The sequence below is a fragment of the Aphelocoma coerulescens genome, chromosome 26 (assembly GCF_041296385.1).
Source record: "Aphelocoma coerulescens isolate FSJ_1873_10779 chromosome 26, UR_Acoe_1.0, whole genome shotgun sequence".
NCBI classification, from domain to species: Eukaryota; Metazoa; Chordata; class Aves; order Passeriformes; family Corvidae; genus Aphelocoma; species Aphelocoma coerulescens.
The window spans coordinates 3,883,088-4,018,179 of NC_091039.1; the positions used below are offsets into that span (position 1 = coordinate 3,883,088).

At 48.2% G+C, this 135,092-nt stretch overlaps 7 protein-coding genes across 18 annotated transcripts; all 7 read left to right on the forward strand.

Annotated features, from left to right (window-relative positions):
• Positions 1 to 1,764: 1,764 nt before the first annotated feature.
• Positions 1,765 to 6,467, forward strand: SIKE1 (suppressor of IKBKE 1). Of its 3 annotated transcripts, XM_068995793.1 has the most exons (5): positions 1,767 to 2,082; positions 2,164 to 2,269; positions 2,579 to 2,721; positions 4,596 to 4,709; positions 5,106 to 6,467. In XM_068995793.1, exons 1-5 carry the CDS (start codon positions 1,924 to 1,926, stop codon positions 5,190 to 5,192), a joined length of 609 nt encoding a protein of 202 aa, XP_068851894.1. In that variant the 5' UTR covers positions 1,767 to 1,923; the 3' UTR covers positions 5,193 to 6,467. The 3 variants fall into 3 exon arrangements, with proteins under 3 accessions (XP_068851892.1, XP_068851893.1, XP_068851894.1); XM_068995791.1 differs by having other exon boundaries at positions 1,765 to 2,269; XM_068995792.1 differs by having other exon boundaries at positions 1,765 to 2,269; positions 5,086 to 5,174.
• Positions 6,468 to 7,734: 1,267 nt separating this feature from the next.
• Positions 7,735 to 28,516, forward strand: CSDE1 (cold shock domain containing E1). Its single transcript, XM_068996124.1, has 20 exons — positions 7,735 to 7,821; positions 11,247 to 11,684; positions 14,868 to 15,066; positions 15,732 to 15,841; positions 16,180 to 16,272; positions 16,789 to 16,886; positions 17,034 to 17,115; positions 17,447 to 17,575; positions 17,745 to 17,870; positions 18,593 to 18,805; positions 20,429 to 20,569; positions 20,657 to 20,815; positions 21,379 to 21,486; positions 22,289 to 22,464; positions 22,859 to 22,971; positions 23,609 to 23,728; positions 23,935 to 24,113; positions 25,064 to 25,227; positions 26,325 to 26,457; positions 27,104 to 28,516. The coding sequence occupies exons 3-20, from the start codon at positions 14,868 to 14,870 to the stop codon at positions 27,149 to 27,151; spliced, it is 2,391 nt and encodes a 796-aa protein (XP_068852225.1). The 5' UTR covers positions 7,735 to 7,821; positions 11,247 to 11,684; the 3' UTR covers positions 27,152 to 28,516.
• A 1,716-nt stretch (positions 28,517 to 30,232) lies between these two features.
• NRAS (NRAS proto-oncogene, GTPase) lies at positions 30,233 to 35,114 on the forward strand. Its single transcript, XM_068995736.1, has 5 exons — positions 30,233 to 30,428; positions 31,199 to 31,377; positions 32,307 to 32,466; positions 33,751 to 33,874; positions 34,555 to 35,114. The coding sequence occupies exons 1-4, from the start codon at positions 30,318 to 30,320 to the stop codon at positions 33,868 to 33,870; spliced, it is 570 nt and encodes a 189-aa protein (XP_068851837.1). The 5' UTR covers positions 30,233 to 30,317; the 3' UTR covers positions 33,871 to 33,874; positions 34,555 to 35,114.
• A 6,442-nt stretch (positions 35,115 to 41,556) lies between these two features.
• AMPD1 (adenosine monophosphate deaminase 1) lies at positions 41,557 to 52,104 on the forward strand. Of its 3 annotated transcripts, XM_068996077.1 has the most exons (15): positions 41,557 to 41,642; positions 44,463 to 44,637; positions 45,143 to 45,308; positions 46,717 to 46,879; positions 47,079 to 47,298; positions 47,650 to 47,779; positions 48,067 to 48,261; positions 48,470 to 48,601; positions 48,683 to 48,846; positions 48,968 to 49,094; positions 49,510 to 49,673; positions 50,005 to 50,125; positions 50,610 to 50,783; positions 51,198 to 51,308; positions 51,705 to 52,104. In XM_068996077.1, exons 1-15 carry the CDS (start codon positions 41,621 to 41,623, stop codon positions 51,858 to 51,860), a joined length of 2,220 nt encoding a protein of 739 aa, XP_068852178.1. In that variant the 5' UTR covers positions 41,557 to 41,620; the 3' UTR covers positions 51,861 to 52,104. The 3 variants fall into 3 exon arrangements, with proteins under 3 accessions (XP_068852178.1, XP_068852177.1, XP_068852180.1); XM_068996076.1 differs by lacking the exon at positions 41,557 to 41,642 and having other exon boundaries at positions 43,397 to 44,637; XM_068996079.1 differs by lacking the exons at positions 41,557 to 41,642; positions 44,463 to 44,637; positions 45,143 to 45,308 and adding an exon at positions 45,885 to 46,208.
• A 198-nt stretch (positions 52,105 to 52,302) lies between these two features.
• On the forward strand, positions 52,303 to 77,214 carry DENND2C (DENN domain containing 2C). 8 transcript variants are annotated; one of them, XM_068996075.1, is made up of 19 exons: positions 52,303 to 52,365; positions 58,731 to 59,653; positions 61,148 to 61,296; positions 61,839 to 61,951; positions 62,312 to 62,479; positions 65,157 to 65,253; positions 65,961 to 66,005; positions 67,644 to 67,825; positions 69,829 to 69,938; positions 70,366 to 70,435; positions 70,776 to 70,853; positions 71,616 to 71,756; positions 72,400 to 72,548; positions 72,937 to 73,114; positions 73,448 to 73,489; positions 74,422 to 74,527; positions 75,321 to 75,560; positions 75,862 to 75,948; positions 76,990 to 77,214. In XM_068996075.1, the coding sequence occupies exons 2-19, from the start codon at positions 58,866 to 58,868 to the stop codon at positions 77,019 to 77,021; spliced, it is 2,775 nt and encodes a 924-aa protein (XP_068852176.1). In that variant the 5' UTR covers positions 52,303 to 52,365; positions 58,731 to 58,865; the 3' UTR covers positions 77,022 to 77,214. The 8 variants fall into 8 exon arrangements, with proteins under 8 accessions (XP_068852176.1, XP_068852175.1, XP_068852169.1 ...); XM_068996074.1 differs by having other exon boundaries at positions 52,305 to 52,365; positions 71,601 to 71,756; XM_068996068.1 differs by lacking the exon at positions 52,303 to 52,365 and adding an exon at positions 52,401 to 52,615 and having other exon boundaries at positions 71,601 to 71,756.
• Positions 77,215 to 78,001: 787 nt separating this feature from the next.
• BCAS2 (BCAS2 pre-mRNA processing factor) lies at positions 78,002 to 81,249 on the forward strand. The gene is made up of 7 exons (XM_068995670.1): positions 78,002 to 78,141; positions 78,223 to 78,315; positions 78,682 to 78,752; positions 78,834 to 78,995; positions 79,669 to 79,719; positions 80,233 to 80,313; positions 80,809 to 81,249. The coding sequence occupies exons 1-7, from the start codon at positions 78,049 to 78,051 to the stop codon at positions 80,936 to 80,938; spliced, it is 681 nt and encodes a 226-aa protein (XP_068851771.1). The 5' UTR covers positions 78,002 to 78,048; the 3' UTR covers positions 80,939 to 81,249.
• A 1,802-nt stretch (positions 81,250 to 83,051) lies between these two features.
• On the forward strand, positions 83,052 to 121,559 carry TRIM33 (tripartite motif containing 33). The gene is made up of 20 exons (XM_068995652.1): positions 83,052 to 83,478; positions 94,427 to 94,545; positions 95,806 to 95,953; positions 98,038 to 98,170; positions 101,099 to 101,215; positions 103,439 to 103,553; positions 104,409 to 104,555; positions 105,729 to 105,846; positions 107,148 to 107,392; positions 107,631 to 107,795; positions 108,621 to 108,821; positions 110,815 to 110,947; positions 111,939 to 112,002; positions 112,299 to 112,458; positions 113,149 to 113,495; positions 113,966 to 114,089; positions 115,059 to 115,133; positions 116,029 to 116,181; positions 117,870 to 117,920; positions 118,003 to 121,559. Exons 1-20 carry the CDS (start codon positions 83,052 to 83,054, stop codon positions 118,213 to 118,215), a joined length of 3,255 nt encoding a protein of 1,084 aa, XP_068851753.1. The 3' UTR covers positions 118,216 to 121,559.
• Positions 121,560 to 135,092: the final 13,533 nt, after the last annotated feature.

A 135,092-nucleotide genomic window follows, 5' to 3' on the forward strand; every position in this document is an offset into this window, starting at 1 on the left:
AACAGAACAAGCCATCAGTTCAGACTCGCATCCTAGTGCAGCTCCTGCCGAGGTAAAAGGATCCTTCACGCTGCCCAGACCATGGGTTCCTTCAGCTGAGTTCCTACGGATGTGAACTGGAATTCCCAGTGCCACATCTCTAAACGGCTCATTGAGTGCCTGAATTAAGTGGAACCTCAGGGACTGCAAGTTGGATTTCACGGAAATCCCTATGCTGGATAAAGTGAAAAAGGGAAAGATGATGCTGGCACACAGAGATCATTCCATGGGGCTGTTTCAAGCCTGCCGTGTGAGCCTGCCCAGAGGCTGTGTGGAAATGGGTGCTCTGGGAGAGGCCTTGGAGGCAGGCACAGAGCTGGCAATGGGAGCAGAGGGAAGCAGCAGCAGGTGCTGAACTGCACACGAGGGGTCGTGTGAGGATGTGAGAGTGGGACAGGGGAAACAAGCACCGGCTTAGGGATGATGTGTCCATTTTGGGAGAGGGCAACCTTTACCCAACTTGTTCCATAACCAGGATGGTCCACACAGCAATATTTGTCAGTTTTCCAAGTGTTCATGACTTGCCCATTAGGAAAAAGGAATTCTGATAATCTGTCTTAACTTTCTAGTATTCTCTAATAAGATGAAAAACAGGGAAGGACCAGAAGGTCAAATATGCTATAAGCATGGTTTGGACTTTTATTTCCACACTAGTGGAAAGATTACATTTCCCAAATTTGCAGAATAGCTCTCATACTTTACTAATTAATCTGATTCTGATGAAATATTCCAACTGCAGCTGCTTAATCTGTTCTCTTTTGCATTGTGTGCATGTTTTGAGACTGTTGCTTTTATAAAATTATCTCATTCAGCACTTCTGCTCCAGGCTTGATTATCTCTGGGATCATAAAGAACCTTCATCTGATAAAGCATCCTGGAGTTTTCTCATGTGTCTGTGTGAATGGGGATTTAAACTCGAAAGATGATTTAAGTCAAAGGGAGTCCTGCTAAAATATTATTGCTGAAAACATTGTTAATGAAGTCGGTGCTATTGAACAAAGCTTTGCGGCACAAAGCCTCAAGCACACCCCGGATCACCAACAGTAGCTTCAGTTAGCAAATAAGAATCAAAGCGGCGAGTCAGCATTGCACAGCTTGTTATTTTGAGTGGCGGATGTTTACTGTTGGAAGGGACAAACAGCAGTATCAGATAAGACGGGAGCCCCGCAGATCCCAGCCAGGATTGATCACGCTGTGAGGGAGCAGCCGCGGAGATAAGCGGGACCCGGGGTCAGGGCCGCCGGCCCTCCGCAAACAGCCTGTGCCGAGCAGCGCCCGCTCGGAGCCGGCCTTGTCCCGGGCTCCCCCGATCGTTCTGGGGCCGGGCCGCTGCGGCCGAGCCCGGCGCTCCCGGGGCACGGGGGGGCTCGGACACGCGGGACCGCGGCGTGGGGCGGGAACGGCTCGTGGGAGGGGGGGGACATCTACCTGGGGCAGGCGTGCGCCGGGGGAGGGCGGTGTTCCCTCGCCCCAAAACACCCCCGCAACACCCCAAAACCAACGGAAGCTCCACGGCTTCGAGCATCCCCACGGGAACGGCCGCGGCAGCCCCGCGCCCCGCCCCGGCCCCGTCCCCGCCGCCCGGCCCCGCTCCGGCCCCGCCCCTGGGCCCGCCCCGGCCCGGCCCCGCCCCCCGCCCCGGCCGTGGCGCTCTGGCGCCGCCAGGCGAGCCCTCGTCGCAGCGGCGGCCTCGCGCCGCTCCGCGCCTGCGCACTGGCGGCGCCGTGGCCGCGGGCGGAAGCGGCGTCCCGGCCCCGCGGGTTCGCGTCCGCCCGCGCCCGGCGGCGGGGCCGGAGCGGGGCCGAGAGGGACTGAGGGGGGAGAGCGGCGGCGGGGGCCGCGAGGGACATGGGCCCGCCGCGGGCGTGAGCAGCGCTGCCCGCCATGAGCTGCACCATCGATAAGATCCTGACGGACGCACGGACGCTGCTGGAGCGGCTGAAGGAGCACGACACGGCGGCCGAGTCTCTCATCGACCAGTCGGCCGTGCTGCACCGGCGCGTGGCCGCCATGCGGGAGGCGGGCGCGGGCTGCGCCGACCAGGTGAGCGCGGGTGGGGCGACCCCCGTGTCTCGGCGGGGCCCGGGCAGGGCGGCCGGGCCGACCCCCGTGTCTCCTCGGCAGGGCCCGGGCGCCGCGGCGGAGCGACCCGACCCGTCCCGGCTGCGGCCGCACGTGGTGCTGGCGCAGGAGAACACACAGATCCGCGACCTGCAGCAGGAGAACAGGGGTGAGCGGGGCCGGGGGCGTTGCTGGGGGCTCGGGGGCGGATCCTGGCGGTGATGTGCAGAGGGGCTCCGGGGGTGTTGGGCGGTGTGCGGAGGATGTCCCGGCGGGAAGGTCTTGTCGAGGGGAGCAGAGGTGCGTCTGTGTCGCCTGTGGCAGAATCGCTGGATGCTCCGGTGGGTCCCGGGTCAGGGAATGTCCTCAGCCGAGGGGATCCGGGCAGCCCCACCGCAGTGCCAGCTGGTACCCAGCGACCGCCTCGGGGCTCCTGCTGTGGCTGCCGGTCGTGGCCGTGACGTGCTGTGTTCTGCAGAGCTGTGGGTCTCGCTGGAGGAGCACCAGGACGCGCTAGAACTCATCATGAGCAAGTACAGGAAGCAGATGCTACAGCTTCTGGAAGGGAGAAAACGTGAAGATGCAGAACCAGTCTTGAAAGTCCATCAGGCTAATTCTGGGGTAAGGTGGGATGGCGAGTGCTCAATACCCCTGTACCCTGTCTCTTGCTCGCTGTCATGCAATCTTTGTTTCCATTCCTGCAGTGTCAATGCTCCAAAATACATTTTCTCCAAATCTGGTCCCTCTTTGCTGGTATATTTCCCTCTGTTCCTTTCAGAGCACACAGGTTGTAACAGCTGTCCCAGAGGACACTGAACGGTGAAACCCCTTCACAGCCCAGGTGGAGGCTTTTTCTTTCAACCAGGTGGTGACTTCCCTGGGTTAAGCTTAATGTACCTGATCCTTTATAATAATATCTAAGATATCCAAGTTGTTATCATTCCTGTCCAGTAGCTGTAATGCAGGGGAAAAAACTTCCTAAATCTCTGTAAGCTGCATGTGTTTAGTTCGTAAAGCAATTTCACTCCCAAGTGTTTTTAAATCCAGATACTCAGTGCAGTGGCCTAAAAGTGTCCCTTTGTCCAGATTGGGCTCAGTGATTTCAGAACTCTGAGATGTGGCTGCTGATAACTGCTGCCTGTTTCATATTTAGGTATCTAATAAGAATAGAATAACATGAAATTTCTGTTTAAAACTTAGGAATTGTATTATGCATTTTTTTAAAATGCAGTTTTATGTGGTTAGAGAGCAGCAGGTTGGTTCAACCCAGTGACATCTCATAACTTGTGATTTTTCATTGGAACTGGAGCCAGCCTAACTCTTTTCGTGTGTGTCTTTGCACTGATATGTGGCAACTCACTGGTTCTCCTTCATGAGTTGCTTAACTCCTCTGAAGGTAAGTGGTGTAGCAATGTCTGGTTTCCACTGCCTGCCTGAGTGCACGAATTGCTGTTTATCAAGGTTTTACATCTGAACAAAACTTGACAATACGAAGCTGAAAAGGCTCTGAAGGAACCCTTGAAGGGATGTCCCTTGACTCCCTCAATATCTAGGCAAAGTCTTCTGTACTTCAGATTAAGTCCATGAGTTTTTTCCTCCCCACCATTTGGAGAAAAGTAACAAACTTCTAATGTCTTTAGAAGAACTATATTCTTATTATAACCATCTTCCTGTTTAGAAAAATAATAATGTTTCTTCCCAGAAGTCTTTCGTGTTCTCCAGCTCTCTTCTGGATGCTCTAATTTGTTTACATATTTTCTGAATAATGGAATTCAAACCTGATTCCTCTGCTCTGTGATACATTTATTTTCCAGAGGCAGTAGAAGAACTATGGGCACTTAAAGAAACTCCACCCTGTCACATTATGTGATGTACTGCTCTTCAAGCAGGAGCTCCATGTTGGGATGTGTCAGTGTTGCTTCCATGTACATTTCTGAGCTTCTGCAAAATGCATCTTCCAGAGGATTATTTCTGTATCTAGACAGATTCTTTAAAATCTGCCTCAGGAGGCTCTGGTCTTACTTGCTTTAGTTTTATTGCTTGATGTTCTTCTGAGATAAGGTTGTTTACTCCACTCTTGAAATCTTCTTTGCTTTTATTTTTGGTGTCTTTATAAATTCAGTCAGGCTTTTCTAATAAAGCAATATAAAATTTGCTGCCTACTAATCATGTTCACATGAACCTGAATCTGCTGTCTCAGACCTTGTCACACTTGAGATTATTTCCCTTTAAGTCAGGGTGCCTTATCTTGCTGGCTGCTGTGTCTATTCGCTGTTTTCACTGATGACTCCTGATAAAGGACAATAAGGTACAAGTTCTTATCCTTAAGTATACAAGGTAGAAAGGATTGCAAGTGCTTGGGAGGAAAGGATTAAAATTCAAAACAGAAGGAGAATCCAAAATCAGGAAAATGGAAGCAAGTGATTTAGAAGGGATAAATTACAACTGTTGCTTTTGCCTGGGTTTACTGCATGTATTAATTTTATGTCTTTCAGGAAATTGAAAGTCAAATAGACAGAATATGTGAGATGGGAGAGGTGATGAGAAAAGCTGTTCAAGTGGACGATGAGCAGTTCTTTAAAGTTCAGGAGAAACTGGCTCAGTTGGAGGTAAGAACCAGGAGCCAGTTGCTGAAGATAAAATGAGCTTTGGGGGTCTCTAGACTTTGTCTGGATTGTCTATGTTTGTGTCAAGGACTTACTGAGAATTTGGGGACGGTGTCAGGAAATGCAGAACATGATTATTTTCAAGTTCTTAATGTTCATATTATTTTTATATATCTATATGTATATATAAATAAAGCCAGAAGCAAAAGATAAGCTTTAAATTATGTGGTTCCCCTTGTGGCAGCACTGTATTAATACTTGCCTTACAAACTGTGTGGTGTGTCTGTGAAGGAGTGGGACTGTTTAACATCCTTTAACTATGAATTAGCACCTTTCTGGGATAGTCCTTTAGTTGTGAATTAGCTCGTTTCTATTTCAGCAAAAATGTTGATTTTGCAGCTTGAAAACAAAGAGCTGCGTGAGCTGCTGTCAATCAGCAAAGAATCCTTCGAGGTGGGGAGAGATCTGCCAGACTGTGAAGCTTAGGCCACAAAAACCTCATCTCCAAGCCTTCAGAGACTGTTATGAAACTACCTGACAAGGATTTGTTGTTTCAGGTGTTTCCTTGTATATTTGTTTTATCCTTAATGTGTGTGGGCTGTTTTCTCTGCATTTTTCTGAAGTGTTGATGGCAAAAGCTTGCACCCTGCTCTGTCTTAGTACCTGCAGCACTCAGATGCTTAACACTGAAGTATTGGATGTGTCTTCCCTTGTGATGGTTCATTTCTTCTCCCTTTGTTATTTTTTTATGAGCTTTAGTTAATAATTCCAGCTGTGCAGATGGCTCTTAAATCCATCTTGTGTGTAGCTAGAGAACATAATGCAGGTTGTGACTATTGTGCTTGATGGAAGGAGTAAGAGATGATTGAGAAACCACAGTGTGAATGGCAGGGCCATGGTTTGCTCTGGCTGCACAGGGCAGCTGGGCTCTGCAGAGTGAGTGACCCTCAGATTCTGGCTGGCCTGACTTTGTTACCTTGCCACTGCTGAGGGGCAGTGAGATAACAGCAGATGCCAGCAGAGCACTTGAAGGAGTTACTCCTGTTCAGAGCAAACTTTACCTTGTTTTAGGGGTGAAGATTGGTGTTAAGGACCCTTCCTGACACACACATTTTTGAAGGATTAACCTTTTTTGGTCGATAGACCTGTCCCAGCCTTACAGTGCTCCCAGTTATCAGCCAGCCCTGCTCCGTTGGTGTGCTCAGAGCCTGCCAGAGCACAGCACCTGCAGATCAAAGCTCTTTGGCCTCCCACTGCTTTGGGTTCAGGCACAATGAGCTCAGGTCTGCCTCAAAACTAAACCAAACCACCTCCATACACAGGTTTTTTAATGTCACATCACAGGTGAGTCTGGTGACAGGTGTCCCATAGTTACTGCAGGTCCTGTATTGAGTGCAATTAGAGGTGCAGTCTTGTAGGAGTTTCTCAATAGGGTGGTATTTTTAACGACACTTTTATATAAAGATTTCTGTCCTACCTGTGATCAAAGAATAATCTTCCAAGAACAGTAAACATCTCATTTCCACTATTAGCTTAAATTTTTAATGCCACTTTTTCCCAAGTGAGACTTTTGATAGATGCAGAAGGTGACTCGTTCCTGTGTTTACTGAGAGACAGTGAACACTGGAGACATTGTGAAATTTGGAATATCCAGCAAGACTGGTAGATATAAGGGATTATCTGTACAGGAGTGCTCTGGTATACAATCCTTTTCTATTAGAAATTGTTCAGGAGGGAATAAAAAAAAAATCCAATGGGAAATATTTTCTCGAGTGTTTTCTGTTTTGTGAGTCCGGGGGGAATTTCATGTATTCTGCATGTTCCCAAGCCTTTTGCACCTGACTGAAATGTTACAGTGACTAAAATGTTGAATTTTCTCTTTCAAATTAACATCATCTGGAATGCCTGTGATGAATTTTTATCTTCACTCTCTCAGTGTAGGGTAACATCTCTCCAATTGGGTCCTTGCTGTGCAGCCAGAAAAAAACCAGAAACTAAATAGCAGTTGCTTTGGTTGAGTTTATTGTTAATTAGTAGCCGGTGAAAATTGGCAAGGGAAGTTCAAATATGTTCACAGAATATCCCAAGTTGGAAGGGACCCACAAAGATCATGGAGTCCAACCACTGGCCCTGCACAGACACCTCAACAATTCCACCCTGGGCATCCCTGGGAACGGTGTCCAAATGCTCCTGGAGCTCCGGCAGCCTCAGGGCTCTGCCCATTCCCTGGGGAGCCTGGGCAGTGCCCAGCATCCTCGGGGAGAAGAACCTTTCCCTGATACTCAACCTAAACTCCCCTGGCACAGCTCCACGTTCCATTTGCTCCTCTCCCATTCTGGATCTGTAACTGGAATCTGTGCCTGTAAATGGCCCGTTGTACATGGTTCCTGAGGGCTGCTGGGCATTTTCAGAACTTGCTCCACTCGTGTTGGAAACTGGGCTGGAGCTTCAGGACTGGAAGGGCTCTGCCTTCTCGGAGTCCAGACACAAAGCGTCTCCCCCGAGCCTTCAGCTCAGTGGGAGCTTCAGCGAGCGCAAGGCTCGTGTCCCTCCCTCGAGCTCTGCCTGCCCAGCACCGAGGTGTCCCCTCAGGGCGCAGCTTCCTGAGGGCCTGGAGCGTGCCCGCTGCACCGTCCCGGCCCGAGCTCTCCCTCCCTCAGCCGAGGTTCTCTCTCTCCCCTTCAGCCGGGGCTCCGTCCCCTCTCAGCCGGGGCTCTCCCTCTCCCCTCAGCCGTCTCAGTCTCTCCTCTCCCGAGGTCTTCTGTCTCCCCTCAGCCGGGGCTCTGTGCCATCAGCCGGGATTCTCTTTCCCCTCACTGGGTTTCTCTCCCCTCATTGAAGTTCTCCCTCTCTTCCCCCCGCGCGTTTTGCCTCTCCCCTCAGCCATTTCTCCCTCCCCAGGCCGCAAGGGGGCGCTGCCGCCCTCACAGCCCCCCCCATCCCCTTCGGCGCGTGCCCGCGAGCGCCACCGGCCGGGCTCCTGGCGCGCACGCGCGGCCCCGCCCCTTCCCCCCCCGTCCGCGGGCGGCTCTCGCGAGAGCGCCGTGATTTCTCTCCTACGTGCCGTGCCGTGCTGCTCATGGCGGCGCTGGAGCGGGGGCGCTGAGCTGTTGGGGTGAGTGCGGGCCGGGCGCCGCCGCCACCCCCGCCCGCCCCGGCGGGCTCCGGGCGCCGCAGGGCCCGCGCCCGCGCATCTCCGTCCGCACCGGGGCAGCGCGCCGGGAGCCCCGCCGGGGTTGCGCGCGCGGGGTGGGGGGGGGGGGGTGGTGGTGGTTGGGGGGTGCGGCCTACTAGGCCGGCGGCGCGGGGATGTAGCGGCGGCCGCGGGGCGCCGGGTGCGCGCTGCGCTCGGCGGGGCTCTGAGGGCCGCGGCGCCGAGGCCGCGCTGGGACCGGCCGTCCCGGGAGCCGCCGGCGCTTGTGGGCCGCGCCGGGAGGGGGCGGCGCCGCGGGGGCTCCGGGCCCCGGCGGGCGGCGGGGGCCGTGCGGGCGGAGGGGCGGCGGCGGCTCCCGGCGTGCCGCGCGCGGCCCCGCCCGGCGCAGCGCGGCCGCGGCCCTTTGTGTGCGGGGAGCGGCCGCCATCGCCCCCCTTTGTGTGCGGGGCGGGTGCTCCCCCCGGCCCGTCCTGCCCGCACGGCCCTGGCGCTGTCACCGGCCTGAGCCGCCCGCCCCCGCGCACGGCGGCCCCGCTGGCGGCGGCCCCGGCGCCGCCCCTCGCTCCGCCGCCTCCATCTTGGTGCAGCGCAGCGAGCGGGGCCGCTGGAGGGACCGGGCCTGGGTGGCTCCGTCGGTCCGGGCCCGGTTCTCTGCTGTCAGCGCCGATACCCAGCGTGGGGCTCGTCCCCGCACCACACACACCCCTTAAAAAACCTGGGTTTTTGTTTTAAGGACTTTCTTGGTTTTATTCTCCACACATTCTTTACATATGTCCTTGGCACTTCTTTAATTCTTTTTTCCCCCATATACGTATTTTTTTCTGGCGTGAAAAGGACTTCACTTCTGTAGTGGTGGCTGGTCTTATAGCTGTCACGTACTGGCTGCGGTGCCCAAGAGCCAAATGATCAGTGCTGCTTTCCAATATCCCTCTGAAAAGAGATGGAGGAGCCTGATCTCCACGGATCTGTGTTGTGTGTGCACACTGAAAAAACAAAGTTTTATTTTTACTAAAATGTACCTTGGTCACGTCATAGAGGGCTGTTTCTAGAAGCACATGCTCTGACCCACAGAATGCAGGTCCTTGCAGTTGCCTCTTTATGTGAAGAAAATGGGAAGCAGAACAATGCTGTCATCGGGCAGGTTCCATGTGGGGCTCTGTAGGTGCTTTCTGGCTGTGAACAGCTTCATGTGACTTGCTGTCATTTAGCAGAATCTGCACATGAAAGGCCTCAAGACCAGGGCCCAGCTCTTCCTTGCCTTTGCATTAAACCTTTCAGCTCTAAATACCCAAATGCTGAAGGCAGTGAGACTTGGGGGCTGGGCAGCTGCTCAGGGTGTTTACCATTTGGAGGAGTATTTATAGTAGCTGAATTAAAAAGTAAAGAATTTGAGGCAGATGAGCACAGTGAGATATCTTTTTCTTTTTGCTTGAGTTATGCTTGCTTGATAAGCAATTTTAAAAAAATAACTTAAGTGTAGTAAACCCGTCTTGTTATCAAATCAGACTGGGTTTTAACTGAAAGGTTTATACCTTTACTCCACGACTGATAAAATTAGCTTTAGTCATACTTGATCAGATGAGGTGTTTTGATCATTAAATGAAAAAGTGATGTATTTTATGGCCAGAAAAATTGTAAGTGTAATATGATACAAGTCACATCTCTAGGAGAGCTCTAATAATATCAGTCTAATTAAATGAGAGAGAAGTACACAAGTAAGAAGATTCCAAGTGTGTCTGTGCAGTTCCTGGGATGCAGTGTGCTCATTTGAGAGCTGAAATGCTGCCCCAAAATAACACTGTCCTGAAAGAGATTGTGGTAACCGTTGCCCCAATGTAGTGCTGAGGTGAGGGAAAAGTAGCAATACTGTTATCTCTGCAATAGCTTTGTGTCTTCTGATTTATATTTTAGAATTGAATCTTTCAGTGCAACCGTTTCATGCCAGGTTTGAACAGCCCTCACTCACTTTATTTAGTCTATTCCACCTGTGTGTAATGGTCTGACAGGAAAACTCATTCTGGCTGGAAGTTCTGAGTGGTGGCTGAAGGAGATGCTTCGGCTGGGGGAGATCACTGAAATACAAACTTGTGTAAAACTGGTGATGAGTTTTGCACATTTGGGGTTTGGGCTTCTTGCAGTAGCTGGCTTCACTCGGCGTTTTCACTGGGGTAAGGGTGAGAGTTTGAAGTGTCTTTGCATTCAGGTTTCAGTCATTTAAAGTGACTCTTTCAAGTTACCAGAGGGAATTCAAAGGTCAGTGTAAGTTGTGAAATTCACTTTCCCGCTGCACTAGAGAAATACGCTTTGTCCGTATTTTTTCTCTTTTGGTGTGGGACTTGTGGAATGATTTGGGGAAGAGTTGTGCTCTGATGCTTCGTACCTTTAGTTACTGCAGAACCTGCCAGTGTATCTGTGGGGTCAGAGCTGTGCTGCTTCTCAGCAGCTTTTGTCCACAAAAATATCCCCCTTTTTTTTATCTATCTACTGAGTAAGCAACAAACTCAAAACTTGATTTCTTTTCAAGGAAGGCTTCTATTTCTGTAAGGTTTTGTTTTGTGTGGTAGGTGGCAGTTTGCTGAAGCTGCTTTTCTCATGAAAAGACAAAGTGGCACTGGAAAACTTTAGGAGAGAATTAATTGCTAACTAATTACTGATGCAGAAAGATTTCTTCCTGGTGTTAGCTACACAAATATCATAATATGTAATCAACATTTTACAAAAACTGTTTCAGAAGTCCAGAGAATGGCTCTGCGTTAATTTTACATGCAGTGTCTGTACACATAATTGAGAAGTTTGTTAATTTTTATACAATTCTAAATATGCTTCAGGTATTACTGGTCCTTAACTTAATCTTTGGAACATAAATAACTAGGGAAATTTTAATTCCCATGTATATATACAGTCTGTTGTTCCCCTGAGGATCTGTGCAAGCACATATAAATTATGGCATAATTTGATTAATAAGCACCCATATAAAGTTATTGATTGGAGGCCTAAGGCTTGCTAATTGGTCAAATACTGATGATCAAAATGAAGTTGCTGTTTTAATGGTACACACTGGGACCTTTCCTGAGATGCCTAAGCATGTCTGAAGAGTTCAAAATTGGAAGTACCATCTCAGTGGCTTGGAGGTAGTCTTTTGGAAAACAAAACTGGAAATGGGAACACCAAACAAGTCTGTAAAACAGCTTTTCCTAACATGGATTAAACCTACTGTATTAAGGTAGAGGAAATGCACCTGTTATTGGTAAGACCTAGAATTGATCTATAAGGGGGTTTGGAACTAGATGGTCTTTAAAGTCCCTTGCAAACGAATCCATTGTGTGATTTAATGAGCATTTCCTTTAAAGTGATACTTAGTGTATGTGTGTTTTTCCTTTCTCCAGTATGAAGTGGAACAGAACAGAATTTACCACCTGAAACTGCTGCTTCAAGTTCAGATCAGGAAAAGAATCTAAGTATACCACATCGTAACAACAACTCAAGACCAAAGAAGAGGCAACTTACACTGAAGAAGATACAAGGCTTGATCTGAAACAAGAAGTTTGTGCCTACTCAACAGCTTCAAAAGAGCACGTCCCGACGCTGCTATAGTAGTCTTTGTTTTCTCCAGTGCTGTAGTGAAACTGCCCAGGGCAGCAGCACTTGTATTCTCTAGAGCTTGATAGATCACCTTCTTTTGCTATCTTTTTCTTTCTCTTTTTGTCTCTCTTCCTTTTGTTCCCTTTTTTAAATAATAGCAGTCTTCATCCTTAGAAACTTGTGCTGAAACAGAAGAATCGGCAAATACTACTGAAAGTGCAATATTTGAATATCACTGCGAGGTTGGTGCACGTGGTGGAGAAAGAGTTATATGTGTATTTTTAAATTTGGTTCTTACTAAGTTTTTAACAGAAGGGGGTGGATTGGATTGGTTTTTTTTAATAGTTCTTGATAATAAATTCATTTAATAGGGAAGCCCTGGCACAAGTTGCCCAGAGCAGCTGTGGCTGCCCCATCCCTGGAAGTGTCCAAGGCCAGGCTGAACAGGGCTTGGAGCAGCCTGGGACAGTGGGAGGTGTCCCTGCCCATGACAGGGGTGGGACTGGATGAGCTTTAAGGTCCCTTCCCACCCAAACCATTCAGTGGTTCCATGACTCTTTGCTGTTATGTTCATGTAGTAGTAGTATGGTGAATTTGTAGTACCTGCAATATGGTTCTATTTAACAATACTTATAATCCTTAAGAGCTGATTACCGGTGTTTCTCTCTTCTAGTAACAGTAGGTTTGTGGTTCCAATCCCTTTAATCTTACAGCACAGGTATTCTTTTTCTTCCTCTGAGTATTTGTTGGTGAGGTTAATAGTTCATATTCCTGTTACAAGATGTAAGAATTTGATAATTAGCTGGAACAGCTGCTGATATATGAAGTATCTTTGCACAACAAATTTTAGTGCCACCTGAGGAATCTTTGAACTGAGGTTGCCAGGCTTTGGAGGATTGATGAGTTCTCTGTGCTGTGCTGCTAATGCTCCTTTAAACTCAGACTGTTCAAATGATGTCATGCAGTTGTAGTCTGAGCAGGAGGTGAAGCACTGTGGCTTTCTAACCCTGAGAGAGGCTATTCTGAGCTAAATTTTAAGTTAGATTTTTGTCATTTCCTCTCTCTGATGTACCTTTAGTTCATGTTTGAGGCAGTGTGTCTGTTTGTTGCTTCCCTTGCATTGGAGGTGAAGTGATCATTTGGTGACTCACAAAAGCCTTTGGCAGGTTCATTCCAGCTTTCAGAATGGGTTAATGCTCTAGCCTGTAATTCTCCTGGGATAAGGTATAATAACATACCATTTTCCCTTCCCCCAGTCACCCTACTTGCAGGACCAGTTTATTTTTGAAAAGTATTTCAAACTCTAGGATGGCTTAAAACTCTTCAGCTGTTGTGTTCCCCCAAGGACATTTTCTTGTGTGGAATGTCTTGGGGTTGCCTTCCTCAAAATATGAGGGTTCTTATCTTGGACTGATGCTGACAGGAACTAGTCAGTAAATCTTAGCAGCTTTATCAAGTGCTTTTTGTTAGATACTCAGAGAAAATGTGTTCTTTAAACATAATAAAGATGTGACTGCTGTGGCTTTTGTCCTTTGAACAGTTTAGGCTGAACAGGAGGGGAAAGAGGTCTTTGCTGGGGCAAGTTACCCGAGAAATGTGGTGGAACCTCTGTCCATGGAGGTTTCCAAGACTCAGCTGGACAAAGCCATGGCTGCCTTTGTTGGCAAGAGGCCTTTGAGGAGCAGAAGGATGGGCTGGAGTTCTCTGTGCATCTCCGATGGGGTCATGTTTCTGATTCATTATTTTCTGACATGACAGTATTTCATGACTTACATATGTTAAGGGTATTGATTTATGCCACTTAACTGCAGGTTGGTAGGGTAAGAATAAGAGGGCAGCACTGATTAAAATTAAGAGATTGTTACTAATTTTTAATGGAAAGAAAAGTGAGATGTAGAGCAAGGAAATAAGCAGTGCATGTTACAGAAATGATACCGCAGCAGATTCAGCAGCTCACTGAATTCTCAAAGAGCCTTGGGTGGTAACACTGTGCTGTGGAAGTGCTGACCAGTGCTGTGGGATGGAGACCATTGCGCACTGTCCTGGGCTCCTTTTGCCCCCTCATATCACTCCCCCACCTTCTGTTATTTGTGTTTTTCTTCATCTACATCTACCCCACGTGGGTCTGAACCAGAAGGGGGGAGAAGACCTCCTCCTCTTGGAGGGCAGAACTCTGTCAATCTTTGCTTTGTGTGCTTGTTTCCAATTTATTTTTTTAATGCCAGTCTCAAAGACCAAAGATTTCTGCCCAAGAACCTCACAGCAGGTGTTTTTTGGTGCTCTTTGATCACTTTTAAACTGACTTTCAAACAGCAGAATAAGAATGCTGTGCCTTCTAATACATTGAGTAACTCACTGGCTGTGTTAGAGTGAGAAACATGACCCTTTTACAAGTTGCTCAGGTGTCTTTTATCTCAGCTAAACACATTGCTGAGTAATTTTTAATCTCTCTGCTTGTTGCAGCAAGAAAGCAGAGAACAGATACGGTCTCACTCCGTTTCCAGATTAAATACTCTGGAAACGAACAAATAATTCTGTATATTTTAAGATGCATATTGACTGTTTGGAGGGAGGAGGGTTGCTTCAGCTGTCTGTCTTGAACTGCAGTGTTTAGTGGGGTGTACATTTCATCTGATTTAATTGCTAACCTGTAAGTCCAAGTGCCCTGCTTTAAAAATGAGACTCGTACATCAAAAAGCCCGTGAGTTGGTAAAGGGGTTGGGAATGTTCCAAGAGTGAATCTGACTTGAAAAGAAAAAAACACCCCGTAAGAGGAAATGTTTTAGTAGATGTCAGTTAATTTAGCAGTTCATTACACCTTTAGTTTAATGCTATTTTCAAATCTTCTGTATCTGTCTAGCACTTGAGCTTCTCTGCCACGGGAATGTTAGTTTAATTCTGGTTATTAATTCCATAGCTATGCAAAACTGTATAATTACTTAATACCGTTTTTAAGTATGAAAGACTGAACACATAAACTAGGGAGAAGCTATGCAGGGATTTGAACCTAATTGTGTTGATTCAGAACTGTTGCATTTTCCTAATCACCTGTTTAATTTGGAAGAGCAGATACTTCAGATATTTTCAGGCTCTGGTATGAACCAGTGAATGTGGGAGTACTTTGAGGTGTAATACTTGAAAAATGCCAGAAGTCTGTTTTGTTCTAAGCAAGCTTTGTTTTGCTGTTACAGTTCTGGCTTGTTTTACAAATACGTTGCCTGCATAAATTTTAAGGCTTGCTGTGTTAAAAAAGCTCAACTGTTTTAGTGGTTTTACCCTATTTTAAGAACAGAGTAAAACTTAAAACCACATTTTAAGAATGTCAGTAACTTACACAAACTCTTTGTGTTACTGTGTTAAAGGGGATGTGGAGGAAGGAAACTGATGTCAAATATTGATCTTTCCCTGTGCTTTCTGTGACCCAGATGAGCTTTGATCCAAACCTGCTCCACAACAATGGACACAACGGGTACCCCAATGGTACTTCGGCAGCGCTGCGCGAGACCGGGGTTATTGAGAAGCTGCTGACCTCGTACGGCTTCATCCAGTGCTCGGAACGGCAGGCCCGGCTCTTCTTCCACTGCTCCCAGTACAATGGCAACCTGCAGGAGCTCAAAGTAGGAGGTAACTGAGCTTTGGGACCAACACCAGTCTCTTCCACTTGTCATAAAGCCTCTTATCTCGTGGCTGCTGCTTCTGGGGTTAAACTGACAGTGGATAATCCACCATTCCTGGTAGGAGCCCTTCCCAGTGCTTTGTGCAGCTTGTGGTACAAACTGTTGTGGAAAAGGAAAAGGTGAAGTGTTAGGTCAGACTTGTCTAGCTGAGATGGAGGCAAGTACTCGGACTGTGGGAGAATTTACCTCTTGTACCCCCTATTTCTTTGTTTAGAATTTGAGGATGGCCAAGTGTTTTTCAGCATGAGGAGGCTGCAACTTCATGCTGATAATTAACCGTGAGAGTGAAGTTTCTAAACTGTTTAATGGCCTTTGTTGTGTTGTCTGAACTTCAGTGTGTAGTCTGCTGTATAGTGAGCAGGCCAGGGGGAGGGAATTACTGTGGAATTACACCAGAATAGTTCATTAGCAACAGGAGATAATAAGCAGAATAACCAGAAAATATTTGTAAATCATGTGTCCTTCCTTGATAACAAAAGCACCCAAGTTCTACTTGGTTGTGTTTGGCTACAAGCAGTGAATTCTTAAACACAGCCATTTAGTGATTTTTGTAAAAAAACCCCAATCCCAAGCAGGACTCTGACAACATTGCAATGTTTGGTTGTCTTGCAGACGATGTTGAGTTTGAAGTGTCTTCTGATCGCCGAACTGGAAAACCCATTGCTATTAAATTGGTGAAGATAAAGCCAGAAATATTACCTGAAGAACGAATAAATGGACAAGTTAGTGCCTATTTTCTATACCTGCATCATTTCCATCCTTTACTCCAGCACAGAAAACTGGATTCATTTAGCATGGATATAAACTAGCTACAGTATAGTTACACTGAAATATATTTCAGTGTGTTCTGGTAAAAATTCAGAAGTTCAGTTTGAGCTCTTACTTGGCTCCAAACACTTCTTAGAGCCAAGAGGTGTTCTGTGAGATTGAATAGTTGCAGTGTGGCATTCCCTGCTGAGTGTGTAGTAGAGGATACTGAGATTCATTTTGTGTTCAACAATGCCACTCCTGAAATGACTAGCAATGGAAATTTTTTTTTTTTTTTTTTTTTGACTGGTAGGTTGTGTGTGCTGTTCCTCACAATTTAGAGAGTAAATCTCCAGCTGCCCCGGGTCAAAGTCCAACAGGGAGTGTTTGCTACGAACGTAATGGGGTAAAGCTTGCGTATTTTACTTGAACTCTTCACTGATCCATCACTGTGGTCTATGAGAAAAAAAAAAACACAACAAAAAAAGTGCAATTTAATGTAGACAATTGACACTGCACTGAACTGTGCGGTTTTTGGCCAAAAAAAAAAAAGCATGCTTTGGTAATTACTACAAAACATAATGTTATTCAGACAGTTTGCTTGCTTATATCTGTGGAGAACTTCCTAGAGCCAAATAGTTGTTCTCTTTTAAACTTGATGAAGTTCATGTATCCTTACCTTGAACTTCTAAGGTTCAGGAATTGGCCTTTAAAGTTGGCCATGTACAAAACCTTTCAACTTGAGCTGCTTGTTACAGACTCACCAAAACAGCACGATGGAAAAAGAATGTTTTGCATGCCATGTTGATTATTGTTTATTTTCTTGCTAAATTAGGCAGATATTGTTATTAAAATTGTGTTAATCTTTCTATGAAAGAATTATTCTGCAAATAGAGTAATTTTAGTTAATGTTAATTTACAGGAAGTATTTTACCTGACTTACACCCCAGAGGATGTTGAAGGCAATGTACAGCTGGAAACAGGAGATAAAATAAACTTTATAATTGATACAAATAAACAGTAAGTTGGTATTGCTTTTCTGGCTTCATATTTTGTTTTAGTAGTCAGGCAGAATTCATACCTATTCCAATAACTATTCTATGAAATACAATCTTAATTTTTGTTTCAGTTTTGAGTTTACAGTTTGCTCTGTTTTTTTCCCTCTAGTACTGGTGCTGTAAGTGCTCGTAACATTATGCTATTAAAAAAGAAACAAGCCCGCTGTCAAGGAGTAGTCTGTGCCATGAAAGTAAGTGATTCTAAGTTTCATTTGAAAATGGAATGCTATTTTGAAGAGTGCTGTTCAAAGTAATATTTAAGTTGTTAAGAGCTGTGAACAGTTCGGGCTGTGGGTGTAAATTGTGTGAAACGGTTTAAACAGCTCATCTTTGATACTGAGGCCCTTCTTGACAAAGAAAGTTCCATTTATTTCTGTTTATATTTTGTGGCAGTCAGCTGTGTACACTTGGAAGTGCTGTACTGAGATTCTGAGTCTATTTTGCGTTTAACAGAACCTGTTAAATGATTTACTGGTGTGTTCCTATAATGGACAATTAAACACTTTTTTTTTCTGTTCACAGGAAGCCTTTGGATTTATTGAGAGAGGTGATGTCGTGAAGGAGATATTCTTTCACTATAGTGAATTTAAAGGTGACCTAGAAACCTTACAGCCTGGTGATGATGTGGAGTTTACAATCAAAGACAGAAATGTAAGACGAAATCCAGTAAAACGGAAGCCAAGGTCCTAGGGCATAATTGCACAGCTCTCTGCTTTCTGCAGCTTTAAAAAAGGGGGGAGGAGGTTCATTGAGGTTCACTGGGAAATGTCTGTTACTTTCTGTCTTCTCTTTGGATGTTTGACTGATTTTGTGCTCTTAGGGTAAAGAAGTTGCAACAGATGTTAGACTGCTGCCTCAAGGAACTGTCATTTTTGAAGATATCAGCATTGAACATTTTGAAGGAACTGTAACCAAAGTAATTCCAAAAGTACCCAGCAAAAACCAGGTGAATTTCAGTAGTTAATTAAATTTGTGCAATTCTGGTTTTATTGTCGTGACTTCCAGTCAAACAGTTACTGCCATTTCTCAGTACCTGTTTGCTGTGTAAGCATCATGTCAGAGTAAAGATTTACCCTTTTTTAAATTTTAAATCCAAAGAGGAAGAGTTAGGGTAGTGGTACATGATGGAGTGTGTGTTTTCTTTCATGTTTCAAATACTTGCTGTAAAATTTTGTGGAGTTAAGACATATCCTTAAAGCAAAAGAGTAGGGGAAAGGGGAAGAATATTTGCTAGGATAAGCCAGATCTGTGGATTCTTGTGAGCATTAACAGTTAATGAGGCTTTTGGGCTGTAATGTTGGACTTGGAGAAGTGTTCATGAGCACTTCCATTAATGTTTTAGGTGAGTCTCTGTTGGTGTGGGGAGGTTTGGGGTGTTTTGAAGACTTAATAAGAAAGAACCTGCCTTTTAGAAGTATTGTGAGTGTGGTTATAAACTCTCTCTTGAAATAGAGAGAATTCCTTTGGTATTGGGTGGGGCTTAAAAAACCCATTAGCCAACCAACAGCTCCAAAAGCCACCTTGCATTTGGCAAGTTCCAGATGAGGAGTGGTGGAAATGGAGCAGAGCCTGAGTCCAGCAGGATTTGGCAGAAGCACTTGTGCTGTTTGCAGCTGGGCTGAGCCTTGCTGGTGAACTCACCCTTCCCACTGGGTTTTCTGTCCCCAGAGCGATCCATTACCCGGCCGCATCAAAGTGGACTTTGTGATTCCTAAAGAGCTTCCCTTTGGAGACAAGGATACAAAATCCAAGGTGACCTTGCTGGAGAGTGACCACGTGCGATTCAACATTTCCACGGACAGGCGCGACAAACTGGAACGAGCCACCAACATCGAGGTTCTCCCCAACACTTTCCAGTTTACTAATGAAACTAGAGAAATGGCAAGTATCCATCTCCAACAATTTCTCATTCTTGAGGGGAAATGCAAGTAAAACATGAGGTGTGGGGTGTTTTCTACAAGAGATACAAAAAGCACTTGTGTGTTCCATTGCCTGCTCTGAAATCCAGCTCTCAGATCTGCAGTGCAAACAAAGTAGAAAATTCAGAATTAACGCTCTGCATCTTTGCCTTAGAAGAATAAAATCTCAACTATTTTTTAACATCTAAATTATATTAGGAAATTAAACATTAACTGGCTTTCTTGGAGGAGATTGCTGGCTGGTTATAGCAGACAGAAGTAATGTAGTCTTGAGCTGCTTGTTTAAAATTCACATACTCGAGTCTAAATAGGTAAACACTCATGTTCCTTAGGAAAACTGGAAGACCCTGGTTCAGGTAGTGAAAAGTGTAAATAATTGGAGGAGGCACTGTGAGGAGCTTTTGGATTTCAAGTTTTTTGGCCAATCTCTGTCTGAAGGTCATGCAGGAGGATGGTAGAGAGCAGAGTTCTCTCAATATAAAAAACTCTTTGTGGATTACAGGGACTAAGATGGATGTGCTAATGAGTATTACAGAATATCTTTAATTCCTGTAACTTGGAATGTTGGTTCTGTTCCAACTAGACTGTATCTTTGCCTTCCTTTGCAATTTGGAGTTCAATTAGTGTCGTCACATCAGTGTGCTGTGAATTAGGGACCCTTGGCTGTAAAAAAACCCTAAGTTTTGGCTTCAACCTTTGAGATTTTGGGTTTCTCTCTTACAGACTTCTCGTATTTCTGCTCTGGCTACACACATTTGCCTGCCTGAGTTGAGCTGTCATTGGGGTGACAAGTGTTGGCAGCTTCTAGGAAGGTTGGCTGGTTTGCTGGAGTTTGTGAAAGCTGTTTAAGAGAAGAATGTACCTTTGCACTGTCATTCAGATCCTCTAAGCTTGTCCTGAGACTTGCTAAACTCTGTAATAACTGGGTTGAAGGGAATATGTTAATGAATTAACATTCTTAATTCTGGCAGGATCCGGTACTAGGGTTTGGGTATATTCTGTTTATCATTCAGCATTCCATTTCTAGTGGTTATCAGCAAGGCCACTAAACTCCTGTGTAACATGGGAGTATGTTCCCATAACACACACCCAGCGGGTATGGGAGTCTTGTTTAACAGCTTCTTTATAATTCCTTCATTTGTGTCTGGAAATCTGATGGTTTTTCTCTTAAACTTCTGTCTGAGCACTGATTTTATTTCTTGTTTTTATAGGTAGTTGTATGTTTAGTGTGTGTTTGTATGATTTATGCACTCTTATAGATGATAGTGTTTGTAGAGCTGCCCCATCGTGTTCTCTGTGTAGTGGTACTGGCAGGTTCTTCAACTTCAGTCCTTGTTATAGTGGCTTAAATTAATATTCTCCACTCTTCATCATGAGTTAACTTCAGGAATGAGATGGGACGAACTTGTCTGCATTTCAGGTTGACCAGGGCTGTGAGCACCAGGGTTTACAAGGAAGGATGTTGTTTAAACCAAGTATTTTCCTAGGATTCAGGCCTTCCTGCCATCTCCTGACATGTGGAGCAGCTGCAGACAGATGTCACATACCAGGGATAAAACTGTAATTGTTGATTTGGCTGTTCCAGGGTGTGATTGCAGCAATGAGGGATGGCTTTGGCTTCATTAAGTGTGTGGACAGGGATGCTCGGATGTTCTTCCACTTCAGTGAGATCATGGATGGAAATCAGCTCCATATTTCTGATGAAGTAGAGTTCACCGTCGTTCCTGTAAGTGGGATTAATACTCCTATAAAATCTCAGCTTTTAAAGAAACGATGCACGGTCTGTCTATAACGTGATGGATTTATTTTCCAGGATATGCTGTCTGCCCAAAGGAACCATGCCATAAGGATTAAAAAGCTTCCCAAGGGCACGGTTTCTTTCCACACCCAGTCAGAGCATCGTTTTGTGGGCACTATAGACAAAGAAGCCACTCCAGCCAAAGCCACTAGCCCAAATAAAGGCAAAGAGAAGGTAATGCTGCTCTTCTGCTTGTGAATATCTGTTCTGCATTCCTGCCATTACAGTCTGAGGCTGCTTCCTTAAAATCTCTAATTCAGCTGGTTTGAAGCACTGTTTATTCTGTATAGATGTGAACTACAGCTGATGAGAGCAGTCAGTGAAAACTGACTTATCTGAACAAGATGATAGAAGTATTGTTAATAATCACTAATGATCCTACTGTTGCTGAGGATAATTCCCAGGAATTTGATGGGGAGTCACTACGTAAGATTCTAGTTAGAATTATTTCAGATTAAGTTTCACAGGGAGGACCTCTTACTGTTTTATTATGCTGCTTTAAACAATGCCAAAATACTTTAAAGTTCCACTAAATGCTTCCTGGAACTGGTGGTAATACTTCATTGCCTTTTAAAATACTGTCTGGCATCATTTAAAGCTCCTTACCCAGAGTTTGGTTGTGTTTTTGAGCAGTTACTGTACAACCACTAAGACTCCAATGAGCAGTGCTTGAACTGTGTGTAGGAAACTGTTCATAAAGAGGCACTGACTGCTGAATTCTGACCTCTTGTTTTCAGGAAGCTGAGGATGGAATAATTGTGTATGATGACTGTGGAGTAAAACTGACCATTCCTTACCAGGCCAAGGATGTGGAAGGATCTACTAATCCCCAGATAGGAGATAAGGCAAGATAATTAAGTGCACTATTGGGAAATACTATTCTGGGCATTGTGGGGTGTGAGCTTCTCTTTGCCTTTACTTGGAACAAATGGAGGACGAGGCATCTGTGTAATATTACCTGGAATATTGTGTTTAAATGGGTCAGTCTTCTGCATAAGTAAAAAATACCCTCCAACCTGGTGATTTATAGATGCAGATAGTGTCTTACTGTGTAAATGATGCTTTTTAAATAAAGAACTTTTATCACTAAGTGGACACTGCTTGTCAAGAGGAAATGAATCAAGCATAATAAGAGCATAGAGACTAAGATGGATATTGAAGAGAGAGAATATTCCCTCATGAGCATACTGGCCTGAGAGACAATGGACAGGGAAAAAGCTTGGAGATCAGGAAGAGCAAGGAAACTCTCAGGTGCCATTCTAGTTACTGGTTATTGTTTCTAAAAACTGAAACAAAAGAGTGAAGTGAGGCACATCCCACTGTGGGCCACTGGTGAGCAGTGTAGGGAAAGGAGGTGATCCCCATGGACAGAACGATTCTCATGTTTAAGGGGTGAAAAGCTGAGTGCTGGAGGCTGGTTTGCCTTGCAGGTATCCCAGGTGTGATGCTGCTCCCTGGAATGTAGGAATGTCAATGGCTGACGTGGTTATGGGAAAGTAGTGACTAGGAAATGACTTTCCTGGAGAGCCCAGGTACTGCTGCAGAGCTACACAGCTTCAAAATTAGTTAGTTTGGGGGTCTTGTTGTTGGTGGTCATGGTTTTCTTTGCATTTTTCTATCTGGTATTGATTCACAACTCTTCACCAGGTTGAGTTCTGTGTGTGTGAAGTGAAGAGAACTGGGCTGCAGACAGCTGTTTCTGTCAGGATGCTGGGACGCAACTACAGCTCCAAGAGGCTCTTAGGATACGTGGCAGCCCTGAAAGATAACTTTGGGTTTATTGAAACAGCTAATCATGATAAGGAGATCTTCTTCCACTACAGGTGAATGACAGTTTTATATTTGATTGTGTGTCTGGGGGGAGTGGGAGGGTGTGGAGTTTTGTTGGGTTGAGTGTTAAACCCATTTGCACTTTACACGCACACAGAATATATATATATTTATATATGCTTAGATATCTACAGTTTCATTTGTCATCTCTGCTGGACTGGTTCAGGCTTTTCTGTTAGTCAGCAGTCCTGGTGTTCTGTGCCTCTGAATCCCAGGCCAAGAAATCCAGTTGTGTTATATATTTGAAATGCTTCACTTCCCTGAATGAGGATTCCTTGTAAAATGCTGAGGGATTTAAGTAATTTCTGATAACTGATGCGGATGTTGGGTGAGCATCACTATTGTCTTGTAAATAAAGGAGAACTGTTTATCATTCTGTTCCTGCAGTGAATATTGTGGTGATATTGATAGCCTGGAACTTGGAGACACTGTGGAATACAGCTTGTCAAAAGGCAAAGGAAACAAAGTTAGTGCAGAGAAAGTGAACAAAACACATGCAGGTAAGGCTGTACCTGGTGTTTTCTGCCTACAGGGCTCTTGGCACATGCTGAGGGGTAAAGTTTGTTAATGATCCATTTACAGTGGGAGCTGAGAGCAAGAAGATGCTCTGTGTGGGGTCCCTCATTGGTTTTGTGGAAGCTGCTGCCTGGGTTTCCAGAGACAAGCACAGACCAACAGTTCTGTGCACAGTAGCAATTCTTTGCATCTTTAGTGTCCTCTGCCCTCCTCGCTTGGGGGTTATAAGGAGAGGCTGAGTGGCAGAACTGGCCAGATCAGTACCTGTGCTAATTGTGCTGTACCTCACAGGGGAAAGGTTGCAGGAGGAGAGCAGATGGGGGAGGGTATTAAGGACTTGAGGGTGGGGGGAATGCATACTTTGATTATTGGATGATTAAAGAGAGTAGGGAATGCAGTGGAAAAGAAGTGAAACACTTTGAAGCTTGAAAAGCAAATCATGACCTTAAGTTTCTTGAGGAAAATTTTTCTGCTTCCATGTATGAAATGTCAGTGTGCTTTTGATTCAGTGTCATGCAGTGCAAAATGTTGACTCCTGGTCAATCTGAATCACTTATTTAAATCAGTTTTAAAATAAACTATGATTAAAACATCCTGTTCTTCTACTCTGTCTCTTTTCAGTGAATGGTATCACTGAAGAAGCTGATCCAACTGTTTACTCTGGTAAAGTAATTCGTCCCTTGAGGAGTGTAGATCCCACACAGACAGAGTACCAGGGCATGATTGAAGTCATGGAGGATGGTAAGATTGGTTCCTCTTAAAATTAAGTGTTCCTTTCACAAGTGCACAAGTTGAATGCACTGTAAATAGAGGTGTTGAAGGTTTCATTCACACTGCAAACTGTATCCACACTGCTAAGCTGACTGTAAAAGCAGCATTTGTAATACTGGAAATCTGAAATCAGGTGGGAAAAGCCCCTCAGTTCTGTCTCATACTTTCCTCCCCAGGTGAGATGAAAGGAGAGGTCTATCCCTTTGGAATTGTTGGCATGGCCAACAAAGGTGACTGTCTGCAGAAGGGGGAGACAGTGAAGTTCCAGCTGTGTGTGCTGGGTCAGAACGGGCAGACGATGGCTGTGAACATCACCCCGTTCCGCAGGGCCACCGTGGAGTGTGTCAAGGACCAGGTGAGTGACCCTGGGAGCACCAGGGCTGTGGTGATGGGAAGTAACTGCTCCAGCTGGCACAGAGCAACTGAGAACCACTTCAGCACTGGAATTTAGGGAGCTGTGCCCAAATGGATTGCTCTGGACTCCGGCTCTAGGGAGCAGCTGTGTGTAACCCATGTGCTGCCTTATGCCAGGTTCTGGTGTGACTTGAGTAAAGGTGAGCTCAGAGCTGGGTTTGGTGCTGAATCATCAGAACTGCCAGGCAGCAGTTAATTCTGAAGGTTTGGGTTTGAGATGTCCTAGAAAGTGCTGGTTTCTGCTGAACAGGATGTTAAAAAAGTGTTCAGAAAAACAAAACATGCATGTGCTCTGCTTCTGGAAGAAGCTTCTTCACAGCATTAAGCAGTCAGTGATTACAGGCCACCTGAAATGAGAAAGCTGATCTTCGTTGCATCTTGGAATGATTAAAATGTTAAATGCTGCAATTGCTTTCTGTTTTTATAGATACTGTGCAGCACTAATCTCCAGTCATTTATGGAGAGGCTGGATGAGTATTCCTGGTTTATACATGAGTAGAATGGAAATAGAAGTAAATGGCTTCTTATCCCAGTGACAGGCCAGAAATGGAGTGGTTGCTGCTGTGGCTTCAGGGTGGAGTCTCAGAGCTCGGGGCACCGCTGTTCTCTGTTTAACACAGCTGCCAGGACTTGGGCAGTTTTCAGAATTTGTTCTATAGACTTTAGGATTTAAATGTGACTTAACAATGCCAGGAAGAGTGCTTGGATTTCCAGAAGTGTTGTCTCCAGACAGAATATTCTGATCACTGTAGAAATTGCATTTCCACTTCTGTTAGGCACCACAGTTTTGGAGTTTTATTTGAAAGTAGTTAAACTGCAGCCATGAGTTAAGTTACTGCATCTGTCTGCATGCAGAGCAAATCAGTAACCTTGTGATGTGTTGCTTTTCAGTTTGGTTTCATTAACTATGAAGTTGGTGACAGCAAAAAGCTCTTCTTCCATGTCAAAGAAGTCCAGGATGGTGTGGAGCTCCAGGCTGGGGATGAAGTGGAGTTCTCTGTAATCCTGAACCAGCGCACAGGAAAATGCAGTGCCTGTAACGTGTGGCGTGTCTGGTGAGGCTTTGAGGTTAAAGGGATTGACCCTGGCACAGTGTCTGCATCCCAGCAGAGCCCTGCAGGCTGTGTCTGCCTGAGCTGGATGTTCCTGGAACAGGAGCTCTGGATTCCAGCTGGCTCCAGGGAGAGCTGTACCTGAGAGTTCCCAGCTCCTAGACAGGATCCAGTGCAGGCAGTAGCAGCACTCCAGCTCTTCCTAATTACAGATGGCTTGTTCTCTTTTTAATCTATTCTTAAACTCCCCCTGTAGCAGGAATTTGGATACAGCCTTGCAAGTAGAAGTTAACGATAAGGAAACTGATGGTTTTCCTGTGTGGGTGCTGGCCTCTGGCCAACCCATTCCACAGTGCTGCCACCTGATTCTTGAAGAGCTGCTTTAATTTTTAAATAGAAAACTCATGTTGTTAGACGCTCTTCTTTTTGGCATGGCATTTCATACAAGTCATGGGTTTGGGGTATTTTTAACTGTTTATGCACTTGAAGAAAATTGCGTAATTTGTATTTTGTTTAAGCTTGAGATAGCACTTCAGCAGTAATAGAAAGCTGATGATTTTGTCTCAAAATTCTGTGTTCCCATCATCTTCAGAGATGTTAATGCTCTGCCATGACATACTGGCAACTTGCAAGCCTTTATTATTGCAGTTGAATCACAGAATCACAGAATGGGTTGGGTTGGAAGGGAACTTAAAAACCATCTCGTTCTACCCTGCTATGGGCAGGAACACCTTGCACCATTGCACGTTGCTCCAAGCCCTGTCCCACCTGGCCCTGAACACTCCTGGGGATTGGCAGCCACAGCTTCTCTGGGCAATAGAAACGTAGGAAACACTGGTCAGGTGTGCATGAGAGTAAATACACCACCTCTGCTGCCTGAAGAACACCCTCTGGAGAGCACTGAGCTCCTGCTGTTGCAGAGTCCTGTGTGGAGAGGAAGGTTTGGGGCGAGGACAGGCTGTCAGCCAGCTCTGCTGCCACACAGTATCAATTCTGCAGTCTCTAACTGCTCTACATGACTGTAGTCAAGGCCTACAAAAGCCTGGGGTGCCTTGCCCAGCTCGGGGAGGTGACAGTGCCCTGTGTGTGCTCTCTTGCAGCGAAGGCGCCAAGGCCGTGGCTGCTCCGCGTCCCGATAGACTCGTGAACCGTTTAAAGAGCATCAACCTGGACGATGCCAACGCCCCGCGGCTCACGGTGCTCCGCCAGCCCCGGGGCCCCGACAACTCAAAGGTACAGACACACCCAGGGCAGCATCACTCACTGCAGGGGCTGCTTGGCTGGGGTAACAACGCTGCTGCCTCTGCCGGGGGCCTGAGCTGTTGGCTCCTGGGCTCTGCTTCTGTTCTGGAGTGGACTCCTGGCCTGCTGTGGGAGGGTGGATTGTCGTGCACAGTGCTGTGCCCTGTGTCAGTGATGTGTGCTGTGGTTTCAGTGGAGCACGCAGGAGAGAAGAAACCCACTGCTGCCTAAGTGTTGGAGCCTTTCTGTCTTGATTTCTTGGCTGCCTTAGTTTGCTTTTCATTTATAAACTTCAGAGATAGCAAGTGAAATCCATTTACCCAGACATGGCTTTCACACAAAATTCTGCCAGCTCTTGATAAAGCAGGAGGAGAGAAGTGTCTGGAATCTCTGAAGTGTTTTGGACTACAAGGAACACCCCACAGAACCTGTTTTGTTGCTGTCTCTGTTTCTGAAGACAAACATGACTAATTAGAAAGGTGCTGCTTGGATGGACCAGATCAAGCTCTGCCTCAAAAGCCCAGTGGCAGTGCCTGGTTCACAGTTGGACTTGATGATCTTAAAGCCCTTTGCCAGTCTAAATGATTTCATGATTCTGTGGTGCTGGAGCTAAAAGTTTGTTCTGTTTTCCTTGCAGGGATTTGGTGCAGAGAGAAAGATCCGCCAGGCTGGTGTTATAGACTGATCCCAACCCCATGGCGACGTTGGGCCGCGCGGTGGGGCTGGCGAAGGGTACTGAATATCTCCCTGTTCATCCCTTCCTCCAAATTCTCAGAAGCTATTCCACCAGTTTTAACACCTTCTCATGTTATGTTTAAAATTAAATTTACAAAACCATTTTAAATTTCTGCACAGTTGCATTCTGGAGAACTTTAAGATGGCGCCTTATAGTATCACATTTTAGAAGCTTGTTTTGAATGGTGCATTTAACGCAACTGGTAACTGCAATCTCCATTGCCTCTGTGAGTAAACATAGACAGCTCTGCTCGGGCAGACCTTGTGGAATTCTGCACTACAGTTATGATGCTTTATCCTTGTTTTTGGCCAAGGTTTATTATGCCTTAGTGCTCAGTTGCATTATCTTCCCTCCCGAGTGGAAGGGAAGACTCACTTCAGCTCACTCTGCTCAAATTCTGAGGACCATGTGAGGGTGGAATAAGTTCAGTTTATATTAGATCTCCACAAACATTCAGATACCTTGAGTTGATGGCCAAATGTTACAGTGTTTTCCTAGTTCATTTAACTTGACTCCTTTAGCCAGTCCTTAGAGCTCAGTGCAAGTCTCTCCCAGGGTCGGTGGATTTTGTAGTGTTCTGGAACAGACAGTGCAGAATTTCATAAGGCTGAGGTGTGCCATCAGTGTGGTAATTTAAATATATTTAAAACAATGCACAAATCTGCTGCTGCTTAGAACACTGCAGCTTCTAAACCCAGTTTCTTTTACTGATTTAAATTTAAAAAGAAAGAAGTTGTGCCTGAAGTGGATACATTTTTTTTGTTCTTTTTGCAGCCGGCACCCAGTGTACTGTAAGAGAATAAATACTTAGGCTTTCCATAGCTGTATTGAGACTTTCATCAAGGTGAATAGTTGATGTCTGTGTGCTTTTTTTTTTTTTTTGGTTTTTTTTTGTTTTGGGTTTTTGTTTTTTTGTTTTATTTTGGGGTTTTTTTTTTCCCCCTCCCCTGCCCCCCTCCCTCCATTTCCCCAGTCACACTTTATCAAGCAAGAAAACTGAATGATTGGTCTAAGTATTACTTTAACCAAAAAGATCAGGAGTTACTTTTTGGAATAGAGCGCAGTACTGTGGTTTGGATTTTTTTGTTTTGTTTTTTTTTTTTTTTCTTTTGGTTAATTTCTTTTGTTTTGGTTTTTTTTTTTTTTCCCAGTTTGTTTTTTTTTTTTTTTCCATGTTACCTCTATTCTCAATTTAGGGTTTTCTTCTCTGGGAGATGCATTATCTTTGTAAAACAAAACATTGCTTTCTCCGATTTTTTTTCTGTTAATGGCAAAGAATGGAAATAGAATAAAGTTTTACTGATTTTGAAAAAAGCCTCGCTGTGCTCAGCCTCTTCTTTCCCCAGTGGGGGCTCTGTTAGACCTGTGTTGTCCCCATCACGGGCTCGTGGCAGCTCCCAATTCTCACACCACCCTGAGGGATTTCTGGTGTTTATTCCAGTTTGCACAAAGAAGGGAGCTTTCCCTGAAAGGCTCCCCATCATCAACACTTTACACTATTTCTGCATTATACCAAACACAGCAGCATTCCTTGATTACAAATTTCGTAACTTTTAATTAGTATCCAACCCCCTATTTAAGATTTCTCTCCCTTCCCGTGCTCATCACTCCCCAGGTGCAGTTCTCTTTGTTTGAGGTTGGGGTCTGCAGTAGGGGGTCAGTGGTTGTGATCCCCACTGCTGGAATTAATTCCCTTTCTCCAGTTCCTGCTCACTCTTGGTGCCTTTGAGCCACACGGCCCCTTCCTCTTGGGGTTGTGGTCTCTTAAAAGATCAGCCAAGTGCACGATGCTCGTGATGCAGTTACTCACCCAGGACTGCCCAGCTGCAGCTACTCATTAACAACTTTTTTAAAAAGTACAAAGTTTGACTTAACCCCCTTTTCAAATCTCGAGGGGCTCGGTGTCATTCCCACTTTCAAAACTACAGGCTGCGGGTTCTCTGTCGTTCCCCCCTTTAGAGCCCCGTGGGTCGGTGTCGTTCCCTGTCTGAAGCCCCGGGATGCGGGCTCGGTGCCGTTCCCCCTTGGAGCCCCGGCTGCGGGTTTCGTGTCATTCCCTCTTTCAAGCCCCGTGGTTCACCTGTGCTGCCGTTCCCCGTCTAAAGCCGCGGGCTGCGGGCCCGGTGCCGTTCCCCGCTCGGAGCCGCGGGCTCCGTGTCGTTCCCCCTTGTGAAAGCTCCGGGATGCGGGACCAGCGCCGTTCCCCGTTTAAAGCCCCGTGGTTCGGGCTCGGTGCTGTTGCCGGTTCGGAACCGCCGTGTCCATCCCGTGTCCCGCCCGTGTCCATCCCGTGTCCCGGCGTTCCCCTCCCGTGTCCCTCCCCTGTCCCGCCCGTGTCCATCCCGTGTCCCTCCCGTGTCCCTCCCGTGTCCATCCCGTGTCCATCCCGTGTCCCGCCCGTGTCCATCCGGTCTCCCGCCCGTGTCCATCCCGTATCCCTCCCGTGTCCATCCCGTGTCCATCCCGTATCCCTCCCGTGTCCATCCCGTGTCCCACCCGTGTCCCTCCCGTATCCCTCCCGTGTCCCTCTCGTGTCCATCCCGTATCCCTCCCGTGTCCCTCCCGTGTCCCGCCCGTGTCCCGCCCGTGTCCATCCCGTATCCCTCCCGTGTCCATCCCGTGTCCATCCCGTATCCCTCCCGTGTCCCCCCCGTGTCCCTCCCGTGTCCCACCCGTATCCCGCCCGTGTCCCGCCCGTGTCCCGCCCGTGTCCCTCCCGTATCCCTCCCGTGTCCCTCCCGTATCCCTCCCGTGTCCCTCCCGTGTCCCGCCCGTGTCCCTCCCGTGTCCATCCCGTATCCCTCCCGTGTCCCGCCCGTGTCCCTCCCGTGTCCCGCCCGTGTCCCTCCCGTGTCCATCCCGTATCCCTCCCGTGTCCCGCCCGTGTCCCTCCCGTGTCCCGCCCGTGTCCCTCCCGTGTCCATCCCGTATCCCTCCCGTATCCCTCCCGTATCCCTCCCGTGTCCCCCCCGTGTCCCGCCCGTGTCGCGCCCGTGTCGCGTGTGCGGAAGCGGCGCGGGCGGTGACGCGCGGGCGGGAGGCGGAAGCGGCGCGGGGCGATCGCGGGGCGGCGGCGGCGGCGGGGCCGGGCCGGGCCCGGCGAGGCCGCGGGGCCATGACCGAGTACAAGCTGGTCGTGGTGGGCGCCGGCGGCGTGGGCAAGAGCGCGCTGACCATCCAGCTCATCCAGAACCACTTCGTGGACGAGTACGACCCCACCATCGAGGTGCGCGGGGCCGCGGGTGCGGGACCGGGTGCGGGCTCAGAGCCGCGGGACGAGAAAGGCGGGGGAAAGAGAACTCCCCTGGGCCGGGGGCTCTGCCCGTGCCGGGCGGGCGGGGATGCGCCGCGAGGTCCCTGCAGCCCAGCCCGGCCCGGGGCTCTGGGAGCGGTTCCTCCCCCGTTCTGCCTCGGGCTTCCTAAAGCAGCCAAAGGCGAGCAAAAAGGCCACCGCGGGTCTGTGCAGGGCGTAGGTTCTGCTCACGGTGAGGGAATTTATGATACTCTTTGTTTTTTTCCTTCTCCTATTGAGGATTTTCTTTAAAGCAACAGGAGTTCTGTGTTTTGTAACAAAGGATGAGAGAGGGCTTAGAGTCTCATTTAAAATGTGATTGTTTGAGTATGGTTTAAAATGTGATTGTTTGGGTAATATTTAAAATATTATAGTTTTAGATACTGGTGGTTGTTCATCAGACGTGGATGAGAATCACAAAATCCAGACAAGTTTGGGTTAGAAGAGACCTTAAAGCTCGTCTCTTTTCACCCCCTGCCATGGGCAGGGACACCTCCCACTGTCCCAGGTTGCTCCAAGCCCCATCCAGCCTGGCCTTGGACACTTCCAGGGATCCAGGTGCAGCCACAGCTGCTCTAGAACAGCTGGAAAAGCTCCTTTCTCACTCCTACCCGTGTTTTTATTATTATTTTTATTTTTCATCCCTACGCCCTGGGGTGGACAGGAGCAGTGCAGCGCTCACCCCAGGTCCCCGTGTGTTGCAGGACTCGTACCGGAAGCAGGTGGTGATCGATGGCGAGACGTGCCTGCTGGACATCCTGGACACGGCGGGGCAGGAGGAGTACAGCGCCATGAGGGACCAGTACATGAGGACAGGGGAAGGCTTCCTCTGCGTGTTCGCCATCAACAACAGCAAATCCTTCGCCGACATCAACCTCTACAGGTACAGCTGGGGCTGCCCCATGGGCAGCGGGGACGGGCAGGGACAGCGGCAGAATGAAGCACTGAGGTGACTCAGTGAAGGCTCAGTAACAGACAAATATTAAATCTCTCACTGCTTTCAGAAAGTTCTGTCACTGTTCTGTGCCAGGATGTAGAATCACAGACAGGGCTGGGTTGGAAGAGACTTTAAAGCTCATCCAGTGCCACCCCCTGCCATGGACAGGGACACCTTCTACTGTCCCAGGCTGCTCCAAGCCCTTGGACACTGCCAGGGATGGGGCAGCCACAGCTCCTCTGGGCACCCCGTGCCAGGGCCTCAGCACCACCTTTAGTCAGTTAAGACTGGGACAATTTTTAGGGTTGTTGTGTTATATCATCAATCCATATAAATATCTCCAAGGGGTGCCAGGAGAACGGTGTCAGATGCTTTTCTGTGGTGCCCAGCAACAGGACAAAGAGCAATGGCCATAAACTGAACCACAAGAAGTTCCACCTCAACATGAGGAAAAACTTCTTTCCATGAGGGTGGCAGAGCATTGGAACAGCTGCCCACAGAGGTCGTGGAGTCTCCCTCTCTGGAGATATCCCAAACCCACCTGAATGTGTTCCTGTGTCACCTGCTCCAGGTGACCCTGCCTTGGCAGGGGGTTGGGCTGGGTGATCTCCAGAGGTCCCTTCCAACCCCAGCTGTTCTGGGATTCTTTGATCAGATGCCATTTACAGCTACAGAATGGCATCTCTAGGAAAATGGGTGAGAAATCCAGAGTGGAGTTATCCATGGACAGAAAATGAAGTGTACAAAGTGCTTGGCCATCCCGCTGCCCCCCGAGGTCCTGCTCAGCTTTAGTATGTTTGAATATTGAACTAAACCAGTTTTTATATTTAGAAAATAGTTCCTAACTTTTTTTTTTTAAATCTGTCTTCCTAAAGAGAACAGATCAAGAGAGTGAAGGACTCGGATGATGTGCCCATGGTGCTGGTGGGGAACAAGTGTGATCTGCCCACGAGAACAGTGGACACAAAACAGGCCCAAGAATTGGCAAAAAGCTACGGAATCCCCTTCATAGAGACCTCTGCAAAAACGAGACAGGTGAGGGGCTCCCCCAGGGTCTGACTTCTTCCTGGGAAATGCAGGAATGACATTTTTCCATATGCTTTTGCCTTATTTACAGGAGAAACATTTTTCAACCCCTTTACAGTTTTTAGCTTCTATTTCCCCACTCACTCTTAGCTTGAAAGAGTTCTGGGTTGGGCCAGCACAGGAATTGCTTCAGACTCGTCCTGACTTCCTTTCAAGTGGGTCATGTTGATAAATAAAATAGAGAATAAAAACATTTCAACTCCTCTGAAGTTACTAAATAAAACTTAAAAGCTAACTAGGAAAAAAATACTCAAAATAATAAATATAACTAAAACAAATAAATATAGAGATAAAGAGACTGACAGTGGTTTTGTGGAAAATTATGTAATAAGAAAAAATAGCACATGCCCAAAAAAAAGTTCCAAAAACCCCCACCTTTAATACTGAAACATTCAATAAATACAACCACCAAAACCCCCTCTTAATAAATCTCCAAAACCATAGAAAAACTCCCAATAAGAAACAAATGCCTGCAAAATAATTCTGAAAAAATAATACTTATGTATTAAATAAAAATCACATTTTAATTACAATAAATAAATACCTTATTATAAAGTCTCACAGAACACACAGAACAAAAAGAAACCCACCTACTTTATACTGCTTCAAATGATGCTAAAAAACTGATTCCAGCCAATTCCAGCATCATTCAGTGTTGGCAGGAAGAGCAGCAGAGTTTCAGCTGCTCTCACTGGGGAGTGTCAGAGGCTCAGCTCGCTCACCCCAGACCTGCTTGGCTCTCTTGGCTCCTTAATGAAAGGCAATTAGCAGATTATGTTTGCAGACAGAATTCCCCAGACTGGACTAATGGGCTTCTCCAGTGCCTCCTTGGCCACGTGTCCAGCCAGCCCTGCTCTGCCCGAGCAGGAGAACAGAGCAGGGAAGGTGCAATTATTGAACAGCAGCCAGAAAATCCTAAAGAATTGAACTCTAAGAATTCTGAAACGGAGCTGATAAGGCAAGGAGTAGCTTGTTTTCTGCATGGAACCTCCCTCAGATACAGTTTTCCATGTTTGTTTTAATGGTTATTACCCCAGGAGGGGTCAGGACTGTAAGGAGAGGGTTTGGGGCATCAGTGTGAGTTTCATCCTCTTAGGAACCATGGGGTGAGTTGGGTGCTGCTCTTCCTATAGAATTGTGTCTTTCAAATCCATTAAGGGGTTCTGGCATGGACAGATCAGTGATTTCAAAAGCTTCAGGGAAGGAAATACCTGACCTTGTGTTTGCCTTCAGGGTGTGGAAGATGCTTTTTACACTCTGGTGAGAGAGATCCGGCAGTACCGGATGAAGAAGCTCAACAGCAGCGAGGATGGGAACCAGGGCTGCATGGGACTGTCCTGCCTTGTCATGTGAAAAGGTGAGCTGGAATTCCACTTCTCCACTGGCTTCTTGTCTCTTTGCCTTCCAGCAGTTGCTATGTGTGGCTTAGAAATGCTGGTTGCTGTAGGTGGGGTTTTCTCCTATCACACAACCTATTGATTCCCAGAGATTTGGATCCTGCAATGTATTAATTCTCAAAAAAGAATAATTCCCCTCTAAGTTGGTGACAAAGCTTAAGAAAAGGAATTTTCATTCACATCACATGGATGGAACAAGATGATCTCTAAGGTTGCTTCCAACCCAAAACATTCCATGATTTCCGCTGATTTCAATGGTGTGATTTTCTGTATCATTCCTTTCCATCTCCTTCCTTTGGGAAACCATTTAGGCTGTTGGAGAACATGTAATTTCTGAAGAAACACCTTGAAAGAGGGCTGTGCACAGTTGTGCTGCTGAGTGATTGACTCCTGCACAGCTTTCCTCGAGCTGTGTTCCCTTGGAATGGGCTCATTCCAGGATTAACCAAATAAAGTGGTGCAAGTAATGAAATCTGAGTTCCCAACTGAGTGAAATTCCTTTCAGCAGTTCCCTAAAAGATGTTGCTCATGACTGTGAAAACAGACAGACCAGCTCAGGACTGGCACTGCTGCACTGCACACCCACCCCAGAGTGGGACAGAGCTAATTAGTGCTAATTGGAGGTGCCTTTCTGTTCTAGATGCCAAGAAAACGTGGTTCAGGTGCAGCTGCTGGACGAGCCTCGATCTGTGCTGCCTCTCCTGCTGATGCCCTGCAGTGTTTTGGTGCCAGTGACAGACTCTGGGCACCAGAGTTAATTAGCACAAGGTCCTTTTTCGTGCTCCATCTGAAGAGAACATCCATGGCATCTACCTCCCTGCTCAGCTCACGGAGCAGCAGCATCTCTGGATGTGCTGGGATTCTTTTCTCACTGTGTTACCTGGGTTTGTTCAAGAAGAAAACCAGTCACAAAAGTGAACTATAGAGACTAAATGCTGTGAAAAAGATGACACTTTACCTCTAGAGTAAAAGCTAGAAGTGCTGTGTGTCCCCTGTCTGTTGGATTCCGTGCAGTGCTGTCAGAGGAGTGGCACAGTAATGTCACACGGGGTTGTGCCACCAGGAGTGCCCCTGTCCCCTCTCAGATGGGTGTCTGCTCTCTGTGCACCTGTACAGCAAAGTGCAACATCTCCAGTGCCAGGAGTGCCACCTACCTGATCCTCCATTTCTGTAATAAAAAGGAAAACCTTTCCTAACTAAGTGCCTGTTTGCTAAGAAGATTTGAAGTTGTCCCTTGGGTTGAGGAAAACCCCAAGGACTGGAATTTCTTGGGAGCTCATTGTCTCAAGCAGGCAAGTGTGGTGTGGGTGATCTGTGCCTGACAGGATCCTCCAGCAGGAATTTGGGGGCTGGAAGGTCCAGCAGGCGCTTGTGAGACTCTTGGACAAGGGAGGGGACACACTGCATCTGTGTTTTACTTTCTTTGTGGGTGGAACAGTTTATATTCTGTATTGTTTTCCTGTAGCATTCAGATCTCTTCCAAGTTGGACCAAACTTGTCAGCTGTTCATTTTTAACATGAACTGCCAACATTTCTGGGCAGCTTCTCACTAATTAATCTGGTAACTGGAGGTTGCTTTGGACAGCTGCTATTCAGCTCTCTCTGTAACTTGCAAATTGTTTTATTCTGAATTATTTTCTTACGGCAGACTGTAAAGAGTCTCTTCAAAATGTCTCTAGACTGTAAAATGTAGTTGGAGTTTCCTTGTCAGGGAAGGAGTGTGGGGGGTTGGGGTGACTCTGTCAGGGGTGCAGAAAGTGGCTGCCCCTGGATCCCTGGAAGTGTCCAAGGCCAGGCTGGACGGGGCTTGGAGCAGCCTGGGACAGTGGGAGGTGTCCCTGCCCAGGGCAGGGGCTGGAATGAGATGGGCTTTAAGGTCCTTTCCAACCCAAACCATTCTGGGATTCTGTGCTGGAGGGGAGAAGGCCGAGAGCCGCCACAGACACCTGAGCCAGCTTCTGATTGCAGCATCCCTGCAAAATGAGGAAGGAAATGAGTTCAGTGATGGCTTCAGAGAAGGTGTGGGACAGACTGATGGGAATTCTGGGCTCACTCTGACAGCCTCCAGCTGAGGGAATTGTGAGCTGAGCGAGTTCTTCCCAGAACAAAACATCCTCCCCTCATCACTTGGGCTGCCCAGGTGTGGTCACTGCTGCGAAACCTCCAGTGCTCCTTGGAATGCCCTGTCCTTCCCTGGTCCTTGTGCTGCTGGAATTGGGTTCTGCTCCGTGTGCTCAGGCAGGAGAGCAGAATTCCCAGCTCCTCTGATGGAGGAGGAAGGAGCCTTCAGCCAACAGAGGGAGCGTTCGGTCAGTGCCAGACCAGCGGAGCAGGGGAATTGCAGGAGGCTCAGTTTCGGTTTGTTGGTGTCACTCACACATCTTCATTTGGAGTGCTCAGTTTCAAGTGGACATTAGAAATCAGTAAACAGAGAGAGAAGAATGTTTTCCTTTTAATATTGCTTCCTTCACTACTTACATCCTTCATTCTCTTCTGGGAATTAAGAGGCTCAGTCTGCATCACATTTTCTTTATCTGTGATAATCCTTATAAATACTTTTCTCAATTTATTTTAACTTTGACTGATGTGACACTGATAAGAATTAAACCCACAAAAATTTTAACATAAAATATTATTTTCCAGCACCATACACACAGTGGTGGCCAGAATTGTGGGGACCATTGGCTGTGGCTTGGGTTCAGTTTGTTTGATGTTGCCCAGAGAAGCTGTGGCTGCCCCATCCCTGGAAGTGTCCAAGGCCAGGTTGGAACACCCTGAGGTAGTGGGAGGTGTCCCTGCCCATGGCAGGGGTGGCACTGGATGAGCTTTAAGGCCCCTTCCCACCCAAACCATCCCATGACTGATCTCATGCTGCAGGTTAAACGTGACAGAGCTGCCACCACTGCACAGCCAGGGCTGAGAAAGCTTTGTCAGGGAGAGTTTTCTGTGAAAGCCTTCCCTGTGGCAGGAGATGAGTGGCTGCTCCTGAAGAGATGTGTGACACATGGGTGCCCAGTTAATGAAAACACCCCTGGAAAATGAGAAAAAGCTTTTGGGATGCACATCTGGTCACGTAGAGCCAGCAGGAAGGAGTAATGTGGAGTTTGTAAGGATGTTGAACGGTGACATTCTGTCATCCAGGTCCGTGGATGGGGCTGATTTCTTGGGAAATGCAGGAGTTTGTTTCCTGGCAAGCAGGGTTGCCCAGAGCACAGCTGCCTGTGGCCATGGGAAGCCTCTGGCATTTGATATTTGAAGGCTGTGTGGTCAGTCTGGAGAATTATTTGGATGCAGGTTCATCACAGCAATGCTCCACACTGCCCAGCATGCTCTGGGTGTCATTACAATGTACCAGCTGTAGCTCCAAAAGCTGGGAATTCTCAGAAACGTGTGGGAACTGACTGGAAAATGCATCTGCTTTCTCTTTGCTATTCTCTTTCTCTTGGGCTCTATAGAACCTGAAAAGGAAAAAAGCCCTGGTGAGGATGGGTCTGTATTTATGCCACCTTTGGAACCTTTAGAGGGATTTTTAGGATTTTTCCAGTTTTTGGGATGCTGCAGAGCTGATCTGCATGGGTGATACTCCCATCTCCATCAGTGTAGTTCCAAATCCAGCAAAAAATCAGGGTGTTGTACTAGTCAGGAGTGTGAACTGAATGGCTGTAATTTGTTTCAAACTGTCTCACAGGGAACTCTGGGTTTGGTGGCAACCAAGAACTGGAAGGACAAAACCCTGTGAACTTTTGGGAAAATGACTTAGAAGATAAGCACAGAAAAGGTTTTGCACAAGACAGGTCCCTGGAAAAGGTGGTTTAGTAGATTTGGTCCAAATATTGTTATTTAGAACAGCACAACTCTGCACTGGTGCCAAGCTGATTTCACTGTCCTGACTGGGCAGAACAGACATAAACAACTTTTGTGGTAAAATATTAAAAAAGGGTAAAGCTCTTGTTCAGAACTTCCAAGTGCCAATGACTGTGATAAATGTTGCTGTTGCTGTGGCTGAGCACAGCTCTCCAAGGAGCCAGTGGAACTCTGTGGTTGATTCTCTTTGTGTCCCCCCTCCATGGTCTTGTTCAACTGCTCTGATCCTGTCCTTGTCCTTGGTAGGACTTTGGATTTAAACCAGGATGTTTAGGCTGCTGTAATTTTTAGTGCAGCTCAGACTTAGAATTGGATTTCAAGCAGCCTCAGGCCTGTGGGGGAAGGAGAGCAGTGGGAGTTTGAATCCCATTCTGAGCTGTCTGTGCTCCTCAAAAACCCCAAACCTCGAGTCTGGCTGTGTGTAACCCCCAGGATGGTTGGGAAATGTTGGGATCTGGACCTTTAACCCAAGGGCTAATTTGTTGTTACTTTGTTTAATTATTTGCTTTCAATAATGCATCTCTTTTGGTTTGAAGTAAATTATTTTGCTTCTTAAATAACTTTTTTAAAGAATAAACTTTGAATTCTTTGGTTGTTTTCTTTGGGTTCTGGGCACGGTATCCACGAGTGGGTTACAGAAAGTTTATCACAGTGCCCTCTCTTTGTCTGTGGGGTGGGATTTACACCAGTTGTCCCTTCTGTCATGGGGCATGGTCAGCTCTATCACAGATGTGCCCTAGAGCATCAATGAGCAGTGAGAGTGGCCTTGAGACCTGCCACAGGCTTGGTCCTGAGTCCAGTTAATGACTTCACCAACCTGTGCATCTTGCTCCTGCTGAATGTCTGTTTGCAGTGGGGTCTCTCATGCTGACTTATATTAAAAAATGGAGAGGGAAGCTCCTTTACTTGATATTCTGGTGGCAAAAACAGCTATTAAGTTACTGCTGTGCCCAAATCATGCTCTGTTAGGCTTTTAAATTGCTTGATTCAGTCTTCTAAAATACTTCCCTGTTGGCTTTCCTCCTGCAAGAAGGCAAATTGTGTCAGACCACACAGTAAGTAAATGTGCTTCAAGTGTATTTCTCCTCAGACGTTGTGTCAGGTATCTGAAACCTGGAGTCCAACCTGGGTTTTGTGCCAGGAATTTAAAAACAGACCCCCAGGAACAGGGGCACGCAGCTCCTGCCACTGTAGCTCCAGCAGTCACTGCCTGTTCCCGGAGGATTCACACCCTGAGCTCGGGTGGGTGCTAAAAACCCAAGGGTTTCTTGGCTTGCTGGGAAAGTTTCCCTGCCATGTCTTTGTTCCCTGCAACAACCTCCCTTGTTCCTACAAACAAGCTCCCTCCTGAGGAGCTGATTTTGGTTGTGCCCTGGAACAGAGGCTGATTTCAGCAGCCCTGGGGGGGTCTGTGCAGGGGATGACTGAGAGCAACCCGGGGAGAGAAGAATTTGCTGAGAGTTTCCCCAGGGCTGGGTGAGTTGATCAAAGGCCCAGCACAGCCAGGAGTGCCCTGGGGAGATCCATGTTGTCCCCTCTCTGTTCATATTCTGCCTCTTCAGGATTTAAACCATTTTCTAGAAAATCTTGCCCCATGGCCTCTGTTTGGGCAGCTGCCCCTGTGCTGTGGATGCAAGGCCAGGCAAGCTGCAGAAAATCCTGCACAATAACCCAAGCTGCCAAATTCCTGCCAGGTCCAACCATTTTCCCTTGGCTGGACCTGGGTGGAACGAGGGCAGCTCAGAGGTGAAAGTGTGGGGTTTAGAGCCACTCCAAAGCCTCTGGGTGTGAATCATTCACTTTCCAGCTGAAAAAGAGGGGGAAGACAGGTTGGTTGTGTCAGCCCTTGAGTTTGCACAGGCCCTGGATCTAACTTTAGCACAGCGTGCCCAGGCTTTACTCAGATTTCCACCATGAGCCCACTCAAGCTGACCCTGTGATTAAAAGGGCTGAGGGATCAAGAGATGATCAGGATTCTTCTCTTGAGGAAGATGACCCCTGTATCTTAAAGGTTATTTTTGGTTTCAGATATGAATCCCAAGATATTGATGTATCCAGGAAGGTTAAGGGCGGATTTAGTCCTTGTGGGACAGCAAACAAGCAGGAGCCAGTTTTTATGGACCTTGAATGAAACAGTTAAACAATAATGTGGTGTGGGAACTCTCAAACTCGGGGATGGGTGAGAACAAGAAGAATTCAGAACCTGAAGAATTTATCAGCATGAGAGGGAGACCAAAGCTGTACCAGCATCCCTGGTGCTGCACCTCTGCAGGTTGGAGGGAGGGAAATTTATATTCTTGGGGAATAACAGGGAAGTGGGGGTAAAATTCCCTAAATTCTGGAGAATTTCTCAATTGTCACCCAGCATGTTCTGAAGTTGTGCCCATCAAATAGTGGGCACATCTCTTCCAGAGAGTTGCTGGATGCTCTGGAAATTATCTCAGCTGGAGATGCTGTGCCAGGTCTCAGCTCACCTCACTTCACTGGCTGTGCCACAAGATTCCCTATGGACAAAATCCATGGCTTGTTATTTCCAGCTCTGTATTTTATGCAGGTCACTCTCTCACCTATTCCAGCCTTTTTCTTGGACAAGACTTTTCCATAGCTGTTCCTGCAAAATGTGGCACAGGAGCCCCTTGGATGCACATGTAATTCCGAATAACGTCTGTTCCAGGTGGTTTTTCTGTTCCCTTCAATGCTATGACCAAAGCCACCCTTTAAAGCAGAGCCAGACTGTGCCCAAATGCTTTGTCCTGTTCCAGGGCAGTTTTTCAACGCCATCAAGAATCGAAGCACAAACAAACAGAGAAAGGCTCTGTTTCACATCAAAACTATTTTATCTTCCTGACTTGTTCAGCTCCACCACTTCCCACCAGGAATCTGAATAAGAAGCTCAGAGTTATCCTGGCAACACGAAGCACACAACAAATTCTGGCCTTTTTCTTCACACAGGAGGTGTTTTCCAGCTGCAGGTGAGATCTGAAGAAAGTTTGAGGACACCCTAAAGGAGTGTACAGCCCTCAAAGCCAATATGCTGGAAACAACCTGCTTAAAATGAAGCCAGGAGGTGCCTCCCAACCTGAGAGCTGCTCTGCCAGACCCAAGCCACGTGTGCAGCTTCAGGCAGGAGTTCCCTGACCCACCCTGGGCTGGACTGAGAGCTGGTCTCTGTCAGATACACCTTGGTTATGGCTCACCACATACAGAACTGATTATCATAGCAACATTATGACACAAAACTTGATAAAGGCAGTTCCTGAAAAGCTCAGGAACAAACTGTGACTCTCTACACTTTCCTTTAGTTTGTTGGATTCATCTGGGAAGAAGTGAGCCCTGTTGGTAAAATCCAGGTTTTCAAATAGAACCCTCCCTCAGGAAAAATCCCTGAACAGCTCAGGTGAGAGCATATGGTTTGTACCTATCCACAGCCCCTGTTCTGATTGGGGATTTTCGTTAAACCTTTGGTTCAGCACAGAAGGCATCAGGTTTAGTCTCTCTTAAAAGACTGACTTCCACAGACCACACCAGAAAGGTGCAGCTGCCCAGGAAAGCAGAAATCTGGCCAGACACCAGGAGACACTCCACAAAATGTAAAATGCAAGCCTGACTTAAAGAAAAAGATTAATTAAATTTGAGCTCTGCTTTCACCTGCTCCAGTGCAAGTGGTTGTGGCTGCACTTTAAATAGTCCCACAGTTGATCTGCAGTCTCCTTTTAGAGTGGGAGAGTCTGATTACAGGGAAGGGAAAGCAGTAAAATTAGTGTTGGGCTGCCAGGCAGTCACTTGGCCCCTCGTGCTCGGGGACACTGGGGTGTGATTGAGGCTCTGCAAACGCTGCTACAATGTCCCGGGTGAGAATTCCAGGTAGGTCTGAAAGCCAAGTGTGAGCCAAGGAGCCACAGTGCAGGTTCCTCCCACAGCCTCGGAGATTTGGATGTGTGGTGTCCAGGGGACCTCACTGGGGCCTTTGGGCATTTTTCTTCCTGCTTGGAGATGTTTTTGGATAGTGCAGCAAAGAAACTGTGTTATTGTTTAAATCTTGCTCTGCTTGTACTGAAGGAAAACATTGTCCGTCCTGCAGTGTAATGTGTCCTGTAATGACACCATTAAATCCCTGTGGAGTGGGTCAGAGGGACTTCAGGGATCTCTGGTCAACCTGGTGAAGCTCAGAAGATGTGGGGAGCTGCAACCCCGAGGGGATGGGAGCACGAGCTGGGCAGCAGGAGCAGGGCCAGCCAGGCTCTGCAGGACAGTGCAGAGGGACATGTGACAGGTGACTGCAGAGCCCTGAGTGATAACAGCACCAAACAGCCCTGATAGGAGCATGTTTGGAATTGCAGGGCTATGGTGTAAGAGACACTGTCCTAGCACATGAAGCTGGTGTTAAAGCCTGGCCCTGCACCATCAGTGGGAGGTTGTGAACCTTCCTGAGTGTAATGTTCGTCCACTAGAGAGATGAAAGGTCAAACTAAGCATTTCTGGGATGATTAGCTGGCAAATGAATACATGGAGTCAGAATTGTGGAGTGTGTGTCCCGCAGGCTGGGCTTTGGGAAGTCAGCAGCTGGTGAGCTGTGATGCCAGAGCTCCAGCCTGAACTGCTGGCTCAGATGGAAAAGGCAGGGGCTGCACCCTCAGATGTTGCTGCCACCCTGTCTGACCAACAGTGAGGAGCTGTGGGAGTGCAGAGTCTCAGCTGTCTGATCCTGTTAGGGAATAAGGGGAGATGTGACCACAGGGGGATGGAACTCGGCATCTCTAAAATGACCATCCATCCTGAGGGCCACAAAGGAGAGAGTCAAGGGCAAAAAATAGCCAAGCCTGGTGCTCAGAGTCACTGAAATATCTGCTTGCTTGGTCAGCAGGAGAAGGCTGTGCTGCCCTTCCTGTGTTCCTGCTGCATCCCTGCAGGTGCAGGGAGAGACCTTCCAGGCCAGCTCAGTTGCAGCACAGGACCGGTACCCGTCAGTCTCTGGTGGTGTGGAGTGAGGTGATCTGGGTTCTAGAAAATGCTCCCCCTTGGGCACTGCAGGGAAAGCAGAGACTGTGTCAGGCAGAAGCTGTGCCAGAGCCTTGGGTGGGATGTAACTGCAGTGGGGTTTGGTTCCATGCTGAGGCACCACCGAGGCTCCGTTGTGGGACAGGCAACACAGAACTTCCATCTTGGCATTCCTCAAAGTGACAACTTCTTCTCTGCCTCTCTTATTTTTCTTTCAGTACCTAAAGGGGCTACAAGAAGGCTGGAGGGACTTCTCACAAGGGCAGGGAATGATAGACAAAGGGGAATGGTTTTAAGCCAAAGGAGGGTGGGATATTGGGAAGGAATTCCTCTCTGTGAGAGTGGGGAGGCCCTGACACAGGGTGCCCAGAGAAGCTGTGGCTGCCCCATCCCTGGGAGTGTCCCAGGCCAGGCTGGATGGGGCTTGGAGCAGCCTGGGATAATGGAAGGTGTCCTTGCCCATCAGATGAGCTTAAAGGTCCCTTCCAACCCCAACCATTCTGGGATTCTATGATTCTTTTATAAGTGGAAGGCATGGAAGGCTTTGGCTAAACTTGTACTTTGCTAATCCCTTTTTAATGACTGATGAGATGATAAGGCAAAAAGGTTCCAACTTTGAGGGGCTGATCACAACAGCTTTTATTTTGTCTCTGTTTTGTCTCAAACAGCAGAACATAAAGGTGAGTATTGCTGGGTTTCTCTATGCTCTGCTGTGTTACTGCCTGGACATGATCACTGGAACCAAGCAGCGGTTACATGATCATGGTGATCCTTCAGCAGCTGGAGAAATGCTATTTCCTGGCAGTGCCAGCTCTGCCCCTTGGTGTTACACAGAATGCTCCCACCTTTTGGTCCTTTGATACAGCACCAAAATATGCAATTTGTTAAATACCCTCCTGGCACCCTGAGTGCTGGTGAGAACCCTCTGTCCATTCTGCTTTGGTCCTCACCTGTGACCATGTCCTGTGTGACACTCGATGGTGAGGTCCAACCTTGGGCACTGATCCTCGCCCTGCTTCGTGTTGAGCTACCAAAACCTGCTGCCAGTGCCCCTGTGCTGCCATGCAAGTATCTGCTTCTGGGAGACGCTGCCAGCAGAACCCTTGGGTTCTTGTTTTATGGTGTTTTGTTGGCAGTGGAAGGGTTTTTAACCTTCCTTGTCCTCCTCCATAAAGCCAGCCCTGTGTCAATGGTGACTCTGGCATCTTTGCAGCACGATGCACGTGGTGGGCTGGGGAGTGCCCAGCTCCCTGCACTGGGTTGGTGGGAGCTGAGTGCTCGGGTTGCCAGCTCTGCCCCCTCCATCCACACCTCTGTCTTCCCCCTGACTGCTGCAGCAAGTGGATTTCAGGCTCCCTGGAGCTGTAAGGTCTCTGCCAATTTTCCCCTCTTCCCCCCCAGTGCATGCTTCCTTCCCAAGGACCTGCTGCTCTCTGGGCCTTTGGGCAGGACTTTTGGGCTGTATTTACTATTCCTGCTGTACTGGGGATATCAAGGGATGTCTCCAGCCCACCAGGTGTGGCCTGGCCTTGCTAGAAATTTGGGAGGTGGCTCAGAGTCTTCTCTGGAGTGTGGGGGCCATGAGGAAACGGCAGCTGAGCACGGAGCTGCCTGCAAGAGGCACCTGCCTGTTCCAGTGGCTGGGAATCACCTCCCCATGGGACACTGAACTCCTGCTCCTTGCAGAGATGGACGAGTCCATGCGCTCCTTCGCCGAGAAGGTCTTTGCCTCCGAGGTGAAGGATGAGGAGGTCAGGGGAGAAATCTCTCCTTTTGATGTGGAAGATATCTGCCCCATCTCCCGCCAGGAAATGACACTGCACATGATGCTCCAGGAGACCAGTGCCACGGTGGAAAAGCGGTGAGTTCCCGGGAGCCTGGGCAAGGAGAGGAGCACAGCCTGCAGCCCCTGGCCAGAGCAAACAGGGGGGATGTAAATCAAGGCCCTTGGGCCCAGCTCACCAGACCTATGGAATAAATCCTTGAGAATCCCAGGATATCTGTCAGGTACTCCAGGATTTCCTCTCCAACTGTTCCCACTGTTGGACAGAAAGAAACCCTTGGCCTGTTCCCTGGGTGTCAGCACAGCAATGGCCACAGAGCTGTTGGGGAAGGAGACTTGGGGACTCTGGAAAGATGCAACTTCCAAAGCCTGTGGCTATTTTGTGTGCTGTGGGCTGTGCTTCTGGCAGCATCCGTTTAAGGTGCTCAGAAATCACTGGTGGGCTGATTCATGTTGTGCTCAGAAATCACCAGTGAGTTGATTCGTGTTGTGCACAGGTAGAACATGGCTGTGGGAAGTCCCTGGCCCTGCACCTGTGTGTGACCATGGAATGGGGCTGTTTGCCTGAGCCTTTCCTCCGTAGCAGGAAGAAGCTGATCCACCAGAAGACGATTGCACTGGCAGTGTCCGTGGCTCCCAGGTCTGTGCCCAGCCAGGCTGTCACTGATGAGGCCAACTCCACCTGCCCCCAGTACCAGACTGTGCCCGACTTCCAGCGGGTGCAGATCACTGGGGATTATGCCTCTGGGGTAGGTACTTCCATGGCTGCTCCCTTCCCATGCTGGTTGCCCGCTCTGGTCCCTGCCTGTCCCTCAGCAGTGCCCAGTGACACGGGAGTCTGTACCAGCTGCAATGGGGAGGGTGTCTCCCAGCTCAGTCTGTGCCTCACAAGCATCTGGCGGTGCCCTGCTGCCTCCCTGGAGGATCCAGAGCTGAATTCCTTAGCAGGAGCCGTGGGGTGCTGCATGTTTCCCATGGGATTCTCCAGGGCGGGCCTGGCAGGGCGGGCCGTGCTCACTCTGTCACATCCTCTCTGCTTGCTCACAGCTCTGTCTGAGGTCTGTGCACAATCCAAGCATCCCAGAATGGCTGAGGGAGGTCACCAAGCCTCTGGCACAGGCAGGGTCACCCAGAGCCATTTGACCAGGACTGTTATCACATCCTGTGCTAATCCTGCCTCCCTCTCCTCCTCAGCCTCCTATTACATTTGTGCTGCTTCTAAGAACCTGCTGGAGGGTTGCTCAGCCTGGAGCTGCATAGCAGAGGGGATCTGGAAATCCCTCGCTGCTCAGGCACTCAGCATGTTCCCCCTGCCATGACTGTCCTAGCTGGGAGTGCTCCACTCCAGCCTCTTCCGACTGCCCAAAACACTTGTTTGTGCAGTAAATCAAAAATCCTTGACACACTGTGTCAGTGTATGTTGTTGTTCCTACTTCAGTTTCAGCCTGGGCTCCAAAAATAGCTTTAATGTTTTGCCCAGGCCTGGCTTCCATTTCAGGGCCAATTACTGATTACAGTGAGGAATGTAAGAGGGGGTGACATCAGAATTCCCTGGTTCTGGCACCAGGAACTTTCCTTTGCCATGCCTGGGTCTCTGCCTATCATCCCTTCCTTGCCCTGCTCAGGCAGAGCAGTGGGACGTTGATATGGTATGATTTATGATATGATGAGATAGATATGATATGATATGATATGATATGATATGATATGATATGATATGATATGATGATATGATTGATATGATATGACAAGAAAGTTGGAGAGGGACTTTTTACAAGAACATGTAGTGACAGGTCAAGGGGAATGGCTTCCCACTGCCAGAGGGCAGGGTTAGATGGGATATTGGGAAGGAATTGTTCCCTGTGAGGGTGGGGAGGCCCTGGCACAGGGTGCCCAGAGCAGCTGTGGCTGCCCCATCCCTGGAAGTGTCCCAGGCCAGGTTGGACGGGGCTGGGAGCAGCCTGGGATAATGGAAAGTGTCCCTGCCCATGGCAAAGGCTGGAACAAGATGGTATTTAGGATCCATTCCAGCCCAAACCATTTTTTGACATTTACCTTGCTGTGACAAAAATCTCCCTCCACCTGGGTGCACCAGGGTGTCTCTTGGACACCTGTGCTCCAGCTGTGTGGCTGCCTTCAGCAACAACTCTCTCGCAGGTGACAGTGGAAGATTTTGAAGTGGTGTGCCGAGGTCTGTACCGGGCGCTGTGCATCCGGGAGAAGCACATGCAGCAGTCGGTGCAGAGGTTCCCCAAGACGCCCTCGCAGTACCTGCGTGCCATCGAGGGCGAGCCCTGGAAACCCAGTGACATCGGCCCAGGTACCTCCAGGCACCCCAGGGGCTTCTTCTGGCTTCAGTACGGGGCAGGGCTCAGGAAAGGGCTGTGGAAGGCACTTGCCCAGGCCTCCTCCCAGGTGTCACAATGGTGGGGTGCCTCTCCCGCTGTGTGCGGTGGGGGAGCAAGGCAGGCCTGGGAGGTTTGGGCCGGCAGCCTTATAGAATTCTCCTTTTGGTGCAGTGTTCACCCCGCCAGTGAAGGATGGACAGGATCCCTTCGACACTGGGAATCTCCCCGAGGACCTGGGATACCATGTTCAGATGAAGGATGGGATAGTTTATGTCTATGCAGACAAGGCAGCGGCTGAGAGAAATGAGCCAAAGGACCTGCCCTACCCCAGCCTTGAGCACTTCGTGGATGACATGAACTTCCTCTTGGTCCTGATTGCACAGGGGCCTGTGTAAGTGCACAACCCACCAGGTCCTGCCTCAGTGGGCAGAGGGAGGTCAGGGCAGCCCCCTCCCCTTCCTGGGAAGAGGGAGGAACCTGCTGATGACACACCTGAATGCCCAAGTGTCCTTGGCCCTTGTCAGCCCTCTTGACTTGTGTCTTAAGCAAAGCAGCACTCAGGGATTGGAGACAGGACCTGCAGGTAAGCTCCCAGCTGGCCAGAGGTCTGTAATAGAGCCAGGGGAGGCACCTTAGGGAAGCAGGGCTGGCCAGCATAAGATCCTCCACCCCAGGCAGAATCTGTGTCCCTGTGCCAAGGGGTAAGGAGCCCAGTGACTGTTCTGCCCTTTGCTCTCACCAGGAAGACCTACGCTCACCGGCGCCTCAAGTTCCTCTCATCCAAGTTCCAAGTGCACGAAATGCTCAATGAGATGGAGGAGATGAAGGAGCTGAAGAACAATCCCCACCGGGACTTCTACAACTGCAGGAAGGTAAAGGACAAGGCTTAGAGCCCCAGGGACCCTGGAGAGGAGCTGTCACAGTGCCTGTCCCTCCCCGGGAACTGGATGTTGGAGTCCCTGTCTGTAGCAGCAGCATTGCTCCTGTGAATGGGAACGTGCTCCCTGTGATGCTCTTGGCAAAGTTGTGCCCTCTGGTTGTGTTCACCTGCTGAGCTGAGCCCTGCTCCCCACACAACATGCTCACCTGAGGGGTCTGTTTACCTCCCTGGGATGGTACCCCAGCATCCCAACTTGAAGCTGTCCCTCTGTTGTCCCAGGTGGACACACACATCCATGCTGCAGCCTGCATGAACCAGAAGCACCTTCTGCGTTTCATCAAGAAATCCTACCATGTGGATGCCAACCGCGTGGTCTACAATGCCAAGGGCAAACAGCTCACCCTGAAACAGCTTTTCCAGCAGCTCAACCTGCACCCCTACGACCTGACAGTGGATTCCCTGGATGTTCATGCTGTAAGTGGTCAGACATTTACTGTAAGATCGCTCTTGGGCCACTCTTGCTCCCCACGGCTTTTCCCTGTGCACCCACACACGTTGTGTGCATTAACATTTGTGTCAGGGTACGGCAGCTCCTGGTTTTCCCATTTTGGGTGGTTTGGCTCAGTCCCTGCTCCCTGCCAAACTGTGAGGGAGGTATTTGAGCCTGATCTCCCTGCTCCAGGGCCGGCAGACATTCCAGCGCTTTGACAAGTTCAATGACAAGTACAACCCCGTGGGGGCCAGCGAGCTGCGGGACCTCTATCTGAAGACAGAGAACGCCATCAACGGCGAGTATTTTGCTACCATCATCAAGGTATGGACAGAGGGGAGGAGAACAGGGTGAAGCTGTGGTGCTGCTGTGGCTTCCCTCGCCATGGTGTGCTCTGGTTTGCAGGAGGTTGGCTCTGACCTGGAGGATGCCAAGTACCAGCACACGGAGCCCCGGCTCTCGATCTACGGGCGGTCGCCTGAGGAGTGGGCCAACCTGGCCAAGTGGTTCAACACCCACCGGGTCTATTCCCCCAACATGAAGTGGATGATCCAAGTCCCCAGGATTTAGTATGTGCTGTGGGGCTGAGGGAGCACTGTGCCTTACAGATCCCTCATCCCTGAAAGGGTTTGGGGACAGTGGGCCATGTTGTCCCTCTGGTTACCAACTAATCCCTGTTTCTGTCCACAGTGATGTGTTCAGGTCTAAGAATTTCCTCCCCCACTTTGGGAAAATGCTGGAAAACATATTTGTTCCTGTGTTTGAGGCAACTGTCAATCCCCAAGCCCACAAAGAGCTGAGTGTCTTTCTACGCCACGTGAGTGTCACCTGCTGATGTTGTCAGGTGTGGGGAGAACTCGCATTCCTGTTTGTGCACGAGAAATGGGGTATTGGCCCTGACGTGGAAAATGGCATCAGTGGGCTCATGGTCCTTCTGCCTCATTCTGGGAAGGCCAGAAGTGCAGGGAGGGGTCAGACTCCCTGGGCTGGCTGCTGTGGTGCTGAGAATTGCTGCCCACTCACCTCCTGGAGAGGTGTGAGCTTTATTCCCAGTCCTGGACAGTGCTTGGGGGGGTTTGAGGAGTGAGGTCTGCAGCCTTGCCCGACCCTGCCCTCGGGGGGAACAGGGGCACAGCTGGGCTCTGGTGAGCTGTGGTGGGGCCGAGCGAACTCACCTGGGCATGATGAGGTGCGGAGTGTGAGATGCACTTTTTTGTTCCCTTGCCAAGCAGATCACGGGCTTTGACAGCGTGGATGATGAATCCAAGCACAGTGGACACATGTTCAGCACTAAAAGTCCAAAGCCAGAGGAGTGGACTTCTCAGAAGAACCCATCCTATACCTACTACATCTACTACATGTATGCCAACATCCTGGTGCTGAACAACCTGCGCAGGTGAGGCCTGGGATCTGCCAAGGGGCTGCCTCGGTTCTTTGACTGTTGGTGTGGAAGAAGTGGGGCTCTCCTTGCTCTGTATTTGGAGCATCATGTCCCAGAGCAATCCAAATACCCCTCGGTAGGAAATGTGATGGACTGGGGGGAAAGCTTAGGGATTGCAGAGACGCATCTATTGCATGCACAGAGGAGAAACGAGAATGAGCAACATGCTCCTAGGTCAAGCTGGATTCTTGGGGACTCATGGTAGGGGCAGAGCTGGGCCTGAAGTCGGGTCCAGCCACCCAACCCCGCCGTGTGCCTGCTCTGAGTGCTCCTTCCCTGTGCCCAGGCAGCGTGGGATGAACACGTTCCTGTTCCGCCCGCACTGCGGCGAGGCCGGGGCCATCACACACTTGCTGGCAGCCTTCATGACAGCAGATAACATCTCCCACGGGCTCAACCTCAAGAAGGTATGAGGAGCAGGCTGCCAGGAGCAGCCCAAGCACGGCAGAGCAGGAGAAGTGCTCACAGCTGCCTCCATGTAGCTGGCAGTTACCTGTGCCTCTGCTTCACACTGACACAGCTTGGCTTCAGGCAGATGTCAAGTGGTTCTCTGGGTTTCTCCAGGCATGTTTGGGGGTGCGGCTGAGAAATGTATTAGATTTTGGGGGGGTTTAGCCTCACAGACCCATCATAGAAATCTTTGTTCACTGCAGGAACACATTTCTGGACACACTTTGTCCAGAAATCACTGGAGCCAGCTGAGTTCTGGTATCAGACAGCTCCTTGGCCTCTTGTGTTCCTTGGCCTGAAGGATTGATTGCTGGCTTGCCCGTCTCTTTCCTTGCACACAATTCCCTGGCTGAGGGCTGGCCTGATCTGAGGAGTGACCTTGGAGAGGTGGAAGGTGCACCAACTTTATCCCTAATGTGGTACCTCTGCTCGTCTTTGCAGAGCCCGGTGCTGCAGTATCTGTACTTCCTCGCCCAAATTCCCATTGCCATGTCCCCACTCAGCAACAACAGCCTCTTCCTGGAGTACGCCAAGAATCCCTTGCTTGACTTCCACCAGAAAGGGCTGATGGTGTCCCTTTCTACAGATGACCCCATGCAGTTTCACTACACCAAGGTACAGTGTGAGCTGAGCACTGGGGCTGGGACTGTGGGGCTGGGACTGTGTGGGCCCCAGTTTTTTTTGGAAGCCAGTGGCACTTGCAGAGGGTGCAGCATATGCTGAGCCATCTCTCCCTCCACCAGCAGAGGTTTAGGTGGGATATTAGGAAAAAATTCTTCACTGAAACAGGAGTCAATCATCAGAACAGGCTGCCTAGGGCAGTGCTGCCTGGAAGTTTTCAAAATATGAGAACACGTGGCACTTTGTGATATGGTTTAGTGGGCATGGGAGTGTTGATTGAAGGTTGGACTTGATCTTGGAGAACTTTTCCAACCCCAGTGATTCAGTGGTTCTGTGAGGTCTGGGACAGCTGCTGCAGAGCACGGGCTGTGCTGGCAGAGGCTGCTGACCCCCAACCCTGTGCTGCAGGAGCCCCTCATGGAGGAGTATGCCATTGCTGCCCAGGTGTTCAAGCTCAGCACCTGTGACATGTGTGAGATCGCCAGGAACAGCGTCCTGCAGTGCGGCCTGTCCCACGAGGTGGGTGTCCTGTCCCACCAGGGGTGTCCTGCAGTGTGTCCTGTCCCACAAGCTGGGTGTTCTGCAGTGTCTCACATCCCATGAGGTGTGTCCTGTTCCATGAAGTGGTGTCCTGCAGTATATCCTGTCCCACGAGGTGTGTGTCCTGCAGTGTGTCCTGTCCCATGAGGTGTGTCCTGTGCCACAACATGGGTGTCCTGTCCCGTGAAGATGGTGTCCCGTCCCACGAGCTGTGTGTCCTGCACTGTGTCCTGTCCCACGATTTCTGTTTCCTTCTGGGGCGGTCCTGCTCACGGCCTGACAACGGCGACCAGTCCCGCCCATGGGCTTAGGGCTTCCCTCGGGCGCTGCCAGCGGGGGTTCTGAGGTCGGTACCGCTGTCTTTGCCTCTGGCAGGAGAAAGTGAAGTTTCTGGGTAAAAACTACCGGGAAGACGGGCCCGAAGGCAACGACATCCGGAAGACGAACGTGGCCCAGATCCGCGTGGCCTATCGCTACGAGACCTGGTGCTACGAGCTCGACCTCATCGCCGAGGGGCTGAAGAACGAATAGGCGGGGGCCGGACTGCGGGGTCGGGGCAGCGCCGGGGCCGTGCCGGACTCTGAGGGCGCCGGGGCCGTGCCGGACTCTGAGGGCGCCGGGGCAGCGCAGTAAAACCCCGTCTGTGAAGCGACTCCGAGCGGCCTGAGGGAAGGGGGCGGGACCATCGCCTGAGTGACAGCCGTGCCAACCAATGGCCGGTGGCGGTGCCACCCTGGGGCGGGATCTCGAGCTGAGTGACGGCCATAACAGCCAATGGGCGGCGGCTCCGTGAGCTCCGGGAGCGTTCTGCGGGAGCGGGCCGAGGCCGCGGAGAGACGGGACGGGGCGAGGCGGGGGCGGGGCCTCACTCTGAGTGACGGCCGCGTCAACCAACGGGAAACGTCTCCGTGCGCTCCGGGGCGGGGCGGAGGCGGGACCGCCGCTTGAGTGATGGTTACACCAGCCAATAGGAGGTGGTTCCGTGCGCGCCGGGAGCGTCCTGCGGGAGCGGGGCCGGGAGCGGGCCGAGGCTGCGGTGAGACGGGCGGGGGGCGGCGGCGCTGGGTGGGAGCTCCGCCGGGCAGGACGGGCGGGTGGCCCGGGAGTTTGGGGCTTCCAGCAGTCGCGGCCGGGCTCGGGCCTGTCGGCCCCGAGGGGTCCCCGTGTCCGGGCTGCGGGCAGCGGCCGGTGCAGCATCTTCCCCGTGTCTGACGGGCCGGAGGAAGCAGGTGCCCGCTCCAGCTGCCCGGGAGGAGACCCAGCTCGCAAGGGGAGCCGGAGTTGTGGTGGGTTCATCTCCCCCACTCGTCCAGATGCCTGCAGGGAGGGTGCCGGGCGGACCCAGCCGGGGCTGTCCGGTGATGGGCGCGGCCGGACACACGGGAGGGTCCCGCTGACCGTCGGAGAACGCTTCTCCCGGTGAGGGCGATGGAGCGTGGGCTGCCCAGGGGTGCTGCAGCGTGCTTCCCCGCGGGGACATCCAAAAGCCATCCTGCTGTAGGTGCCCCTGCCTGAGCAGAGAAGGTCACGCTTTCAGAGGGTCTCTCCCACCCTCCACCACTCTGTGATTCTGTTCAGCGTTTCTTCAGGGCAAATAACTCACTGCTAGGCTGTGGTGGTTTAGGTCTCACTGGATAGTTGTGCTTTGTTGCACTGAGGTGCGTGGGGCTGAGTGGTTACAGAGCTCCCTGGGCATGCGGGACCAGTCTCCCCTTGCCTTCCCCAGTTCACTGCATACACACACCCCTCTGTTCCAGTGACCGTGGCTGAACACGGCCTGGCTGAGAGGGTACCTGGCTGTGATAGAGCCCAGAGAGTGCTGGAGCAATTCCTCCTGTCAGTTGGGACTGGCATCAGCTGGTGATGGAGGAAAGTAGAAGAGCAGTTGCAGGAAAACCAGCCCCTGGAAATGTGTGTTTGGGCAGTGGTGGCTGGAGGATCTGACCTGGATGTGACCTGGAAATGACCTTGAGTCCTAGTGCTGTCCATTGCTGCTTGGTGAAATTTTTATCTCAGTCTTCCAGTTGTAATAATATAATATAACATGGATATGACTCAGTGTGCAGGTCTGGAAGACGTTATCTGAATGGTGTCTGAGAGGTTTGCTGGTGCTGCCTTGGTCTGCACCCTTTGAACCTCCTGGGGCAGCTGCCTTGGTGCTGCTGAGACTTTCCCAAAGGAATGAGTGGTTCGTTGTAGCCCCACACAGCCTGGCTGGGGTGGCCCATGTAAAGCCACACAGGCTTTGTGACTTTCCTTTGGAATCTCACCTCTGATGGTGGCACCAAGGGATTGCTTCAGGATAAGTGTTGTTTGATTTTTAACTCCATGCCCAGCTTGTGTCTCGGTTCTTGTGTGCATTCCTGGGGCTGGCAGCTGGCCAGGGGTGTAGGGGCTGAGTCAACTGCTGTTGTCAGTATTGCTACCGTGGGCATTCAGATACTGTGAGTCAGGTTAAAAACCCACGGCTTTAAAAATAGTATGTTGTGGGTTCTGTCCATGTGTCCTTTGGTGTAGAAGCCTTCAGGGCTGACATGCTGGAAGTGTTCTGGTTTGGGGATTTTCATATCTTGAGGAAAAACTTGCTTTCAAGAAGTAGAATTTCATCACTTTAGAAAAAGATGGTCAGTACAAAAGTCCTAGGACCCATGGCAGAGGCCAGACTTAACCTCCTTTTGCTGTATAATTGGGATTAGCAGCACATTTTCTGTGTCCAGGGGCTGTGGCCATGGATCTAATGAGGCAGAACTGTTCCTCAGCAGGAGATGCAGCAGCATGGAAGGAGTTAATACCTCGTGGTTAGAGTAGCTTTGTATCGAGATGGAAATGACTAAGCACACTGCATTCCTGAAGAGTTACTTATTTTGATATAAAATCTGCTTGTTTGGTACTGCCCATGTCGTTGAGGCATCAGCATGGCAGAGTTATTCAGGGGAGCTTCAGGGTTGTTCCGGAGAGGAGCAGAATGGGAGTAGCTGAGAGCTCTGGAAGGGGTCCTTTCCCTCCAGGAATGAGCTGCCAGCTTCCCTAGGCTTCAGAAGACCAGAAACTGCTTTTATTTGGCTACTAACACAGGAGGCTTGGCGACAAGGACTCTGGGGTGGTTTAGGACTGCACAGCTTTCATCAAAGGACTGAGATTGCCTCAGAGCTGCACGGGCTGGTCCAGGCAGTGTTTGTGTTCCCAGGAGCAGGACAAGGTAAGGTGCTGTGTCAGTGCCTCTGTTCTCACTGTGCCTCTGCTGCAGGGTGCTCAGGGGGCTGAGGGGTTCCAGCAGCACGGGTGGTGGAGGGGCTCGACCTCAGCACTAGACAGGGATTTATTCTGGAACAGCACTGGCAGCTTTCTCTCCTTGAGAATGTGGTTTCAGGAAATGGAATTGTCTTGAGGCTTTGCATGGAAAATGTGTAGTGTGCTCTCTGGCTTTCAGGGCTGGAAAAAGAGTCAGGACTACCTGTCATGTGCTGTGAACATGCTGAATTCTTCTGCTTTGGGAGCTTTCAAATAGCGTGGGTCAGAGAGGCGGTCTTTTGTCAGAAATGTGTGATGTTTTGTCTAGAAATTATGTAATTTTCCCCCAAACTGCTGCTTCTGGTGAAATAATTCAGTATTCTTGACTATACCGATCTCCTCTAAGTCCTAATGCGGTAAGGATGATAAATTTGGCTTCTCTGGAAATACCAGGAAGCACAGTGAAGGAGTTTGGAAGGGGAGGTCAGGATGGAAGCGGTCACAAGTCTGGTTATTCTGTGATAGGTATGATTTGTGTAGTGCTTGATACAAGTGCTGGCTGCCTGACCCAGGTGGTCTCTGCCAGCTCTGTGTCCCTGAACTGTGTTTTAGCCTGTCCTGGACTGCATTTAAGGGTTACTTAATTTGGATCACACCACCCCAGTGTGCTCTTTCTTCACCAAAGATCAGTCTCTACTCTTGCCTGGGCTCACGTGATGAGCTGAGATTAAATGCCTGGTTCTTGATAGCAAGCCTGGGCAGGTGAAAAACTGCACTCCTCTCCTCCTTGGATGGCTATTTTGGAAGAGACAGTCCAGGGAGCAGCACTGAGCAGGGGAGAAATTTTAAGCATGTGCTTGACTGTCCATGGATCCCATTCCTGTACGTTCAAGGCCAGGTTGGATGGGGCTTGGAGCAACCTGGGATAGTGGAAGGTGTCCCTGCCCATGGCAGGAGGTGGAAGGAGATGAGCTTTAAAGTCCCCTCCAACCCAACCCTTTCTGGGATTCCAGGATTCCATGTGCTGGCCCAGGCTGAGCTTCTCCTCCGCGTTTCTCAGCTCCCAGTTGTGCCTTACCATGGGAGCATGGACGTGGGCAGTGGGAGAGGGCAGGAGCATTAGACCTTGACTTGGCTCAATGTGGGGAAGCAGAAATGGGTCTGTGGCTGAGGAAGCTGCAGCACAGGCAGTTTTTGTTGCAGCCTTCCCAATGTGAGCCGTGGCAGGAAGGATGTGGGGCGGGCTGGCAGCCAGCAGAGCTGCCCAGCTTGGGTACAGTAAGGATGGACCCACCTGGAAAGCTGTGCAGGGCTACTCAGCCTCCTCTGGGCAGTGATTTGTCCTCATGGATGTGGGATATCAGAAAAAAGTTCTTCCCCCCAAGGGTGGTGGGGCACTGAACAGGCTCCCCGGGGAATGGTCACAGCCCCAAGGCTGCCAGAGCTCCAGGACTGTCCTGTGCAGGGCCAGGAATTGGACTGGATGATCCTTGTGGGTCTCTTCTATGATATTCTGCAGATGTTTTGCCAGGCTGCTCCCAGAGGAGCTCACAGCTGGAGTATTTGGAGGAGAAAGCAGCCAGTGCTGTTGGGAATCAAAGCAGCTGTGGGCTGCTGTGGGGATGGGCTGCATGTGCTCCATGAGTGCTTGTGCTGGACCTGTTTAGTGCTGTGGATAAACCCTCGCTCCACACCACGGGTCCTTTGGGTTCCTCTCCCTGTGCCAGTCCTGCACCCAGCAATCCTGTGTTTGAAGACCTGGCAGGCACTGGAGGAGCCTGATGTAAAGCTGGAGTGCTGAGGAGGCTGTTGGAGCCCTCTCCTCACCTGGCTGTCCCCAGCAGAGCCTGTCCTTTGCCAGCCAGGTCCATGGGAGTGTCCTGGAGCGCTGGTGCTGCAGCAGTTCAGTGGCACAGCAGAGGGAAAGCTGCTTTCCTGTCTGCTAATCAGGGCTGTGCAGACATGGGTTGAGGAAGGATGGCTCTGCCCTGGCTCAGGATGTTTTGGCAACAATGCCTATTTATAGGAGAGGGCAGGGGCCCCTCGCTGGTGCGGGAAGAGGGTCTCCAGTGGCTACGGAAGCATTGAGGACAGTCTGGAATGCTGATGAAGGACAGAGGGCTGATGATGGAGCAAATATCCCCAGCTCGGTGCTTACCCAGATTGTCCAAGTTTATCCCGTTCACTGCTGAGTGGGAGAGTTCCCAGCAGCTCTCTGGGACAATGAGCTGAGCAATTCCAGCCTGCAGGAACCCACGCTGTGGAGACAGGGAGCTGCTTCCCACAGCAACAGTGCTGCTTTGGCAGCAGGGGAGACTGCAGCGCAGAGCCAAGGCTTGGTGCCATGTGTGCCCAAACCATCCCTGAACTGCCTGGGAGCCCTGGGATGTCCTTGACCAGTGAGCTTTCTCACTAATGCTATCTAGTCGATCTGCCAAGGCCAGTGCTTTGCTTTTAATTGCCCCACAGATGCCTCTGCCAAGCAGATCAGCAGCTTCAGGGATAGCCCCAAGCCCTGGAATTTGAGGTGTGGTACCCACAGTGGGAAGGGTGTGGGTCTGCTCTGGTGGGGGCTCTCCACACCCAGCCTGGAGAGTGGGGCATGACCCCTTGCCAGGCAGGCTTGAGCTCCTCTGTCTCCCAGCTTGGTTTGCTGCCCATCCCTGGCTCTGCCCACCCTGCCAGGCTGTGGTGACTCAGTGCTGGCCGGGTGTGGTGGCAGTGGCTGTGGAGGACACGTGCCCAGGGTGGCAGTGGGAGCTGCCTGGCTCTGTCAGCTGGAGCCTGAGCACAGGCTTGGTGTGACTCTGGCCCCTGGTACCACCTGGAGAAGGTCTGGCTGCTTTCTGCAGGGATCCTCTGCTTTTCTGCGTGTGTGGAATGCTGCTGTTTCCCTGCCTTTTGCAGGGGGATGTCTTGGTGCCAGGGGAATGTTACCAAAGCCAGTGTGGCCCCTGGCCTGAGCTGAGCACTTGTCTCCCGATACAAATGGAGGTTGTTAAATACAATGCTGGAGGATTGGAACTTCTGAAATGGGATAATTGCCCAGAGAAAGGGAGGAACAGGGCTTGTTAGAGCCTATGGGCTGCTGTCTTCTGTCCAGGATGAGTTTTCACCTGTGCTGGCATATCTGAGAATATTTGGGATGGCTTGTGAGCTACAGGTAGAGCCAAAGGGCTCCAAGGCTGAGGATTCCACACATGAAATGTCTGTACTGAGGCCATGCTGGACCTGCAGGTGCTGGGTCTGTACAGCCACCCCAGTTCTCCCTGGTGGTTTCACCTGCACTCCTTGCTGGATTATCTGGAGGATGTGTGCTGTATCCCCCGGATTGCAGCTGTGGGAAATCTCAAAGAGCACAGCTCCTGTTTGTGCAGGCTGTGCTTGGGTAGGAGAAGCCAAAATGTTTCTCTAGCATTCCTTCTCTGCTGATCTAAACACGGGCTGATTTTTCTCTTGAAGATGAGAACTCACCTGTTTCTTTTGCCTTTTGAAACTCCCCTGGCTGCAAGCCACAGGCTAGGCACTGCTACCCTCCCGACTCTTGGATAGCAAATGTAGGTCAGGTGTTGACAAACAGAACACCAGGCAGGTTTTCACTTGTGTTGTGGAGCAAGGGAACACTTTTGGGAGGAGGATGCACTGCCAGAGTTGGGCTCTTCCCCAGCCACCACAGCCCTTCTCATCCTGTGTGAAGCAGCAGCTCCTCTCTGGAGAAGCAGGCGTGGTTCCTTTTTTCTAGAGCTGCCCTGGTGCCTCGTGTCCTGCTGTGTCTCTGCTGAGTGGGGGGCTCAGGTGCCACAGGGATTTGTCTCTACTGCCTGAGCCTCAGGAGGAGCTGCACTCCTGCAGAAGGGCTGGCTGAGATCCACACTGCTGTGTTCCTCAGCCATTAAATAATTTCCTTGAGTTTGGATGCTCGGGATGCCTCAGGGTGCTTTGTGCTGTTGTGTTTGTTTTTTAAGCCGGTGAAGCCTCAGCTCCCTTTCACTCCCAGATGTGTGCACAAACAGCCCCGGTGGGGAGCGAGCTCTGGAAGCCCGTCCTGAGCATGTGGATGATGTGATCTGGGGAGGAATGTTCTGCAGCCATTGCCAGGGAGCAGCTGGGAGTTGGGGTGGGGAGCAGCAGGGCTGGGGTGCAGCTGATGGCTCTCGTTTTTGCCCGCAGGTCGGAGCAGCCAGCCCGGACTCTCCAACACCGCTGGGCACTTTGGAGTGTCGTGCCAGCTTTGATGTGTGCAGGACACGGGAGGACGTGGCTGGGGCTGGACATGGGCTGTGTGTGAGTGCTCTGGCCCCTGCCATGCACCCCACAGGGACTGGGGACAGCAGCTTCTCCCGCGCAGCCGTGCAGACCCTGTCCCGCAGCCACTGCCGCAACATCAAGCAGAAGATCTCGCAGTGGGAGGGACGGACACGGGGGTGCCCCAGCAAGGAGAAGCAGCAGCCTAAGGACTTTGGAGTAAAGTATGACCCCAGCTGCAATGCATTACCCAAAGTGAAGCCAGAATGCACAGAGAATGGCAGAAAGGCTGGGTCCAGAGATCCAAAGAGCCTGGGGTTGGATTTCAGGGAAGATGCACGGAGCTGCTGGCAGGCTGGGGACTGTGCTGGCCCAGCTTCCCGAGCCAAGGAGAAAGGAGGGGGGCAAACAGGCTTCCCAGCCCCAGGAGTGACACTACCCCCAGGGAACATCTATACCTCACAAGCTCTGTGGAGGAGAGCAGATCCCCTCCTGCCTGGCAGAGCCCCTCCTGTTCCCTTGGACCTCCAGAGGAATCGAGGCAGCCCTGGCTCCACGGAAAGAGAACTGCAAATCGAAGGAGTGGACACTCTCTGCAGGGCAGAGAGGAGCTTGAGAAACATTTACTCTGAGGTTGAGGGGCAAGAGGAGGAGCCAGCTCCTGATCCACCACCCAAACCCCGCAGGACTTTCCGCTACCTGGCAGAGAAGGGTGCTGGTGGTTGTAGAGATGCCAGTGCCACCAGGGAAGCTCCCCTGCAAAAGCAGTGTGGAAGGGACCTGGTGTCATCCTCCAACAACCCTGAGAAGAAAATAGCCAGCAGGAGGATCAGAGGGAGAGCCCAGAGGTACATAATTCATCTCTCATGTCTGAAATGTTTCCTTAAGCCACTTTCTAGATGGGTTTAAGCAGCTTGCTTGGCATGATGTCCTTGTGGAGGTGCTGCTAGTGATGATGCCTCTTTTCGTGGGAAAAGGATATTCCTGGGTGAAGGCATCCTGCTTTTGCTGCTGACAGTCTTGCAAAGAAGGCTACAGGTTCCAAACAGATGTCAGCCCACACCTTAGAACAGAGTGGAGTGACAATATGCTGGCCCCAGGGAGAGTCTTGCCTGCTCCCTGCCTGCTGCTTGCCCTCAGCTGCAATTTGTGGATGGCAGAGTAGCTTTGTCTTGGGGCACTGTGGCTGCTGAGTGTTTGGCTTTCCTTTTTTTCCTCTTTTTTTTTTTCATTTTTCTCTTGCTGCTTAAAGCTGGAGGCTGTGGGTAGTGCTGTTGCAGTAGCTTTGGCTGGTTTTCCCTCTTTCCCATACCCTTCTGAGGTGGCTTGATGCAAATCCTGCTCGCAGGTGAGCTGCCTGTGCAAGACTGGTGTGCACAGTACCAGCAGAGATGTGGCTTGAGGTTCTGAAACTTTCCACTGTGGCAAAGTGTGCAGCAAGAACCCGAATTTTATGATGATGGTGGGCCCTGCAGCTCCTTTGTGACCTCTGTGCCCTAATTTCAAAATAGTGGCCGAGTGGATGGAAATGCCAACCCACAAATGCATGAACACCCTGAGCACGAGGAGGAGAGGCCCAGTAGGAAGCAGTGCCCTGGTTCTGAGCTGCTCCAAGTCTGCAAAATGTGGTTTGGGTTCTTGCCTCTGACAGGATGGGTCTGGCCATGCCTGCTTGGAGTGTGCTTGGCCATGGAGCCTCCAGCTCCCTTTTTAACTTAACAAATGTCCCAGAGTAAGTGAGCAGGACTCACTTGGTGTGCTGGCTTTGACTGGGATAATTTTCTTCTGTGTTTTGGGGTTGTGATGAAAATCTTGATAACAGAGCATTGCGTGAGCTGTGCTCCCACAGAGCTGGGAGGGGACACAGTGGGGACTGCTGACCCCAGGGATATTCCAGACCCTGTGATGTTGTGCTCAGCTGTTAAAATTGGGGAAGAAGCAGGAAGAGGGGCAACATTGGGAGTTTGTGTTCCCAAGTCACCGTTCCGCATGACAGAGCCCCTGGACACGGCTGAACACCTGCCTGCCGAGGGAAATAGGGAGTGAACCCCTTGTTTTGCTTTTCTTGCCTGTGCAGCTTTTGCTTTACCTTCCACACTGTCTTTATCTCGACCCATGCACATGTTTTCTCTCTTTTACCCTCTGATTCCTTCCCCCATCCCACGGGGCGGGAGCGAGGGGCTGAGCTGCTGCCTGGGGTCAGACCTCAACCCTTGGAAATGCAAGTCCAGAGTGGAGCATCCGTGTGCTGGATGGTCCCCAGAAGGGCCACACTGTGTGTGGACTGGAGACAGCAACTCAAGCAGGTGCCTTTAGAAGAAGTTCCACTGGTTTTCCTCTAGGAAATCTTTTGAGTTTGAGGACATCCAGGGCTTCCGCAAGCGGCCCGCAGCCAGCAGCTCCCACGGATCTCGGGAAGAGACAAATGGCACAGCAGGATCCAGGCTGGTCTACACACAGTCCGAAGACAACATCTACGAGGACATTATCTGTATGTGCTTGTGCTTCTGGGGGTGCCCTCGCTGTGTTTAAGGGTGGCAGTTTTGGGGAGGGAGGAGCAAAGGTGAGGATGCATTGAGGCCCTTTCTAGCTCGGGGACTTTTAAGGTCTTCCCCATCTGGGGGTCTTTGTTGGTGTTGGTGACATCTGCACGTGAACAGCCTGATTTCAGATGTCATGGGAGGTCACTGGAGTTGGCCTGTGCTGAACTGATTTCTTTATTAGCTCTTGGAAGGCTTTGCTTGAGTGCTGCTCAGAGATCAGTGTGAACGCTGCCAAAACGAGCTGCTTTGCAATAGAGCTGCTTGCTCTGCAGGGGAAGAAGTGTTTTGTTCTGCTGAGTCCGTGTACAGTTTGCCAAGTTGATGTCAGTGGGTTAGAAGGATGTGGTGGGAACCTCATCCAACTTTAAACAGGTCTCCCAGACCCTGTTAAAGCTTGGCAGGCAACTGCACACTCTCCCCACTTATATCCCTGGCAAAAATACAGGGCTTTATCTCCTTTCATAAATCCCCCATCCAATGCTTTTCCCAGGTCCTACAAAAGAAAATCCTTATGAAGATATCAGAGCGCTGCCCTTGCCCCTGTGGAAGGTCCCATCTGTCTGGAAGCTGCCCCCTCCCCGGAGCATCAGCAGGGCTCCCAAGGTAGGGTGGGGGGATTAAAGGGTCAGGTGTTTGCAGAACCATTCTCACAAGGGCCCTCGTTTGTGCTCACCCCAGCCTCACATTCCACACTGCAAGTCATTGGTTTGCCTTATTTTTTTATTGTTTGTTATTAATGTAAATAATATGTAATGTAAATAATGAACATCCATGGCAGCTGATTAAGCTGCTAAGGAGCAAAAGAGTAGGAACAAGAGAGTGTTGGTGAGATGCTTGAGTGGGAGGGTGGGATGGAGGGCTTGGCAGAGCAGATTCACCAGCTGTAATCTGACTCCTCTGCCTGTGACCTTGGACCAAAGCTTGATCCCATGCTTAACTATCTCTTCTGCTTCTGTTTTCTAGCCTCCCCCAAAACCTCCCTTCCTCAGTCGCAAGTCGCTGGAGCTGAAGCCCTCCCAGACAAGTTTCCAAGGGAAGATGGGGAAGGAGACCTCCCTGCCTGTCACTCTGTCTGAGTGGAAGCTGTTCCGAGCAGTAGAGGCTGCGAGCAGGAGAAAGAACCTGCCCTGGGTGAGCTTGAAGTGTGAAAGTTCCCTTCTTGCCTGGCATTTCAAGCTCTTGCTGCTTTGCAAGTGCTTTGTAAGTGGCCACAGAGCTGTGTGCCTGGCAGGTGATTGCTGCTTGGCACTGCTGCTCCAGCCATTCCCTCTCCAAGTGGCAGGGGTGGTGTTTGGGGATCTGAGTGCCAGTTCTAGCTGGGACAGTGGTGTTTTTGTTGGCCAGGAATTGGCAGACAAAGTGCTCAGTGTTGACCTGGAGGTCAGGGCTGTGTGTGAATACAAGCCCTGCCTCGTGCTTTGTCATCTAAGCCTTGTCCCCAGTGTTTCCATGGAGTGTGATGGTGCTGGGTTTGTGCTCTTGGTGAGCTGCAGGGGCAGCTCTGGAACGCTGTGTGTGCGTGTCCCCTGCTCCCAGTGACTTCCCAGACTCATCCTTGTGTTCACTGCAGGCCCTGAGCTATGGAATGGTTGTGGGGCCCTTGGTTACTTGGAATGTTGGCTTGGAGTTCTGCACTGGCATCAGGAACAGCTGTTCCATAGTTTAAAGGTGAAGAGGAACTCTCAGGGATAAGAGCATTTCACAAAGCCTTCATACAGTTGCCCCTTCTGGCCTCTCCTTCCTGCCTGGCTGCAAAGACAATCATCCTGCTGAGGCCAGAGGGGTGAGGAAGGCTTTTAATCCACCTTCACACAGAGGACTGTTGGACTGTTCTGACTCTCCTTTGGTGCCTTGGGAACCTTTCTAGATCCTTGTGCTGGTTACCAGCTCACATCCCTCGGTGATAAAAGGCACCATGTGCTGTAGAAGGGCAGCTGCAGCTGCCACTGTGGTGGCACTTTGTGCATGGGACTCAAATTCCAGTTGTGGTAGCAGCAAGGACTTATTTTTGCTGTGGTAAAATCGTTTCACTTCAGCAGATCTTTATTTCATCTGAAAATCACGTGTATTTGCTCAGATTGCACAAGACCGTGAGGTAGAGTTGGAGAGCTGCAAAGGACTTTTCAAACCTTTAAAGTGCTTTGGAGTATCAAGTAACTCCTGTCTGTGTTTTTAAACAAACCCTAGGTCTGGAAAATGAAGAAGGAGATGGCAAGATTATAAAAATGCTGTGATGGAGAGTATCTTTCGTTTGGAGAGGGAAAATAAAATGTTCTCCCAAAGCAAACCTATTCCAAAAATCTGGTAACAATTTACATGCAGGAAGAGCACTTTACTCTCTGCTCATGAGGAATTGAGCCAAGATTGCTTGAGAGATTGAGAAAAGGACTGGGGTCTAAAAAGATAAAACTTTTTGCTTGAGAAACACATGGCTGCCTTAAACACACCCAGGGTGGTGACTCAGCTGCACAAAAATCAGGACAGAAATGAAGATCTTCTAGGTGAGGCTGGATAAAAAGGGAAAGAAGGCAGATTTTGCAGGAGAAGCACTGCTCTCTGCTGTGGGCTGTTTGTTTCCTGCAGCCTCCTCGTGCTGGGAGGACTGGCTGAGGCAGAAAATGGGGGAGAAATCAATTGGAAAAGGAGAGCCTAAGCCTGATTTGCTGATCTGGGGATTAAATGCTTGAGCTGAACAAACAGGTTCTCTTTAATATATTTCGTTTTATGCAGTATTTGTGATGACAAATGTCTGGGCCCCACCCTCCTATGTTCAGTTTAATGAATTCTTGAGGCAGGAATGAACTTGACCTGCTCCCTGCATTTAGGGTGAATCTCTCTTCACATGAAGCGAAAGCCGCCTTTGATGTGGGGAGTCAGGAGCCACAGGGGCACTGGCAGGTGAGGGGAAAGCACAGAGCTGTGACAGGGACACAGAAAGTGTCAGGACTTGGGGTTTAAGGCTGTTGTGACCAGTGGAAGGAAGATGAACAGCATCAACTCAGGTTGTCAAAATGCTGACTCTCCTTTCATGTCTGTGGCTTAGTCTGCACTGGGCTGTGCTTTTTCCCAACTTTTTTCTTCCAGTGGACCAGGTGTGTGGTCCTGCAGCACAGACCCATTATTCTGTCCCACTGTCTGTCTTCATTTGTGCAAAGTCACAGAATGGTTTGGGCTGAAAGGCCCTTAAATTCCACCTCATTCCACCCCCTACCGTGGGCAGGGACACCTTCCCCATGGCCAGGTTACTGCAGGTACAGCATCCTTTCATTGCAGCAAACACCTGGGACAGGGCCTGTGCTTGGAGCAGCCTTGTTCTGTGCCTCCCTTGTGCTTTAGGAGACTTGAGCTGACATCCAACTACAGCAGCAAACCCAAAAACCAACCCCCAAGCTACAGTGAGAGAGCTCTGCTTTTTCTGGGCTTGGAAGGAATTGGAATGCTGGAGAGAGTGTTCTGAGTCCTCTGTGGTTTTGTAAGATGTTCTTGCATAGAAAATGGAGATCTGATGCCAGACAGTTTGTCACTTCTATTTGGGAAGGCAAGTGTGACAATTTCCAGAATGCCTGTACGGTCTGGTGTCAGCTTTGAGCTGTGCTGACAGTGATCCCTCCCTTGCAGCAGAAATCTGTGCTCATTCTTTATCCAGTGAGCTGGGCTAGGAGGACTCCAGCCTCTGAGCCAGGGTTCCTGCAGGGTTTGGGCAGCTTTTCCCAAGTCCTGGATAGTGGCTGTTGGGCTGCCCTTCTGTTGGCACCCAGACCTTTCTCTGGACCCCCACATTAACCTCTGCTTCTACTTTGGATTTCAGCTGGTACTAAAAATACAGGAGATCTTTGATTCCAAGCGTGGAAAGAAGAAGGTGAAGGTGCTCAGTCCTGCTGGGAGAGAAGCAGCTCCAGTGAAAGGTATTGGGGTCTCCAGCAGCACTGTCTGTGCTCTGAACACCTTGAGTGGCACAATTCCTCTGCCCCCTGGCCTGGCACCACCACCTCATGCTGACACAACCGTGCAAACCCCAGACTTGTGGCTGGAATTGAGCTTTCAGCTCAAGGAACACTTGCCTAACCCAAAGATAACATGGTCACAAGGTGGAGATTCTGAGCCTGGAGAGCTGGGCTTTTTTAAGTCTTTTTTTACTTTTAAGTTTAAGCTTAAAGCTTTAAGCTACTTTTAAGTGCCTTGTCAAAAAAGCAGATTAAAGCAAAAATTCCCCAGAAAACCACTTGGCACGAGAACTACCTCTGACTACTGCACTCATTGTCTGTGTGTCTTTGTGCCATAGTAGGGTCTTTATTCATAGCATCTTCTGTTCAGCAACTGTGTTAAGTTTTACAGCAGCATCAAACAACCAGCTGCTTTGTGTTCCTTGCCCGTGTTCAGCTGACCTGCAGGTCATTCACTGACAGCACTGGCTTGATACCAGCTCTGCTTTTTGCAATTTGCTGTTGTAACACATTTCCCAGCTGCCCTCCGCTGATGCTTTGGGCAGGATTGGTGGGCAGCTCTGAGGGATGTTGATCTGATGAGTCTCAGGTTGTCTCTCTTTCCCAACTTTGGGTGTTGCCCATCTTCCTTCTGCATGGCTAATAAGTGAAAACTATGTGTGTTTCAGGTGAAACCAGTGGGAATGAAAGCGATACGGAAAATCAGCCCAAAAGTGAGTGAATCACAGGGGCTGGTCCTGTCCCCACAGCACTGCGCCCTTGGTGGGATGAGCACTCTGACGTGTGGGATCTGCTGAGACAGGGACAGGGAGCCTCTGAGAGGCCAGTTGGCCCAGTCTGGGAGCTGTTGCTGTGACAAACCAACCTCTTTTTCTGCCATTTCCCCTGAGCCCTTGAGGTTTAATGCCAATAATCTACCAGTCACCAGAAGCAGATTCATTTTTGGGTTGGTGCCGTGGCTTGTGGGAGGTTGTTCCTGATCACCTTTGCTGCTGCTGCTTGAGGTTATTTCCCTCTTGATTCCTTCCCTTGGTTCTGTTTTAGGTAATGCTGTGAAATGTCTTTTCGTCTGGGGAGAATTTTCCTGGGCATTTGTCCAGTTCCAATGGCCTGAGTTTGATCATAGACCCAAACTCCAGACTTGAAACACCTACTTGGTTTTAGCTGGTTTAGGTTCCATGTGAAGACAGATTAAACAGAAGGATCTGGCACAGGCTGCCCAGAGCAGCTGTGGCTGCCTCATCCCTGGAAGGGTCCAAGGCCAGGCTGGATGGGGCTTGGAGCAACCTGGGATAGTGGAAGATGTCCCTGCCCATGGCACTGGATGAGCTTTAAGGTCCCTTCCAACCCCAACCATTCTGGGATTCTATGAATTATTTTAGGTGTTTCATTTACTTGGAGGGATACATTCCAAATGCTTTAACTTGGAATGAAAAGTGAAGTTCCATTTTTTCATGTTAAGGAGAGTAGTGGAGAGTGAAGAATCTCAGCAGAAATACAGTGATTGAGTCACTGCCTGATGGAAGAGCTGTTTGAAAGTGTCTAGGATGTGTCACCGTGCCTGGGCCGCAGGAATTCCTGACGTCAGAGTGCTGTGCCTGTGCTTGTGAGTCTGTGCTGCCTGTCAGGACAGCCCAGCTCAGGGGTTTCCTGGCCAGGGAACTGCCCCTGCCTCTCCTGAGTGCCTGTGGTGTTTGGAGTGGCTCCCTGAGTCCTGGCAGCTCCTGACCTGGTGGAGCTGGGCTTCCCTCCCCAGTACCCGTTGTGTCACTCTGGGATGTGTGAAAGAACAGCCGGGCAGCAGCAGAAGTTTCAATTTCTCAATCTCCTGTCGGGGGATTTGCAGAGCTGCTGCAAGGCCAGTGCTCCCCATCTGAATCATAGAATCCTGGAATTGTTAAGGTTGGGAAAGACCTCTAAGGTCATCAAGTCCAACCATCAACCCAACAGCACCGCCGTGCTCACCACTAAACCACATCCTCAAGTGCCACATCCACACATTTTTTCAACACCTCCAGGGGTGGTGACTTCACCGCTGCCCTGGGCAGCCTGTTCCAGTGCTTAACAACCATTCCAGTGAAGAAATTGTCCCTAATATCCAATCTAAACCTCCCCTGGTGGAATCTGAGGTCACTTCCTCTCCTCCTGTCACTTGTTCCCTGGGAGAAGAGCAGCTCTGTGCGTGAGGAGCCGACACAGGCATCCCATGTCCCATGGAGAGCAGCTGGATGTTGGGCAAATCCCCCCATCCCTTTTCCCCCTCTGATGGCAATGCTGAGTCCTCTTCTGTGCCCTGTAGGTGTGTGGCAGTGCCAGCCACAGGCTGGTTTGGGATTTATTCCTCTCCCCAGGTCGCCACAGGTGCTTGAGGCACTCGGCCTCCAAGAGGAACCCTCACTACCAGACCTTGGAGAGGGATCTCATTGAGCTCCAGGAGCAGCGGCTGTTTGAGCTCTTTGTGGTGGTGTCCTTGCACAAGAAGGCATCTGAGGTCACCTACACACCCCACATCATCCAGCAGTTCCCCAGCAAGGTAGGAGTTGCATGGAAACCTGCCCAGGGAGCTGCTCAGCTCTGTGTTTCCCTTCTTAAACAACACTGGTCAGGATCTGGGCTTGGAATGTGAAGCACCTTGCTCTGTTACAGACCTAACTTGTAGTGTTGGGAGGTTGTTGAATGTGTCTTGATAATGAGTTTATTGTCTTTTTTGAACTAGGAAGGCTCCTACTTAATTCAAATTTCATGAAGCCATAGGGTATTTGATACCAGCTGAAAGACAGGAGAGAGTGCAGAGCTCTGTCCCAAAGCTGGCAGGAACCTCCTCGTGGCAGTCTGTCCTTTATAAACAAGGAGTGAAGCACTGATGGTGCACAGGAACTGGAACCCCAGGGCTTTTATGCTTATTTACACTGCTTTGAAAAAGGATAATAATAAAATGGCAAAGCTGTTTGTACAAACCCCCCAAACCAGGAGAGCTGTGGAAGTTAAAGTGCTGTAGCTAAACCAAGCCCTTTGAAATAAGCTGTTCAGCCCAAATGGGTGGCAAAATCAGCGTGTGACTCTGAATTACAGTTCAGTGCCCACAGTTGGGAAGCTGAGATGGAGCCCTGGTGCTTCCGTGGTACCAGATTGAAATGAATATTCAGTTGTCACTGTCTAGGCTCGTACCTGCTGCCTTCCACTGAAAACAGAACAAAGCTAGGAATTCTGGCTGTGCCATCAAGAGGATGCCAGGGATTATTAAGGAATCTGCATGCCACCCACATAGAAGAGATGCCAGATTCATTCAGGGAAGTTATATGGGACCCCAGCAGGTCCCACAGTGCCCCAGTTCCTGCTGCCTAAAGGATCTGTGTGCAAATACTTCCAGTGTCTTAAGTGTGTAAATGCCTTGGATTCACAGGATGAATAAGGAACTACAGCCAGAAAGTGCACAGTGTTAATTTACTAAAACTGAACACGCTCAAATAATATCTGCTAAAAGTGCAAACTTTAGGGTGTTGGGAGGCAGAAAGGAATGCAGCAGATTTGGCTTTTCCCTGGTGCAGCCTCTCAATCTGTCCATTGCCTTTGGGAAGGGCACTGCAGGGTTCCCCTCCTGCTCTTTACTGGCTTTTAAAAAGGCACTGCCACAACAAATTATTTTATCAGTATTTATTTATCCTCTGCTCAAGTGGAAGTGTTTTGGTGAGTGACTTTAGATGGGACAGTGTGTCAGATTCAGTGTCTCCCTTCTAATATTAGCTTTGCTCCCAAATAATCTGCTGTCACTCTCTTCTTTGGGCTGTGTGCCCAAGGACATCTAAGCTTTTGTACAAGTGTTACTCTGTGAAAATGCTGTTCTGTTTTCCTAACACTTTGTGCTGTCACAGCTTGGGACACTGGAATAGCCTGGATGTGCTGAGTGCCTAAAATCAACTTTATGCCATAAATTTTCCACTTCTTGGGGGCATTTCTACTTAAATGTATAAAATTTCCTTACATTTCTTATGGAGCCTTTTATCTGAACACCTTTCTTTTGCCTTTTCTGGGCAGTTTTGAGCATGGAGTCCTTGAGGACTCTCCCCTGGAGTCCTTGAGGGATTTGATTTGAACCAACACGTGGCGTGGCTGGAACATGCGATTCAGAGACACCATTTTTGCACTCAAGTTATGAGTGATCTGCACGTCAAAAGCTGAGCACATTCCTGTTCCTATTAGTGTTTTCAAATCTCCCAGGGGTAGAACCAAGGCAGGCTGACCCAGCCATCATTTGGGGGGTCAGTTCTACCTTCATTTTCCAATAAACTTAGGCCATGCTTGTAGATCTTCACTCTGTCCTTACCAAGACCAGTTGGATCATTTTACAAAGGTCCCATCAGCAGGAAAAATGCAAGATGGGAACTGGGAATCTGCTAATAGTCAGAACATGTTCTCCTGTACCTGTGCATTAGCTATGTGATGGATCAGCCTTTGGAAGTGTCAGGAAGATGCTTTTTAAATGCTGCAGCTGTGCACCAACTTCAGTGACTTCAAATGCGTGTGTTACCCCTCCAGCCTGAACATCCCTTCAGACCATCAAAGGATACTGAAGAGAGGCTAAAGGTCATTCCCAAATTCTGCTTTCCAGATCCCAAAGACTGGCTCCCTTCATCAGACCTTAAAAGGTAAAGACTTGGTTTTGAATACTCGTGACTGAAACAGGCAATGCTGAAAGCTTTGGGGTGTGCCAGAGGAGCTGCAGCCAGAGCAAGGGGAAAGGGAAAGGATGAATCCCCTGTGGTAGGAGGGAAGATGAGGTGTGGAGGTGGGCTGGGGAGCTGCTTCTGCCTTTCCTGTAAGGAGGAAGAGTTTGTCCAAGGCTAGCTCCTGGGGCTGGAAGTGCTTCTGCTGCTCCTAAATGGAGAAGCAGCTGGGAAGGAGGAGAGATGGAAAAGCTCATGGGGTGCAAGTTTTTACCCTGAACAGATCCCAAAGTCCTTGTAATCGTGCCTTGGCTCTCGTCAGCATGACCAGAAGGAGTCTGTGTGCTTTGTCAGTCTCTCCCCTGAGCTGTGTGGTGAATTTAACCCTGACTCTGCTTTGGTCCCCCAGTGAAACCTTTTCCTTCGTGCTGACGGGGGAGGATGGCAGCCGCTGGTTCGGGTACTGCAGGAAGCTCCTGGTGAGCATCTCTGTGAGGGCTGGGGGTACAGAGAGCACTGTCTGGGCACTGTCAGGACATGACTCAGGGCTGCTTTCCCTCATGGGTCACCCATCCTGTGCTGCTGTGGTGGTGCCAGCCCTTGGGATGCAGCGGGAAGGGTCACGATGGTCCCCAGAAATAGCAAAATGGGCTCTGGGCATGAACCAGCTCCTGGAACTGGGTGTTCCTTGAGAACTTTTGTAGTCATAAGTGTAGGGGGGACTGCAGCAGAAGGAATTCTGCAGATCAGCTGCAGTGTGGGTGCTGGGTTGTTCCTTGCCCCTCTGCTCTCAGCAGAGCTGTTGCTGTTGCCTTTCAGCCAGAAGGGAAAGGGAAGCGCCTGCCCGAGGTCTACTGCATCGTGAGCCGCCTGGGCTGCTTCAACCTCTTCTCCAAGGTGAGCTGGCACAGCCTGTTCCTTGAGCCCTGGCAGCCTGCAGGCTCCACAGAGTAACTGGATGCTTCTGTCAGGCTTAGTGATTGCAGCTCATCCCAGGAGAGTGGTGCTTCCTCTCTGTCTTTGCTTTGAGAGGGGAAATAAAATACTGGTGCTGAGTCTTGTCAGCCAATACACAAATCCATCAGCAATTACTGCCAGAAAGGGCTTCTAATACCTGGTGTTACTGAGGGTAACTTCATCCTCTTCTTCTGTGACTTGGAAATGGAAAATCAGTTTGGGAGGGGGTTGGATCTCCTGTTTTTTTGTAGCACCATGAGGAGGGCAGATAAAGAGGTGAAGACTGGGGAAAGCTGCTGCAGATAAAGGGCAGTTATTGCAGAGGAATACAGGGACAAGCTTTGATGAAAGGTGGTTCTGATTGTTAGAGCACAGAGTTTCTAGAACGGTGTTTCAGAGAGGTTTCTTGGTGAGGGGGATGGGGTGTTGCTCCTCTTACTCCTCTAAATAATGAGAATTTGATTACTACATCCAAGACATTTCCTTCCAGTAGCAGGAGATGGGAGAATGGAGAGTTGTGCTCACAGGAAGCTGTTCCTGTTTGATTGTTCAGACGTTCAAGATGAATTTCACAGGGGTCCCAAGTGAGGTGGGAGAGGCCTGTGGGTCTGTGCTGGAGCCTTCTCCAGGGGAATGCTCTGACAGATTCTCCCCTCTGGTCACCAGCAGCAGTGACCCAAGGCCCAGTGTGTTTCCCTGCAGATCCTGGATGAGGTGGAGAAGAGGCGGGAGATGTCCCCAGCCCTCGTGCACCCCTTCATGCGCAGCGTGATGGAGGCCCCGTTCCCCGCCCCAGGACGCACCATCGCCGTCAGGAGCTTCCTGCCAGGAGCAGGAGATGAGGTAACAGAGGTCAGGATGGGCTGCATGGTGTCTGTGGGGTTTCTGAGGCACAGAGGCTCTTTGCAAACTGCACAGTGATGCCTGGAAGTAATTAGTCTGAAGAAAACATCCTGAAGTTGGAAGGGAGGCTGTCCCAGAACCCTGTTTGCTGTGGAATCATCGAGGGTGGAAGTGATTCCCTGCTTTTTAATGAAGAGCTTCTTGGCACTCTTCTGTGCTGCCCCATGCCAGCTGTCTGGGAGTCTATGTAGAATCATGGATTCAGAGAATATCCTGAGCTGGAAGGGACCCCCAAGGATTATTGAGTCTGATTCCTGGCCCTGCACAGGGCACCCCAACAATCCCACCCTGGGCATCCCTGGCAGCACTGTCCAAACGCTCCTGGAGCTCTGGCAGCCTCGGGGCCGTGCCCATTCCCTGGGGAGCCTGGGCAGTGCCCAGCACCCTCTGGGGGAAGAACCTTTCCCTGCTCTCCAGCCTGATCCTGCCCTGGCACAGCCCCAGCCCTTCCCTGAGTCCTGTGCCTGGTCCTGCCCTTTAGGAGGAGCTGCAGCCTGTGGTGAGCTCAGGCCCCTCTGCTCCAGGCCGAGGGTCCCTGCTCTGGGCTGCCCCCCCAGCTCTCCCTGTCTGTGTCTCCTCTCAGGTGATGGAGCTGTGCCGCCCCTTGGACTCCCGGCTGGAGCACGTTGACTTCGAGTGCCTTTTGCAGTGTCTGAGTGTCTCCCACACCATCCAGGTCTTCGCCTCTCTCCTGCTGGAAAGGAGGGTCATCTTTGTGGCTGACAACTTAAGGTAAGAGATGAGTCTGAGTAGTTCTTTCTGAGGGATACTATCACTGGATGTTATTATTTCTTCTGTGTTTGGACCTGTCCCATGTCCAAGCTTGTCTAGTTTTGCAATTAGTTCCATTTGAAAACCTTCTGCACTCTCCCCACAGCATGTGCATGCCTAGAATTTGGAGTATGCTGTTTACACAAGAGGAGATAAGGGAATGTTTCCTTTTTACCTCTTTAGTCTGGGTTGATGGTGGTTTTAGCTCCCTATAACTGAGTTCAGAAGTGGGTGCATGGGGCTTCTGCTGCTGCACAGACTGTACACGAGTGACACCTGCCCTGAGCATTTCCAGCCTGTCCTGAAGGAGACACTGACCACCCACCCTGTGCTTCTCCCATCTTTCCAGCACTCTGTCTAAATGTGGGCACGCTGCAGTGGCAACGCTTTACCCCTTCACCTGGCAGCACACCTACATCCCTGTCCTGCCAGCTTCCATGATTGATATCGTGTGCTCTCCGACCCCATTCCTCATTGGCATCCTCTCCTGCTCCTTGCCACAGCTCCAGGACCTGCCCATAGAGGAGGTGAGGATATGTGAGACAGACAATGTCAGTGGGATGAGGTTGTCCTCTCTGGAATAATCTCTAGATTCTGTCTGAATACAAACTCTCAAACTTTCCCGAGCCACTTGGTGAATTTGCCAGATAAATGTCAGGGTGTTCCAGTGTTATCAAAGATAAATAATATTCACTGTTCTCAGAGACAGGCTGCACTTATGCAGAACTTGTGTTCTGTGTGTGACATCCCTATTTAAAAAACATCCCACATTCAAAAAAACAAATTAAAAACCTGGGGTTTTTTTCTATACAGCAACATACCTGGTTATGAGTCAGTGTGTTTTTTACGTCTTTCCCCAGGTTCTGATTGTTGATCTTTGTGCTGACAAGTTCTTGCAAGAGGTGAGTGAAATAACAGTACCAGTAACTCATGGTTTATGCCAGGAAAAGGCATCGATGAAAGAAGATAATAAAAAGAAATTGGGAAAAGCTGGTGTTCATGTGGAGACTGCAGTAGCTGAAGAAATACCTTGTAATCCTTTTGAACTGACAGAGAAGGGAACAGGCTTACAAATCCTTGTTGCAAGGTTGAGGTCGCATGAGCTGGAGAGCTCTGCAAAGCCAAAGATGCTGCTTGTCTGAGCTGAGTTTAAGGACTATTGCTTGGTTTATGATGTGAAGGGGATCCCTAAGATCCTCTGCTGCTTTTTATTTGTCTCTCTCTGTTCTCGTTCTGTACAGCACTTTCTCCTCTCCCATCCAGCTGCGGTGTGTTTGTTGGTTTGGGTTGTTGTTTTTCCCAGGAGTGACAGACTAGGGAACAAATTATCACAGTTCACTTGTGGTTCTCTGCTGAACTTCCCCAAAAATGCTTCTGCATCCCCAGACAAGTAGCTATAAAAATACTGGGGATTTTATTACTAGTTCAGGATATTTGCTTCTCCTTTTCCTTGCCTCACTGTTCTGTTTTGCATTGCAGCCTGCAACTGGAGAAAGGTATTAAAGGATTGGGGGTTTTTTTTAACCATATTACTGAGACTTGTTGTATTTTCTCAACAGACTTTTATTGGTTTTGTGTGTTTTACTGGTGAAATAAGCCTGAATCTGTGTGGTGGCCAGTTGTGTGTGTGACTCCAATAAAATGTACTTGGGGCATGCTGAGCAAATGTTTTTAATTTCTGTGGCTGCAAGACAAATATATTGTCTCCCTCAAGATACACCATATCACAGAATAACTCCCCTCTAACTGATTTAGGCATGTTATGAATATTTCTAATCTATCCCCTGGTTCTCCTGCTGATGGGAATAGCATCCTTGCCCCTTTCTGTCTGTAGGTATCAGATGAGGATGAGATCCTGCCCCATAAACTCCAGGCTGCACTTGTACAAATCCTGGAAGAACGAAGTGAAATCCTGTCACATGGGCAGAGTGACACACAAGGTACTTTCTGTGGGAAGGTTTCTATGGAAAAGTGTTTTCCCATTAGTAGATCCCATGGAGTTGATAAAAATGAGCAAATTGGAATAAATGCTAAGAAGTGACATTTTAGCTGTTTCCCTGTGATCTTGCTGAGAACATCTTCCTTGTGAATGTGTGAGAAGTTTGGTGTGCTGACAGTTCCTCTTCTCACAATTAGTGTGTGCAGAACTGTAGTTTCCTTTGGGCCAACAGCCTCAGTTCCTGTGCTTTCAATTTTATTGTATTTTTGTCAGTGGCAGAGACAATGTTTTTCCCAGAGAATGTAGCAAGTTTCTGTATTTTAGAGGGTGATCTGGCAGATCATTTCCAAAGTTTACTGCTTTATACATGATCCATCAGATAAGGAAGTGTGAGAAAAGCTCTGAGTGGCTTGAGAGAATGGCACCAGAAAATTATATAATTCATAAAAACAAAGTTCGTTTTCCAGAGAGCTTGTCTTCTGTAGTTTGCCTGATTCTTGAAGAGAATTAAACTTAGCCTGTTATGAGCTGGCAGCTCATTAGACACCAGATGTTTGACAGGGAAAATGACAGGAAAATGAAAATGCTGCAAAAGCTTTAGAGCTGAACCTGTCCCAGCTGCAGCAGAAAGTTGACAATGGGAAACTGAATATTTGAGCTGAGACTTCTCTATCATCAATCCCCTGGAATCTCCTAGTCTGAGACAGCCAGTACAGAAAGTGACTGAGGTCTCCAGAAAAGCTGCTCCTCCTTTGGGAGAGAAATGACCAAGGCAACAAATGTCCTCCCTACAGGTGACATGACCCTCAACTCCCTGGTCTCCGAGGCTTTTGTGCAGTTCTTCGTGGAGATTGTGGGGCACTACTCCCTGCACATGAGCGTCACGGAGAAGGGGGAGCGGGTGTTCCAGCGGGAGCCCTTCCGCAAATCCCACGGCTCCCGCAACGTGCGCCACTTCCTGCACTTCTTCATGGAAACCCAGATGTTTGCAGGCTTCATCCAGGACCGGGAGCTGAGCAAGAACGTGGTCAAAGGTAGCTTTGGCATCAGCCTCTTGTTCTGCAGACTCGCTGTCAAAGGATGGTGCCACGTGCCTCTGCTGTTGGGATTTTGTCACATGGAGTAGCCCTGTGCCCTTCTGATTGCTCAAAAGAGTTCTGTTTATAAAGCAAAGAATTTCTGCATCTCTCCTTTCTCCTTGATCCTGCAGCTTACACACACCACATGCAGGATTTCCTTTCGTGGCCTTGTTAATCGTGGTGCCACATGCTAAAAGATGGAGTAACTCATTTGGTGAGTGATATTTAAATTTTTAATTTTTTTTTTTCTCTTTAGGCCTTTTTGAGGTCCGTGCCTTGGAGTATTTGGAGAGTATTCCCGAGACGGAACGAACTGGAATGAACAAAATCCTTCGCAGTCTTGGTAAAGGAACATCCTTTGTTCATTGTTAAATTTTTTAAAATTAATTTTAGCTGTCAAATAATCAATTTGGTGCAGAGGAAGGCCCCTTCTCTGCCTTGTGCACCTGTGTCCCCTTGTTTACATTTACTGCTTCAGGGGACACTGAACATTGTGTGAGATTTTTCTTTTATTTTTAAGCTTTTGTGTCTTTAGATAAAGTTTGTGGGAGTTGCTGCTCTGAGAGCTGTCCAGGCTTATTCCTTAACTTTGGTCCTGGCTGATGCTCACGGGACAGAAGTTGTGTCTGCTGGCAGAGAAGGCCATGTGTGGCTTTCCACCTTAAGTTCCTTAGCCTGATGAGTCCTGGAGTGTCTCCAGCTCACAGAATCCCACTGATGCCTTTTCCTGGTCTTAAAATCAAGAGTCAGACACGGTTAGAAGGGGAAAAGGGATTTTACCTTGGTATTTATTTTAAGGATCCTTAGGTGCACCACATCCAGGTCATATGCACCGAAATGCACCCTGCAAAAAATGCCCCCCCCCCCAAAAGATCAGGTATAACATTCTAGGTGTTACTAATTAGCAGATCTATCAAAGATTCCCCAGTGAGAGGCTCAAGTGAGCCCCCCTCCCCAAGGAACCTTCTCCTGGATGGTTCTATCTTGGTTTACAGAATGTGTTCTGGAGAGGACCTTGGGGTCTGGGGCACACTGATCTCTAGCTACGAAGCTTCTAAAATGTTTCATCTCTTAGCTTGGCAAACAAGTCCAAGAATGTAGGGAAAAAGCACTAGGAATACAGAAGTTGTAAAAAGGTATAACAGGGGTATAAAAGAAAAGGCAAAAAATCTTCATGGCATCACCACAATGATTTGGGTAGGAAGGAACCAGTTCCTGCCATGGGCAGGGCCACCTTCCACCATCCCAGGCTGCTCCAAGCCCTGTCCAACCTGCCCTGGGACATTTCCAGGGATCCAGGGGCAGCCACAGCTGCTCTGGGCACCCTGTGCCAGGGCCTGCCCACCCTCACCTATAGCTCCTAATGCTGTTTTTTTCTCTGCAGGCAGTAAAATGAAATTCCTGCAGAAGAAGTGACCGGGCGCTGCTGCGGGACAGCGGCGGGACGGGGGAAGCGCGGACCCGCCCGGGGCCGGGCTGCGCTGTGCGGGGAGGGCGGGGGCTCCGCGCGTGCCGATCGCGTGGATCGATAACAGCTCATGGACCGATAACCAGCTCCATGGATCGATAACAGCTCCCGGATCAATAACAGCTCGTGGATCCAACCCTTCACGTGTCTCCGTTTCCTAAAGGGGCGCGGCCGCGACGGGCGGGGCGGGGAGGGGCGGGGCCAGGGCTGGAGTCGCTCCGGGAGCGACGGGACCGAGCAGGGAGGAGCGGAGCCAGGGTCGGAATCGCACCGGGAGGGGCGGGACCAGGCCTGGAAACGCGCCGGGAGCGGCGGGACCGGGGCTGGAGTTGAACCGGGAGCGGCGGGGGTGGAGCCGGACGGGGGGCGGGGCTGGGGCGGGCCGGGAAGGGCGGGGTCTGTGCCGTGAGGGGCGGGGTCTGTGCCGGGAGGGGCGGGGGTTGCACCGGGAGGGGCGGGGTCTGTGTCATGAGGGGCGGGGTCTGTGCCATGAGGGGCGGGGTCTGTGCCATGAGGGGCGGGGTCTGTGCCATGAGGGGCGGGGTTTGTGCCATGAGGGGCGGGGTCTGTGCCATGAGGGGCGGGGTTTGTGCCATGAGGGGCGGGGTCTGTGCCATGAGGGGCGGGGTCTGTGTCATGAGCGGCGGGGTTTGTGCCATGAGGGGCGGGGTCTGTGCCATGAGGGGCGGGGTCTGTGCCATGGGGCGGGGTCTGTGCCATGAGGGGCGGGGTCTGTGCCATGAGGGGCGGGGGTTGTGCCATGAGGGGCGGGGTCTTTGCCATGAGGGGCGGGGTTTGTGCCATGAGGGGCGGGGGTTGCGCCGGGAGGGGCGGGGTTTGTGCCATGAGGGGCGGGGTTTGTGCCATGGGGGGCGGGGGGTGCGCCGGGAGGGGCGGGGTTTGCGGCGGAGCCGTGCGCGGTCCCGCCGGGTGTGACGTGATTCCGCACGCGCAGTGCGCGCGGCCGCGGCCAAGATGTCGGGCCCGGGGCTGGTGGCCGGGGACGTGGTGGTGGATGCGCTGCCCTACTTCGACCAAGGCTACGAGGCGCCGGGCGTGCGGGAGGCGGTGCGTGCGGGGCCGGGGAGGTGCCGGGTGTGGGGCCGGGGCGGCGGGCGGGCTGCCCGCCTGACGCCCCGTGTGCGTTAGGCCGCGGCGCTGGTGGAGGAGGAGACGCGGCGGTACCGGCCGACCAAGAACTACCTCAGCTACCTGCCCGCACACGACTACAGCGCCTTCGAGGTGAGCTGAGGGGGCCTGGCCGCTCCCACACCTCAGCCCAGCCCCAACTTGTACCCCGGCCCGGTGGCTCCCCGTACCCCGACCGGGCTCCCACGCCCCCATACCCGGCCCCCGTGCTCCCTAACCTGGCTGTGGCAGACCCTGCCTGTCCCCGTCCTTCCCCGCGTACCCCTCTCGTGTGTCCACCACTGTACTCCTCCCCACCCCGCACCCCTCTTGTGTCTCTCCGCCCATGCTCCGGCTCCGTCTCCCCCGTTACCCGCTTGTGTCCTCCCCCGTACTCTGCCTGTCCCCGTCCTCCCCACCATGCCCCGCTTGTGTCGCCCCCCGTTCCCCGCCTGTCCCTCAGCGCTGCTTTCCCCGCAGACCGAGATCATGCGGAACGAGTTCGAGCGCCTGGCGGCCCGGCAGCCCCTGGAGCTGCTCAGCATGAAGAGGTGAGTGGGGCCGGCCCGGCCGGTGCCCGGTGCCCCAGGTGCGCGGTGCCCGGTGCCCCAGGTGAGCCGTGCCCGTTGCAGGTACGAGCTGCCCGCTCCATCCTCCGGGCAGAAGAACGACATCACGGCGTGGCAGGAGTGTGTGAACAATTCCATGGCACAGCTGGAGCACCAGGCCGTGCGCATCGAGAACCTGGAGCTCATGTCCCAGCACGGCTGCAACGCCTGGAAGGTGTACAACGAGTAAGGCCTCAGCTGCTCTGCTGAACACAAAGTTCTGTGCTGAATTTCTATGTATTTCTTGTGTTTAAGTCTGGTGGAGATCTTTAGAACATAGCCTGGAATAGATGAACGCCTGTGAGAGAGCTGTGAGTGAAAGAGGAGGCTGATCTCAAAGCTGTCTCTGTGGCCAAGAAACAGCACGTGGTTTAATACATCCCAGTCTTGAATTTTGTGGGTCATTGCTGATTATAGTGGGTGTTAATTAAGGCTAGTGACAGCCTGTGAAAGAATAACTCAGTAGTGGAAATGAAGTTGACTTACTACAGACCCTAGGCTTAGCCTGGAGCCATAGTAAAGTTTAATAAAACTGCTGCAAAAGCCAAGAAAAGGTTGTAGAGTAGGGCTGCAGGAAGCACTGGGGATATTTCAGACAGAGAATGTTAATGTCCACTTTTGAGAAAGGTTGGCTGAGCCTTAGATAAAAGAGTAGGCCAGAGGAATGCAAAACTTAGAGAGAAGGCAGAGGGTTCCTGAGCTCAGGAGAAGGGAAGCAGGTAAAGGATTTGCTGGCTGGGACAGTGTGGGTTGCAGGGGCTTTGCTGAATCCTTAACTCTGAGAAGTTAAATGTCAGGTGAAGTGGGGCTGATTTAGCAGTTGTGTGTTTTTAATGCTTTGCTTGCATTCTGTCTTCAGACACCTGGTTCATATGATAGAACAAGCCCAGAAAGAGCTTCAGAAATTGAGGTGGGTCATTCTTATTTATGTTTCTGTACTGAAATTGGAAGTGAGCCTTTCTCTTCCTCAGGCTATACAAAGGAAGATGTATATGCTGGCTGCTGCCATGGTCACAGGGAAAAGACCCAGTAATAACAATGATTAAGAAATGTGACCCTGCCCTCCCCAATCAGTTACATTCATCATGTCTGTTCTACTCAAAATTCTGTGTTTGGTTTGTTTGAACCTCTGCTCTGGATTTGTGCAGTCCTCTCTGAAATGTAGTACTGCTTTCTTTTCACTACTGATAATCTCATGTGCAGTTGTCTCTGCAAAGACATCTTCCCTGATACTGGATTTGGCCTTTTACTTTTCTTTATTTCAGGGTTCTCTCTGAGCCCTGTGCTGGGATTTGTCCATCGGGATGTTGTCATTACAGTCCTGACTACACAAATGTTTTCTGGCAGTATTCCTAGGGATTGAGTGTACTGCAGGTATTAAAGAAATGAGGAAAAAAAACCCAAAACATCTTTTTCTCCCCAGGAAAAACATTCAAGACCTGAACTGGCAGCGGAAGAACATGCAGCTCACAGCTGGGGCTAAGCTGCGAGAGATGGAATCCACGTGAGTATTGGCATTTCTCTGTTAATCCTTCCACAGGTTTATCCTTTGCTTGAAACTTCCTTGAAATTCTTCTTCCTCTCAAAATTCAGTGATCCACTTGGCTGCTGTTGCTTTGCACAAAGTGTTTTAAAGTATTTGTAGTTGGGTTCCATGTTATATTTACCGAGGTTGAGTGAATCAACAGATGGGAACAGGGTGTATTTATTAGCTGCTTCAAATTGCCTAAATTGTCTTAAACTCTAATTCATCTCAATATTGGCAGTAAGTGGATGAATCTAGTACATTAAATTTTTTGTATTTTCAGGTTTAACAGGGTTAAAAATTGCTCCTTGTCACTTTGGTGTTCAAATGTCAGCTGAGGATTATTGTGTATTAAGAAAAATACTGCTTTATGTGGTGTCTCTGCTTTCTTTGGAGCAAGGGTTGTCTTTGATTTTAAATGAGAGGACTCTTACATAACACTTAAAGGCTCTTTTTATTTCTTTTCTCTTACAGGTGGGTCTCTCTTGTCAGTAAAAATTATGAGATTGAACGAACTATTGTGCAGCTGGAAAATGAAATTTCACAAATCAAGCAGCAGCATGGGGAAGCAAACAAGGAGAATATCCAGCAAGACTTCCAGTGACTTAATCCTGACTGTCTTAGTGCAGCATGTGTTAAAAACTACAAACCAGAGACTTTGGAGATGCTGTGTCTGTAGACACCTCTAGTTATAGTTGTGTGAGGTGGTAAAAGGGTATTTCCATTGGTTTTTTCCATGTTTTAAATTCTAGGAGGACGTGTGCTGGACTCAAAACATCCTATTTAAATGTATTATAGGCGCCATGGGATGTACTGTGAATTGTTTCACTTTTTATATACCTAAAGTAGGAGCTCTTAAAAAAGTTTCACGTTGTTGTGTTTTCCCCCACACCTTTAATAAATCTTGGTTTGCTATTTGTCTGGTCTCTGCTTCACGTGCAAAGCCCAGGAGCTGTGGAGGTGCCTGTGCCAGGTGGACCCCCTGAATCCCCTGTGGGGGCAGTGGGGGGAAATTGGTATGTGGGGTGGGGAAGTCTGTCCACAGCAGTGGGGCCGTGCAGTGCCCACAGCGAGGGCTCTGGTGCTGCCCGCTGCGCTGTTCCTCAGCCCAGCGCATTATTCCCGATCTTCCTCCTCCCACTGCCCTGTTCCCTGTCCCCATGCACTGACTCCCACCCAGCTGTACTGCTCCGTGTCCCGGTGCCCTTTTCCCTATCCCCCTGTGGCATTCCCCATCCTGCTGCTTGCTTTTTCCCATCTCGCTGCTCTGTTCACCATCCCAGTGTGTTATTCCCAATCCAGGTCTGCTGTTCCTTGTCCTGGTGCCCTGTTCTCCATCCTGGTCCGTTACTCCCCATCCCGATGCCCCGTTCCCCATCTTGGTGTGTCATTCCCTATCCTGATGAATTTTCCCCCTTCCTGCTCGGTTATTCCCCATGCTGCTGCTCTGTTCCCTATCCCAATGGGTTATTCCCCCTCCCGGTGCATTATTCCCCTTCCGGGTGCGTTATTCCCCTTCCTGCTGCGTTATTCGCCGCCCCCATGGGTTATTCCCAGCCCGTGTGTGTCATTTCCCGTCTGGAAGGGTTATTCCCCAGCCCCGGTGCGTTATTCCCCTTCCCGATGCGTTCTTTCCCTTCCCCATGGGTTATTCCAGCCCCTGTGCGTTATTTCCCGTCTGGAAGGGCTATTCCCCTTCCCAGTGAGTTAGTCCCAGTCCCGACTGGGGAATTCCCCAGGCCGCTGCGTTATTCCCTATCTCGATGGGTTATTCCCCTTCTCGGTGCGTTATTTCCCAGCCTGGTGCGTTATTCCCCGTACTGATGGGGTATTCCCTGTCCCGCTGGGGTATCTCCCGTCCCGGTGCGTTATTTCCCGTCCCGCTGGGGTATTTCCCGTCCCGGTGCGGTATTCCCCAGCCCGGTGCGGTATTCCCCGTCCCGGTGCGTTATTCCCCAGCCCGGTGTTCTGTTCCGTATTCCCGCTGCTCTGTTCCCTATTCCCGGTGTTCTGTTCCCTATTCCCGGTGCGTTATTCCCCAGCCCGATGCTCTGTTCCCTATTCCCGGTGTTCTGTTCCCTATTCCCGATGCTCTGTTCCCTATTCCCGGTGCGTTATTCCCCAGCCCGCTGCTCTGTTCCCTATTCCCGCTGCTCTGTTCCCTATTCCCGGTGCGTTATTCCCCAGCCCGATGCTCTGTTCCCTATTCCCGGTGTTCTGTTCCGTATTCCCACTGCTCTGTTCCCTATTCCCGCTGCTCTGTTCCCTATTCCCGGTGCGTTATTCCCCAGCCCGATGCTCTGTTCCCTATTCCCGCTGCTCTGTTCCCTATTCCCGATGCTCTGTTCCCTATTCCCGGTGTTCTGTTCCGTATTCCCACTGCTCTGTTCCCTATTCCCGCTGCTCTGTTCCCTATTCCCGGTGCGTTACTCCCCGCTCCCGTTCCCCGCTCCCGGCGCGCGTTCCCGGGGGGCGTGGCCAGCCCTGCCGCCACCGCCCATTGGCTGGGAGGCCGCCGCCGCCGCCCAATAGAATCTCACCCCTGGGCGCAGTGACCGCCCAGAGCCCCGGCCTCGTGACGTCACGGCCCGCCCTCCCGGCCGCCCCGTTGCCGCGGGAGCGCGCGCGCGTGCGCGGCGCCGGTCCCGCCCGGTCCCGCCCGGTGACGCGGTGACGCGGAGCGTGCGCGGAGCGGGGTCGGGTTCAAAGGAGGAAACATGGCGGAAAACAAAGGAGGCGGCGGCGGCGGGGACGCGGCCGCCGAGGCCGCGCCGGGCGGCGGCGGCGGCCTAGAGCTTCCCGCCGGCTCGCCGTCCGCCGCCGCGCCGCCCGAAGAGCGCGAGAGCCCCGGGGCGGCGGCGGCGGAGCGCGGCGGCGGCGAGGCCGAGGCCGAGGCGGCGGCGGGGCCCGGTGCGGCGGCGGGGCCCGGCCCCAGCCCGGTGCCGCCGCTGACGTCCGCGGCGCCGGGGCCGTTCTCGCTGCTGGACACGTGCGCGGTGTGCGCGCAGAGCCTGCAGAGCCGGCGGGAGGCCGAGCCCAAGCTGCTGCCCTGCCTGCACTCCTTCTGCCGCCGCTGCCTGCCCGAGCCCGAGCGCCAGCTCAGCGTGCCCGTGCCCGGCGGCGCCAACGGCGACGTGCAGCAAGGTGAGCGCGGGGCTGGCGGCTCCTCCCGGGACATCCCGCCGGGATCGCCTCCCCCGCCCCGGAGCGCGGGGCTTTCCCCGCCTCGCTCGGGCCCGTCCGGGAGCGCGGGGCTGCTGAGACACCGATCCCGCGGGTCCCGCCCGCCCGGTGCTGCGGGAGGGCAGGGGCGGCTGGAGCGCGGGGAGTTGCTGGGATTAGGAGTGTGGGTCGCGTCCTGCGGGTTTCCATCGCAGGAAGGAAGGACAGGGACTTGTTGGAGCGGGCACCGAGTTGATCAGAGGGATGGAGCAGCTCCGCTGTGAGGGAAGGCGGAGGGGATTGGGGTTGTTCGGCCTGGAGAAGAGAAGGCTCCGGGGAGACCCTAAAGCCTCTTCCAGTGCCTGAACGGGGTCTATAATATAAGTGGGGACAGAGTTCTTCGCAGCACCTGTTGCGGTAGGACAGGGGATAATGGTTTTAAACTGGAGGAGGATCTGTTTAGATTAAGTGTAAGAAAGAAGTGTTTTACCGTGAGAGTGTTAAAACACTGGAACAAGTTGCTCAGGGTGGTGGTGGAAATATTCAGCGTCAGACTGGATGAGGCTCTGAGCAACCTGGTCTCGTCAAAGATGTCCCTGCTCGTGACAGGGGAGTTGGACTAATGACTTTTAAAGGCCCTTTCCAACCCCAAATATTCTGTCATTCTCTCCGCTCTGTTTTGTTTTGGCTCTCAGGGGCGACACAGCAGAGGCGAGTGAGGAAGGGGGTGGGCGGCTTCTCGGTTTTGCAGCACTGGGGTAAAACGCGTCTAATTAAATTCAAATTCACTGTTGTTGCAGTATTACCTGCCCAAGTGGGAACGCTGTGTGCACTGCACCTGCTTTCCTGTGCACTGAGATAAAACCTTGCAGTGCTGTTTGTCAGCTGTGCCCGGGGGCTCTGCCTGTACATAACTTGTGCCAGGGAACAGGAGTACACTGCTCCTTCCACGTGTTCTTAGGAGAATCACAGCTTGGGGTTTATTTTCCTTTTATAATACATGTTCAGGGATGGAGTTGAAAAGCTTCTGGAGCTTTAGGGGAGTGACTCATGTGCTGTGGTGTACAGACCAAAGTAGGGCCCTGGTAAGTGGTTTTGCAGGTCCTAAATGGGCTCTATGGTCAGGGAGACCTTGTTTGGTGACATCTTTGCACTCAAGCCTTTCCTGTGTTCCCCAGTGAAGGAATTAACCTGGCTTGGTAGAGATTTTTTCATCCAGACTGTTCAGGAGTTGATCTAGGATGTGCTCTTAGCAAGTTTATTGGTTTTTAAAAGATGATGTATTAAATATAGTTTGACAATGCACTCAGTGGAGCACTCAGATGGCCTTGTGATCCATGTTTTTAAATTCCAGATTCTACATTTTGTGTTATATCATAGAGTGACAGAGTGATTTGTTTTGGAGGGGACTTTAAAGCTCATCCAATCCCACCCCTTGCCACGGGCAGGGACACCTTCCACTATCCCAGGGTGCTCCAAGCCCCGTCCAACCTGGCCTGGGACACTTCCAGGGATCTGGGGGCAGCTACAACTTCTCTGGGCACCCTGTGCCAGGGCCTCCCCACCCTCACAGGGCAGTGATATGCCAGTGAAATAGACAGAATTTGGGAAGCAGGGTTTATTTTATTAGCAATTAGCAGTATTATCCGAGTCCTGCTGTGTCTGTAGGATACAGGTGTGGGAACCACTGTGTGTAAACTGGAATATGACTTCTTGTTATACACATTTTAAGGATGCTTGTTGGTGTGCTTTGGTGTAGAAAGAGTTCATCTTTGGATTGTTGCAGTAAAAAGTTTTAGATGATGTGAGAAAGGTGCAGGGGACTGCAGCATCTTTCTTGTGAGGAGAAACTGCGGGGCTGGGGCTGGTTAGTCTGGAGAAGGAAAGGCTGAGAGGGGATCCCATCAATCTGTATGGATATTTCCAGGGTGGTGTCAGACTCTTTTCAGTGGTGCCCAGGGACAGGACAAGGAGCAATGGCCGTAAATTATAACACCAGAAGTTCCACCCCAGTGAGGAAGAAATTCATTCCACGGAGGGTGGCAGAGCACTGGAACAGCTGCCCAGGGAGTTGTGGAATCTCCCTCTCTGGACACATCCCAAACCCACCTGGACACATTCCTGTGTCTCCTGCTCCTGGTGATCTTGCCTTGGCAGGGGGTTGGACTGGGTGATCTGCAGAGGTCCCTTCCAAGCCCAGCTGTTCTGGGACTGTGGCAGTGTCCTGGTAGGGGCTGTGTGATGCAGCTGTGGTGGTACCTCAGCCTGCACGAACATGGGAACTGGCAGCAGCTCAGCTGAGGATGGGCCATGGACCAGCAGATGCATTTTGTGGGCAGCTGTCTGTGCACCTTGGGAGTAGAATCAGTTGAGTGGCACAGGAGATGGTAACCAGTAAATCAGATAGAAAATGGACATTCTGAGCCTCCAGAGGAGCACCGCAGTGCTTAGTCATGCAGGTTCCTTCCCTGTTTTGGTAGTCACAAAGTGTTACTTCCACTTCTGCTGCTTCTCAAGTCTCCTTCAGCACGAGCAGGTGCTTTTTCATGAAGGAAGAATTAAAGAGAAGTGGTACCTGTAGCTGTACCTGAGGCAGGTTACACTTTGCTGCAGGCTCTCACTGCTGGATCGTGTGCCTGCTATCTTTCAGCATCTCTTCACATAGATAAGACAATTACAAGTGATATTTTCCTGGTTGCTTTCTTAATTATTTTCAGAGTTTGCTCCTTGAGAGTTGTCAGGACTTAAAACAGTAGATATGTGTATTTATTGGGTAAAAACTGTGGGAACTGAGTGTGAGGTCGGTGCCCACAGAGCAGTTCTCTGAGTGACAGCACCTTTCTTAATGAAGCTCCCTCTGCCCTGCTGGAGAGAGCAGTGAGGATGCTGGAGACAGTGGTGTTGGGTCTGGATAAGCATCTCTCTTTCTACCAGGCTTCCACTCACTTCAGAGCCACTGCTAAAGAAGACAGAAGAATCATCTCAGTTCCTAAAAGTTTGAGAAACCCTGATTAAAGCTTAAAAGAATTATCTGAAGTTGTGGTTTGCTGTATTAGAAACAAGTACTTGGTGGGTTCATACCTGTTTTGCTGGTGAAAGAGGTTTATTTTGCTGTTGGTTATATTTATCTAGGGAAAAAATAGAATATTCTTATTTTATGTATTTAAAACATATACATTTGTTTAACATGAAAAGTAGCATCCCATATTCAGTTTAATGTCTTAATTGGTTATTGAAATGTGCATTTTATTTGGTGGATAGATGATTTCTTAGTGGTATTTCAGCTGTCCAGCTGGACTCCTCCTTTCAGGTTGAATAGGTTACAAGAAAATGCCTGTATGTATTTGTATCACAGTATTCTGAAAAAAAAAAAATCTTATTTCTAAGTTAGAGATTTGAGACTGTAACTGATACTGTAAAACAACTTTTCCTGCACCCATTGCTGCTCCTGCTCCTGGAGGAGAGGTCGTTCTGTGGTTTCACTGCCTGGATGAGATATTTACAATCTCTCTTAAGAAGATTATCTCAGCAGAGAGACTGTGGGGCTCTCCCAGCTCCTTGGGAATGTCACAGTTATGATTAGGCCAGAAAAGCAAACGAGCTGAAAAATCTCCACAGCTGCCTGTGTGTGTAAACTGAGGAACAGCACATTTACTACCCAGAGCTGTGATGATTCTTGGTACCATACACTGGTTTGATATGGTGAACTCAGCTCCCATGCCCCGTGTTGCTGTGTTGTATTAATCACACCTTAAGTTTCTTAATTTGTTTTTTTAATTTGCCGTGAAAGGGGGATATAAAAGGTCTGATGTGTATGAGAGTGTGACATGTCCCTAACACCGAGTTTGGTGCTAGTTACTGTGTTTTGAGTCTAGAAGAATAAAACTTCCTGCATCAAATAAGGCTGTTTAAGCTGTGTAAATGCAGCATCTTAAGTTTCTGTGGATGTGAGTAGATATCAGCTGAACTCTTTTGATTCTTTGCATTTCTCCTGTGTTAGTAAGTGAGGCTCATGAGTATGTGCTGGAGCCCAGCATGAGTCCTGGAAAATGGTCAGTTCATATTCTGGACTTACTAAAAATCTTACCGTGAAACTTAAATTTCAATCTAAATTAATAGTGCATTGGAAAATATTTCCATCTGAGAATATTAAGGCATGTGTTATTTTTATAAGAATTAGTATCTGTGGCAGCTGTAATTTTTTTTTGTTTGTTATTAAATCTAATGTATTGTCAGTTCAGTGTGTGATAATTGCCATATAATCAAGGATTGTTCAAAAAACAAAAAGCTGAGTTAGGAGTGGACCTTGAAAGCAGTTAATTTTTTAAATGTATTTTTATTCTGACAGATTTCAATCTGATTGTGTTGCTCCCTTGACCTGTGAGGGTTTGTTTCAAGGTCTAATCACTGAAATTAGAGCAGGAGTTTGATGTATGGCTGTGTAGAAACATGCTTGGACCCTTCCAGCACTGAGAGAAGTAAATATTATGCACATGGAGTAACTACTATTGATGTTCTCACCCAATAAATGGGACCTGGCAGAGATTCATTCCTGAGAGGGCTGATTCCCTCCCAAGTCTGAACCCAGAACGGAAGCTGGAGTTACTGGATTGCACAAGTGCTTGCAAATATTTCCTGAACTGGGAAGTTTCATTGTCGTTGTAACAATATAAACATCTGACAGGACTTTAATTATCTTACAGTCACTTAGTACTTTTGTGGGGGGAATCCGTCTGATACTGCAACCCAACCCAAGCCTGTGTGTGGAACCAGATGTCTCAAATGATGCTGCTTGCTCAACAGAAGTTGGGTTTTGGGAGGCTGATTGTCAGGGGATGATGTGATAGAGTTTTAGGCTTGTTCTAATTGATGTCTCACATGTATCAGCAGAATCTGAAGCCATTCTTCAACACAAATGTGGTTGGAGTGGAGCCTCACATGGGGTGGCAGGGCCAGGTGTGTCCGGCCCCACCCCTCGCCCAGAGCCGGTCTGGTGAGAGGAGGTGAGAGCAGGTTCCTCAGAGCCTTGTCCAGGTGTGTGGTGACTGTACCTGGATGAGCAGTGTTGGACCATCCTCCTTGGACCACCAGGAATAGAAACCTCCTTTATTCCTGCTTGCACTGCCCACCCCTTTGCTGTGCACCCCTGGCTCTGCCTCCTGCCCCTCAGGCAGTGCTGAGGTCTCTCCTCACACCGTGTGTGCTCCAGGCCTGACCATTTTGGTCACCACCGCTGGGTTTGCCCCAGTTTGTGAGTGTGTCCCATGCTGGGGAGCCCTGTAGTGGCCCAGTGTGGTGTGCTGGAGTGCTGAGCAGGAGGAGGGATGGCTGTCCTTGTCCTGCTAGTGCAGCCTGGGATGCATTGCTCTCTTTTGTGAAGGATGTGCTGTTGACTCCTGTTCAACTTGTTGTCCATAACACACTTGAGACATTTTATTTTAGGTTATTAAGTGAGGTCAGAGTTACTTCTTTATCCTTGTGTTTTTACAGTTTCTGTACTCTTGAATGTTATGAAGCAACTAAAGAGCTGCTAAAGATTTTTGTGCTACATGTCAGAGCTGATGTTAAAGGAGTTGGATCTTACGAAAATAGGAATTTTAGTATGCAGGTAGAGATGTTTAGGAACACAAGTGTTTGGGGTCAATGTTTGAATAAACTTTGAACTTATAAATATGAACTGCTAGAAAGACTCCCTACAATGTCCCAGTGGTGGAGAGGATCCATTGGGTGCTACCGAGGTGCAGAGTGATTTTTGGATTATGTACATCATGTGCATGCTGTGCCCTCCCTTGTTCACATCCATGATCTCATCAGATCCATGTGATCCTCATTCAGATCAATAACTCTCTTAATTATTCCATTGCTGCTTTTTGTTCTCTGTAAGGTGTCAGTGGGGTTGGGTTGGGCTGTGATGTGTTTATTTTAAGTTGACTGAAGTCAGCTTGGACTTGAAGCCAACAACTGAATGTGGAGCTTCTTTCAAAAGTTCCTTATTTTGCTTCAGCTCCTGTGGTGGTTTTAGCCAGTAGATGAGTTTCCACGGTTCCCCATGTGTTCCCCTTTCCTTCCAACCCACCTCCCCCTTTTCTAACCCCAGGGCTGGAGGCTCCCAGGAGGCTTCTGTAAGTGTTTGTAAACAAAAACTGAAAAACCAGATCAGAGGATAGTTGTAGGTGGGTTTGGTGGGGAAACAGGTTAATTCTTACTGGCTCCAGGAGCCCTGTTGTTCTAGAGCTGTCTGAAACATCTGAGGGAATTCCAGAAGGAAATGTCCAGAAGGGTGGGTAGGGAGCAAAGAGGATTCGGAAAATTCCAGGTTTTTTCCTGTGCAAAAGCAATGGGTATGAGTTGAACACACACAGATTCCTGAATATCAAGCTGGAGTGGGGACAGTAGCCAAAGACTTGACATGAGCTTTCACTGCAGAGTGTCTCTGTTTTGATCCTACAAGACTGGAAATACAGAGAATCAACCTTTCCCCTTCCGTCTCTGTAGCTCTCAAGCATCCTTGAAATTTGGGAGTATTTTAGTATTGTTAGAATTGATATATCAGCCTGGAGAATGCAATTCTGAGCAGGTTTTTAATATTTCTCTTATTGAAACTAGTTCAAGATGAAACCTGTTGAAAAAATCACCTGTTTAGAGATGCATTCAGAGGAACATAGTTGCCCTTGGGAAATTTTAAACTTAAATATGTAAAAGGTATTCACAGAGTTCTGAGTTAAAATTAAGAAAAATACTTGTGTTGCAGCTTTAGGTGTGAGTTGGGAGTGGTAGATTAAAAGCATTTTCCACTTGAAATCTGAAGGTTTTTGCAGTGTTCCGTAGTGATTTGCTGTAGGATTATGATGCTGGGTTTTTAGCAGCCTTTCTGTTTTTACAGAAACAAAATTACCTTTCCTCCTCAGTTTACTTCAGCGTTGTGCTTTCTGACATACTTTGATATCTGTGGTCTAGTTCAGTGTGCTTTATCTGCACCATAAGCAGTTAAAAGGATTACAGAGATGCTGCTCTCATTGGTGTTCTTAAAGTCTTTGACAAATCAGAAGGTCTAATGTGCAATGTAAGGAGATGTGCCTGCGTTGAACTGATGGTTCAACAAGCGTGGTAAATCTGTGTGCTGGCATCTCCCTGCTCGTTCAGGACCTTCTCCTGGGATGTTCTCTGGGCTGGTTTGGTGAGAGGTGCAGGTCCTGGCCTCGGCAGGGGCTGCCAGGAGAGCTGGAGCCTCCAGGAAGGTTCTTTTTGTGTCCTTGGTTTCACCGTCATGTCCTGCCTTGCAGTGACCTGGGTTCCCACTGGGGCAGGAGCAGCCCTTGCCAGGACAGGGATCATTCTTGGGATGTGGCCAACATTCCCATTTCCATCAGTGTGGGCTCTGTCCCACATCCCATCCGTGTGCTGGGGAGAGCTGCTCCCAGGGCAGGTTCCTGTGGTTCCTAGGGATCCGTCCCTGACCACATTCCTGTGTGTCTGTCAGTTCTTTGTGTTGGTCCTCAGCTCCTGAACGGCTCTGCCTGTCTCAGGAGACTCCGTGGGAGTGTGTCACAAGGAATCTGGGAATCTCCTTCCTCCCTGAATCACAGGCTGGGAAACTGGCAGGGAGGAATGGCTCAGGTGAGGAGATGAAACCCATCTCCCTTTGAGCAGGGTTGGCAATGCCAGGCAGGCTTTTCCTACCTGCTGGATTGGAGACTTGCAGTCCAAATTTCCAGGCAGGAAACTATTCCTGCTTCTCCCTTCAGTCAGCCTTAGGTAGTGTGAAAGGAAAAACAAAACTCCATTTAGGCTGAGTGTTGTGTGTAGCAGCAGATGGGGACAGGAAATGTGTATGATTGAAAATATTTTTGCTGTTCTGCAGAAGTGTGGGACCAAAAGCAGAGCCTGATCTGAACTGCATCATTAATTAGGAATAGGATGGAAGGGAAGGGAAAATTTGGTGCATGGAGCTGTGTCTGTGGAGTGCTGTGGAAGAGGGGTAATGAATATTTGTGCTCATGGTTGTTACAGGTCTTACACACTTAAGGTATGTGATAGAAGCAGCTGGAAAAATGGGCAGTGTGGGTCCTCTAAAGTACAACAAAAGAAGCTTGAAAGCCCACTCCTGTTATCTGCAGCTCTTGTAAAATAGTTCATCATTTCCTGTGGCCTTTGAGGTCCAAAGGATGATTCTTCCTGGATTTCTTCATGGAAGTACTGATATCCAAAGGAGCATCTGTGGGTGGCTGGTGAAGTTCGTAGGTTGCTTAACTGTTCTTTTTTCAGGACCTGGAGCATAGCTGTGTTCCTGTAGTTAATGCTGAGGGCAGGATTTTGGTGGCACTGGTCTGTAAGGCAGAAAGGAACTGCTGCACAAAGTGTTTCAGACCCTCAGTGCAGGCTTTCACATGGTGTGGTCAGAACTTCCTGAAAGAAACTTCCCCTTTCTCAGCTCTTTGCTTCAGTGCTGCTCTTGACCTCTGCAGCATCAATTTATGGCTGCAAAATAATATGAAGCTATCTCTGAGGACATAGGAAATCTTGATGGTAATAATTAGGATTGAGGGAGATCATAAACCAGCCTGACCTTCATAATTTGTATGAATGTCTTGTTCTAATTCAGCTGTGATTTAAAAAATGCGATTGATCTTTAAACAATAGTTTTTACTGTGTGCTAATGCTTGTTGGAAAGCAGAGCTACAGTGGGAATGTTTGTACCAGGAATAATGTGTTTGCTTTGTTTGGTGTAGAAAAACAATGTAATAACTTCTGCTGGAGTATAAATAGGATGATACTTTTATATTTACTTTTATTTTCTTATATAAGATTTTTTTTTGCATTGAAACTGACAGTGAAACATTGTTTTTCTCAGAGGTTATATAAACATTTGAACCTTAGTTTGTCCTAAAATACATTCTCACTAAATTTTTACAATAAACTTTGTTAGCTTACAAATTATCTCAAGTTTTGACAGGTAAGGATTTCTTTTTTTCTATGTAAATGCTGTTTCAGTGTGATTTTCTCTACTTTTCCCTCCTGCCTCATAAAATTAGCCGCATCTATATCTTTTCAGCACATTTGGTTTCTAGTGCAAATGGTGCTGCAGTAATTTGTTTTATATTAGATTAAAAGACCAGGATATGAGATGTTTAGTGGCTCATATATTACTGGAAAGCTACTGTTGGAAATAAAGGGTGTTGAGATGTGAAAAAGGAGTGTAATGTGCTAAACAAGAATTGCAGGGCCTTACCTTTGGGTTGTGGTCTCTTGAGGTGTGTGCAGAACACTGGGGGCACTTTGTGTGCAAGTTTTATTTGAATGTGGAGGTGCAAAAATTGGATGTTGCACTGTGAGAGCAGCACCAGAGGCTGCCCATTCCCTGTGTCCTCTCTGACAGGGGAAGTGGACAAGGTGGAATTACCCCTGGACAGAATCCAGCCTGTGGGCTGTCACTTGGATCAAAACGCTTGATTTTATTCAAGCTTTCATTGGTTTGGCTACTTTAAAACCAACCCAACAGTTGCCTTAGAGGAAGGGGTTTGCATCTGTAGAATTTGACTTGCTGTTGTCTGGAGATTATAGATCTTGAGCTTCGTCTGGTTTGTTGTTTTCTTGGAATATTTTGTTTGTTTGACCCAAGACCACTAAAACTCGAGTTTAGGTTTGGTTTGGATGGAGTAGTTTTAATGGTAAATACCTGAAATGTTTTTCTGTAAGTATATACACATCAGCTGGTATTCCCTAAAGAATTTTGTCTGTCAGTTGTAAGAAAACCTCAAAGTTCTGCATATGGGGAAGGTTTCAGTGTGTGTGTGTGAAAGCTCTTGTACTGTAGCTGCTGCAGTACTGGTTATTTTTCACATCCTGCTCTTGAGATGTGTTTGGTTTGGTGAGACAGGGAGTTCTTAGTTGGATTATTGTTGCTCTGCAGTGTTGCTCTCCTGTGTTCTGAAGCCATCGTTAATTTTAGCACTTGAAAAAATTAATGCTACTCCACTACTAATGTAATTAATCTTCCTGAAATAAGTCCTACTGTCCTAATTGAATATCCACAAAGGAGCTGAGCATCATTTAATTACACTTCTCAAAGTTGTTTCAGAGTATAAAAATACCCAATGGCTTGGAAAGCTTCTTGAAGATTATATTCTCAATAAACTGTATAGGAATTTGATTTAAGATCAAATGACACTTCTGTGAAGTGTGAGCCACTACCTAAGTTATAAATAGGTTTTCAAACCTTTATGGGGGTTGTTCATAGACATCTTTAAATGTCAGTTTGGTTCATGTAGTAGCTTCTTTGCAGCCCTGCTGAGGATTTAAAACTAATTTAGTGATTACAAAGGATAACAAAGCAGGATGCTGGTATTTTATTGCTTCATCTGCCTCCCTGGCCTCATGGAAATAGTTTATATTAGAAATTTTCCTGTGTTGTAGTTGGGAGAACACTGGGACATGCTACTGCCGTGGCATTTTCAGGAACATCTCGGAAGTCACCCCAGCTATCTGGGCACACCCCTCCTAATGCTTGTCTTGAGACAGGCTGGACCACAGGCTGTTCTAAAAAATAATTAACGAGTGCCTTGACTTTTGTAATCTAAAATGAGCAGGTCAAAAAATGAAATATTTGCTTAGGGGCAACAAATGCCTTGGCTAAAAATACATATTGTTAGGTGAAGAAATAAGTAGGAAAAACTGAGTATGATGTAGAAATTGTCACAACTGGGTGAGGGATCCTTTCCTGTAGAGGCTTGCGGGGGTTTTTTGGGTTTAGTTGAGGGAGTGTTATTTTGGGGTGAAATCTGTTCTGCACCCATAATGGCTGGTTTTTAATGACAGTGTCAACCGTGGCATTCTTCACCCAGGTGAAATGAGGAGTGTGTTTTGTGCTTCTGGGCACGTTGATTTGTGAGTTTTGTCGCCCTAAAAGCCTGTGGAATGTTGTGTTTTGCAGTGGGGGTGATCCGGTGCCCGATCTGCCGCCAGGAGTGCCGGCAGATCGACCTGGTGGACAACTACTTTGTGAAGGACACCTCAGAGACACCCAGCAGCTCGGACGAGAAGTCAGAACAGGTAGAACCATCCTGCCTGCCCCAGCCTCTGCTCTCTGGGGCAGTCAGTGCTCCCCAGGATGATGCTGATGGCTTTTCCTCAACCTTCCTCTGATTTCTGGCCCTGTCAGTGCTCCCCAGGATGATTCTGGTGGCTTTTCCCCAACCCTTTCTGCTCTCTGGCCCTGTCAGTGCTCCCCAGGATGATTCTGGTAGCTTTTCCCTAACCCTTTCTGCTCTCTGGGGCAGTCAGTGCTCCCCAGGATGATGCTGGTGGCTTTTCCCCAACTCATTTCTGCTCTCTGGCCCTGTCACTGATCCCCAGGATGATGCTGATGTCTTTTCCTCAACCCTCCTCTGATTTCTGGCCCTGTCAGTGTTCCCCAGGATGATGCTGATGTCTTTTCCTCAACCCTCCTCTGATTTCTGGCCCTGTCAGTGTTCCCCAGGATGATTCTGGTGGCTTTTCCCCAACCCTCCTCTGATTTCTGGCCCTGTCAGTGCTCCCCAGGATGATTCTGGTAGCATTTCCCCAACCCTCCTCTGATTTCTGGCCCTGTCAGTGCTCCCCAGGATGATGCTGATGTCTTTTCCTCAACCCTCCTCTGATTTCTGGCCCTGTCAGTGCTCCCCAGGATGATGCTGATGTCTTTTCCTCAACCTTCCTCTGATTTCTGGCCCTGTCAGTGCTCCCCAGGATGATGCTGATGTCTTTTCCTCAACCTTCCTCTGATTTCTGGCCCTGTCAGTGCTCCCCAGGATGATGCTGGTGGCTTTTCCCCAACCCTTTCTGCTCTCTGGCACTGTCAGTGCTCCCCAGGATGATGCTGGTGGCTTTTCCCCAACCCTCCTCTGATTTCTGGCCCTGTCAGTGCTCCCCAGGATGATGCTGATGTCTTTTCCTCAACCCTCCTCTGATTTCTGGCCCTGTCAGTGCTCCCCAGGGTGATTCTGGTGGCTTTTCCCCAACTCGTTTCTGCTCTCTGGCCCTGTCAGTGCTCCCCAGGATGATGCTGATGTCTTTTCCCCAACCCTCCTGTGATTTCTGGCCCTGTCAGTGCTCCCCAGGATGATGCTGATGTCTTTTCCTCAACCCTCCTCTGATTTCTGGCCCTGTCAGTGCTCCCCAGGGTGATTCTGGTGGCTTTTCCCCAACTCGTTTCTGCTCTCTGGCCCTGTCAGTGCTCCCCAGGATGATGCTGATGTCTTTTCCCCAACCCTCCTGTGATTTCTGGCCCTGTCAGTGCTCCCCAGGACGATTCTGGTGGCTTTCCCCCTGCAGGTGTGTACCAGCTGCGAGGACAACGCCAGTGCTGTGGGTTTCTGTGTGGAGTGTGGGGAGTGGCTGTGTAAGACCTGCATAGAAGCTCACCAGCGAGTAAAGTTTACTAAAGATCACATGATCAGGAAAAAAGAGGATGTGTCATCAGGTGAGTGTTGGGTCAGGTGACTTTGTCCTGCCTGTTCTGAGAGCCTTTTCCTATGTTAAAAGAGAGGGGGAGGATGATGGAGGTAACAACCAGCTGTGTGTTTCTCCCCCCAGTATTTGGGAAAAGTTCAGTAAAATGTTACCAGAGCAAAATTAGTAGCTCTAAATGGAAAAACTAAATTTTAGTAAATTTTATACTGCTTTGTGCAGTTTGATGTCCAGTGCCTTTGGAAATGATTTAGATCCATTCTTAATAGTCTACTTAGTAAAACAAGTAACTAAATGGAATCTGGAGAGCAGTGACATATTGATAATCTTATCCATTGTCCAAGGAAATTAAATTGCACATTTTGCTGTATTTTGTTATGAGGAGCAAGTATAGTCCTCCCTGTAGAAAAGTATGTATATATAAATTTATAGCTGCCTTAAATATATGATGTTACTTTGTATTGATATTGCTGAGTAAATGTAGAATTTGAATCTATTTTAGGTTTAATCTCTCAGTGAGCAAAATTGAAACATGTGAAGTGTGTGTAGGGTTTGTTTAGATGTGCAGCTTTATTAGAAGTAAATTCTTAAACTGTTGTTTGATCATATATCATTTGTAGCCTTTTGAGGTAATGTGGAAAATCATCTCAGAACAGGTCCAGGGTATCTGGATTTTAGCTTAGAAAATTTTACTTGTAAATGAGTTAAAAGTTCTAATTTAAAGACCTGTAGGTTCTCCACAGTCTGGATGTGTCTGAAGAATGATCATTCTGAGGAAGAGAGATCTCAACACTTTGCTCTCTCTTTCCATTTAGAGTGGATTAAGACCTTCATAATTGTTTTGTTGTATCCTTTCAAAGGAACAAACACTACTTTTCTTTCTGAAAAAAGTTTAATGGCTTAAAAGTTTGCTGTTGAGCTTAGTTCTTTTAGACAAGGATCTTATTTCATTTGCTCTGTCAAAGGTTTCTCTTTATGTCGTAATGAGTATTTTCAATAAATATTACCCATTCAAGATTAAACATATTAAGCCTCATAGATGAGAAACCTTCAAGTTGAATCAAATTATAGGGACCAAGAAAGAATTACTGATGTGTTTACAAGGAATGCTAAATTGTGACTCTCAATGTGATATTTCAGCTCAGCTTCCCCTTTGATACCTGCTGGGAAGGGGCTGAAAAATGACTGTTCCACCAAAATAAACTTTCTATCAGAAATATTATTTCTTGTGATTTTGGGGAAGGGCTGGTCATTGTCTTTTTTTCTTCTTAGACTCAAAGATGTGCCCTGGAGACTTTAAATTTCTCTCAGGGAGTGGCAGCTGTAGGTTCATCAGCTCCTTCTTTACAATAACTTGCATGATATAACCGGCTTCAGAAACATTGGAGAGTGAGGAAAATGTTCATGTTTTAAACCCTACCTGCTGTATCTTCCAAAGGCTGCTTTCCTCTTTGCTAAGCTCAAAATATCTTCAGAACACTGTGCAGCACTTTTTTAGCAAACCCAGAACTGGTTTTTGACATTATTTGTTATTTGCTTCAGTGGAAAATCTAAGCAGTTCAGGAGGGGTTTAAATAACTCTTAACACAGGCAACATTTGCTTTGCAGTTCCCCCTTCAGTTGTGTTTGACTAAATGAGGTGTGTAAGGGTTTGGAGGGATAGCCAAGAAAACCCATGGGGTAAAAAGTAAAAAGGTTTGCAAGGTTTGACCCATCCTTCAGCGTGTCAAGGTGAAATTGTATGGAATTAAATCTTTATAAACACATAATACAGCATGCTGGTGTTCGTGTGCAGTCTTACAGGGCCTTTTGGGTGCTTGTGAGAAAAGAGGAATTCCTCCTTCTCCTTGAATGAATGAAGGGAAAACAGCTATGAACCACTGGCACTGTAAATCACAGAATCATTAGGGTTGGGAAAGACCTCTGAGATCATCAAGTCCAACCCCTGACCTGACATATTCACAGTAACTTTAGCTTGAGAACAGATCTGGAGGTGCCTTTGCAAGTCCTTGGTTGTTACTGGAAGTTAGTTGTTTTGCTCTTCAGATTGTCTAAATTTTATTTTAAAATGCACAAATGGTTTATTTTTAAAAACAGAGGCCGTGGGAGCATCTGGTCAACGTCCTGTTTTCTGCCCTGTCCACAAACAAGAGCAGTTAAAACTTTTCTGTGAAACCTGTGACAGGCTGACATGCAGAGACTGTCAGTTACTGGAACACAAAGAACACAGGTACAAATATTCCCATGTCTTAACTCCTGTGCTGTGCTGTCTCAGAGCATGAAGTGGCATTGATGTGAACCAGTTGTGTTGGAAATTCTGCTGCATTCACTCCTTGTTGGACTGAAACCATCCCTTGCAAAGGAGAACCTGTGTGGAGTGATGGGAACTTCATCAGTTGGTTGAGCTCTGTCAAGTCTCTTAAGATCAGATCCAAACCAACACGGGCTGAGGAGGTTTGGTGGGATTCAGGTGTTAATTTGCCTGGCAGTTCCCAGTGCTGTCACTCCGTTCAGGACTTGAATGGAAATTCCTGCAGCCCTGAACACCTGGTGCTGTAAAAGAAGCAAAAGTGATAGAGTGAGTCATGGGTGAGGTAATTTTCTGAAAGGGCATATTTGATTGTGCAACAGTCTTTAGGGGAATTTTGTAAAGGAAAGTCTAAATTTTGCCTCTTGTATTAATGTATTCTTCTAGTGCAGAGGGGAAAAGTGGTTTGGGTGTCGTTGGTTGAAAGTTGCCTCATTCCAGGTAAAAAGAAATGCTGGGTTTGTCTCTGCTAGAAAAAGAGTTGGAACTCCTTTAAGACACATTCCAACCTCCTGCTCTTTAGCAGCTCTGTCATGTAGTTGTTGAATGTCTGAACAAATATTTTTCAGTGTTATAGTGGAGAATCTGGGGATAATACATATTTATCAACCACTGCACCACTGCTTTTCCTAGCCAGGCTGCAGGTAACTCTTCTCTGTAAAGGTGCAATATTGAATTTAGTGCTGTTTTTCTCAGAATAATGATTATTCTCAGACTGCTACAGCAGCCTATGGAGAACTTTTACTTTTGAAATTAGTATTATTAAAATATTAAGAACCTCAAATATTCCTGCTCTGTTCTTTCATAGGCTTGGTCATAAATATCCTGGATGACTCCCTTGTCACAAAGGCTGCTCTCCTGGGATATATTCACTAACTTGTTCTAGTTGGTTTCTTTGCATCTGTTTTGTGCATGTTTCTAATGGATTAACATGGATCTTGTCCTACTTACCTGTGCTCTTCCAGAAGGAGAATTCTTTGCTATTAACTGCTTTTTTTTTTGCAGAATATTCTTTCCATATGGTTCTATGTGCAGGTGTGAATTACAGGTGATTAAGGCACTGCTTTGTCTGCCTGAAGTACAGCTGAGATTTTATGGAGAATCATGCCAAATGGAAAAAGAATTTATTTTAATCCCCTGTTTTCTTCTTACCTGAAATCTTGATAGTTTACACCAAAGGAAGGCGATTGACCATTTCAGTAGCACCGTGGTCCAGTGTTCATAGTTTCAATCATAGAATTCCAGGATGGTTTGGGGTTGGAAGGGACCTTAAAGATATCCAGTTCTACCCCTTGCCATGGGCAGAGATTGCTGGGGATTCTGTAGAAAGCTGACAATTCTTTTAGCAGCCTGATGCTGTGTGATTCCTCTAATTTGGGCACTTTTCAGTCCACACACTTGGGAAGCTGGAAGTACAATATTGGAAAAAAGAAAAGTATTTTGGCTGTAGCAAGAGCTGCAGCAGAATTTTAGCAGTACAAGCTGAATGTAGATTTTTCATTTCTCCTTCATGTGCAAATATGATTTTGAACTTAATGGAAATAATTTCAGAAAATCAGCAGCTCCCAAACATTCCACATTTTGCTGTCTTTAGGCTTTAGGAATGCTACTTTTTTTGTATTATAGTATCTAAAATCTTGTGCTGCTGTCTGTCTGCAAGAACTTTAGACTGTTTTTAGGAAAAGCAAAATTCCAACACTCAGACTTGAAGAATCTGAACTCTTGAGGTTCAGATTTGTCTGTTGCTGGTACAAACTGAATTAACAGGAGCAGAGTTTTGTTGTGAATGATGTTCTTTGTCTGAGTCCCTGTTACCATGATTGTGAGTCATTTAAATTAAAAAAACAGTGTTGCTGTAAGTTTGGTGACAATGCAGGCAGTCTTTTCCTGTTGGATTGTTCTAGATTTTGACAGAGGACAACACTATCTTTTTCATTTTCTGTGGGAGATGGTGTAAGTTGCTTCTAGTGCAGCTTACAGGATGCTTCATTGATTGTAGGAATTTTCTGTCAGTTTGAATATTGGGAAAACATTGCCAAGATGTTCTGGGACCTTATGTGTTCCTTGTTGTTAACAAATTATATTTCAGAAGCATGAAGTTTATTTATTGCAAGGACAGGACTTAGCAAGTGACTGCTAGAAATCCTGGGTTTTGAGCAGTTGATCAGAAAAGATGGAAACTTGTGCAGGTGCTTGATTGAGAGGCATTTTGCTTCTGTTGCACTGATAATTCCAATATATTAGGAAAAGGCACCTAATCCTGTTATTTTCCCTCAGTGTTGGTGCTCACCCTCTTTTCAGATGAAGTGGGGGAAGGTACCTTTGGTAGCAGCTGTTTAGTTGAAGAGCTTGGAAGGGAATGTTCTTCACTTGGAAGTATCAGAGGTGGAAAAAACACAAAGTTTTTTAATAGGAACATTTTCTTCAGATTAAACTAATGCAGTCAGATATGAGCAGCATAATCTCAGCTGGAAAACTGGGGAATTTGGCACAGTTTAGGGGGTTGGTTTTTGGTACCTTTTAAGGTGTGTTTAAGCTCTTGGTGCATTTTCCTCATCAAACTGAGGTTCCTGGTTTCTCCTTGAGCTGTCCCAAAGCCTGGTATCCTGGGATCCCTGCTTGGTTGGAATTGATAATTTCCCACAGAGGTTCAGTCTCCTGGACAGTAGCAAAGGACTTTATCAGCACTTAGACATTTTGCACACTGGTCAGAGTATGCAGAGTCTGGTTTTTCTCTCAGTGTTTTGTCACATTTTTTCAAAATTTCATGGCTTTCCACCTGAACTGGGAGCCCTGAGTTCCAGCCCACTGCTCCCTGGTAATCAATGTCTTCTCTTGCATGTTGAAAAGGTACCAGTTCCTGGAAGAAGCTTTTCAGAACCAGAAGGGTGCAATTGAGAACCTGTTGGCCAAACTTCTTGAGAAGAAGAATTATGTAAATTTTGCAGCTGCCCAAGTTCAAAATAGGTGAGTTCCCCAGAATGATCAGCTATTACACTGTGTTTTTAATGAATCACAGTAAGATGAATGATGGGACCAGAATAACACATTGGAGTTAATTCTATATCTTAATTACTTTTCATAATGTTTCTTTTCCCCCCTACAAGACTGTGCATCTCTTGGAAGTTGTTACAAGAAACGAATATGAAAGGTTATCTTTTGTGGCAACTTTGAATAGAACCAAAGATGTGGCACATTTATTACACTTTGGGGATGGGGGAGTAAAAAAAGGAATACAAAAGGCAAGGAAACCCATCCTATGGTTTCTTCTAAGTTAGCTCTAGGCGACAGAAGCGTTGAAATATTAAAGTATTTTTATGTTTCTTATGAAGGCCTCTGATAACTGTGTGACAAAAACTTGGTGTGAATTTCAATAGGAAATTGTGGTTGGTTGTGGGGTTTTGATTGGGTTTTTTTTTCGGTAGCCTCATTTAAGATTTCCAGGCTTACCTGAAATTCAACGTCACGTTAAATACTGAATATAGAGGCAGAGGGAGCACGTGGTCCCTGCTGGCTTTTCACCCACTTGGGTGACGTGGTTGTGCTGCAGCTCAGGGAATTCCACCGTGGTTCTTGGTGGTTTTGTGAGCCTCCTGCAGCTTTTAGGTCATTTGCAAAATGACACATCAGCTGGGGGTGGAAAGTACGAGGGCAGGAGGATGTGCACCAAAGATAGAAAGAGAAGTTCTGATGCAAATTTTTAACTCCTTGTGGTGCCATCTACATTGAAAAAAAAAAAAAAAAAAGCAGTGTAAGGGAAGAAGAATGTACAGCATGGCAGAGGCAAATGTTTGAAGAGGGAAGCAATGAAAATTGGTATTTTTATGTGCTGATTTTTCCATGGAAGTCTTTGAAAGGTCCCAAAACACAACACCATTGTGAAGCATAGAAGTTTTACACGCTTGAAGAGACAGAAACACAGCACATGGGAAATAATTAAACTGAAAACTCAAGGAATGTCACAGAACATTCTCTGATAAGAATTCCAGGCCAGGAATGGGTGATGCAGATACGAATAACACATTGTAGTGGTGGGGGGTTTTTGCCCAAGAGTTTCTGGTTTCAGTGAATTCAGTGAATTTCTGCAGCATGGGATTGAATGTGTTAAGATCTTTGTGCTGAGCCAAATGGCTGGTGCAGGTGAGACAATTCATTCCACTGCTTTGTTGGCTTGTAGGACACAGAATCCATCATCCTAAAAACTTCAGGGAATGGGGAGAAAATAAAAAGGTATTACAATCTTGTTGTCAGTGTTGGCAGATGGTACAGAATTGCCATCATCTGTGATCATGGAGCATAAAAGTGTTGAAGGAACAGCTCTGCTGGAATAATTGTTGGGTGCCAAAGCCAAGGGTGGATTCCACAGACTTAATGAAGGGTTGGTTGGGTGTTTTTTGGAGTAGGAGACCAGGTTGTGCTGTCATGAAAAACCATGTGTATCCAAAGTACCTTAAAGGGCTTTGACCCCAGCAGTGTTCATCATCAGACAGTGAGTGTGTTGGTCCTGTGGCTGAATGGCATCAGATCCTTGATCTAGCAGCAAAAAAGCTCTTTAAAAAAGGACAACTTAAGTCTTTACGTTGGCTCATGGCAAAGAATTCTGCTGCAATGTGATCTTGTTAGATTAAGGCAGTATAGGAACAAATAAACTGAGAACTTCCATGAGATTAAGAAACGCTGTATTTCAAATTCTGTGGACAGAGCTCAGGATGATTTGCTTGAGTCTGAAGAAGCTGAAAATGCATGAAAACTGAGGAAAAATGGCAGTGATGAAGAGGGTATAAAAATCTGACAGGCAGTAGTAATAAAGCTCAAGAGAATAATCTAGACTAATATCAAGCAAATCATTAATGAAAATTTTATGTCTTTATTGTGTATCAATTACAGGTCTGTAATAACTTTTTGTTACAATTACTTTGCAATTCAGGGTTGATTTCTGGTTAATATAAATTGTCTTAAAAGTTTGAAGCATCAGATATAAAATTTTCATAGTGAGAGACACAATATGGATATAAATATATAAATGTACATACAGACACGCGTGGTTGTGGCTGGTTAATTCTCTGTATAAAGTGTGTAAACTACAAGGGCTTTCATATTATTTGAAGTAAAACAAGTTATGAATTTGTATTTGCCAGTGAAGTGTAAAGTGACTGACAATCCATTGGTTTTATTGATTTTTTTTTTTAGGATAAAAGAAGTAAATGAAACCAACAAACGAGTAGAACAGGAAATCAAAGTGGCTATATTCACCCTCATCAATGAAATCAATAAAAAGGGAAAATCTCTCCTACAGCACCTTGAGGTACACTTAAAATAAAAAGTAATGGTGGTGTTGAGCTTCCAGTCCCCTACTGAGGACCCACGTTTGAAAATGGTTTGTTTGCTGTGGCTGCAGGTGTTGTAGTACTGATATTGCCTCTGAGTGGTGTGGTGGAGTTAAATCTCCTGTTTCTCCTCTCAGTAGAGCTCGTGGCTCCTTCAGTTTTGTGTCTATGCCTTGTATTCAAAATTGGGCTCATTGTAAAGGAGTGTCTGAAAAATCTCCTCTTCACATTCTGTTTGCCATATTTCTGTATAACATAATTCTCAGGTGTGTGCCATTTAATAATTTCCTCAAGTAGCTTTTTAAGGTTTGTGTAAGAACAGACAGGGCAGTCTCATGTATTTGTGCATGAAGGTGTAATGCTGGTATTTAAAGTTCTATAGTACAGCGTAATAAAGGAGACCATGAGTTCAAGCATCCTTTCCAGACTGCACATTGTGAATATCTGACTTCTATTAAAATCCATGAAAATTTAACTCACTATGACCTGTTTTATCTGAAGAGAGGAAATCCATTGCAAGAAGTTAGTTCAGTGCACATGGCCAGCCTGCCGTGACACGAAAAATATAAGATCAAATGAATCACAATAGATTTTTCCTGATTAAGGAACAATTATTTGTCAAGGAAGTCAAAAGTTCCTGGAAGAAAAGAGTAGCTTGATCATGAGTAAAAAAAATAATTTAAAATTACATGAATTTTGGCTTTTCTTGTTTACCTAGCATTTGTTAAAGTTTTCTTGGGACGTTTTCCTTTTGATCTGAAACCTGACAGCAGTTTGCATTTTCCTCCTAAATCTGAAAGCCCCATTGTAATAAAGTTTCTGTTTCTTTGCAGAATGTAACAAAGGAGAGACAGATGAAGTTAATCCAGCAGCAGAATGACATCACTGGTCTGTCACGACAAGTGAAGCACGTGATGAACTTCACTAATTGGGCGATCGCGAGTGGCAGCAGCACTGCCCTGCTCTACAGCAAACGGCTGGTGAGGGCATCCTGGCACTGGGAATCATGGAATATCCCCAGCTGGAAGGGATCCACCCACAGAGATCATCCAGTCCAACCCCTGGCCCTGCACAGACACCCCAAAATCCCACCCTGGGCATCCCTGGGAATGGTGTCCAAATGCTCCTGGAGCTCTGGCAGCCTCGGGGCCGTGCCCATTCCCTGGGGAGCCTGGGCAGTGCCCAGCACCCTCTGGGGGAAGAGCATTTCTCTGATCTCCAGCCAGACCCTGTCCTGGCACAGCCCCAGCTGTTCCCTTTGCTCCTGTCCCTGCTCCCAGAGATCGGAGCTGTCCTCTGCTGCTCCTGAGGAAGGAGCTGCAGCCTCCAGTGAGGTCTGACCTCAGGCCCCTCTTGTCCAGCTGAACAAAGTGCCCTCAGCCACTCGTCCTGTGAGTGCACAGACTGGGCTGTGCAGTTTTGTCCCAATCCCCATGTCCAGACAGGGGAAAAGTTCCAACATACCCAGAGCAAGATAAGCCACAAACAAGTCAAGTGTTGGTAACCAAAATGATAAATCGCTTTTATTGACAACAGTTCACCCAGTTCTGCACGTGCAGCTCGTTCACCTGCAGGGCCAGGGCTGTCTGTTACTGTAGACCATCCTTCTGACACCAAATTTCTGTCCCAATCTGGGAGTGTGTCCTGAGCCATGAACACAGAGGGGCAGGGGAATAAACTATACCCAGAGTGAGATTAAGACAAGTGAGGTCAAGTGTTGGTAATCAAAAGGATACACTCAGTTCTGCCATGTGGTTCCTTCACTGCCACCATCATGTGGCACCATGTCTTCAGCTTTAGATCCTACAACAGAGCCAAGCAATTGTGCAATAGTTCACCCTTTACCATAAGGGTTTAGGAATGTTGGTGTAGAAGGAATGGGGTCAAGCTCTGTAATGGCACCTTCGTGTTTTGCTGGAGTCATTGCAGCAGTGTTGTGGTGTAACAGCGCTGCTCTGGAATCCTCAGAGTAAAGAAGCTGTACAACGTGGGATTTTCCTGGTGAATTGAGAAGTTCTCAGGCTGTGAACCAAACTTGCTGTTGCCAGTCCTTGTTGGTGTTCCACAGCCTGAACTCTTCTCGTTTCTGCACCCTTCTCATTTCTCATTCTTTATTTCTTTGTCACCAACAGAGTGTTTTTGTTTGCTCTCAGATAACATTCCAGCTACGGCACATTCTGAAGGCACGATGCGATCCTGTCCCAGCTGCCAACGGAGCGATCCGCTTCCATTGTGACCCCACCTTCTGGGCTAAGAACGTCGTCAATTTGGGTGAGAAAACTGTGTTTGTTTATTCTGTGACACTGGAAAAACTGTTGAATTGGGGGTGTTCATCCAGCAGGAGTGAGTGCAGTGCAGTGCATCTCTTAATGCAGGAGACAAAAACTCTCTTGACATAACCCATCCAGTCCTGATTCTTCTCCTTATCTTCTCTGTTCTTTCTATTAGCAAAGCTTTCTCTAAATGGATATTGTTTTCCAGGAGAGTGGTTCTAGGAATGGCCCTAATCACAGAATTAGAGTGGTTTGGGTTGAAAGGGATCTTAAGGCTCATTCTGTTCCATCCCCTGCCATGGGCAGGGACACCTTCCACTATGCCAGGGTGCTCCAAACCCCGTCCAACCTGGCCTGGGACACTTGCAGGGCTGGGGCAGCCACAGCTTCACTGGGCACCCTCTGCCATTTCCAGTATATTAAATATAATCACTTAGAGTTTGCAAAGTACAGGTTTTGAATGAGAGACAGAGGGGAGAGCCCAGTGAGACAGAGGTACCTGGTAGCACCTGCTTAATTTGTGAACTTCTCTGTTGGATAAAAATCTCATAGAAAATCTGATTTAAATACCAGCTTTTGTGTGTACTTGCTTCTTGCTCTGAGTCCACCATCCAGGTTGGGGTGTTCCCATCTTCAGTCAGGGATGTTTATTCTCCGGGACAGACAGGACACAGAAAGGAAACTCTCAACCTTAATAAAAAGGGACATGCAGATTCCAACGAGTACACATTTACACATTCACAGTCAAAAATCAACATTTTGCCTTTTCCACATAAAAATAGGACAGGAGTTATCTAGAGAGGCAGCATGGTCCATCCCGTTGGAGCAGGACAGGCCTTGCTTGTTAGCAGTGTTTTGTGTCATGTTTGTAGAACCTGTTCTATGCCACTCAGTGGTGGGATACTCTCCACTGTCTCCCAGATATCTCTTTCCAGGCTTTGCTTCTTTAGGCATAGAAACTTTATGCTCAACATGTTTGTTTTTTGTTTTATTTCTCATTTTGTCCATTTCTTGTGAACACAGAGAAGTAATTCCTGTCTGTTGTGGCTTTTAGGATGTGCAGTTCCAGTTCTTTCACTCTTCCCTCACAGATCATAGTTTTAATTTTGTGGTTAGTTCTTGTACTCTGAGTTCTCTTTTTGCTTTTCTCATGTATGGTTATTGAAGACTTAGAGAGGAAATTTCAAGCTAAAATTGCTCTGAGGAAGCTGCATTAGAAACATCCGAATATTCCACAAATACCAACCTTTGGAGGATGATGAGATCTAACTGTTGATTGGTTCTTTTGGGTTTTTTTAGGTAACCTGGTCATTGAAAATAAACCAACCCCTAGTTATACTCCCAATGTAGTGGTTGGGCAGACTCCTCCAGGAACAAACCACATCAACAAAGCTCCAGGACAAATCAATCTGGCCCAGCTTCGACTCCAGCACATGCAGCAGCAAGTGTATGCCCAAAAACACCAGCAGCTGCAGCAGATGAGGATGGCCCAGCCATCTGCATCCGTGCCCAGGCAGAGCAGCCCCCAAGTCCTGCAGCAGCAGGTGAGTGTCCCTTATGTGTTCTTATTTCACCTTCTGCCATAACACTGAGATTTAAAATTGCCCTGTCAAATCTAAACTTGCAAAGCAATTTATAAACTAAAATCTTTTGAGATTTGAGATACTTTAATGTGACAGCTATTGGCTTTGCTTGATGTTATGTTACTACTACTGTGGAAAGAGATGGGCTTCTTTTCTCCATGTTAAAAGCACAAATTTTAAAAAACACAAACCCTTGCAGCCTCCCAGGTTGATCAGCATGCAGACCATGCAGAGGGGTAACATGAACTGTGGGGCTTTCCAAGCACATCAGATGAGAATGGCTCAGAATGCTGCTCGTATACCAGGAATCCCACGCCACAATGGACCTCAATACTCCATGATGCAACCTCACCTTCAAAGACAAGTATATCCTGTGTACACGCTTCATTTGTGCCATTGTGCCAGACTTTCATTCCAGTAGATGGTACCTCCAGCTGTAAATGTGTTTATCTGTTCCCCTGTAGCTCACAGCTACACACATTTATATGCTTCTATTCCATGTTGCATTACTGTGCTGTGACAGTTTTGCTGAACGTAAGGAAATTCAAACCTTAGGGGTGAAAATGAAATCTAATGTTTGTATTGCAGTTTAGTTCTGGGAAGCAAAACGTTCCCCTTTTGCACTTTTCAGTGGCATTCAGCTGAAAAGAATATTCAGAGGTTTATTAGAGAATAGTGAGGAGTAGTGAAGTTCAAAGTGATGTAGTTGAGGGGTTTTGATTGAATCAACTGCTGAAGTGTTTAAATTCACACCTGAAGCATGGATGCAGAGCTCTGCGTGCCATTAAGAATAAAAATCCTTGACAGTGAACATTAACATGGCTGAAATACCAAAAGTGACTTTATATTACTTGAAACAGTTCCTTTTATCTTAAAAAAAAAATTAGGCAGACATGTAAACTCTAAAGCTATCTTTGGAGGAAGGAATTGCTTTAAGAAAATACAACTATATACGAAACAATTCGGTGCAAGAAGTGCTGTCTGTTTAATATCTAGCCACATAAAGTATTTTTTCCTTTCCAAGTGAAGAAGAGTAGCAGCTGCTCTGCCCTCAGTGCTGGCAGGTGCTGGGATAGCTGTGAGTGTGTGTTTTGCCCCAGTTGGGTTGAGGTCTCTCCCCAGGGCGGTGTTGCAGTGTGAGCTGTGGTGCCCAGCCCGGTGACCCAGCCCGGTGTCTCTGTCTCCCCAGCACTCCAACCCCGGCCACGCAGGGCCCTTCCCAGTGGTTTCTGTGCACAACACCACCATCAACCCCACCAGCCCCACCACGGCCACCATGGCCAGCGCCAACCGCGGCCCCACCAGCCCGTCCGTGTCGGCCATCGAGCTCATCCCGTCCGTCACCAACCCGGAGAACCTGCCCTCCCTGCCAGACATCCCTCCCATCCAGGTCAGTCTGCTTCCCTTTGTCTGTGGGTTTTTTTTTTTGTTTTGTTTTGGTGCCAGAAGCTCTCTGAGGAATGGTGGGATTATCGTTTAAAGTTGGAGAATTAAAAGTCTTCAGCCCTTCTCTTAGGCATACAATTGTTTTCTCCATATAGGCCTGAGCTGCTCCACCTGTTAACCTTTAGATTAATCAGTATTTAATGTGTGTCCTATAGTAAAATTGAGACTTTAAGTGCTGTGATCACTTCCTTTCTTCCACAAGACCATCCTAGGAGAAGATATCAGTGGAATAATTAAAAATGATGTATTTTGAGTGCCCTGAATGGTGATTTATTCAGGGTTAAAATTGCCTGGAGTTTCTCTCTGATGTTCCTAGAAGAAACAGGAAGCACAGAGGGGACATGTCCCATTAGTCCCACAGAGAGGGAACACAAGCTGAGGTAGATTTTGAAGTTGAGTTCATTTGGAGATGTGAAAAGCACAATTTAATGTACACATGGAAGCAAAGAAAGTAAAAGTAATGTAAAACTGCAGGAGTGTTTGGAAGGGGAGGAGGATGATGGCTTCATCCTGAGAACAGAACCTTTGCATTGAAATGCCTGTGTAAAATACAGATTTGGTCATGATACAGGAAACAAGTAAATTTCATCCAAGATGGTCTGCTGGAATAGCAGCTGCAACTTTGCAGCTCTTAAATGTTCAGGGCTTGTGTGTTCAGTGTTCTCAGGAGGCTGCAGGTCATATGCTGTTGTGAGAATGGTGGGGAAGGAGGAATCCCATCTCAGTGTGAGCAATCTGCAGTGCTGAGGCTTTAGAGCAAAACACCAAAGGGAGTGTGATTGGCTGTGGCTGATTCAGCTGTGAGTGTGTGAAGCTCATCAGACACCAAGTTAGAAATTGTGGGATAGTCCAAAGCATTACTGTGCAACTTCCAGGTGCACTGAAAATGCAGAATTCTGTTCAGATACTTTTTTTATACCTGTTTGTGTAATAGCTGTCATGGATTTTAGTTGGATTTAGTGGATAGGAAGTGTTAGTCCTTCATGCTGCTGGCACAGTCATTAAAACTGCTGCTGTTGCACGCAGGGACGGCGCAAAACAACATCGATTCAGGTCAGAGAATTATGGTTGAAGCCCACCTTTTAATGCCAAAAACCCCATCTTTTTATAGCATGGATCACAAAAGAGAAATTACATGATTGGCCCATCGGTCAACCACCTACCAAGGTGATAGGCTAGGAGGTATAACCACCCATTTCAAAATATTATTCCCAGTAAACTAAAACAATTCCACTGCGTTCTCACAACAGCCCTGCACCTGCACATGTTTACCAGCTAGCAAACCATCAGACACAGCTGGCTTGTGTGAGAACAGAGACTTTCTCATGAGACAGTAAAAAGTGGAGGATTTTTTCTCTGCCAGCCTCCTCAGCATCTACAAAAACCCACTTGGAATGCAGTGTGTTTCAAACACATTATTGCAGTTCTGTTGTCTTGCAGTTCGTGGCTTTAGGCAGTTACAGCAGCAGGGTCCCTGTTTCCTTGGGTTTAACAGGTACTAAAATCTGTGTGAAAAGTGAGTGGCAGATTTCCCATCACGCTAAGGAAAAACAAGATTATGGCTTCCCTTAATGTCTTTATTATGGAATAACTTTGCAACCTCAGTAATCTGGTAGTTCGTGAGTAACACCATGTGTGTGGCTGACACACTGAGCAGCTGGGAACCAGAAAGTTTGCAGTGACCTTGAGTTAAGTGCAGCCCAGGACCATGCTGGAAAAACTCAGATTTAGGAGCTTTTGTAAAATGTTACTTGAAGTTCCTGGTTTGAAGGCCTGATCTGTGTATGGAACTGATAAAAATATTTGCTGATGTCCTGAATCCTCGAAGGGAGAGTGAACAATTCCAGTAAAGATACTGATCACAATTTTAAGGTGTGGAGCTGTTACAAAAGTTGAATTAGACCTCTCTGACTCAGATTTTTGTTTTTCCTTCTTAGCTGGAAGATGCTGGTTCCAGTAGTTTAGATAATCTGCTAAGTAGATACATCACAGGCAGCCACCTCCCCCCACAGCCTACAAGCACCATGAATCCCTCCCCAGGACCTTCAGCTCTATCTCCAGGGTCATCAGGTAAATCTGATGGGTTTTTCTAGAGATTCCAGAAAGTGATGGGTATTTCTGGTATCTAAGTGAAAACAATTGCCTAGCATTTCTTGCCAGAAGGGAAGTGATGTTTTATTGAAAACTTGTTTTGCTCAGAAATAGATTCTTCTGGAAATTTAAATTTTACCCTCCTTCAGAAATGTCTTTATAGTAATAAACTGCCAGCACAACAATGCAGTGTTCCAGATCCATGTAGAGACACTGTCAGGCTCATTCTGAGTATAACCAATTAATGGTAGAGCTTTCCTTATGCATGTGAACAAATTAAGTCACCAGTACCTAATTTTGAGTTATTTAAACATTGAAAATGTCTATTTCTATAAGTGAGAAGATATTTCAGTCAACAGGAAGAAATCCTTCCCTGTGAGGGTGGTGAGGCCCTGGCACAGGGTGCCCAGAGCAGCTGTGGTTGCCCCATCTCTGGCAGTGTCCAAGGCCAGGCTGGCTGGGGGTGGGAGCACCCTGGGACAGTGGAAGGTGTCCCTGCCCATGGCAGGGGTGGCACTGGATGATCTTCAATGTCCCTTCCCACCCAAACCATTCTGGGACTTGATGTTTCTCTTGGTTTTCTCCTCAGGACTTTTAAGATCCTGTGAATGAATGGGTGCAGCAGTGGGGCTTCCTGTGTTTCTCAAAACCTGCATGCAAACCATGCAGAGGCTGCTTTTTTGACTTTGTTGGTGGCTCTCAATGCATAAAATTTGAAGATGCAATGGGCTGAAGGCTTTAGCACGGTTTGGATGAGGTGAAATAATTACTGGGATTCCAAGAACCGTGTGTTGTGACTTTTTTATTAAATGTGATGTGCTAGACTTTGTTGTGATCAAAAGACCGAGAGAACAGCTGTCTTAGGTGACTTATTAAATTGGGATACTCCTGCAGCACTTCTGGGGTTACTCAGCACTAGTCAGTGAATGTAATCTTGTACCAAATCAATTTCTGTGCTGCTTCATTGCAGGTTTATCCAACTCCCACACTCCTGTGAGGCCCCCCAGCACCTCCAGCACAGGCAGCAGAGGAAGGTGAGTGTTACATTAACACTGTCAGGCTAAAAAAGGTCAGACATGAGGAATTCAGAAACAGAACTGGCAATTGGCACGTTGTGCTTTGACATAACTGTGACCCAGGAATGGAAGGATGCTTACATGAAGATTTATATTTTTTAATTTCTTTTCCTGCACTATGATTCTCCTCTGTCTTGTAAACTGGAGCTGTTGTAAATGCTCTGACACCCTTTGTCTTTCATTTGGGAAAGAGTGACCTGAATTGCTCTGCCCTGATGATTTATCCTCTTACTTATGTGCTGATGTCTTTCCAGCTGCGGCTCCTCGGGCAGAACTGCTGACAAAACTGGCATCAACTTCAAGGCTGACCAAGTGAAAGTAAAGCAAGAACCAGGCACAGAGGAAGAGATCTGCAGTTTCTCAGGAACAGTAAAGCAGGAAAAAACAGAGGATGGCAGAAGGAGTGCTTGCATGGTAAAGTTAGTTTATGCCCAGTGTGTTGTGGTTTTCCTGGCAGCATGTTTAAGAATTTGGAAAGAAAAAAAAAAGCAATTTTACTCTAAAGTTTCATTCTAAGAGGTATTTTCTCCCTGGCAATGCTCTGCCAGGCACAGGGTGGTCTGTAATGTAAATTTTATTGTTAACTATTAAAATGAAGTGTAATACAGTGTATTTGCTGCTTTTAGTCCCTAATTAATAAAAGCTGTGAGTCACCCATTGATAATGGACATTCCCACTGAGGTAATTGCATTCAGAAATCCTCCAGTCAGTCAAAAGTTCTTAGGCCAATGTATAAATCAAATAATTAGCAAATGAATATTTTTCAGTGTTTCCCAGCTATGCTTGATTGAACAGGATTGGGTACAGGGTGGTGGAGTTGAGGATTTTTCCTAATGACAATGACGTTGTCATTAACAGCTTTTAATAACTTACCAGTGTGTTTGGCTCGTTATATCAGAAGAAATGAGTGTGTTCTTCAAAGAAAGGACATGTGAAAGAGTAGTTTTCAATACTGTGTGCAACTCAGTTCTTCCTAATGATTTCCTGTTGTTTTTGGGATATGAGTATAGTATCTGAATGGTGGGAGGCTTTTGAATTCCAGCAAAAGCAGAAAGATGCTGGTGTAAAATCGACTCTGATTTTCTGTGTGCTTCTCCATTCCAGCTCAGCAGCCCTGAGAGCAGCTTGACACCACCACTGTCCACTAACTTACACCTGGAGAGTGAACTGGAGGCGTTGGGAAGCCTGGAAAACCACGTGAAGACTGAGCCAGCAGATCTGAGTGAGAGCTGCAAACAGTCTGGGCACAGCCTGGTGAACGGGAAATCGCCCGTGCGGAGCCTCATGCACCGCTCAGCTCGAGTGGGGGGAGAAGGCAACAACAAGGATGACGACCCCAACGAGGACTGGTGTGCTGTGTGCCAGAATGGGGGGGACCTGCTGTGCTGTGAGAAGTGCCCCAAGGTGTTCCACCTCACCTGCCACGTCCCAACGCTCCTCAGCTTCCCCAGGTACCGGCAGCGGCGGTGCGGTGTGGGCTGAGATTGTGGACGGAACCCAAACTGGTGTTTCCTCCAAAATCAGCTCGTTCTGGGTGATTTCCTTCAAGTACAAAAGTATGACACTTTCAAGGCCTTGCCTAAATTGTTTGTGTGTAGCTGGTCAGTGTTTATCTGATAACAGAATCCCGTTCTGTTTATCTGTTTGTGTGAAGTCTCACAATGTGATTCTGTTGTGTAAAGTTCGTTTTAAGGCAAGGTGAAAAAGGTGTTAAAAAGTATTAAAACATCATCTGAGGGCAGGAAAAATGGCCTTGACTGGCAGAGTCATTGTGAGCATTAAGAGTTACTCCTTAGCTTTGAGTATCCAGGTTTTACTGTGGTAGAATGTGAACGTGGAAGAGTGAGTAAAAGCTCTTTGTAGCCATCACTGATGAGAATTTATCCCTGGATGTCTGCAATAATTGTGGTTTTCTCTTTAGTGGAGAGTGGATATGTACATTCTGCAGAGACCTGAGCAAACCTGAAGTAGAATATGATTGTGACAATTCCCAGCACAGCAAGAAGGGGAAGACAGCACAAGGCCTGAGTCCTGTGGACCAAAGGGTGGGTCTCAAACCTGCAGGAATCTGCTTCCCAGGAAAAAGTACTTTCTCACATCAGCTACCCCCCACTGTCTGGAGATAGTTTTGCTTTGGCTGAGGCAAATTAAATGTAGTTATGGCTTTGCAAAACAACCCAAAATGATTAATGAGATTTTTCCTGCTGTGGCCATATCTGCAGGTGTTGGTGACTGTGGGAGTGCCCCAGTGCATTGGGACTGTAATCACTTAGTAGCTAAAATATAGCATTAACACATATTCTGTATTTAAAGGTATCATTTAACGTGCACTGAATTAAAAGTCCTTTGCATTTAGCATCGATGTCACCCTCATAAAATAGTTCTGTGAGTTTGGTGTGTTTAAGTGCATTCTGTGAGAGGTGCTGGGAGTATTCAGGTGCATTCCTGGGGAATTGTAATGACCTTGACAATCAGAATTAATTTTAGCTTTATCAGTCAGCCTCTGCGTAGTGTTAAAAGTATTATTGAATCAAATTCTTCTAAAGGAATTACAAGCAAAGCAAAGAAAAATATTTCAACAGGGAATTGATAGAAACACTCTGGCTTTGCTTTCAGATTGTTCAATTTTGTCTTGTGGGGAAAAGTCTGCAGCTCAGTCCTTTCCTGTTCCATGTGGTTGTGATTGGACAAAATCAGTAAAAGTGGTTGTAGTTGGTATTTTATTTTTTAATTTGCAGTGTATCAGCATGTCTCTCCATGCTTGACTTTAGCCCTAGGCTTTTGGTTAGGAGGGAGAAAACAAAGAGGAAATTTGTGAACAGTAAATGGGGTTCTGCCTCTCAATCCTGCCCTCCTAAGAACTTTACCCTTTTAAATTAAGTTGAGGGGGTTGCATTTAAATTTTCTAGTACTAAGCTGTTAAAGTACAAGCCTATTTAAAGCAGGGGGATGTGAATTTCTGGGCTAGGGATAAATTAAGAGTATTAATCTGACCTTGTTTATTCCTTTATAAGAAATGTGAACGCCTCCTGCTTTACCTGTACTGCCACGAGCTGAGCATTGAGTTCCAAGAGCCAGTCCCAGCCTCGGTGAGTCTCCTGAAAAACAGCTTGTGATTTATATTTGGTATAACATCCCTGAGAGTCTGGAGTTGAATTTGGGAAGGAACTGACTGCTTTCACTAGAAGCACATCTCCCTGCATCAGTCTAAAAGTTCTGGCAGCCATCCAGCATTTCATGGGTCTGAGAGGGAAAGCAGCTGATCCTGGAGCTTCTCCAGGCAGATGCTTCACTCCCAGTCTCAAAACCAGATATTTAAAAATACTTCCAATTAGCAGTTATTGAATTGGAACAAGATGTCTCAGGACACCCATGAAACTCAAAATGCTGTAGGAGGGCTTTTTGTTTCTTTTTGGACAAACTTTTGAATGAGAGGGAGGGAAGAAACTGCTTTGACTCTTCTGCTTTCAGCTGTAAAAGAAGTAACTGTAGTGAAAAGGTTTGGTGTGCTGTGAGAGACACTGAAGGTTAGAAAGAATCCCAGAGTTCCAGAGTGGTTTGGGTTGGAAAGGACCTTAAAGCCCATCCAGTTCCACCCTCTGCCATGGGCAGAGACACCTCCCACTGTCCCAGGTTACTCCAAGCCCCAATGTCCAGCCTGGCCTTGGACACTTCCAAGGATCCAGGGGCAGCCCCAGCTGCTCTGGGCACCCTGTGCCAGGGCCTGCCCACCCTGACAGGGAAGGATTTCTCCCCAATATCCAATCTAAATCTACCCTCCTTCAATTTAAAACCAATCCTCCTTGTCCTGTCACTCCATACCCTTATAAAGAACTTTTTAAACAGCTTGAGGAAAGGAAATTGTTCTGCTTTGCTGAACATGCCTGAAGTGTGTGATGAGATTGAGGGATTGATACCTTCAGTGTAGAAATTCAGCTGTGAACTCTGTCCATTCAGTGATAAATCACTGTTGGTTTTTTACAGATACCAAACTATTATAAAATTATAAAGAAACCAATGGATTTATCCACGGTGAAGAAGAAACTGCAGAAGAAGCATTCCCAACACTACCAGACCCCCGAGGACTTCGTGGCTGATGTCCGGTTGATCTTCAAGAACTGTGAAAGGTTTAATGAAGTATGTTAACTTCCAATCTCAACACCATTTTTCATTTTAGATGAAGATTTATTTCAACCTGGTTGTGCAGCTTCTCCAGTGAAAGGCTCTGCTTCCAGCTGTAACTTCTGCTTTTGGAGCAGATGCTGAATCAGACACTGAAAAACCAAATAAAACTCAAGGCAATTGCAGAATAACTTCTCATTTTTAGCTAAATTGGGAGAATGGAGGGAACTTCTAAAATGCATTCAGTGATGTCTGTGAGTGAGGAGCAGGGTGACCTGGTTACTGTGCATTGAATTGATTGTAGAAGTGCTTAGGAAGTGCCATAAAGACAACCAAAGAGTCCTTAATAGTGTCTCAAGCTGCCCAGGTAATTGTTTTACACTCATGGAATGTGGTAGAATCTGATGAGAAACTTCCTCTACTGAGGAGAAATGCCTTTCTGAAGATAATTCTGGTTTTAGTACCTCACACATGCTGAATCCAGCAAAGCTTTGTGGCCATCGTGGCTTTTATTGACCTTCCTGCTTTAGCTCCTGGGTAGTGGGGGTCTCACAAAAATCAGTTCCCAGTGGATAACTTGGCTATGGGGTCGTATTTCTTACTGGTTTTGCAATGATCCCATCTGATAATGAAATATCCCTTACATGTGAAATGTGACTTGGGGGAGATAAATGACCTGAGTGTTACTGTTAGTGGAGCAATGGAAAAACTAATCTAAATATAAAAAAAAAACAATCATATTGTGCTGAAACAGAGCAGGAGCTAAGAGGGTTCCTGATCTCTGAGGTGCTTTAAAGCAAGGATGACAAAAGGCATCACAGGGAGTGGCTTTCTTCTGACCTTAGAAATGTGTAAACCAGCCAATGTCTCTTATTTCTCTGTAAAATGCAACCTGAACTTGCAGTGTTTGGGCTGCATTTCTGGCCCTGTGCAGAAGGAAACTGAAGGAACTGCACAAAGCTACAATTAAAACCTCACTAGGAGATATCAGGGTTAATAGTGTGATGCTGGAAGTGTTCACAAGCATTTGGGACTTTGACAGCCCTGACTCCTTTATGTCCCTGCATTAGGGGAGGTTCATGAGCACTGGGGAAGGAGTTGTAATTGTGTGAACTTCTCAATCAAGGGAATTAATGAAGCATCCACTGTGGAGGGAAACATGCTGCAGCTCTTAGAGACCAGAGTAAAACAAAGGAGGAAGGATTGAGGGGTGTGCTGATTTTTTCCTTATTTTTTTAAAAAAAGAAAAAATGTATTTCAGCTTGCCTGGCTCATGGCAAAAGTTGAGTCACTCTGACCTCTCACAGCAGCATCATGTCGAGTGCCTCTAAGCCAAATGCTTTTCCAAAGTAGAAATCCAAGTGGGGTAATCCCCAGGAAAGCAATCTCCTGGAGCACTTCCCTCCAAAGGAGACTTTCCCACAATCATGTCCAGGCAACTCAAATTTATTATGAAGAAAGCAGTCATGAGTAGAAAATGGCTGGGAGCCACTTACTTGTACAAAAGTTGTGTGTTCTGTTGAAGGTTTATTTACCACCTAAGACTGTTTTAAACCTGCTGCCTAAGTTTGGGAACTAAAGCTAACAAACCATAACAAACTGTGTTGTTGTTATGGCTGACTTTAGTCATCCAATCCTGTGCGATCTCGTAACTTTAGAAAGGATTATAATTTCATTTTTTTTGACTCTGGTATCCTTTTTAGATGATGAGAGTTGTTCAAGTTTATGCAGAAACACAAGAGATTAATTTGAAGGTAAGCGTTTCAGACCATGCACACTTGGTGAAGGGATGTGCATTTCCAACAGGTGAATATTCCTGTCTTCTTTCATCCACAGGCTGATTCAGAAGTAGCACAGGCAGGGAAGGCAGTTGCATTGTACTTTGAAGATAAACTTACAGAGATCTACTCAGACAGGACCTTCCAGCCTTTGCCTGAATTTGAGCAGGAAGAGGATGATGGTGAAATAACTGAGGACTCCGATGAAGATTTTATACAACCACGTAGAAAACGCCTAAAATCAGATGAGAGACCAGTGCATATAAAGTAATCTAATGATATGGACCTAAAATTTATTGTAAAAACTGTTATTTAAGTGTTCCTGGAATATTATCATGCCTACAGTGGCCATCTTGAAGAAGCTGATAGCTTTTTAAACAGTATTAGATAACAAACAACACTTGTACAGAAAAACATTCGCATCAAAAGGGGAAAAAAAAACTGTATTGTAAATTCTTGGTGGTTTGTATTTTTTTTTTTCCTTGATTACTTGCGATATTTTTTCTTTTCCTGATGGAGGGGACACACTCATCCTGGTCTCACAGACAGAGGTGGAGGAATGTTGAAGAGAAGCAGATTTGACAGAGATGTTCCATGTACAGATAAGACTGTGTAGTGACACGTTCTGCAGGGCTGGACCAGTTCAGTGACTGTATCTTGCATTACACTGCAGTGTAAACTGTGAGCAGAGCTCCTGAAATCCCCTCTCTGTGTCCACTCAAGTGTGTGTTGGTCGTTGCTTTGATCATCTCATTGAAGCAGGATTGTGAATAACTGATCTTCTGTGTCGATCCAATTGTTGACATTTTGCTTTCTTTACTCCATTTTATGTATAGCAAAAGGAAAAAGAAAGAAAAATCATTAAACTGTTCTGAATTGGCGAGTGCAGGAATGTGAGTTTTTGGCAGATGAAAGGCTCAGCTCGTGGCTACAATCCCTTTCAGTAGGACAAGGTGTTTTTATTGAAGTCCTGTACCCAGAACATTTTAATGGCATCCATGGCAGAAGTCTCAGTGTTGTCATCTGTCCCTGACCCCCTGACGAGGCAGAATGTTCTCTCCAGTATTCATTCTCTAGTTTTCTGTACCTAAAATATAGACTGAAGAGGTAATAACTGGTTGGGGTGTTTTTCCAGTCTTCCTAAATATCAGTTTCTAATAGACCACTCGGCAAACAATAACCTATTAACTACCAAATGTGTAAAATTTCCTGTATTCACTTTGTCTTATTTGTAAATAGTGAATTGAGATTTCTTGCAGATCAGCAACATTTGCTGAACTGTTTTTAAGCTAATATGTATTCTTATTGATTGTTCCTATCAAGAAAAGATTTGTAATATATGCTATTTCTAACATTGCATTCATTTTGAGGTTCTGTCTTATTTTTCTTAGAGTACTTCTCAGAACTTTCTTCAGAAGCAGCTTGTGAGGGAAATATGCAGAAAGATTGGAATCAGTCTGAGTTTGGGTTGCCTGTCCATCCATTGAACAAAGCACTTGCACAGGGTTTGGCCTTGAGTGGTTTCTGATCAAAGAGTGAAATCAGAACAATTTCCCAATTCCCTCACTAACCCCTGAGGCACCTCTGCAGTGCCTTCCCTTGCACTGCCTCCATCCCAGCATTCCTGCTTAGAAATCGTGGAATCACAAGGAGTTACAGCTTGAGAAGTTGTTTTCTTTACTGACACAAGTCAGTACTAGAAAGAATAAATACAATTTCTGGCCTTCATATTGATCTTGTTAAAGGAAGTTGAAGAATTCATGTAACCAATGAGCTCGAGGGGGCAGACTCTCAATTTGCCATAATTTGTGTGGATCCAGCAATCCTGTGGGAGATCCCTGGGGGTTTGGTGTACTCAGCATAGCAATTCCTGTGACATTGTACACACTTTACCATCATGGTAAAGAGAAGTATTTTAGCACAATATCAAATTGAGAAATGCTCTCAGCAGTTTTTATGCAAATCACTGCAGATTTGGTTTTTCTTTTATAGGAACCAGGTCTGTGTACCTTGGGATTCTCCCTCTCTTGCAATAAATGAGGGGACTGAAGATGTTCATAACTTTCAGCTCACTTTACTCAAATGTTACACTTCAAACTCAAACTGGTTGGGGTTTTTTTTCATTTCTCAGACATTAACAGTGCTGTTTTAAGTCTATTTTTTACCAGTTTGTATGTGAAAGGAAAAGGAATTCCACTTCAACGTATTAAATTGACAAAGAGCAGCAACTTTGCCCGTGGAAAGGCTGACGTGTGAATAGGACACTGGTAGTGACAAGGGATCATTTCATGGCTCTGTGTATTGCCTATTTATGCATTTCTAGTTTCTCAGCTTCATTTTGCAAAAGGAATATTATTAAAATTATCATGAAAATAAGATTCTGTGAACTCTCTTCACTCGGGGCTCCTGTTTTTATGGCGCTTCTGGTACCTTCAGGCCTCAGGTTTTGAGCTGCTCCCTGGGCAGCAGCCGTGGATTGGATCCTGCAGAGACCCTGGGGCTGAGCCAGAGCACGGGATGGGCATGGGGGGATCCCAGATGGAGCACAGGGGGATCCCAGCAGAGCACAGTGGGCAGCACTCGCCCAAAACCCTGCACGGAGGCTCATGCCCCCCAGCTGCTGCAGGAACAGGACCCTCTGCTCCCCACCCAGACCCCAGAGCAGTTTCCAGTGTTTTGGGACAGCCTCTCCTTTGAGGTGGCCTCTCCAACCCTTCACTCCAGGTGGAAAACTTGTCCAGCTCGTGCTCAGCAGCTTCTGCACACCAGGAGTGAAGCTGAGCTGGACCCTGCTGAGCCCAGACCCTTGCACAGACCCCACTGAACCTCCAGAACTGCTCCTCCCGTCCAGTTCCCAGTGCTCAGTAGGATTATGTGGAATTTTGAATGCGTGCAAGAAATCTCAAGTGTTTCTTTTACGCAAGGAAACAAAACATTCTCTTCTTCTTCCCCTTAATTTTTGAGCTCCCAACGCAGCAATTCAGTGATTGTTTTGAAAGCAGCAAAGTTCTATTTGAAATAATTTGAAAGGGTAGATAAGCTCTGCTAATCCATTCCCTGATCCTGTACTCTGGATGTTCATCACAGACCTGGGAAGGGTTTGCTCAGTGGAAACAAATTTTGGTGCCTCGCTGTTTGTAACTCATTCAGGAGCAAAATTACTGGGTTTGTGTTAATGAGCCGCTAATTCTCTGGGCATCTTCTCCGTGCCAGCTGCTGGGTGTGCGCTGTGTGAGTGATTTTACCTGGGGAATCAGCTTCCATCAGGAAATCCTGTAAAGTTGTGATCCCATGGGTTGGCAGGAGGAGCCTGGCACTTGGTGTAACTCTGCTCTCATTTAAAATACTCCCAAAAATTCATGTCTCCATTTTGGTTGAGAACTTTTTGTTGCCCCTGAAGTTTTAAGTTGATCCAAAGAAGGAAAAGGCAATTTGTTTTTGAAATCAGAGTGCAAAGTGCCCAGTGTGAGCTGCTGGATGACCTCAGCAGCCTTCCTGCCACGGAATTCCTGGTGATTAGCGGGAATTCAACAGCTAAACGGGCTCAGGGCTTTTATTTAGCTGTGCCCTGGGATTAAGTGGCCTAAAGCACAATAAGGCAGAGTTATTATCCAACTTCTGCAAGCAGAAATGCTCAGTTAAGTGGAGAGGTTGTTCCTCTGTGTGGGATGTCACTGCTGTGACACTTCACTGTCACACACTTCATGCTGGATCAAACATTTCTTCAAGCCACTGGACGAGAAGTCCTTAAAATGAGCCCAAATTTCTGTTTCATCACCTGTTTTTGGCTGACCTGCAGAAGTTTAGGTTATTGCAGCAGTGTTTTGAAGCTGTGTGTGTGGTGTACTGGGAATTGGCTTTTCCTTGTTTTTCTCACTCTCTTCCTCGGAAAAAGCAATAAAACTGCTTTGTCAGCTGCCTGTCAGCATGATGGGAATTCTTTCCTTTGGATAATGATTTTATAGGGAAGTTTGTATGCGAATCACCGAGCCTAGCTTTTAAAAACAAAGTGTGCAGCAGTTCCTGACAGTATAGAGTGTGGCATTTTATTTTAAAAAATTGGGGAAAGTCCCATCTTTTTAAAGAAGTAGATGTTTGAGCAAATAACGGAGGTACTTTTTTAAAATAAAAATGTAAATGCCACAGTTTACTTGGATGGCACATATGGATTGTATCCTTGGGTATGGTGATTTATTTTGTCTTCTCAAAGTGTGTGTACAGTAACTCTTCCATCTGCTTCCACTTGGCTTATGGGGATCCTGCTTTCTGTGCTTTCTAATGTATCAGGATTGAAACAGCTTTCCAAAACTGCAGTTAATTTGGGAATCTTTATTATAAGTGGACTATAAAACGTATGAAATGCAGTTTTGGCCTTCTCTTTGTTGAGTGAAATCACAGCTCGAGGCTTCTGTCTTTAGGATTTATGGAATTTCTACAATGAGAGGTACTGAAATATTTTGTAAGCTGGACTTTGGCAGGATTCAGTCTGGAGTGAGCTCCCCTGGCACATCTGTGCCCGCCTGCAATGGGGGATTTTTAGGCTCAGGACACCAGGACACATGTAAATAATCCTATACAGATTTGTGCAGTGCAAAGCTTGTTTTACATGTAAACGTTCTCCTGGAAGGGTTAAATCATGGCATTCTTTGATTCTTCAATTATTTCCTGCTTCCAGTACTGGAACTGGCTCATTTTGCACATAATAAACTTGGCTCATCTTTTAATATGATTCTTCAAAACAAGCAAGTGCTGTTTCTGTGATATTGTATTATCTGAATCATCCTATTTAACTTTTTTTTTTTAAGAAGTTATAGTTTCTAATTGTTCTGCTCCTGTGTTATTTTGCTGGTGTGTAATTAAAAACCAGAAATTTTTCTTTCCCTGGTTATTTAATACTTTAGCTGCCTGTAAATATTTCTTGTTAAGTGCTCTGGAATGTGCTGTAGAAGTTGTATTAGCTCAGTTTAAAGCATTGTTTGGAACCCATTTTGGTTGGTTATTTCTATTAAATCAGAAAAATCATTCTTTCAATTTGAGTTTCTTTCTTGCACATCATCAGCTACAGATTCACACCTGGCAAAAGACTTTCCTGACAACACCTGCAGTGTGGAAGTAGGGTGAAATTTGGGCTGCAGGAGCCCAGGTGAACCCCAGCTGAGGCTGCAGAAAATGATTTGTCACGTTTATCTACACCTGGGCATGAAAACACAAGGGTTTGGAGGTCTCTGTACCTTTTGCACGCAGTGAAAAAGCTGCACACCTGGAACTCTGCTGTGTTCCCTCGCCCTGGAGCTGCAGTTTGGTGCATGGTGCCTTGAGCTGCTCCCCACCACTGACAAATCCATCTTTTTTTGAGGATGTTGCTGCTGGAGCAGCGTCCTGATGCTCCTGCTCAGAGCTAAAGGCAGAACTGAGCTTTGCAGATCTTGGGCTGTGACCGAGCTCAGCTGCAGCTCTGCAGCTGGAAGTAGGAGCTTGTCTGGCTGGTTCTGACAGGAGTCCTGAAATGATTGCGGCTCCCGGAGTTCCCCAGCTGAGCACAGACCTGCGAGAAGGAAGTGGAGTGACTTTGCACCTCAGCTAAAATTCCCTTGGAATAATTTTTCTGCAGCCAGTGAGGGAGAGCTCTGGTAACCTGGAGTGCCTCCCAGCTTGGGGGTGTGTCTGAACTTCCAAAACCCAGGTGAAGGCTCTGATCCAGGCAGCTCTGTTAGGTACCAGTAGTTCCCTCCAGGCTGTGGCTCGTAGCAAACTCGATTTTTTTCTCTCACTCTTTGTTTATTCTTTAAGTGCCTGTGGTGGTTTAGAGGCTCCTTGATGAGAGCTGTGTTCTAGGAAAAGGTTCAGTGAGCTTCACTGAAGCTTCTGTTCTTGCTAAAGCAAAGAACACCTGCACTCACTGCTGCACTTCTGGGCTCTGCTCCTGCAAGGAACAGGTGGTTTGCACCTAAACCATTGCACTTTCAGCCCAAACGCTGGTGGCACACCGTGGTGCTGGCTCTGCATGTGCTGGGCACGAGTGGATGGCTGAGTGCCCTGCTCAGCCTCCCCTGGAGCTGGCAGAGGGGCAGGGAGGAGGTTTTGGAGGGGGTTTTGTTTCTCTTTGCCAGGTGCTGCCTGGCTGTGTCCAGAGCATTCCCAGCTCCACCAGCCCATCTGCTCCAGCCCTGCCAGCCCATCTGCTCCAGCTCTTTGGGTGGCTGGTGTTGGCCTTTGTGGCTGGACTGGCATCTGGCACTTGCAGCGCCTCTGTTTGACTCCGCTCAGTCCCTGGATTTCCTCCATAGGCTTGCTTCCTTTTTTTTTTTTTTCCTCTTAGTGCCCTGGCTTTAATTCTCCTGCCTTTAATTCTCCTGGCTTGCTCCAGACACACTGAGCTGTTCACCCCACCACACAGTGCTGCACTTCAGTTGCCAATTTTCATGCCACCCCAGGGTGAAAAATCCCATCCCAAAATTCTACCAAGGATTAGAAACGGCTGCTAAACTGTTCAACCCCCTTGCTGCCATTGTAGAACTCACATCTGTTATAGAATCCCAGGCTGGTTTGGGTTGGAAGAGACTTTAAAGCCCATCCAGTTCCACCCCCTGCCATGGGCAAGGACACCTTCCACTGTCCCAGGTTTCTTCAAGCCCCATCCAACCTGGCCTTGGACAGTTCCAGGGCTGTGGATATCTCTGTAGACACAGATGATTTTGGAGTTACTGCTGTCTGAGGGCTGAGATGATGAGTCTGGATCTTCTCCAGAGCACTGGCCTTCCTTCCCCTTATTAATCTCCCTCACCATGAGAGCTCTCTGGATCACTCCAGTGCCTGAATAGGCTCACAGGGACTGAACTGCATTCCTGACTGTTCCCGTGTCCTTTGCTCTGTGTTAGTGGAGCAGATCGAGCAGAACAAAGCACTTAAGGCTGAGTAAACTGCTCCTTGCCAAATGATCTTCCACTGCTTCCCACGGGCTGCCGTGCAGTGCTGGGTGATCTCCACCTGGGTTAATGCTTGGGAGCTGGGATAATGTTTGCTCAGTTGGCTGGGTTTAAAACCAGGGATATAAATTCCTGCTCCTTCCATTAACACATCAGAGACGAGCAGGTTTAGCACAGAATGCAGTGAGCAGATGGCACAAGGCTGGGTGGGAGTGGCCGAGGGTGCTGGGGGACTCCTCACCAGGGAACAGGCAGAGTGTGCAGGGCTCTATCTGCTGCTTCATCCTGGCACTGATGTTCATCTTCCATCCCTGGAAGTGCCCAAGGCCAGGCTGGAAAGGGCTTGGAGCAGCCTGGGATAGTGGAAGGTGTCCCTGCACCTAGCAGGGGATGGGATAGGATGAGCTTTAAGGTTCCTTCAAAACCAGACTATGTGGGGATTCTCTGATCTGCTGACTGGCCCTTTTTGCACCCCCCAGCATTGCCCGGGAGCAGAACTTGCTGCTGTTTGTGCAGCTCAGCCCCTGCCCTCACTCAGGACCCCAGACCCAACCAGAGGCCTCTGGGGCTGGGCAGGATGTAGCCACCCCAACCAAACCTGTCCAGCAACTGCCCTGGTGAGAGTATCTTTACTTTTTTGTCTTGTAGATCAGAGACAAAACCAAAAGCCTTTTGTGGTGGAGGAATTGCTCAGAAGTGTTTGGAAATCACATCTTTTGAAGATTTCCAGCACTGTGGGAATATGGGGCTGGGATACGCCTTTGGGCTGTGGACAATGGGATCTGCGTGGCAGTGTGTATCCATATCAGATCACTTTCCTGTCAGGAAAGAGACGGCTCTTAAAGTGGCTGGAAACCCCATTCATTTGGAATTTTCTTTGGGAGCTGTGTTTGGTGCAGTTCTGCAACACCGTCTGTGCCCTGGATCTGACAGGGGGTTTGCTGTTGCCTGCAGAACAAGACGCAAAATTCCAAACTGAAGTTTATTTCCTCTTGGAGTTTGTGTCTCCAGACAATCCCAAATGTAAGTTCTTTATCTTCTGTATTTGCACTAAACGTTTCCAAAGGAAGGAGATGTCACAGCAACCAGTGCTGGCAGCAGGGCCCGAGCTCAGGGTGAATTCTGCTCCCTAAATGAAGACAGATCGTGTGCCAGCCTGAGGTTTAATCAGCTCGGGAGCACAGGGAAGGTGCGGGTAGTTCAGAACTGGGATGGGAAGCACGGAGAGCTCTGGATAACCAACCCCACCCCCCCTCATGAAGGCAGGGACCACGGCGTGGCGGTTCGGGCATCATCCTGCCAAGAATCTGCAAATGAACCGTTCATTCCCTAAAATCCCTGCACGGACCGCGTCACCAGATGGGGCTGTTAACACAGCTCTGCTCGCGGGGAGCTGGGAGCTTCTTCTGGGCAAGGAACTCTCGGCTTTGGGTTCCGCAGGTGGGGAGGGACCTGCTGAGGGCACTGGTGGTGTGCCGGGCTCTGAACCTCTGGAGAAGCCCCAGCCCTGCAGTGGCACCCATGGAGGAGGTTTGGGAAGGGAGATTCATCTGCCGCCCCTCACAGCTGGGCTGCCGTGTGCGCACCTGGGGGCTTCGAGCTTCTCTGCCTGTCTCAGCCTCGAGGAGCTCCGGGTGTGTGAGCGGAGCTGAGCCCTGCACGGGCAAAGCTGGGAATGTTTGTGCTGGGCACAGCCGCCAGCAGCAGCAATGATCCATCCCCTCCCTGCCTCCTGCCCTGGGAAGCTCCATGAGCCACGTCTGGCTGAGGAGGGGAGAGGGTGGGATGTGAGAAGAGCCCCTCTGTCCCCTCCTCATCGCTGTGACCACAGGGCACACGGGGTTGGCAGGCAGGAGCTCTGTGGAGGTCACCAGCTTTGTCCCCTGCCTCTGGCAAGTGTAAAAGAACCATTCACACTGAAAAATCTCTTATGTGGGAATGTCACCAGACAGTGCCAAAGAGAGGAATCACAGAATGACAGAATATCCTGAGCTGGAAGGGATCCAAAAAGGATCATCCAGTCCAACCCTTGGCCCTGCACAGACACCCCAACAATCCCACCCTGTGCACCCCTGGGAGTGCTGTCCAAACGCTCCTGGAGCTCTGGCAGCCTCGGGGCCGTGCCCATTCCCTGCGGAGCCTGGGCAGTGCCCAGCAGCCTCTGGGGGAAGAACCTTTCCCTGATCTCCAGCCTGACCCTCCCCTGGCACAGCTCCAGCCCTTCCCTGGGTCCTGTCCCTGCTCACAGAGAGCGGAGATCAGCTCCTCCTCTTCCCCCTGGAAGCTGCAGGAGGAATGAGGAAGCTTTAACTGCAATGAGGTCTCCCCTCAGCCTCCTGCAGGCTGAGCACCATCAAGGAACTTCTCATTTGAAACCTTCTCCTGGACTTCTCATTTGAGCCAGGCAATCAGTGTAGCTCTGGGTGCTCTCTGCACTGCTGAGACCAGGAAGGAGATGCTCCTCAGCCACCTCTGTCTCTAAAAGCTTTGGTTTGGGATCCTTTCCATGAGCAGAGCAGGTACCCGAGGCAGTCACTGCTGCTGCTGCCAGAGGTTTGCTCTGAGCTCTGAGCTCACCTGCCTGCAGGAGCCTGGATCTGATGCTTCTCTTTTGTGTTCTTGATGCTGAGCAGAGCTGAGGGCAGCTGAGATCTCAGCCTGCCAGGGATCTCAGCCCTGGATTTTTGTGTCAAAACAGGCCCTGCAATGGATGTTGGGGGTGTTGATCCTGCTTGGAGCTCAGTGTTAATAACAACTGTGTGGTGGGCTGGGCTTTCCCTGTGTCCATCTCTTGTCCTGCTGTCTTGCACTGAATAGAAAGGAAGGGTATAACCACCTGGAATGAGTTAAGGAACAGTGATTAATGCTGGAAAGACAGAGCCAAAAAATGGGAATACTGAGAGATTTTGGCTCTTCCTTCTTCACTCATTGGCAGAGCTGATGGGGCTGTGGGTACCTGTGTGTGATCTGGGTCTCCTGATGGAGTTGCAGCATGTTCCTGGTTTTACCAGCCTTGTGCAATGCTCCTCTGCCCTCTGGAAAACCTGATTAATCAGAGTGTGTTGTCAGCATTCAATTCTCTGCTGTGCTATCTGGGAATTCTCTTTCCCAGTTAGGAGTCCAGATCTCAGTCTGGTCTTTGTTAACTCCTCTATTCCCCAGTTCTCTTTCCCAGCAGGAGATCTGGTGCTCGGTGTGCTGCTGGTTCAGGGGGTGACTGGACATGTCAAACCAGTTTAATCTTCTGCCCAATTATAATCAGCCTAATTCTCCTCCAGATCCAGACCCAGGTTCCTTCTAGTGGCTGAGCAGAACATCAGTGTGCCAGGCCACCTTATTTGCTGCTGGCTGTTGAAAACTGAATTCTGTGGGAAGTAATTCAGTTATGCTGGTGGGTCTGGAGACTCCGTCCTGCCCTGTGGTTCCAAGGACCTCTCTCCTTCTTGCCTTTCCTGGGTGATGGGCCCAGCAAGTGGCTTCACAGGAGGGTTTCCTGGGTGCAGAATCATGGCTGAAATGCAATTTATTTGGGCCATATTTGTAAGATGACAGAGCTTCATCCAAGACCTGTTCCCTCAGTTACTTGATGAGTTGCTTCTTCCCTTTAACTAAACAATGCTCTTTCCTGTTTGTTCCTGAGTTCTCACAGTCCCAGAATCACGGAGTGGTTTGGGTTCAAGGGACCTTAAAGTTCATCTCATTGCACCCCTACCCTGGGTGCTGGGTTCTGAGGGCAGTGCTGGGGGGATGTCTCACTGTTATCTCAGCAGATGAACTCAGCAACTTTCTGCCGATGCTAACAGCAGGGTGTCCTTGCCTCTTGGCATTTAGAGCCTTGGGAAATGATGTTATCAGTAAGTAAAGATATTTAGACCAAAAAAAAGTCCCAGCGAACTCTTTTGGCCCTGAGATCTGATGCTGGCAGGAGCAGCCAACTCCCTATGAAGAGGGTACCCTACATCATCCTCTTCCCCACTGTCCCAGCCTTTTCTCCAGAGTGAGTCCTCACGGGCTGGGAACCTTTGTGCCTGGTAGAGCAGCCTGTAAATTTTCTTCTGGGAGTGCTCAAGGCCAGGTTGGACGGGGCTTGGAGCAGCCTGGGATAGTGGGAGGTGTCCCTGCCCACGGCAGGGTGGAACTGGATGGGCTTTAAGGGCCCTTCCCTCCCAAACCATTCCATGTTTCTGTGACTGTTGTGGGTTCTCCTCTGCCCATGGGCAGCTGGCAAGGACACCCTTATTCCAAACTTCAGGGCCTGATGCCCCTCTTTTGGGGGATGTGGAGCTCTGGGAAAGAAGATGCAGCAGAAACCAAGGCTTGGGAAAGGCCCACGTGCTGCAAGGCTCAGCTGAATCCGGTTATTTCTCCGTGAGGGTCCTTGGGGACGATTGCCAGCACATCTGTCATTTAGGATTCTGTCTGTTGTCACCTGTGGAAGGAGATTATTAAGTGGTGAAGTGATTGACAAGGGCTTTCTCTTTTTTCTCTTTATTAATAGGAGTATTGCAAATGCTGCTCTGGGCTCCCAGGGGAGCTCCCTGCCGAGGATGCTCTGAGGGTGAGCTGGATGTGTAAACAGCTCCTCGATGCAGATCCACACGTCTCTAACCAGGGAAAAACACTTGGACTGTGGGCTGTGGGTGTTGTCAAAGAGGTTTGGGATGGCTGAACGGGACGAGCTGGGAATGGCTGTGAGCCACACCACATTCCCAAGGGCTGGAAAGTGCCTGGGAGAGTAGGAGAGGGGATAAGGAGACTTGGCCCAAGACTTGGCCCCTTTAGAGTGTTGGGTGGGAAGCACCAGCCCAAGGAAAGCAGCTCCTGCACATCCATGCTGCTCTCTGGAGGCTGCTGGGGCACGTTAATCAAAGAGCTCTCTGGTTTCTTTTCACATGTTAATATCCTCCTGAAATAAAAACATTACTGCATCTTCTCTCCGAGGCACAATTGTGCACCATAGGTTTTGTTTTCCCTGTTACAAAATACAGCTATTTTTATTACTTGCATTTCCACTGGGAGGGATAAAAATAACCAGAATACAGCAAATACTTTGTTAGCACACTGAGGGGGGAAAAAAACAACTTATAACTCCTTATTTCCCATTACAGACAGCAACTTAGAGCAGTGCTTCCAGAGGGTTGAGATTAAGTATATTCTGCTTTGCTTTTTGGTTTCCATGAAAACACCTGTGGTTTAAAGCCTGGGTTAATTCCAAGGAGTGTTGGGGCTTGGGACCTCCTACCCTCTCTGCCAGGTGTTACTGGAAGGTGGCTACAGATGGATGTGTTCGACCTCTCACTGTGCAGACACATGGAATTTTTCCAGGGCCTTTTATCCAACTCTCTCTTCTTTCCTGATGGAAATGGTGCTCAGCTAAAGCCATATGCTGTGCGGACTGGGGATGTTTCAAGTCTAAAGACCCCTCATTTCATGGCTGCTGGAGCTGGGAATCAATGGCCAAAGCCTTGTCCTGCTCTGCAAACCCTTAATGCCACCTGGAGCCTGCTGGGATTCAATGTCAAAGGGCTCCTCCTGCTTCCCTGAGCTGCAGTGGCTGAGGAGAATGTGAGAGCAAAGGCTTCCTGGGAATCTTTAGCACTTTATAACCAGAGACAAGTTTTAATCTCTCTTCTGGGTTCTGACACCAGCACTTTACTGGCCTTCAAAGAAAGTGCAGTCTTTTAAAAATAAATTATGCAGTGATACTGATGAAGGTGTCTGTGGCACAGAAGGCTGAAATGAGACCCTAAAAAGCAGCAGTTATTCATCTGCTCTCAGAGAAAGGATGTGTTAATATTGATCATTAACATTTAGGCAAAGGCCAGCTTGAGCCTTCTGGCAGTTCTGGACCAACAGCAGCCACTCTGACCTGGGGGAGGTTGGATTAACTGTTTGAATCAGCCTGAGGAATTAAATGGGTCTAATTGCAGCCTAATGCTCGTCCCAAGTATTTGCTGCCATAATCTTCCTGAAATTTATGTCCTAAATAAGCCCAGCTTGCCAGGCTGACAGAGGCTGACAGCCCTGGGTGGCATCAGGATGCCAAATCATGGAATCATGCAATAGCCTGAGCTGGAAGGGACCCAAAAAGGATCATCCAGTCCAACCCCTGGCCCTGCACAGACCCCCAACAATCCCACCCTGGGCATCCCTGGCAGCGCTGTGTCCAAACGCTCCTGGAGCTCTGGCAGCCTCGGTGCCGTGCCCATTCCCTGGGGAGCCTGGGCAGTGCCCAGCACCCTCTGGGGGAAGAACCTTTCCCTGATCTCCAACCTAACCCTCCCCTGACACAGCCCCAGCCCTTCCCTTTGGTCCTTGGGCAGGTACCTCAGTGGGGCAAGGCTCTCACTTCATTCATTTTATTGAGGTTGTGCCTCGTGTTAAAGGCAGCTGTGGGAGGTTGGAGTTCCCTGAGCTCTCTTGACAATGGCTTTGAGCACAGCTCATCCTTCACCTCCCCAAACCCAGATCAGCTGATAGCAGCCATCTGATGCTGCTGGAGCAGAGATGGCTTTTTTAGAGCTTCCAGCCCTGCCAAATCAGGCTCCGACTCTTCACCGTGAGCATATGCAATTCCAGGTCAATAAAATGTATTTCAGAAGCCTCATCACCAGGAAAGAGCTTTTGGTGGTAGTCCTGCCTCTGGGACTCTTCCTGCCTGGATGCACGCAGCTCCAAAGCTGCCTGGGTCCGGGTCCAGCTTTGTGTGCAACACAGCACATTCCAAGATGCCTCTTGGAATCGGAGCTTTTCAGGACACAAAGCCACATTTCCTTGCCCTGAATCCACTGAAGCCAGCCCTGTACAGAATGCCTTGCTGGCACTGCAGGACAGGAGCTGGCAGCAGGGACTGCCACCCCCCACCACTGTGGCCTTTGGGCTGAGCAGTTTCCTCCCAGGCTGTGCCCAGGAGGGGAGGGTGTAATTTATCTTTAAACTTCTCATCTCGGAGTGTGCTTGTGGTGCAGTCCAGGGATTTTCATTTAGGCTACAAATTCTGCATGATCCTTCCTTCCTTCCTTCCTTCCTTCCTTCCTTCCTTCCTTCCTTCCTTCCTTCCTTCCTTCCTTCCTTCCTTCCTTCCTTCCTTCCTTCCTTCCGAATTCCTTCCTTCCGAATTCCTTCCTTCCTTCCTTCCGAATTCCTTCCGAATTCCTTCCTTCCTTCCTTCCTTCCGAATTCCTTCCTTCCGAATTCCTTCCTTCCGAATTCCTTCCTTCCTTCCTTCCTTCCTTCCTTCCTTCCTTCCTTCCATGGAGCATCTAGAATTGAATAACTCCTCCCAAACCCCAAGTTTCCACAGGGACTGAACAGCCAGGAGAGACTCAGAACACACGAGGAGGGAACCAGCATCTCCTTTCTATTTCTGCTGTTGCTCCGTGCTGCAGATTTGATATTTGGCACAGAGTAATTGCTTTTTAAACTGACTGTATTGGACTTAAACTAATTCTTACCTCCCTGTCTCCATAGGATAAGGTGCTCTCCTCCTCTGTGCAGGCAGGGGTGAGGTGAGGATTTTGGGATTCTTGCTGTTCACACACCTCCAGCCACCCTGTGTGGAGGGGCACAGCAATGCACGTTGTGTTTATCCACAGATGACTCGGCGCCGTTGCCAAAGGATCCAGATCCGCGTCATTTTTCCTGGCAAGAAGCTCTGAATCCTTTGTGAGCTGTTTCCAATTATTATATTAACTGGGAAAGTAAACAATGCCACGCTATTAGATAGAGCTGGCATAAATAAATGCTGCTGCTCCCTCTCCAGACTTGATTATTATTAAGAAATAGAAATATCAGCTTCAAATAGATCCTAATGTGGATTAAATGAACAGCATGTTCTGTCTCAGCTGGACAAATATATTTGTGATTCCAACTTAGGAGCACACATTCATGGAATCATGGAATGGTTTGGGTTGGAAGGGATCACAGAGCTCATCCCATTCCAGCTCCTGCCACAGGCAGGGACACCTTCCCCTGTTCCAGGTTGCTCCAACCCTGATGTAAATCCCCTCCAATGGGTATGTCTGGAGCACACCACCCTCATTAATCCAATTGCAGCGTGCTACAAAACTTCCCAGTTCCTCAAATGTTTGTGCAATGTTGTCTCTGGTGCTTGGCTTCTGCTTTACTGCAGGGAAAATGATCCTCTTTCGTCCCTCTCAGGTTTTAGGAATTTTCCCACTCCCTGCCTTGCTCACTGAGCAGCCTCGAGCTGCCACAAGCTGCAGTTTTCCTTCTTTCCTTGCAGTTTTCATTCATTTTGTGCTCTTGTCTGCAGGGATTATTTCAGAGGTAATTCAAGAGCTGCTGTGTTGCCTGTAACTCATTTCTTTGTTGAGACTGTTGAGCCACTTTCCCCCAAAGTTTATTCCACTTCCAGCCCTTCTGGGGCAGCTGCTGTTGTGTTTTACTCTTGGCTCTGCCTCTCCAAGTGTGACATCAGGGCACTGGACAGGAGCAGGGAGGAGATAAACGCTGCCCAGTGAGGGAAAGGCATCCACACTTCCCTAAATGCCAAGGGGATGCAGCTGCAGGGAAAAGCTCTGCCAGACGCGGGAAGAGAGGGTGGATGTGGATGAGACAACACCGAGCCCCTGCAGAGACCATCAGCCCTGCCAGGTCCCTGGGATTTGGGGAATTGTCTCTCCTTCTCATCCTGAGAGGTGGAAACACAGCTTTGGGAGCAGTTTGGCCTCCAAGTACCAACTCAGTCTGAAGCAGCTGGGAAAAGGAAGCTCTGGCCAGCCCAGGAGCTCTGCTGGGCTGCCCTGTGGGGTGGAGGGAGCTGCAGGGTCTGGGAAGGGGGTCCAGCTTCTCCAGGGCTTTTCCTGGGCTGCTCCATGGGGCAAAGTGAGAACTTCTCAGCAGGACATGAGAGGGAAAATCTGTATCCCAACTGCTCTGTGTGGGTGAGGGTGTGGGAGAGGGGAAATAGGAACCAGAGCTGCTGCTTGGGAAAAGCAGCATTTGGATTTTCAGCTGCCACCTGGCTCCTTTCCAGCCTTCTGTGTTGGACAATAAAGAGCCTGTATGACATAAATTCAAAGGTACAAGGCGTAAAAAAAGTCTGGTTTTTGTTCTGAAGGAATGTTTGTTGAGATTATGGATGATAATACCAGGATCTTCTGTTATTGGTATCCAGCAAGCCTGGAATCCTCTGATATGTAAATCAAGGCGAATATTTGACCCAAGGTGACTTTAAATTTAAAAGTAAAAGTTCTTGGTATTACCTTTGTAATAAAATTAGCCATTTTTTTCCCCAAATAATTGAATTTTATTATTGATTTCTGTGTTACAAGCTCTCAATTGGGCATTAACCTTTTTCAAAGAGTTTAGCTGGGGTGGCTTTTTGTCTGTTGAAATCTCTTTAAGATAAATTCAAATTTCCAATGCAACACTTGACTGATATATTCCAGGAACTCCTCTCTTGGTGCCAGTTTTGATGGCTCAGTCAGAAACTGTTGCTGTGCTGGAGACATGATGTGATGCCTGGGGCTCGCTTGCATCCCCTTGGGTCCAAATCCTTTGGTTTTGGGACTCTGGGACACAAATGCCCCAGGGGAGCCAGTGAAAGGAGGAGCAGAGAAGAGGAGTTGCTCCCTCCCCAGCTCCTGCTCTTCTTGCCAAGCAGATTTTCTATGGACCCAAATCTCAGGTTTGAGGCATAATTTGAGCCTCAAGTTTCCTAAAAAAATAAACGGGTGGGTGGGCTTAGGGAGTTTGTCATCTGAATGTGATGCAAACTCTACCCGACCTTGAGCTCTGGGAAATTAATTGGGTTTAGCTCCCAGTGTCTGGATCTCTCCCCAGCAAACACAGACCTTTGGGGCTGCTGGTGTTGGCTTGCAGGTGACAAACACCTTCAGGAACAGCTCTCAGTGTGCAGTCCTGCCTCAGCCCGTTGGCAGCAGCAGCTTATGGAGCGCTGGCCGGGCCGCGGGGGTGTCTCATTAAAAGTCTCTTTGTGACCAGTTGCTGGGTTAATAAAAGGTTGCACTCACGTTGTCGTGGCAACAGAAGTTTTTGGGAGGAGCAGAGCTCGGCGGGGAAGTTGCTGTGCCAGACACAGGTGCCATGTGGGGACAGCACCGTGGCAGGAGGGACGTGGTGGTGGCATGTCCAGAACACGTTTGGTGTGACCAAGGAGGGACCAGGGTGGCCAAAAGGGCCCTGAGCAGCTTCCCAGGGGGGTTGGGCAATGCCTTTGTGCTCCTCAGGTGCCAAC

What these genes read in the sequence shown, in the direction of transcription:
- CSDE1 (XM_068996124.1), top strand. Translation starts at nt 14,868, where the DNA reads ATGAGCTTTGATCCAAACCTGCTCCACAACAATGGACACAACGGGTAC. An exon ending in GATTGAAGTCATGGAGGATG is followed by an intron (nt 23,729 to 23,934) that starts GTAAGATTGGTT and finishes TTTCCTCCCCAG; the next exon opens with GTGAGATGAAAGGAGAGGTC. An exon ending in TGTAACGTGTGGCGTGTCTG is followed by an intron (nt 25,228 to 26,324) that starts GTGAGGCTTTGA and finishes GCTCTCTTGCAG; the next exon opens with CGAAGGCGCCAAGGCCGTGG.
- DENND2C (XM_068996074.1), top strand. Translation starts at nt 58,866, where the DNA reads ATGCACCCCACAGGGACTGGGGACAGCAGCTTCTCCCGCGCAGCCGTG. An exon ending in GGAGAAAGAACCTGCCCTGG is followed by an intron (nt 62,480 to 65,156) that starts GTGAGCTTGAAG and finishes TTTGGATTTCAG; the next exon opens with CTGGTACTAAAAATACAGGA. An exon ending in TCCAGCAGTTCCCCAGCAAG is followed by an intron (nt 67,826 to 69,828) that starts GTAGGAGTTGCA and finishes TTACCCCTCCAG; the next exon opens with CCTGAACATCCCTTCAGACC.
- BCAS2 (XM_068995670.1), top strand. Translation starts at nt 78,049, where the DNA reads ATGTCGGGCCCGGGGCTGGTGGCCGGGGACGTGGTGGTGGATGCGCTG. An exon ending in CGCCGGGCGTGCGGGAGGCG is followed by an intron (nt 78,142 to 78,222) that starts GTGCGTGCGGGG and finishes CGTGTGCGTTAG; the next exon opens with GCCGCGGCGCTGGTGGAGGA. An exon ending in CTGCGAGAGATGGAATCCAC is followed by an intron (nt 80,314 to 80,808) that starts GTGAGTATTGGC and finishes TTTCTCTTACAG; the next exon opens with GTGGGTCTCTCTTGTCAGTA.
- SIKE1 (XM_068995791.1), top strand. Translation starts at nt 1,924, where the DNA reads ATGAGCTGCACCATCGATAAGATCCTGACGGACGCACGGACGCTGCTG. An exon ending in CCTGCAGCAGGAGAACAGGG is followed by an intron (nt 2,270 to 2,578) that starts GTGAGCGGGGCC and finishes TGTGTTCTGCAG; the next exon opens with AGCTGTGGGTCTCGCTGGAG. An exon ending in TCCATCAGGCTAATTCTGGG is followed by an intron (nt 2,722 to 4,595) that starts GTAAGGTGGGAT and finishes TATGTCTTTCAG; the next exon opens with GAAATTGAAAGTCAAATAGA.
- NRAS (XM_068995736.1), top strand. Translation starts at nt 30,318, where the DNA reads ATGACCGAGTACAAGCTGGTCGTGGTGGGCGCCGGCGGCGTGGGCAAG. An exon ending in GCCGACATCAACCTCTACAG is followed by an intron (nt 31,378 to 32,306) that starts GTACAGCTGGGG and finishes GTCTTCCTAAAG; the next exon opens with AGAACAGATCAAGAGAGTGA. An exon ending in CCTCTGCAAAAACGAGACAG is followed by an intron (nt 32,467 to 33,750) that starts GTGAGGGGCTCC and finishes GTTTGCCTTCAG; the next exon opens with GGTGTGGAAGATGCTTTTTA.
- AMPD1 (XM_068996076.1), top strand. Translation starts at nt 44,357, where the DNA reads ATGAGGAAACGGCAGCTGAGCACGGAGCTGCCTGCAAGAGGCACCTGC. An exon ending in ATTTTGCTACCATCATCAAG is followed by an intron (nt 48,602 to 48,682) that starts GTATGGACAGAG and finishes TCTGGTTTGCAG; the next exon opens with GAGGTTGGCTCTGACCTGGA. An exon ending in AGTGCGGCCTGTCCCACGAG is followed by an intron (nt 51,309 to 51,704) that starts GTGGGTGTCCTG and finishes TGCCTCTGGCAG; the next exon opens with GAGAAAGTGAAGTTTCTGGG.
- TRIM33 (XM_068995652.1), top strand. Translation starts at nt 83,052, where the DNA reads ATGGCGGAAAACAAAGGAGGCGGCGGCGGCGGGGACGCGGCCGCCGAG. An exon ending in GCTGCCCAAGTTCAAAATAG is followed by an intron (nt 101,216 to 103,438) that starts GTGAGTTCCCCA and finishes TTTTTTTTTTAG; the next exon opens with GATAAAAGAAGTAAATGAAA. An exon ending in CCCAAGTCCTGCAGCAGCAG is followed by an intron (nt 107,393 to 107,630) that starts GTGAGTGTCCCT and finishes AAACCCTTGCAG; the next exon opens with CCTCCCAGGTTGATCAGCAT.